The sequence below is a fragment of the Chelonia mydas genome, chromosome 20, assembly GCF_015237465.2.
Source record: "Chelonia mydas isolate rCheMyd1 chromosome 20, rCheMyd1.pri.v2, whole genome shotgun sequence".
NCBI lineage: Eukaryota > Metazoa > Chordata > Testudines > Cheloniidae > Chelonia > Chelonia mydas.
Window position 1 is genome coordinate 5,131,780 of NC_051260.2, and position 120,618 is coordinate 5,252,397.

The 120,618-nt window shown below is 47.4% G+C and overlaps 4 protein-coding genes and 1 long non-coding RNA gene across 16 annotated transcripts; 3 read left to right on the plus strand and 2 right to left on the minus strand.

Annotated features, from left to right (window-relative positions):
• Positions 1 to 8,936: 8,936 nt before the first annotated feature.
• Positions 8,937 to 42,002, minus strand: SENP1 (SUMO specific peptidase 1). 6 transcript variants are annotated; one of them, XM_037884268.2, is made up of 18 exons: positions 41,874 to 42,002; positions 40,016 to 40,065; positions 38,454 to 38,584; positions 37,189 to 37,273; positions 36,295 to 36,454; positions 34,479 to 34,638; positions 33,756 to 33,856; positions 33,414 to 33,664; positions 30,561 to 30,615; positions 28,900 to 28,938; positions 27,081 to 27,165; positions 25,927 to 26,079; positions 25,108 to 25,239; positions 24,044 to 24,247; positions 22,835 to 22,914; positions 12,739 to 12,823; positions 11,899 to 11,994; positions 8,937 to 11,119 (listed from the first exon to the last, which is right to left on the minus strand). In XM_037884268.2, exons 2-18 carry the CDS (start codon positions 40,017 to 40,019, stop codon positions 11,057 to 11,059), a joined length of 1,884 nt encoding a protein of 627 aa, XP_037740196.2. In that variant the 5' UTR covers positions 40,020 to 40,065; positions 41,874 to 42,002; the 3' UTR covers positions 8,937 to 11,056. The 6 variants fall into 6 exon arrangements, 5 of the variants coding, with proteins under 5 accessions (XP_037740196.2, XP_043389022.1, XP_043389023.1 ...); XM_043533087.1 differs by lacking the exon at positions 12,739 to 12,823 and adding an exon at positions 19,152 to 19,218 and having other exon boundaries at positions 41,874 to 41,966; XR_006286761.1 differs by lacking the exon at positions 8,937 to 11,119 and adding an exon at positions 19,152 to 19,218 and having other exon boundaries at positions 41,874 to 41,956.
• Positions 42,003 to 42,413: 411 nt separating this feature from the next.
• LOC119564298 lies at positions 42,414 to 45,489 on the plus strand. Its single transcript, XR_005223105.1, has 2 exons — positions 42,414 to 43,202; positions 44,892 to 45,489. It is a non-coding gene; the product is annotated as an uncharacterized LOC119564298 (long non-coding RNA).
• Positions 45,490 to 46,009: 520 nt separating this feature from the next.
• PFKM (phosphofructokinase, muscle) lies at positions 46,010 to 96,545 on the plus strand. 4 transcript variants are annotated; one of them, XM_037883771.2, is made up of 23 exons: positions 46,010 to 46,183; positions 56,987 to 57,085; positions 65,701 to 65,774; positions 68,897 to 68,974; positions 71,889 to 72,078; positions 73,270 to 73,435; positions 73,972 to 74,016; positions 75,277 to 75,385; positions 76,383 to 76,478; positions 77,878 to 77,970; positions 79,751 to 79,876; positions 80,570 to 80,634; positions 81,324 to 81,387; positions 82,080 to 82,226; positions 83,267 to 83,337; positions 84,401 to 84,488; positions 85,601 to 85,753; positions 88,338 to 88,502; positions 89,841 to 89,902; positions 90,780 to 90,891; positions 91,544 to 91,643; positions 94,830 to 94,935; positions 95,930 to 96,545. In XM_037883771.2, exons 1-23 carry the CDS (start codon positions 46,018 to 46,020, stop codon positions 96,075 to 96,077), a joined length of 2,523 nt encoding a protein of 840 aa, XP_037739699.2. In that variant the 5' UTR covers positions 46,010 to 46,017; the 3' UTR covers positions 96,078 to 96,545. The 4 variants fall into 4 exon arrangements, with proteins under 4 accessions (XP_037739699.2, XP_043389014.1, XP_043389015.1 ...); XM_043533079.1 differs by lacking the exon at positions 46,010 to 46,183 and adding an exon at positions 50,026 to 50,140; XM_043533080.1 differs by lacking the exon at positions 46,010 to 46,183 and adding an exon at positions 50,195 to 50,388.
• A 3,101-nt stretch (positions 96,546 to 99,646) lies between these two features.
• ASB8 (ankyrin repeat and SOCS box containing 8) lies at positions 99,647 to 109,351 on the minus strand. 4 transcript variants are annotated; one of them, XM_007058518.4, is made up of 4 exons: positions 109,269 to 109,351; positions 107,668 to 107,829; positions 103,102 to 103,206; positions 99,647 to 102,357 (listed from the first exon to the last, which is right to left on the minus strand). In XM_007058518.4, the coding sequence occupies exons 2-4, from the start codon at positions 107,782 to 107,784 to the stop codon at positions 101,725 to 101,727; spliced, it is 855 nt and encodes a 284-aa protein (XP_007058580.1). In that variant the 5' UTR covers positions 107,785 to 107,829; positions 109,269 to 109,351; the 3' UTR covers positions 99,647 to 101,724. The 4 variants fall into 4 exon arrangements, with proteins under 4 accessions (XP_007058580.1, XP_027676811.1, XP_027676812.1 ...); XM_027821010.3 differs by having other exon boundaries at positions 109,191 to 109,336; XM_027821011.3 differs by lacking the exon at positions 109,269 to 109,351 and adding an exon at positions 104,665 to 104,848 and having other exon boundaries at positions 107,668 to 107,802.
• A 6,914-nt stretch (positions 109,352 to 116,265) lies between these two features.
• Positions 116,266 to 117,435, plus strand: LOC119564327 (zinc finger protein 436-like; the record flags this gene model as incomplete). The annotated part of the gene is made up of 1 exon (XM_037884267.2): positions 116,266 to 117,435. A coding segment is annotated over one exon (1,170 nt), but the record flags the coding sequence as incomplete, so codon positions are not given.
• Between the last annotated feature and the right edge of the window lie 3,183 nt (positions 117,436 to 120,618).

The window sequence follows — 120,618 nt, forward strand, 5'->3', positions numbered from 1 at the left end:
GGTACCTCATGCTGGGTGATCTTATTAAAGGATAGATAGATAGATAGATTAGATAAACATGGAGAATATTAGACTCATAGACTTTAAGGCCAGAAGGAGGGACCATCATGATCATCTAGTCTAACCTCCTGCACGTCGCAGGCCACATAACCTCGCCCACCCGCTCCTGTAATAGACCCCTAACCTCTACCTCAGTCACTCAGGTCCTCAAAATCATGGTTTCAAGACTTCAAGTTACAGAGAATCCACCATTTAAACTAGCTGAAACCTGCAAGTGACCCATGCCCCATGCTGCAGAGGAAGGCAAAAAACCCCACAGGGTCTCTGCCAATCTGACCTGTGGGAAAATTCCTTTCTGACCCCAAATATGGCAATCAGTTAGACCCTGAACATGTGGGCAAGACGCACCAACCAGCCACCTGGGAAAGAATTCTCTGTGGCAACTCAGAGGCCTCCCCATCTAGTGTCCCATCTCAGCAGCAAATGTCTCCAACAGCCTAACAGTTGCGGATTAGCTACATGCCATTGTAGGCAAACTCATCATCCCATCCCCACCATCAATTTATCAAGCTCGGTCTTGAAGCCAGTTAGGTTTGTTGTTCCCACTGCTTCTCTTGGGAGGCTGCTCCAGAACTTCACTCCTCAGATGGTTAGAAACCTTTGTCTAGTTTCAAGCCTAAACTTATTGATGGCCAGTTTCTATCCATTTGTTCTTCTGCCCACATTGAGCCCTAACTTAAATAACGCCTCCCCCTCCCTGGTGTTTATCACCCTGATGTATTTATAGAGAGCAATCAGATCTCCCCTCAGCCTTTGTTTGATTAGGCGGAACAAGCCAAGTTTCTTAGTCTCGTAAGGTCGGTTTTCCATTCCTCTGAGCATCCTAGTCACCCTTCCCTGCACCTGTGCTAATTAGAATTTGTCTTTCTTAAATACGGGAGACCAGAGTTCAAACAGTATTCCAGATGAGGTCTCACCAGTGCCTTGTATAATGATACCAACATGTCCCTGTCTCCACTGGAAATACCTCGCCTGGTATATCCTAGGACTGCATTAGCCTTTTCCATGGCCGCATCACATTAGCAGCTCATCGTCATCTGGTGATCAGCCAATACACCCAGGTTTTTCTCCTCCTCTGTCACTTCCAACTGATACGTCCCCAGTTTATCACAAAAATTCTTGTTGTGAGTCCCTAACTGCGTGACCTTACAGTTTGCACTGTTAAAGTTCATCCCATTTCTATCACTCGAGTTTATAAGGTCATCCAGATCTTCTTGTACAATATTCCGGTCCTCCTCTGTATTGGCAATACCTCCCAGCTATGTGTTATCCACAAATTTTATTAGCACTGCATCTCATGAAATTACAGCCTCCAGTAGGCCATGCACTAGAAGACTTCTAAAGACAAACTAGAAGACCAATCAAAGCTGTAGCTGAGGCAGTGGATTGGTGCTCGGGAGCTGTGAGTTTAATTCCCAGCTATGCCACAGACTTCCTGTGAGTTCTCAGGCAAGTCATTTGATCGCTCAGTGCCTCAGAGCCCCAGCTGTGAAAAGGGGATGATATTATTTCCATTGCCTACTTCAATTGTCAGCTCCTCAGGGCAGGGACTGTCTCGCTCTCTATTTGAACGTACAGCACCTACCACAACGGGGCACCAATCTCGATGGGCAGGGTATCGGCCAAAAGTTGACTGCCGCTTCCAAGTACTGCAACAGCTCCATCATTTTTCTCTGGAAAACCTTGGGATGCCTAGTAATGCCAAAGGCAATGCTGAAGAAATAATACTGGCTAGATGACATAATAATGATGCTGTCTGAAGCCACTTGCAAGGGAAATACTTGAATCCCATGGAATCTTGCAGAGCCGTCTCCAGGGAACAGAAAACATTTCTCCCTCGGGGCTTTTATAATTGTTAGGGGTGGGTGCCCTGTCCTGTGTTCCTTGGGTGCTGCACCAATCAGTGCCAGATTAAGGAATTTTGGGGCCCTGTGCAGTATGGAAATCAGGGTTCCCCACAATTTCCCTCCAATCTCACCCAGCTGCCTCTCCATCATGGGGAGGGAAGAGCTGGCTGGGCCATATCCGAGCGAGTGGCATTGTGACTTGGCAGCTGGGGGCCACAGCATCACTCAGGTTTGGCCCCCCGAGGTAGGATCCTGTGAACGTGCACCAAGTGCGCATTGGTTCATCTGGGCCTCGCACCAATCAGTAGGCTCTGCCACTCCCTCGTTAACCTCCCATCTATCCAGTCCCCTGTTCTGCACACCTGGCACGGTGCTGACCCTGCAGATTAGGGCAAGTCATGTGCACAATCCCAGCCATGAAGGAACCGCGAGAGATCATTTAGCCCAGGCCACTGCACCAAGGCAGGATTAAGTGTTCCTAGCCCAGACCCGACAGGCCTGTGCCTAACCTGTTCTTAAAACTTTCTAATGGTGGAGATTCCACAACCTCCTTAGGTAACTATGTCAATTTGTTATGGTGAAATCCTCGTGGTCCCAAGGTCTACACAGGAGAAGATGGGCAATCTGGGGTCGTGTATAGGGCACTGGACTCTGGGACAGCTGTAGGAATAACCAATTTTTCGGTTCATTTGCCAAATGGAAAACACTGAAATAAAAATTTCCGGTCAACCTGAAATGAACCTACTTTCGTGAACCGAAAAAGTTTGTTTCAGGTCAAATGAAATGTTTAGTTCAACCCTAACCAAAATGTTTCGTTTCGTTATTGGGGGTGGGAGGGAGTTGTTAACCTTTTAAAAAAATAAAATGGAAGTAAAATTTAGAACACCAAGGCATTTCAAAACTAAAATTTGTTTTGAAAACGTCCACACTAAACGGTTTGATTTTTTAGGAATGTTTTTTGGTTGGTTGGTTTTGAATTAAATAATTCGGCCAATTCCACACGAATTTGCTAAAGGTTTGTCAACCCAAATCTGCATTTTTCCATGAAAAAAAGTTTCACGTGAAACATTTCACCCAGCTCTGCTCATGAGACCTGGGTTCTGTTCCTGGGTTCACAACTGACCTGCTCTGGTAGCATTGTGTTAAGCAACTTGGTTGTTAAAGTTGTATTCTGAAATGCCCCTTCGACATGGCTGGTCACTCAGTCTCATTATTTACTTTCAATTCATATGCACATTCCATAAAAAGGTGTGTCTGTCTTTTGCCCAAGGCAGTTCTTGCCACAGTTTAAATAGACAGTTATACAAATAAATTCCTCCAGGGACCCAGGTCTAACCAGCAACTGGCCAATTGCAGGTTCTTATGTTGTCATTTTTCAAGCTAACCTTTTAAAAAATTTTAACTAAACAGAAAAATGTTGCAGCACTTCCAACTCAAGTGATTTTAATGGTGTGATGCTCATGGTTTTTCTTAAAGCCCCAGCTCCTGGAGTCATGGGATGACATCAGACTGTCGGCTTTCTTATCAAACTAAAAGCGCATCTAGCCTTTGCGGTTGCAGAGAGGAGCTAGAAAAAGTGAAGACTTCAAGTTCAAAACCCAGAAGGCATGTTAAAAAAAGCTCTTTAATCATTTTAAGATCTCATGATTGTTAAGCTGGTCTCGTGATTGATGGGGGGGAGCCTGATCACTTGTGGCTGGTCATTTCTGAACACTTAAGGTTGGCATTCCTGGAGTCGGTGGTAGACTCTGCTGCAGGGCTCAATCTCCAACCCCACTACCAGAGGGCCTTCCAGCGCCACCCTGCCTTCCCATAGGCCACACAATCACAGGGCTGCCCAGTTCCTAACCTCACAATTTTGCCCCCTGTGGTGAATTGCACCACCCTAACAAGGGCCCTTTCTTAATGGACCTGGTAACCCGCAGCTGCTTTTTCTTTTAGTGCAGTGTGAGCCTCCACCACCCAGCAATGTAGGTCTCAGCTACGCCAAGCTATGACATAGCCAGTGCCCGGGGAGCTTGCTGAGCTAAACACCTCAGCCGCTGCACCTTGCGCTAACAGACTAAGCCCCAGAACTGACACACCTGTAACAGACGTGTTCCCAGTGCCCCCAGAACTGACACACCTGTAACAGACGTGTTCCCAGTGCCCCCAGAACTGATGACTTGTCAAAGTTCGCCCAAGCCAATGGCTCACCGGACTGACACGGATAAGGCATGTCAGTTTCATAGCCAGCGGCACACAAGGGAGAGATGTGCCCGGCATCGTGTCCCCACCACCTTTGACTGCCCTCACCCAATGGGTCAGAGACCCATTTGGTAGCCGGGTAAACCGGAGGTGACCTTTCAGCGTGAAATCAAGCGAGACTCAAACCCACAAGCGTCAGGATTGCGGTCAAGCCCCGTAACCGCTCAGCTACCAACTGGGCCAAACTTTCTAGAGGAATCGTTTATTGGATTAAAACAATGCTCTTTTGGTGGACCCGGAACTATCCACAAATGCGCCATGAATCGTTTTGGCCAGTCACAAAACAGCAGGGGGAGGAAGAGGTGGTGCTGCTCCCAGAGCCACTATTGCCTTATAACCTTTAGGCCAGAGGTTAGGGCCCTCATCTCCCCTGTAGAAGACTCCCTCTCCTAGAATAAACCCAAGCTTCTTCCGAGTCACCGAAAATGATGAACCATTTCAGACTTGGTTCCTGATTGATTTATTGACTTATTTTTTGGGCCTGCCACCAAACAGACAGATCAGTTATTTGCTCAGCTCTGCTGCGAACACGCAGCGGCCAGGGAGTGACATAGGAATTTCATCCTGATTCACAGCCATTCACACTGTGGATAAGCCCCTGCTTATCTGATGGCCAACACTGGGGATTGAACCAAGGACCTAAAGATTGTGAACTCCAGTAGGTTGAGCTGAAGAAAAAGTACCTACAGCTCTGTAGATTTGGGGATTATTGACATATAAGCCACCCTAAATCAGGGACTAGTGACATTTAAGTCACCCTATTTGTGCCCCTGGAGATGCCTAAATTCATTTCAGATATATGAGCCATGGAAGATGCAGTCCCCTGCTTCTGGGACCAAACTATTGCAAGTGATGAATGGACCATTGTGCCTGCAGGTGGGAGGCTGCGAAATGGTATTTACAGACACTGCTTGCGTGTGTGTGTTTGTACAGAGTTTAAAAGATGCAAATAACTGGTCTGTTGGAAACGTTGGGTAAAATTTCACTCCTGTCTAGAAATAAGGATGCAGGAAGAAGCAAAAGTCAACATGACCTGAAAAAGCCCAGACGGGGATGGGCAGGCAAGCTGGGTGACATGATTTATTCTGTTAATGAGGCAGGAGGGAGGGTAGGAAGAAAAGCTGAATGCATATTTCATGGCCACGGAGAGATGCGAGCCTGCATGCCGGTATCTGGATGTAGCTTCTTTAGGTTACAAGCGAGTCTTTGCAAGTGTGCAAAAAAGGCACAAGCGGCCTTTGACACGTCAGTTCGCTATTGGTTGTTAGGAGCCGGCAAGCCAATGAAAATAAAATAGACTCTTATTTGTTGTGTTAGTAACACCCTGGAAGAGGCTCTTTCAGACCCAGACTTTGGGGAGGCCAAATCTCTCCATGACTAATAGTCATTCTGGCCCTACCAGAATGGGGCGGGGCGGGGCGTGGGGCGGGGTGGGGGGGGGAATGGAGGGCTAGCTCAGTGGTTTGAGCATTGGCCTGCTAAACCCAGGGTTGTGAGTTCAATCCTTGAGGGGGCCATTTAGGGATCTGGGCCAAAAATTGGGGATTGGTCCTGCTTTGAGCAGGGGTTTGGACTAGATGACCTCCTGAGGTCCCTTCAAACCCTGATATTCTATGATACCCCATCATGCTACAAAGTGAGAGACAGTCCCTGCCCCAAAGAGCTTACAGCCTAAATCGGCAAGACAGGAAAAAGGGTGAGAGGAGAAACACGGGGAAGGCCCTGATCCTCAGTGGTATTTAGGTGAAATCCATGGGATTTCAGCTCCTAAGTCCCCTTGAGGATCTGGGCTGAAGTGACTTGCCCAAGGTCCTGGAGCAGAGGCAGGAATTGAACTCAGGTCTTCTAAATCCTAGTCCAGTGCTGCAGCCATGGAACAAGGCTGCCTTAGAATTGGAGAAAGCAGAACATGAAAATGCGCAGAGTTCACTCACATGACCTTAGCACTGCCCCCTAGTGGCACTAAGGGGCAGAGGCAAGAGGGCAAAAAATATCAAGTATCCTCTAATCCAGAGCCACAAACACAAAAGTACCTTAAGTGTGTGATTAGTGCCTGGGGTTATTATGGGGCAGAGTTAAACCTGGTTGGGTGCTCTCACTCTGCATTTCCACACCTGGATTCCTTTTAGGTTTAACTTTAAACCAGAGTGTCCTTGATTGAGGAAGAATCATAACAGCCCTGTAATGTATTTGACCTTAAATTACCAATATTGCTCTTGACTTCACCTTAATGTGACTTTTGTTGGGGAATTTGTTAGGCCCTAGAACATACATGACCCCTTTGCTTGTTTGGTATCGATAGTTACCAACGTGCTTACCTTTTTAAAGGATCCAGCTCAAAAACCCATGACGAGGCAGGAAGCGCCACAAGGCCCAATTTATCCCAGCGCCTCATGTGTTCGTTTAAATGAGGAGCAATGTAAAGGCCAGGGGGAGGTCTCCTCTGCAAGTCAGAAGCCAGTACATCAGTTTGACATTCTCCTGGGGGGGGGATCTGCTCTTATTTTGCATACAGATGTGTAGTATGCAGGGGTAGGCTGGGAGTGGGCCCATGTTTGTTTGTTCGCTCATGCTTCAGGGTTTCAGCTGGCTGCCTGCAGGGGTCAGGAAGGGATTGCCCCATCCTCACCTCAGTGCATTCTGGGTGATTGGTTTAACTCCTTCCTCTGAAACCAGAATGGCCACAGCTGGAGCTAGGACATTGGATGAGGGGATGCAGGCAGGACTTGGAAGTGGCACTGAGCATTCCCTCTCTTAGCTGCGTGGCTGGCTGGTTTTTGCTCACACGCCCAGGGTCTAACTGATCACCAGATCTGAGGTCAGTTTTCCCCAGGTCAGATTGGCACTGCCCTTGCTGGGGTTTCACCTTCCTCTGCAGCGTGTTGGTGTGGGTCACGTACCAGGATTACCTGGGTGTGTCTCACTTAATTCCTTCCCTGCCCTTGCAGGGGCTTGGGCACTGGTGCACCTCAATCCCTCTAGTCTCTGCCCAGAACAGTCTAGTCTCCCAGGTGCTGTAATATTTTAGTCTAATTTCAGTGGCTGGGTTAAGTGTGCAGGTGCTGGTGGTGTTGGGGGCCTGTTCTGTAGCTCTGTGACTCCATTTCCAGATTCTCAAAGACTTGTTTTGAAGTTACCTTATCTTTACCTTTTTTTTAAAAGTTACTTAAGTACCTTAAGTGACTGATGCATAGTTAACAGCTGATGTTTTTCTGGAATGGTCCAGCCGTTTAAAGGTTGTAATGAGCATTGCTATGTGACACTTCCGTGCCCACCCGCCATGGGGAATTGACAACGTACGCCAGGGTGGGATTCCTGGCGGGGCTTACAAGAGCTATCATATAAGAAATGAGACAGCATGGAGTTCAGTGGTTAGGGCACTGGCCGGGACCTCAGGAAACCCGGGTTGTTCGTTTATATGGCGGTAGCACCTAAGAGCCCTAGTCACAGGCCAGGATCCCATTGTTCTAGGCGCTGTACAAACACAAAATAAAAAGATGGTCCCTGCCCCAAGAGCTTCCGATCTGTAGACAGGAGACAACAGAGGGATACAGACAAGCCGACAGGGGAATGCGAGGAAACGACAGGGGTCACAGTGGTAGGCAGGGACCCTTCAACCATCTTTTCTCTGTGTAGTTTGTAAATCCTTTGCAGTAGGGACTACGGTATGTTGGTAGCGTCTTGTGCAACAGGGACCCTGATCCTGGTGGGGGTCTCGAGGTACTGTAAACCACTCTATGATGCCAGTGAGGGAAGGGAACACTTAAAAGCATTGTAATACATGCACCAGATTAAACCTGCTGCCACTGCAGAGTTTGGATGGTTAGGTTTGATCACCCAGCAGACTTTGACAACTGCTTGCCTGCACGGTGCACAAGCAACCCCATGCAAGTCAGTGGAACGACACCCAGGTGTAGTGTTGTCAGGCGTGTATGTCAGTTGCTTTGGTGTCAGACCCACATGTCTAGGAAGTAAAGGGCACGTGCATATAGAGGGTCTCAAGGGATTAAAATCCAGCTAGAATTCCAAAGAATAAACCACCCTTCTCTCTCTCTCCTGGATTTACTGACACTGAAGGAGTTAATGACATTACTTGGCATCAGCTGTTTACGTCTCCACCTTGCACCCCTGGCAGGACACCTGATTGTTACATTATACTGTGAGAGCAGGTTAAAGAGGCCTTAAAAGGGCTTTAAAGGGGAGTAGAAATGGCCTTTAAGACTATACCCTGTGTATGGACCTCCCCTAGCGAGTGCAGAACTGGTGTAAGATGAGCCTTGCTCCCAACCCCTGGAAGGGGGGACAGCCAGAGTGCACTGCAGCTTTTCCCCTGCTTCCAAGGGACCATGGGAAGCCAAACTTAAATTCGAGCAACCTTGAGGCTGCTCTAAGTTACACTGGGAAGGAAGGTGGGTACACACGAGGCAGGAACCTTCATAGTCTCTGGATTGGGTGGCTTAAATGCAGGAATGAGGTCACTGAGAATCAGGTCCACAGCATCTTAAAGTACAACCCACACAGGCGGTGTACCGCAGGCAAAACAGCAGAGTTTACATGATACCATAATAATGCGGATGTGCCACAGATGGGAGCAGGTCCACAGACAGCTCGTACAAACCAGCTGAACCAGAGACAATCATTTCAAATGTCTGAAAAGGAAAGAACCTTCAAGCCAGAAGCTGGGAATCCTCCAAAAGCATCTTTCATCATGAAATGCGTCTTTCCTCTTAGGGCCCCAGGTAAAGAAACGACTGTGGGGAAAAACTAAAACTAGTCAGTGTGGACAGCTTATTGAAAGTGATATTTATTTCAAAATACAAAAAAAAAAATGTATTAAGTAAATTTGCCATCCCTCTATATGAACAGTTTGTTAGAGAAACAATGTTGGAGTCCCTCGGTTATTAGGATAGACACTTTTACAGACAGTTTAACAATGTAACATTACAAAAAATACAGTTTCAGGTTTCAGATCTTTACTTGCAGTAAAAGATAAAAAAGGTACTAAATGAGCTTGGTATAAAACACACACAGACAAAGGAAGTTACAAACCAGTCTATGAAGAACACAACCTAGTTGTGGGGACATTTTGTACAAAACTACTGCTTATACGGGTACAGAAAAAAATGTAAAAAATACTCCCTATTTGGAGACAAAATACAAAAGCACATTATTGAATTCTTTACTTGATAATTAAAAAGATACATAAATTGGAGAAACTAGGCTTGGTTGTTTGGGAAATTGTAGTCAAACATCCCCTCCACACACACACACCCTGACCCCCACCACCCCCCAAAAAACAAAAACATCAGGCTTCAAAATAAATTAGACAGCTGAATGCATCAGCAAAAACAAAGGCTGGGATTTTCAAATGATAAGGGAGTCAAACACCCAGGGAAAAGTTTTCAGAAATGATACCTAAAATGACTTAAATGCCTAAATCCCATTGACTTTCAACAGGCTTAAGTGCTTCTAAAAATTTTATTTCTAATTCCTCACTGAACATCAATGGGATTTTGGTGCCTAATTCCCTTAGGTTCCTTTGAAAATCTCAGCCTGAATGTACCTAAAAATGATGCCTCTGGAAGCACGCTTTAACCTCGATCCAGAGCCTGGATCCAACACCACGGCCTCGCACCTTGTGTCATCATTTATACCTAGGCAAAATGTTACCAAGCAGTGGGGGGAAGAGTTCAGATACGGGGTGTTTCACACCCACACTGCTCAGCTGTAAATGCATGCCCTGAATGAAGGTGAATGGCGAGAATCAAATCCATTGTCTCTTGGTAGGACTTTAAAAATCAAGGAAGCAAGAAGACAGCTGCAGAACAAGATACGTATTAAATTGTTTGTTCTTCGTTGCTCTGGGAAACACTTGTCAAATATAAATATAAGAAACAATTAATCATACTCAGTACGCTTGTCCTAAACTACAAGAAGTTGTACGTGTACCTGAATTCCATAAACAACACTTTATGTTAAAAACTGGGAGACTTATTTTCCTTGGTCAGAAAAATGATGCTGTAGAAGTGGCACCTGATCCAAGCAAATCCAGCCCCATGGATCATCTCACTCCTGGCTGCTTAAAAATTTGCTCGCAAAAGAAACTACCCCATGCTTGTCGTTTTCCTGTCAGCTCTACAAGAAGCAAGCGCCATGTCCTATTCTGTCTCAGGCACCATGGGCACGACTGATAGGTAGGCGTTGATTTCAGGGGACCGTCGGCTGAGCTTGCCATTAGGGGGAAAAGATGCTGGCTTTGAAAAAGAGCAGAAGAGTCACTCGCAGAATAGATACAAAGGACCAATGAGTCCTTGTTAGAATCACCATTTCTGACCATTTTCCTGTCCAGTTTCTACCAGCTGCAAGCATACCCATTTGCTGGCAAACAACAGAGCAGCTGCTTCCTATGTGCCGGTACCTAACAGCCCACAAAGCTTCCATCCCCAAGTATTCCCATTACATAAAATCCCACCCCACCCACCACGAAGTTTAAGAGTTAGGTTCTTCTGCTCACAGAGGGAATGCTGAAACCCATGTAATTGCTTTCCCCTTCCCTGAAATCTAGACACCTGAAAGTGTAAAGCAATCAGCTCTGTGGAACTGACAGCGAGAGATTCTAGAAGCAGAAAATAAATTCCTTGAATGTCCAAAGTTGTCCACTGGATTGTAAAAATAGGTTTCAAAATACAAAAAAAAACCCAAGGCGAGTGTGCTTCTGACAGTTCCCATCATGCACTGGTCCATGAGCAGAGTTCATAAAAACTCATACTGAGTCATTTAAGATTTCTTTGATTGGAAACCAGTGCAAGTCCCATGTCTGCTGGAGTGGAGATTGCTGAGAGGGGCGAGTCTGGATGCTTTTGACAGAATCTCTCAAGGATCCAGCTTTTGGCACAGTGTCATCATAACAGCTTGCGATGGAGGATCTCCCAGGCCATCCGCTTGCGGAAGTAGGGCATGTGTTGCTTGAGGGAAGGGAGAGAGAAAAAGACACCCACATTAATGCCCCTTTTCCTAATAGATGGTTTCTACACCCGATCGCCACAGAATGCGCATTAATTACACATGTGCCTGTTCCCCATGAAATGTAACCAAGTGCCTGAATTGAAATTCAGTGGGATTTGAGCACCTAACTCCCTTAAGCTACTGTGAAAATCTCAACCTTAATTCTTTTCACTGCGTGTGAGCGGAGATGAAACCATGATCATTATGTTCTTTTCAAGCCAATCTACTATTAACCACTTAAAAGGTACAAAAGAGTGTTTACACTGGGGAGGGTGGGGGTGCTTTTGGTGGCACAAATTTGTATGGCCAGTAGAAATCCTCTGTGCAAATGGAGTAAGGCCTACTCTGAGGACTTAAGTGATGCACACACCTTGCCCTTTGCACAAGAATGAACTTTTCCCCCATGTAAAGAGAACAGCACAGCTAGTAAGGGGGACCCTCTAAAATAGATATTGATGAAGGGGAAAACAAAATCTGAAGATATACAAATGTGTCATCCAGTCCTACGGATCCTGGGGTGTTAAGGGACCTAATGAATGATTGTGCTAAGTGTGGAAAACTATTAGAAGACATTGACAACTGAGAAAGGAGCAGAAGATCTGGAAAATAAAGACATTTAGTGTCAATTGGCAACATCATTATTGACCGTCCTATCATCGTTCCGTGTGAGCCAACCCGCTGCCAATGGGATCCTGCGTTAGTCCCACAGCGCACCCCGACATGTCAGTGCCCAGCTTACCTGAGTGAAATTGATCGGTCTGTCTTTGGTAATGCAGTCAGCATATTTGCAGGCAAACATTCCACAGTCGCTGCCATTCATTTGTTGAGGGATTTCCTTTAACGGTAAAAACAAGCCCTGAGCCTCTAGATTTAGAGGAGACCAAAACCTCCCCTCAACTTTAGCAAACGCTCCACAGATAAAGGGCCACGAGCAATGAAGCGGGTAAGAAAACCCCAGGGTGTCTCCATGTTCTTGAGATTTAGGGCATTGGGGCAAAATGAAGCTTTGAAACAGATGGGCCAATAGTTGCCTGGTCAAATGGAGATGAAAAAAACAAAGTGAGGAGCGACCCACCCTGGGAAGCAACTGAAATGAGGAGACTGATGGTGCATCATGGACTCCAGGTAGTCGTGCCTATCTAGGCACCCTAGGGTCTGAGGACCTCAGTCATTCGTGAACTTGTCTTTACAACACCCCTGTAGAGAAGCAGGGAGGATTAGCCTCATTTTACAGATGGGAAATGGAGGCAGAGAGAGCAGTGACTTGCTTTAGGCCACATAAAAAGGCTGAAGCAGAGCCAGGAACAGAACCTGGGTCCTTCTAACTCCCATTCCACTGCCTTAACCACACAGCCATCCTTCTTCCCTGGTGGGATGGAAGTGCTATGCACAGAGCACACATGAGATGTGAGAGTGGATCCCCTTGGGGCTGCTGCTGACTCATCTTGGAGAAGAGCAGCTTTCCCATGCACAACTGCCAAGTGACAGATTAACAACGGGGACCGACTAGGCCACGATACCATCTGTGCAGCTCTCTCAGGTCCCCACTGTGGGCTCCAACTGCGCGAGACCAACGCACCTGACTTTTCTTGCTGAGCAACAACCAGCCGTTAGCATCAAATTCTTTCCGTTTTTTGTCAAGACTTTCCTGTTTTAAGTATTGCCTGCAGGAAACAGGGGACAGAGAATGTGCTTAGACAGGAAACAAACAAACAAACAAACAAACATCAATTTTTAATTCACAGTTTATCTAAAACTTCCATCTCCAATTAATTCTGAGAACTGGGCTTCGGAAATTTAATATTTTCCTCTCTCACCCTTGGCAGTTCTTGCTTTTTAACACAGAATTTTAAAGTTCTAGGCAATCTAAAGTAGGACTGAGCAGAGCTCTGAAACTCATCCCAAAAATATCCACTGAGCCAAGGGTCAAAGCCACAAACACGTCAGCAGAAATCTCCTGATTAATTAAGGGGCGACTCATGATATGGAAGAGCCAAAATAGCTACTGGCTTGGCTGGAAAGGCTCCTTCAAAATGAGCTTTAGGTTTGGAGACTGAACTCACTTCTCCTGTATCTAGAGCTTCCTGTAGTTTGTTGCCTCTCACATTCTGCTGTCCTCATTCATCATCTCCTCCCACTTTAATGTGCTGTCCTCAGCGAATGTGGACAAGAGCAATTTGTTGCAGGTATGTAGATGTTAAAATAGTAACCTGGATGCTAAACTTTGAAGGACACTATGTAACTTGCTAACATCAGTTCTAAAACTTGGCAATCTTTTTTCCAAGATCTCTTCACCCAGGGTTCCATTCTGTCATTGATATAACGTTTGATCTTTTTCTTACCAATATGGAGGGACCGACAGAGTGTGTGTGTGTGTGTGTGTGTGTGTGTGTGTAATAGGAAAGCTTAGAACTAGTGGCCAGGAGTTATTTGAATGCAATGTAGTAATGCGGGGGGGTGGGGGGGTGCGCGCAATGCAAAGACTCAAGGATATTAGATTTCAAGGAAGCATCTTTGGGGAATTAAATGTAGTGAGCAAATCACACTCAGTCCAGCAGTGGGAAAATGGGACATCTGAAAACACCAAAATTAAAGTGCATCAGACCACAAAAGCCATCAAGAGAATGCGAAAAAACAAGAAGTAGCCAAAGTAACTCCAAAGATGTACAGGGAAAAAATGAGTTTGCACCAGAAAAAAAGAGGAGAGAATCCAACAAGAATACACCCGCTATACTAGCTAAAGCAGTGGTGGAATCAGGGCAGCAGAATGAGCTACTGCTAACCAAAAGGGAACAGACAGGGCTTTTACAAATCCATTGGGAGGAAAGGAATACTGGCAACGAAGATGATGCATTAATAAGTCAGGACAACTCCTATACAGAAGTCTAGAGAGGCCAAGCTATAAAATTGCTCTATAAAATCTGTCTACAACATGAGAAATAATATTTTCAGAGTTTAAGGACCAAAGGGACCATCAGATCTACTATCCTGACCTTCTGTATATCACAGGCTATTAATTTTCACCCAATACTCCTACATTAAGCCCAAAATCTTGAGTTAGACCAAAGCGTTTCAGTCCTCAGGACACTAAGTTGTGTACCACATACAGAGACTAGGAGAGACTGAGGTGCCATCGATGCCCAAGGCCCCTGCAATGGCAAGGATTGATTAGGTGAGATATCCCCAAAGGATCACAGGTAAACCATGCCCCATGCTTTGAAGCATGCAACACCCCCTCCCCCAGGTCCCTGCCAATCTGACCGCAGGGAAATTCCTTAAAGACTTCTATCTTGAAGACACAAAATGTAAGGGAAAATAGGAAAACAATCCATTCAAGAGAGCAAGCCCAGATTAAATGAGGCCTAGGGTTGCCAAGGAATAGGCTCGTGAATTTATTCACAAGTTGGCCCTCACTTCTGAGCCATCACTGAGATCACAGCAGGTGCCGGAGGACTGGAAAAGGGCAAGTGTGGTACCAGTGAAATAATGAAAAATCTGTTGCCTAGTTATTTCTTTTCTGGAAAGGACTTCTGCCCCTGTCAGACATTTGGGCTGTTTCTCTCCTCCAGAGAGGACTCAGGCCTCTCTTTGAAGGCCACACCTCAAAACAATCCCTCTCCAGGTGAGTGCTTCCATGCTGCATTGAAACCCTAAATGTCTTATCAGTAGATTATAAACCTTTTATGCAGGCTGTAGGCATGGACTCCAAAGAGGCCATCGCAAAAATCACCCAAAGAACTAATCTTGGTGGGGTGGACTGTGGATGAGGTCACTCCTAAAAAGGGAAAAAAATCAGATTTTCAGTTCTGGACCTGGACCTTGACCTCATCCCCAGCCCCAAGCAACTAGGGTATGGAAACACTGGCAGGGTGGGAGAAAGAAGAATGTTCAAAGAATGCAATTTCCCCCTCCCCTAAATATTAGTATTTTGGGACTGCTCCTGGGAGCACCTTCCTGCTGAAGGAGGCTGCTGCAGGTGCTGACGGATGAGCAGGGGCCAGCTTTGCTGTTGGTTTCCTCAGTAGTAGTTAAGGCACTTTCTGCTCAGGATGCTGGGGTGGGTTGACAGGGCTCCGATCCATTCTGGAATCGGTTTATCGGAAGCTGTGCAAGCCATGGTGATGCAGAGCTCTGCCTGGCCTGGGAGGATTCCGAAGCTCCACCAAGCCCAGGAGTTAAGGCTGAATGGTGATGAACAAATGATATTTCCCCTCAGCTGTTTGGTTCTCCTAAAGTAAATTTTCACTGCTCTTCTGCCATCTAACACATGCTAGGCTTTTTCCTTCAGCTACCTTGGACAGACCAACTGGTTTCCTGTAAGGTAGGGAATGCAGGCTTAAAAACTTGGTTACAAAGGACTCTGAACTCTAAAGAAAAATGTTGTCCCTTTGGAAGGTCCCACAGAGCTTGCATCTTCTCAAAGCAGAAATTTCAGGGATTCTTCTTGCCGTGGTGGTTTTGATCAGTAAGCACAGAAAGGAAACAGAGATTAAATACCGTGGGTTTGAATGGATGGGACACAGAAGCCAGCAGCACCGTGGGAAGATCCCGGCTAAGGAAAACAGAGTTGGTTTTCAGTTTGGACAGAGGTGCCGGCCTAAGGAAATGTGATCCACTGCAGACTTGCCTGAGCCAGAGTTGATGACACATGGCAAGATATGAGGTGCAATGGTAGGATGTCCGAGGCCTAGCTCAAGGCCACCCTGCAAAGAAGTCCTTGAGAGCAGGGGTCAATTCTACCATCGTGGCACTAGTAGGAGAATTTTCCCATATTCCTATGGGTGTGAAGGAGCAGAGCTTCACCATCCAACTTTACCTTCTCTCTTGCACAGAGATAACCTCATGGGCAAGGCTGCACCTAAAAGAGCTTCAAGGATTCCTCTTAGATGCTTGGAAACAGTCTCAGCATAAAGGAAGATCAGGAAGCCACCCAGGAATTCCATCCCCTGGCTAGAGGAAAAAGAAAAGCCCATCTAATAGCAGAATTCTTCCTTTGCAAACCCCACTGGCAAATCCTGCCAATGGACATCAGCCTCAAGACAAGCAGCACAGATGGGGCTCCTCCATCCATGGCGAATGTAGTCAAGGTCAGAGAGACTCCAGGTCATCAGCCTCCTAGAGATAAGAACAGTCAGGTTGTCTATTCCCGATTTCCAGGATCATTTGTGGAAAGAACAAGACTTGGGGCAGTCCCAAAACATGTCCGTTGTGCTAGAAGTGTTACTTGAATCTACATGCTGAAATGATGGCAGATTCTCTCATGGGCACATAAGATGGGCACAGTATATGAAAGCAGAGTAGCTAAGCTGACAGCAGGTAGATAACTTGGAACAGCCCTGAATGAAGAGTGGGAGCTAGTCCATCCTTCCTTCACCGAAGTGTCCATTCCTGATGATCATTGGTATGTTTCCTTTGAGAAAAGGCAATCTGCATTTTGCTGGATGCAAATAGGGTCTGGTGGGGGCGGTCCAGCTCCCTGGATATCAGCTGAAATTAGATTGTTCCAAGCAATATATTTTCTACCAGTGTCTGCTGGCACGGGGGGAAACGGAGAAGCCTCAATAAGCTGTCTAGACTCCAAGCCCTTTCACTTGGCTAAGCAAGGATCTGCTGGCTGACTGCAATCTCTACAACGGCTTCTAGGTAGGGGTCTCCTCGCCTTTCGCTTATTCCAGCTGGCTGACTCAGCCAGGCTGTGAGGAAAGGATGGTGTCAAATACATGAGATGAGGTTGGAAGGTGGTGCAGTTCTGGAGACGAGCCTTCTCTTGTTGGAGATTTTTTAAAATCTCTAAGTTTTGGCCCCAGAGAAGGAAAGAGGTTGGGTGGGTGGGGGGAGGCAAATCGCTCACAACTAGCCCCAAACTCTCAAAAAAAGTCTGTAAACGGGAAGAAAGGAGAGCTGAGCCCCCACCCTGTACAGCTGGCCAGAGGAAGAGAGTCTTGTGAGGGACTGTTTGGAAGTGTGGCAGAGCCCCTGTGCAGAAGTCTGAGCTGCCCACGGTATATACTGGCAGATAGGTGCAGCCCGATCCTATGGTGCTGGGGGAAAAGGTCAGGATCTAGGGAAAACAAGAACTTGCCTGGCTCTTAGACTTCGGTGCTTTGTATCTTTCATTGCACTATACAAGCACTCTCAGGATTCCTTTTTTAAAGAGAAGAAATCCTACCAGTCTGCACATCTAAATTCAATCCCTAGTAAAATAATGACATAACCAAAGAGAATACTGATCTGCACACACTCTAAAGAGAAAAGCACTCAGAACAATAAATAGCAGATTTATAAAGAATGCATCATGCGAGATCAACTGGAATGTATTTCAGAATGAGACCTCAGTTCTGCAACTGGATCTCTGTGGGTGAACCCTGAGACTCTGGGCAGGCCTGGGGAGTCAAGAGCAGGATCAAGGTGTAGTGGGTAAAGGGAATGCAGCTGAGGTGTAAACACCATATGAGCTCTAGTGAAGAACTAGATTCGGCGGCTCACGTAATCTAGAAATTTAGATCTAGAGTAATTGCAAACCATATTACTGCAATGCGGGTTGAGAGGGTAAATGCACAAATGCCACGAAATTCTACATTATGGTTTCTAGAACAGCACAGGAATTAACAACTACATACTATCATTAACAGTGACCATCTCTTATGCTGTTTTCCATAAGTATCCCTTGGTGATTTACAGTCTGCACATATAAGGACCACTCAAGCCACTGCATGAATGTAGCCACATACACATGGCAACAACTGTGTATAAGCAACAACCCAGAACAAGTTTTTAGGGAGGGAAAGAAAATGCATCTCTCCAGTTGAAACTGCATGAGGAAATTTATGGAGGCAGAAATTTAATTTTTCCAAGTTGCATTTGGTCATGACATTTGGATTAAAAGGGATAAATCAAATTGATATAGTCAGGTATTTTTAAAATAGTATAGCTAAGAGTCTTCAGCTCCTAAACCCCCCCCCATAAATTTCTGTGGATTTATAATGTAAATTTTAAAATATTTTTCCCTCCAAGATCTTCACAAACAAGAAGAAATTGACCGACTCTGAAGGTAAAACATTGAAATCGATGACACAATGTGTTGCTACAGGCACACGGTTTAAAAAAAACTGAAAAACCAGGGAAAACGTTCCCCTCTAATCTTTCAAGTTCTAGGCATTCTTAGGTGAGACTTATAACCATAGGTAAAAAGATTTAGTAAGTTTGATTTTTAAGTGGTCCCTTTATCACTCCTATTCTTGAGAAAACGATACTGAGATTTGTAATGACCATAAGAGGTAAAGACCTTAGTTTTACATCTGGGGGCTAGTCTACACTCGAAGTGTTACAGCAGCATAGCTGTGCCGTTGTAGCACGTCTGGTGAAGACGCTCTATGCCAAGAGGAGAGAGCTCTCCTGCTGGCATCGTAACCGCTTCCGCGAGAGGCAGTAGCTATGTCAGTGGGAGAAGCTCTCCCGCCGACATAACACTGTCCATATCAGCGCAACTTACGTCGCTCGGGGTGTGGCTTTATTCACACACCTGAGTGACATCAGTTATGCCGACATAAGAGGTAGCGTGTACAAGCCCGAGTCAAAACGCAGAACCTCCTAGTACAGCCCAGGGTACTTTGCTACCAGGCACTGGATTTATGAAGGAGGATAATCAAAAAAACAAGCTGAATAACCAGCATCACCTTCTTGAAAGATCTCCCATCCAAATACTGACCAGGCCAACCCTACTTCGCTTGCAAGGTCTAATGCACAGCTACCATGACATTCACATACTCCAGGCCCCCAAATAGCAACACAGAGCACAACTCCCATGACATTCAGCCAGCTATAGAAAGCTGGGGAACCATTATTCATTCCTGGCCATGTGACCTTCAGCAAATCACCGAACCGCTCTATGCCTGAAAATCATTCCCATCAGTAAAATGGGGCTAAAAATTATTTAAAAACTCACCACCTTCAGGAAGCTCTAAAGATTGAAAGCATGAAAGGGTCACTAACCATGAATAGGACCTCCGTCCCCTCTTCCCGGTGTGATCCTCCCAGTGCATTCAACCAAAAAAGCCTCCTAAAAGGAAACAAAGGGAAAAGCAATTATGGCATGGGCATAGAATGAGCTGTAATTGCACGTTGCTACTGTCGATTCCAACCGTGCTGTTAGCCAATAGGCTGAAATCTTGGGTCTCTATCTCAAATCCCACCTATCCCATTAGCCAATAGGCCAAGATCTAAGGCCACTATGTGGTAGCTTAACAGTTTTGTCAGCTAGCGATCTAAAGAGCTGGGTCCTCATCCCAAACCCTAAATGCACTACTAGGCAGAACCTCCTGACTTACTTGATCACATCTCAGTTGTAGCCTTATTTACCAGATGTTGGTGACTTCTTGCTATCGCAACAGCAGTTAAGTCTGAGACCACTGTATTTTAAGCCCATTTTCAGAGGTTTTATGTTTTTCCTCATAATTCTTCCTTTCTCACGGATTTGTCTCATTCAGACTGGAAATAAGGTGTAAATTTTTAACAGTGAGATTAATCAATCATTGGAACAATTTACCAGGGTCATGGTGGATTTTCCATCAATGACAGTTTTTAAATGAAGATTGGATGTTTTGCTACAAGAGCTGCTCTAGGAATTATTTTGGGGAAGTTCTCTGGCCTGTGCTATCCAGCAAGACAGGCTAAATGATCACAATGGTCTCTTCTGGCCTTGGAATCTATGACTCTCTCAGCCTAGCTGCTTAGAAATGGAAGAGAAGCCTTGGAGCTATTTTTGTAGTGAGTGAAGTGATTCTGGCATATGGAACTCAGAAAGCACTTGGAGATCTTAAGGGATGAAAAGTGCTAAATTACAATCAATATTATATTGAAAGGGATTCCTAGCTAGGCATTTATATTGCACTTGTCTCCTTCATGTCCATATTTCATTTACATAAACATTTACATTATAGCAGACTGTTCCAATTCTAAATATGACTCACTCGGTGCAAACAGAGAGAAACCAGAAAGGATTTCAGAAAAAGTACAAAACACATCCCCTGCAATACCGGAGCGCATCACTTGAGTGCGCTGTGACTCTAAAGAGAGATTTAGCTACCAGACCAATTTAACCCTAGAATAAGAACTACATTAAGGGACATAGCAGCCTGAGTCCTATATTCAAAAGTTGCTTGAGTCTAAGTCCCACTAATTTTAAATGAGACCTGGGGACCTCTGCACTTCAAAGACTTCTGAAAATAGGACTTGAGAACCTTTGAAAGTTTTTGCCTTTTTGTACGCTGCTGCATTTGTAACCCTGCTCTAACGACCCAGCTTCTTGGTATGGGAAAGTGCAGGGGCTGATTCAAACTGGATTCTTCATTTCTTTTCTTTTCTGGATTTCGCGATACTTCAAATGAAAGCTCCTTTCAAGTCTCCAGACTCTTTGGGCAAGCCTGTTCGCACTGAAGGTTGCACATATATCCAAGAGTCATGCTCACAGGCACGACAGCAGGAACTGATTTTCAGCATGAGTCAGAGAGAAAAATATCTTAGCCCCAGTCCAGGTTGGTAACAGAAGCTAAGGCACTTTCATGCCTTGAGCTTCATTAGGGACATAAATGACATGCCCAGACTTTCATCAGGAGCTCTGGTGCTCAGCACGAGACACAAGCCACCCACCACCTAGGGCATCATGGTTCTTAATGATCCTCTTGGGAGAGTGATATATTTTGTGGTTTTTGGAGGGTGGGGGGAAAGCGGGAGGAATGTGTCAGTCTGCAATGGAGGAGCTAGGTTACCAAGCTATTTGCCATGAACAAGGCCACGGTAAGTACATGGGCACTAGGCTTGCAAAATCCAGAGAGGAAACACAGGGTTCATTCCCGGAGATGTCAACAGGTGCCATCTCTCAAAGAGGCAGATGTTGGATTCTTGACCAGAATCCATCTCTTTAATCTGAAAATCAGTCCTGCTTTCTTTCTTTTAGAGAGATTGTGATCGATTGACAATTTCGTGAAATATCCAGAGCAAATTTAATGTAGTTAAGATTAAGTTTAGTGAATTAAATTAAATCTTACTGAATTAGTGTTTTTGGCGGTCATTGTATTACAAATGCAAATGTTTATGTACTATTGTGAGATTTTACAGAACTTCTGTAGCAGAAAGACAAGATTGTGTTCATCTTTGGAAGGTATGAGGAAGACTAAAGGTCTTTTTGGAACAATACATGAGAAGTGGACTTCTGCAGGAAATATCTTGAGGTGAGGAGAATACAAATTTTCCCACTCCAAAGCCAACCTTTTGAAGATATGCCCTAGGGAAAAGAGATCCTTTGCATACTTCCTGCTCCTGGAAACTCCTGTTCAAAGACCCCTGAAGTGTATAAAAAGCAACTGAACATGTTATGAGTGTGCTTGTTTGAAGCTGAGTCTCTGATGAACTTGTAACCACAAGGATGCCACTAAGGAAGGTATTAAAAGACTGCACCTGACAGGCCTATGTGAGGGTTGGGATGATCTCTGATAAATCTACTAGTATGCGTGTAGGTTCTTTTATTGTGTTTTAATAGGTTTTCTCTGTAATGCTTTTTACCTTAAGACTGAAGCAGGTTTGCCTAGAAAACGGTGTGTGATCACTTTTATCTGTAGTACTTATACTGTTACCCATCTCCGAAGAGAAAGCAAGAAGGCATCCTGGGACAATCTGACTGTGCTGGGAATTACACAATAAAGGCAAGAGAACGGTGTAGTCTGGGAATACCCTGGTCAGAAGAGAGATGCAGCTCTCCACCACAGAAAGGCGACAGCTGGGGGAGCTGAAAGCAGAGAGCAGGTGCCCTTGCTGAACTACTGAGGGGGTATCCAGGTGTAGCTGCCCTGCACTGTGACAAAGATCATAGAAAAAGTGGCAGCATAGAATCTGGAAATAGCTGGAGTGCTCCGATGTCTGTAATTTATAGGTCAGTGGGGGGAGGGGGAGTTAAGACTGAGTATTTTATGGAAACTACTCTGGTCTCACTGGCTGACGATCTTCTGGCAACGGATGAAGATCAAGTGTCCATGCTGATTCTTTTAGATCGGTCAGCGACACACCTAGGAGCCTCGACAAGGAAAGGCCCAGGTGCTCCTGTGGTTCCATTCCCTGGACATAGAGAATAGCATCGTGCAATAGTTTGCATACCCTGATGGACCACTTATGTAGTGCACCCACATGGTTCTATTTCATCACCTTTCTGTTCAACACAGGTGGTTCTTAGAGAAGATAGCGAAGCAGCGGACTACAATGTCTTCAGTATACCAATGTCACAGCTCCATGTGTTTATTTCCTTAGGCCCAGATATGGCAGAAGCTCAGATTCCCCGGTGTCAACGAGAGGCTGGGTTTTGGGATGAGAGTTAGCGAGGTTAGGCCAACCCCACATAAAACAGAAGTTACACTGTGGGGACACAGCTGGAAGAAATGGTGGCAACACCTGCTCCCTCAGCTAAGCGGGTGTGCCTTTGACCAAAACACAGTGGGAGCAGGGTCCTGCTGTATCCTTAGCTGCTTCTGGATGTTCAGCTACTAGCTGTGGCCAAGAGCACGGCTTTCCATCTATTCTCGGAATCTTAAATTTCTCATGTGTTACTTCATCATTTAGTAAGGGATAGAAATATTTGTAACATTTAGACACAAACAGTGACACTCAAATACAGATCAGCTACTCACAACAGTATCCTGCAGGCTTCGTTGTTTATTCCACCCATGGAATCGTAATAGGTGATGGTTTTCTTCCTGAAGTCTATAACCTACATAAAGAGAAAGACTTGTTAATAATACAGTAAACAAAGTGACTTCCTCTTTCCCAGGACATATATTCTGCAAATCTAGAGCCGTATTCACCATAAAGCAAGGATAAGAAAAAAAATTGACAGGAATTTAGACCATCCACAGGGATGTCCCTTGAAATCTCAAGGATTTCTCGGAGGACTTTTCTATCAAATGGTCCTTTTATGGCCCCCATTACCACAGTATCAGTGCACCGTGCAATCTTTAACATATTTATACTCACAACATACCTCTGTGGGGAAGGGCAAGGCTATTATCCACATTTTTACAACTGGGGAAATGAGGCACAGAGAGACTAAGTGACTTGGCCAAGGTCACACAGGATGTCTGTGGTAGAGCAGGAAATTGAACCCAGGTCTCCTGAGTCCAGGGCTAGCACTTTAACTACTGCACCACCCTTTTCCTCAATTACTATTCTACTTACTCCTGCTCTTAGATTTCACATGCCTATTGCTATTGTAAGGTAGCAGGAGGTTGCTTAATTCTGCACTCCAGCACCAGAAAAATGTAGCCCAATTGGAGGAAGTGCCAAGAACTGCATGCAGTATTCCAAGGGCAGTAGAGAGAGAGGACACATCTGGTTTTGCTGCTCACTATCACCACCGCTGCTTTTCCATGTTTCTCTTATCAACCTCAGGTAGGTTTGGACAGGTGTCTCGGAGGGACCACGGAGTTGTGCAGGTACAGCAGAGGGCTTAATTTGGCCCACAGAACCCTTTATTACTGGTAATCATAAATCAGAGTGAAAAACCTTGACTGGCTGTCAGAGCGTAGGATGAGTTTGTGGGACCAACGGTAAAATCTCTTTATGCAAAATGAGCAAATCTGACATGAATCCCAGCAAGACAAAAATGATGTCATCTCATTTTTACAGAGCCACTTTTTCCGTTAGAATCACGCTTTAAAAATTACACATATTTTGTGGCCCACCATAGAATACCCAATCTTTAGCCATGAATGTGAATTTCTCAGTGTATATCTGCCCTGTGCACAAACCACAAAACAGATGGGAAGGTTAAACGAATTCATGCTGCAACTGTTCCAGCTATTCATTCTTTTTAATACAACATTAAACAAATGAATACTCACGGCTAGGCACCAATGGACTCCAAGATGAATAGGCACCAAGAGAACATCCACAGAGAAAACATCCACTTTTTTTGTCCACCGTTTCACTGCTTGGTACCCAGCAGTTTTTAATTTGGTAAAAAAGAAGGTATTAAATGCATGAACTGTTGGCAACCCCTTCTCTTTGCTTCGCTCCATCAGCAAATTCATGTAGAAATTAATTATCTGGGAGGGAAAATCATCCATGTGTGTTGATAACTTTGCAATAATTACTTTGCATGCACGTGAAAAAGTGAAGTTTTCTGAGCAAAAGAATATTTTCTAAAAATGGATTTCAGAACTTAATGTTAATTACTTGGATTTTGAAATTTTGTCCCTAAGCTCTACTAAATAGTAGTTATTTCTTCAGAGTTCCTACAGCGTAGCTACAGGTACCCATTCTGCACTGTGGACAACTAGCCCTTACGTTAAAATTTAGCAAAACGCTGCCCATTCAGATTATCCACCATCAGCCCACTCCTTCCTCAGTAGCCTTAGAGAAGAAGGGGGGCGGGGGGAGGGGAGAAAAGGTGACAAGTCTACTTACTAGAGCAGGACAAAAAAAAATTTGAATAGTAAATTGCTGAAAAATGAATTTTTTGGAGCACAGAAACTAGTTTTAAATCTGGGTCAAATTTGGTGGATTGTTTTTTTCAGCCAAAACTGAAGGAAAAAAAAAAAAATCAGAAATGTTGACTGGAATTGACATTTGATTGGATCCAAACTTTTTTTTTTTTTGGGGGGGTGGGGGTGGGGGGTTTAAACTGAAAAGTCAATTATGCGCTTAGCTCTTGTTACTACCCAGGGCTGTATGAATGCAGTAAGCTAGGGTCTGATTTTAAAGCGTATCAGCTATTCTGCACTAACTCTCCATGCGGACACACTCAGCGTGCACTAAAAGTGCCCTCGGACAGTTTAGCTAAGGGCACTCAGTGTGCAGTAAGAGTGTCCGCATGGAGAGTTAGTGTGGAGTAGCTACTGCTTCCCCCAGAATCTTGTCACTTTTAGAAGTAAGGAACCTGCAGTTGCGTTGGTGAAGGAGTTACCTCATCATTAAGCCAGTTCAGGTTGTTCAAAGTCTGAATATCTTTCCGGGTTATCGTTAACCGAAAAGCTTCGCTTAGGATCTCATCCTGGTTTCCACTGCGGAATACGCTCTTGATTTCCTTCTCCATTTCCTACAGAGGACACATATGTGATGGGAACAAAAAGGAGCTTCTGATATTCCAGTCCCACAAACTCAAGAGTTCTAGCTACCTAAACTAGTAAAGAGCTTTCCCTTTCCAATGGGGAAAGGGAAAGGCTTGGTCCTATGACAGCTCCAACAAGCAAAAAGATCCTGGAACGCTGAGCTCAGGAATCCGGCACAAAAAACCGTGTGGAGACAAGGCCTAAGTTAAGGACACGCCACCAGACATCTCTGAATGATGTGACAATGACACTGCAGAAGCACAATGAGGATTTGGGCGTCTGGTTAGTTAATCCCACTGGAAAAATACAAAACTGGCTTGAAGCAATGGCAGCAGGAACAATACTGGGCAGAGACTGTCCATGTGGAAGCCCCTCTATTCTTTGGCTTCATTGGGATTCTGGATTTTAGGGCCAGAAAGGAGTCTGACCTCCTGTATCACACAGGCCAGAGAACCTCATCCATCAAGACCTGCGTCAAGTCTGTAACTCCTGTATGAGCTATAGCATATCTTTTAGAAAGACACCCTGCCTTGCTTTACTTAATGAACAGCTTTTAGTGTACTATTTTCCCTTCCTCCCCATGGTATTTTGAATCAAGATCAACATCTGCCACACAGAGTGCTTCTCCAAGACTTGCTAATTGCCTCAAGTGTTAATAATCTATGCAGATCTACCTCTGTGATTTCAGGGAATTCCTCTTCATTATCAGCTGATTTAGCATTCTCTTTCTCTTCTGGGAGAACTGTGACAGGGATCTCTTTCTCAAGAGGCACTCGAAGATTCAAATCCACTGGATCCTGTATCAAGTGTTCCTGCTCCTGCAATCTCTGAAAGAGATCTTTAGGTTAGAATAACAGCCGAGGATTTTTGTAGCACCTTCTGGGCATTAGGTGTCCAATTCCCAACCACTGTCTTGGACAGAGGGACTCATTTTAGAGCAACAGATTCTGGTAAAACAGGGGTCGGCAACCTTTCAGAAGTGGTGTGCCAAGTCTTCATTTATTCACTCTAATTTAAGGTTTTGCGTGCCAGTAATACATTTTACATTTACAGGGGCCGGCAGACGGAACCCCAGACCAGCAGTGGGGGCCGGCGGACGGAACCCCAAACCGGCAGTGGACTGAGCCGCTCAGTCCGCTGCCGGTCTGGGGTTCTATCCGCCGGCCTCCGCCAGCCAGGGTACCGGCCGCCAGCCCCACTTAGCCCACTGCTGGCCCGGGGTTCTTCCATCCGGGCCGGCAGTGGGATGAGCAGGGCCGGTGGCCAGGACCCAGGGTCGGCGGACAGAACCCCAGGCCGGCAGCAGAGTGCCATAGGTTGCTGACCCCGTGGTAGAAAGTCAAAACGAGCAATGTAGTGGGTGAGTCCATGCACTGAAAGCCCCTAATCCCAAAACCATGACAGTCAATGGGAGGAGCGTTTTGGTTCATGCCCTTAAGCCTTTGCCTGTGGAGACCTAGATTCAAATAAGCTCTGTACCTCCAGTGATGCCAGCTGGCCAGGCAGGCAGAGGCTAGAGAGAGATGCTTATGGGTAGCGTTTGCCCCAGACACCAATGGCCTCAAAAGGGGAAAAGGGGAGATAAAATCCTTCCACCTCCCTACAGTTTATTTTTTGTTTTGTTTCCTCATGACCCCTTCTGATTTCCATTTTCATTTGCAATCCCCTCTATTTAGCACACATTTATTTGTGATCCCCAGTCTGGCAGCACATCCACCGGCTCACGCTACTTCCAACTCTATATATTTTAAGCCACCAACTATCTGGAGAACCTGGGAGGCAGCTTTAAACCCTAACGCTCCATGCTAGATATGCCCAGATGTTTCACCTGGCTCTGCAGCTGCAACGCCAAAGCTTTCTGCTCTTCTATTTGACGCCATCTCTCCCGAGCTCGTGAATCGTAGACACTGGTTCTGGAAAACAAAGACGTTGGTACAAAGAGCGTGTTTGTTGCAGGTGTTAAAGAGGACCACAAAAGGAAAACAGATCGTATTAAACTATCTACAGCCACTGGGTTAGCTTCTTGCCTACATTAACAAATTCACTGTGCACAGCTCGGGCACTATGGAACATATTTTGTATTATCTGCAATTCATGTTTACTTGGGTGGCTTAAACAGTTCATATTCTGGCAGCAGCAAAGGGGTTATGGATACCAAGTACCTGAAATACTGAGAATTTTTCACCTTCTGTTACTTACTTTCCACCAGCACAGAACACACAGTGCAGATTTCAGGCAGGTGGGCAAACAATAAGCAGTTTCTCTCTCAGCATCTGTGAGCCTAGCTAGCTCAGTCAGTAGAGCATCAGACTTTTGGAGGGTGGTGAAGCACTGGAATGGGTTACCTAGGGAGGTGGTGGAATCTCCTTCCTTAAAGGTTTTTAAGGTCAGGCTTGACAAAGCCCTGGCTGGGATGATTTAGTTGGGGATTGGTCCTGCTTTGAGCAGGGGGTGGGACTAGGTGACCTCCTGAGGTCCCTTCCAACTCTGGTAGTCTATGATTCTATCTCTCCGAAAGACAGCTGTGTCCTCTCCCACCCCACCTGTCTCACTACAGCCCAAGAACTTCCAGAGAGGGAGCAGTGGTGGTTTGCTTTTGTTTTTCAAGGCAAAAATGGGATGAATCAGGTGTCTCTAGCAGGAAGAGAACCATAGCACAGCCCAGAACCAAGCAAAGCAATGGGAATCAGTGTTACTACAGCACTTAATACATGGCTTACTCCTGCAAAGTGCCGAGCCCTCTGGCCATGATCCAGCAAAGTACTTCAACACATGCTTGACTTTACAGTATGTGAGTGTTCCCATTGAAGTCAGTCCACATGCACAATGTAGCTTGTCACCTAGGGTGACCAGATGTCCCGATTTTGTAGGGACAGTCCCAGTATTTGGGGCTTTTTCTTACCTAGGCTCCCATTACCCCCCACCCCGTCCCGATTTTTCACACTTGCTATTTGGTCACCGTATTGTCACCTGCCTCATTGTTATAAGTTGGAAACATTCTGTAGGCATCACAGAGGAAGTGAACCTTATGAAGGGAACTGAGGGAGGATAAGTAACTCCTGGGAAAAGTTTGTACTATGCTTAAGGGGATGACATGGGAGAAAGCACAGAGGTACTTGAGGGAAAAGCAGACCAACAGGTAGAAGAAGCTGGTAGAAAGGTAGCTGTCAATGCTGTGATACATCTGATAGGCTGGGAGGACCTAAATTGCAAAGCACCTTAAGGCGAAGGTTAAGAAGCTTGTATGCAACGTGTGAAAGATAGAGCCGGGGGATGGATTCCATGACAGAAGAGATATGATTGAAGCTAGGAAGAGGGCAAGATTCTGAACGGACTGAAGGGAGGCAAGATTGCAATAGTCAAGGACAGAAAGGAGGTGAATGCACGAGACAAGACATCAGATAAGGGCCTGGATGAGAATTTAGCCATCTGGACAGAGATGGGTGCCAGATAATACAAAGTTATTTAGATAACTAAAGCTGCAGACAGATGTTTTTGTAAATCACATTAGGTACCTATCTGCATCTTTAGGTGCCTACACACCTTGTAAAACTGGTCTAGATCTTAGAGATGTTAGATCATTTGTTGACCTTCTGAATAAAAACAAACCAAAGCAAACGGAAAGAATCAAAATGTGAGGAACTTACAATTCTTTGATCCACAGTTCTGCTTGGAAGAAAGGGAGGCTAAAAGAGGGGGGAAAAACAAGACAAAATGTGAATATTGCTCTACATGGACAGTAGACAACTGTTTTAATTGCTCACATAACAAACAATTGCAATCTGAGTATGCCCATGACCCTTGGATGAAATGTGAAAAATTTAAGACCATCTTTAGCGTTAAGGTTCAAGTCAATTACATGCATACCAACCCAGTCATGAGAGGAAAGGAAAGTTCAACATGAGAACATGATCAATCAACATAAGAACATGACTGCTGCGCCACAGAAGTATCAACGGAAACAGGAATACACAAAAGTTCCTACAGACACCTGAATTATTTCTCAGAGGACAAATATTTTCCCCCTAGTTTATTTTAAAAGTAACTTCAGCCCTTCACCATCAAATGAAAGTTTAATATAGTATTAGCCAAAATTATTGGGTTAGTGGCCTTTTATTGCAATCTGTAACAGAAATAACAACAGCAATACACTAAAAGTCAGACCAGCATAGCTATGTCAGTTAGAGACGTGAATTTTTACCGATATAGCTATGCACGTCCTAGTGTAGATAAACCTACACCAACCTCAGAGTGCCTTTGCCAGTTCAGGGAGCTGACAAACTACATCAGCAAAAGCACTTTCACCCCAGTACAGCTGTCACTATACTAGGAGGGTTTTGCCAGTTTAATTATGCCAGCAAAACTTTTAAGAGTAGCCCTGGCCTTGATTTTCCAATGGGGGTTGCTAAGCACTTTGGAAAAATCTGACCCTTCAGATTCTGTGCTTAAGATTTTATACATTGCAAAGAAACCATTTCTACATTTAACTTTCTGCCAGGATATCAGCTCTGATACCAGCTGGGGGAAGTCAGTTACATGGAAAATATCAAGCCTACAGGGGGGAAAAAAAAACAGTGGGAAAGCAAACTAAAAAGGTCACAGTGTGATGCCATTATGAAGACAGACAATGCTATTTAAAGATGTATATGTAGTGAAATTGCTTGCAGAACTAGGCAGGTGAGAGTATTACTCTGCACATCACTAGAATTGTGCCACCTGGAATGGTCCTCCCAGGCCCATACACATCAATTTAAGAAGTGAAAAGAGAGACTTGGGAAAATTAAAACAGGTGACAAAGATGATACAAGGATCAGAGCATCAGACACTAAGGAGAGAATGGGGGAGATTTAATTCATGTAGATTCAGCTGCAGACTCACAGAGACAATGCCACAGTCTAGAAATAGCTTCCAGGAAAGGTTTCCACTGAAGGGAATTATTCACAATCGCAGAAGATAATGACATAAGGAGCAACAGCCTGAGCTAAGCAGAGAAATGTTTAGTCTAGATATTAGGAAACAGTACTCAACAGAGCAACTGGGCAAACTGCAAAGGGAGGTGCTCAAGGCACCATCACTGCAGACTCAGGGACATGCTAGATGTCCGTGGAAGCAGTGGAGGGAGGTACCCTGCAACATGCGGGTGATCGGAATAGATGACTAACCTAGTTTTATGGAAAAAATAATCCAAGTGCAGAATCTGCACAAGTTGGCAGTGACAGAGCAAAGAGACAGCCAATTAACCAGAGGCAGGAAGATATTTTGAGAGTAATTAACACCCTTTTTTATATGTGCCATTTTACAAACTTACCTTGGAGTCGGAGTTCTGGAATCTTTTACCTTGAGCACAATGACTGAGTCGGATCCTACCCAAAGCAAAAGAAATAATATTAATCAAACCCTTGCTAGTTTTTAATATACTCCCTATGCAAATTTCTGTTCCTTATGCCCCATTCTCATTCTTAAAACAGGTTTTCAGTCTGGATTCAAAATTCTAATCTTCATTTTAAACTACAGACAGGGATGTTCAAAGGAATCTAAGGGAAGTAGATGCCTGATTTGGGTGCCTAATTCCCTTAGGTTCCTCTGAAAGCTCAGCTTTAAAGGTACATTAGATTTTAGATTATAGAAACAAAAGATTATAAAATCATTGATGTTGTCCTAGAAGATATTAGTGTTGAAAACTAACACTGTCTCAAACCATAAAAATAATCTAAAATAATACATAATTGTAACAGGTAGAGGAAGTATGAATGGCTTGAAAGAGGGGAGAAAATAGAACAGAGGCGACTAGAACTACAATGGGAAATAAGATAAGCAGTGGGAAGGGAAAGAAAGGAGTAAGTTGTATGTCTGCTGTATTGTATTGCCGTATTTGATGCAAGAGCTGCTGCTGTGTATTTAAACTGACTGGATGCACAGAGTATTTGGAACAAACCTGGAAGGGTTTTGTTATTTAGCAGGTTCTCTAGAAGACACATTTGTACTGAATCACCATATTTGGGACCTGTGATTTTGATACACGCCAAGGACAATGCAGTTTTGTAACCCCCTATCTATTCTTAATTTCTCAGGCTTTAAAATGTAACGAATAGGTCAGGGAATAGGATGGTGACAGAATCCCTCAATTTACCTCTCTTTCCCTGCACTTCCCGACTTATAGCCCATTTCTCAGGAGAAAGATGCATTGTGCATTATTGTTTGCAACATGTTTCGTGTCCCATGGATTAAGAGTGCCACAGAAAGACAAATATATGATTAGGCGTGTAGGCAGTGCCAGCTAAAACTGGCTGTCAAACACTTTCCATTATATGCTCATTTTTGAATAGCTATAGCTGTCTGAAACATACATCTTTTGGGAATTTTCCCTGCTTGGTCTATGCTTCCAGGTGATGTGTGGGGGATAAGCAAATTGCCTGCAGCCATTTCTAAGCTGGGAGATGATGAATAAGGAACATTTTCCCCCGATGTATAAAAAAAAGTTACTGTGATTTCCTCCTCCTCTCCCTTCCACGAGGGGAGGGAGGTGAAAATGCAAGAAGGCTGAATGTAACACTTCCAAGAGCCCCTAAGTGACTTAGGAGCCTAAATCCCACTGATTTTCAATGGGACTTGGGTGCTTTTGAAAATTTTATCCTGAACCTTAGACAGCTTTAAAAATTTCAGTCCAAAGGGAGATGGATGCTTTTTTGGGATTTCAAATTGCAAGGGGTCTGGAGAGATTTTTCAAAGACACAAATGGCAGGTTGGTGCCTAACTCTCATTTGTGCTTTTGAAAATCATCTCTCCTTGGCTACCCAGCTCCTTAGGAGACTTTGAAAATGCCACTCAAACTTGAAATCTGGCCAAGGCATGGCCCTACAAAAATAGCAAGCACTTGGCTAATTTTTTCCGAAAAGAACTGATTTTGAAATAATCCAACTGCAGACATTTGGAAATATGCACTGCGGCACATATTCAGAAGAAAATTATTTTCCATACTGGCAGGCACATTGCCCCAAAATGCCTAGGGATTTGCTCCAATTTAAAAAAAAAAAAAAAAAATGTATGAGGAGAGATTAATAAGACTGGGACTTTTCACCTTGCAAAAGAGATGACTAAGGGTGGATATGATAGAGGTCTATAAAATCACGACTGGTGTGGAGAAAGTAACTAAGGAAGTGTTATTTACTCCTTCTCAGAACACAAGAACTAGGGGGTCACCAAATGAAATTAATAGGCAGCAGGTTTAAAACAAAAAGGAAGTATTTCTTCACACAACGCACAGTCAACCTGTGGAACTCTTTGCCAGAAGATGCTGTGAAGGCCAAGACCATAACAGGGTTCAAAAAAGAACTAGATAAATTAATGGAGGATAGGTCCAATCAATGGCTATTAGCCAGGATGGGCAAGGATGGCGTCCTTAGCCTCTGTTTGCCAGAAGCTGGGAATGGGTGACAGGGGATGGATAATTTGATGATTACCTGTTCTGTTCAGTCCCTCTGGGACACCTGGTATTAGCCACTGTCGGAAGACATGATACTGTGCTAGATGGGCCTTTGGTCTGATGGCCGTTCTTATAATCTCCTTCAGGCAAAAGCCACGGGTAAACATTTTTAAAGCACTTATGTGACTTAGGAGCCTAAGTCCCATTGATTCTCAATGGCTCCTAAATCAGATTTGGATATTTTACTCAAGCCTGGAAATATCAGTACAAAGGGTGAACCTTTCCAGAAGTTACAGAAATGGGGAATTATAACAGAAGCTATTTGTGACCTTCACTATAGCAATCGCTACCAAGGACCACAATGATATGCTTATGTTGACATCTACCTTTTAGGCATTTTGAACAAGGAAGCGATTTAACTGGTCTTCACACATTTGCTGCTCCTACAATTCAGCAAAGCAACTACAAGGACAGAACAGGACCTACCCCTCCTCTCCCACTAGGGAAATAAATTAGATCCAAGTCTGTGACCCGCAAGCAAAACTTGGGATGAAAGCGAGCAATGAGCACTGGTTTAAAATGTTATTCAAACCATTATTTGTTACATGAATTGCAGTAGCGCCTAAGAGTCCCAGTCATGGGCCAGGGCCCCATTGTGCTTGGCGCTGCGGGGTTGGGAAACAGAACAAAAAGGCGATCTCTGACCTATACATTTAGTTGATCTCAGTGTATTTTTACCTTCAGACTGGGCGTTGGATGCTGGTAGATTATCTTGCTGATGCTGAGTGCTGGTATTATCGGACTCAAAAGTTACATTTGACGGATAACTGGATACAGGGTACGGTGGTGGCTTGTGTGATGGCTGCTCCTGTGTTCCCAGAACACTAGCTGACTGGCAGCCTGGAGCGAGGCTGTACATTTCAAATGGTTTTGCATTCTTGCATGGGGTTTCTTTCACTACGTTTTTACTGGAACTCAAACATCTGGACCTACACACAAACAGAAAATTAAAGCTCCCAAAGAAGAAGAATTGCACCATGGTACTGACCCTCATTTGGGGAGGGTATTTCATATACTCACAGGTGGAGGAAAGGCGAGGCTGGCTTGGATGTTGAGAACTGTTTTCCTGTGACCACCTGAAGCAGCTGCCTGTAGATCTCTCGCTCTTCCTCTCGAACTGTCTGCAGAGAAATAAGCAGACACTTCACCACTGCCTTAAGACTCAAGTCAGGCTTAACAAATACAAATACTATCAATAATAGTAAGTGAGCAGGAGCAGAGACAGACACTGTGGATTACACACACTCTGCTGGAACAGACACCCCGCGCACACACACACACACGCACGCACCAGGGGTCTCAGGAACTTACAGAACTTAAGCGCCACAGGATCAGAGAGCTACCAGGGCTAGACTGATTGCAGAGCTTGCAAACTCCACAGGAGTAAGGCTGCAGTCCGAACTTCTGCCTAATGGAAACTGAAAGTACATCAGATGCAGGCACTACTCCATCTATAAAGGGGAATGTTGACTCTAGTCTTCAAAGTGCACAGGAACCCTTGCTCAACCTCTTCACATCTCACAAGGCTGGAAGGGCCAAATCAGGTCTCCTGAGGTTCTCGTCATTTTCCCCCTCCTGAGATCTCAAGGGGAAGTTATCACTCCGGTTGCAGCACGATTTTGAAAGGGGTATGGGTTGGAGTTCAGGAAGAAAGCAGCACTTGAACATCCCAGACAGCAGCATACAGTGCTACCCAATGGAAGTTCTTGTATTCAAACTTAAGTCTCCACTGCCTGTTCTTACCTCTTCTGCAGTGCTGACAAATCTCCTCTGGGTTTTCTTGGGGCTTAGCAGGCTGCGACGGCATGAGGGACTTGTAACGGGCTTGATTGGAAATGTTTTTTCATAGGCAGATATGTGGCAATGATGGTTTGACTTCCCTACAAAACTATTTGACATTCCACTGTGGAAAGAGGACAGAATGTTAGTCTACAAAATAAGCATTACAATCACAGACACATATACATTTTCCCAGAAACCCCCTCAAAGAGCCTGGGAGGAAAAGGAGACCGATGCAGGGCTGGAGCAACCCTTTTATTCTCTCCCTAGATTCCTGTATGCAGCAAGAATGCAACAGAAACTCTCCCCCCAGGTAGATCATGGAGCAAAGAGAGCCTAGGGACACAGCAAGAAACTGGATTCTCCACTCTTCTCTCCAAGGACCTGGGATGCTGTTTAAATGCACAGAGACCGCATTTCACTGCTGCCACCGGCATGTGCACATAGAGGGGGACAGGAAGGGCTGGCCTCCATTTGGGCGTGTTGATCTCAGGCCCACCCAGATGATTCTTGTGAACATCAAAAGGGATGCAGGAAAACCCTTAGAACTTTTAATGCTTTTTAAAAAAAAAAATATTTGGCCATCTTCTTTAAAGGGGGATTGATCAGAAACTGGCATTTTGTGAAATTAAAATCAATCTAAAATTAACAGACCCCACACGCACCCCTTTAATCTGATTTTACACTTAAGTACAGTTTAAAAGTCTGGCCCCCAGATGGCACAATGATCCTGATTAAAACACAATTCTGAAAGTTGAGATGGAAGGTATCTCCACTGCTGCTGGTCAGAGAAGAGAATTAACAGCTGCTTCACTGGTCTTGTTCTCACCTAGTCATATTTTTTTCCATCTCTCTCATCTCGGGCTCCAGAGAGTAATTCATTACCTCACTTTGCAATTCAGATATAGTTTCAATAGCTACTCTGTAGGAATTCCCATCTGTTCACAGTACTAAGTTTTTGTACTGGTATAGCTTTGTTAGAGATGTGCTTTTTTAAACCAATATAATTATACCAGTACAGCCCCTAGCACGGAATATGTATACCAGTATAAAGCTGCCTTATACGGGAATAAGGTACACTGGCAGAAGGCAGGTTTATACTGGCATAAATACCTCCATTCTAAAGGGGGTTCTACTGTTTTAACTAGACTGATATAGTGAAAGTGTCAAAACTTGTGTGTTCAGATAAGGTCTAAAAGGAAATTTTTAAATGCACTCAAAGTTGGGTTAAACGTGTTCCCTTCTGAGTCTCTCGTACTACTCCCCCCACCCCCGACACCCTGCTCCCGCCTTTCCCCCCCATTGGCTGCCAAGTGACGATGGAATGGCAAAGAATGACCATAACGCAGTCGTGGAGAATATTTCTCCAACTATTATTTGATTGGGACCTTAAGGATCTGTGTGAAGGGCCCCTCCCCCCCAAAAGGCTATGCTATGCAAACTTTCTAAAGATGACAAATTATACCGCTGTGCTGAAAAGATTTTCAGATATATCTACCATGTATGCAGACAGCAGCTAGAGCCCAGGAGGACCTTGGCCTCTAGGAGGACGCAAAAGCAGAGTCACATTAGACACCAAATCACCACTCATTCAATACTATATTGAACTTTGTTAAGATATTGAAAGATTTGGGATTGCTTATCAAAGGCTTTTAAAAGATGTCATGCTGCTTGGGTGTCAGAGGGGGCAGTAAAAACTCCACAACACACAACTTAAATGAATGGTTTCTAATGAGGATCCTGTGGAAGTATGTTAAAGATGGAGCAGAACCATACACACCTTGGAGTTTTGCGAGTGTCGAGATACAAGTTTCGACTCACTCTAGGTTTCTGTAACATAGAACCCAGGGTGGGTACCAAACCCCGCCACTGTCCGTTGGCACTTGGTCCCAACATTCTCAATTCTCCCGACACCCGGTAACTCTCAGAGGATGGAACTTCTGCCGGGAGAGAAATATTGAACAGTAAATAAAGAGCCCACATGCTCAGCTCCAACTATTCAGCATTAAATATTAAAGGACCTCAGGTATCACTTGACTTCAGTGTGACTGTCTGCATGTGTAAGAATTCAACCATATGGAACAGCTTGCAGGATCAGGGCCTGAAGGATGCTTTTAGAAATATCCACACTCCCCATGCCTCCCTCAAAAAAACCAAAACAAACAAACAAACAAAACTTGCAAAACTCAAATGGCTGCAAAGATTTTATTTCAGGTTTCAGAGTAACAGCCGTGTTAGTCTGTATTCGCAAAAAGAAAAGGAGGACTTGTGGCACCTTAGAGACTAACCAATTTATTTGAGCATGAGCTTTCGTGAGCTACAGCTCACTGCATCCGATGCAGTGAGCTGTAGCTCACGAAAGCTCATGCTCAAATAAATTGGTTAGTCTCTAAGGTGCCACAAGTCCTCCTTTTCTTTTTTAAAGATTTTATTCTAACTTTCCAAAAACATAACTCAGTCCTGGGGTGAGAAAACGGGATATTCAGAGGAACCTGGCCCTAACTCCCTTTGCAAATCCCAGCCTAAGACAATATTTGAGAAAATGTTATGAGTGACAGAGCAGGAGGTGCCAGCTCAGCCTGAGCTGAAGTGTTTTAATGCAAGGCTATAATTTCTGAGCACTTAGAAAGACACTTCCTGTGTAACTGACTGACTCCAAATAAGCATGTTTTACCTGAGTAGCAACTTGGATTGCATGATGCACTTCCCGCGGAGCATGTAAAAGATCTCTCCAAACTGCCAAACTTATTTGGTAAAAACTACACAAAAAGAAAATCAAAATTATTAACTGTTAAGGTTACTATTTAAAGAAAAATGACACCGGGGCATGAAAAATAAAGCTACACTACTCTAATATCTTCTGCAACTTACTAATCTATGACAGTGTGATCATAGGATGAGTTGTAATATAATGTCAACACTTTTCTGACAACTTGGCAAATTTTTGAGATGGCACTATCCATAGGCAGCCTTGCAAAATTCTACCCTTCTGGGTGAACTTTTTTTATTTTTTATTTTTTTGAGATGTCAGTAAAATATTAAGTTTATCATCACCACAGTATGGGGCAGGCAACCAGATTTTGTACCTAAGCTGGTAAATTTTCATAACTATCTTGCAAGTGCATGGTTGTCTCAAAAGTAAGTGTATGCCATTTTGTGTAGCTTCCATAAGATATATGTGAGAGTGTACACACATACAAGGGTATAGCTTTCACAAAATATATATTTGTGTGTATCCATACGTGTGTAGCTTCCACAGACTATGCGTGTAGCTTTCACATGATATATTAATATTAGCGTGTGTGTACACATGCAAGTGTAGCTTTCTACATTGATCAGTAAACACAGACTGTACACTCTTTGGTGCAAGAGATTTTTTTTTTTGTTATATTTTCAGAGAGTGCTTAGCAAAATACAGCTCAGGCTTCAGATGCTACTGTAATACAAATACCAAAAAGGTTGCAATTTCAAATGTGCAAGATCTTAGAATTCAAAGACTATTCTGCATCACTGTTTTATCATTTATATATTGTGGCAGCACCACAGGACCCCAGTCACAGATCAGGACCCACTGTGCTAAGTGTTGCACAAACACAACAAAAAGACTGCCCCTGCCACAAGTAGCTTACAATCTGAGTGTGAGACAAGAGACCACAAGTGGATAGATGTATAGACAGGGAAAGCACAAGGACATGAGACAAAACCAGTCGACATGAACAGCAGCTGTCACAGCATATCAGTTGCCTAATTACTGTGAAATGTCTTGTTCACATCATAGCAGAAAAGACTTTTAAGGAGGGATTTCATTTTGAAACTGGCTCTTCAGAACATTAAAAATAAATCTGACCAACAGAAATATTAAGTCAAAATGATGCATTTCAGCAATTTGAATTGACAGATGTGAAGTGGTAAATGAGTAAAGAGTAAATGATCCCAAACCTTGTCATCAGACAGTGAAAGCTGATCCCCTGGAATAGCAGTCTGTTGTAGAGGAAAGGCCTTGAATATCAAGTTGTGATTAGCCAACGTTGCGTCACCAGCTTCCATCCTCATAGGATCAGCAATCTCATCTGAGAAAACACAGCTCTGTATTCAATTCTCACAAAGGACTCTCCAATGAAGCAGGCATTTTCCATGCAATCTCACTTTAAAAAAGTTTCTGTCCAGCTAATGCCAATGAATGGTTTAGTAAAAGCATCTGAACATATTGCAAAAACCAAGGAGAAACAGTAACCCCAAAACAAAGGCATAGTCCTTTTTTACCTCTACCTAGAAAACATCCCCACACATCATGGAAACACCTGAATATGTTTTGTAACCTTTTTTTGCTTCTAATCCTCAGAGATCATTAATACCACCTTCATAAATGATACAAAGACTCTAAAGAAGCCAATAGAAGTTTTATAATGATGATAAAATAATTAAAAAAAACCACCCAGCTCTTATGCAATTTTCACCAGTAGATGATAAAATTGTTAGATAGGTAAGAACCATCTACATGCTAGAATATGAGAAGCAGCCTGATCTAGTCGGTAGGGCGCTGAATTGGGAATCGGGACAATGGGGTTCTATTCCTGGCTCTGCCACTGCCCTGCTGTGTGACCTTGCCAAAATCTGTGCCTCTGTATCGCCTCCTGCCCTTTGACTGTAAGAGATGATTCCCTGCCCTAAAGAGTTTACAATCTCAATAGAAATGATAAAATGTGTTTGTCCGGTGTCAAGGACAATGGAATCCTAACCTCTGTTGGGGCCTCTAGGCACTACTGAAATACTAATATTAATTAAAGGGTGTAAATGCCAAGAAGGGAGAGGAATTATTTAGAGTGATACATGGGGCTATAACTAGGGGAAATTACGGGACAGAAAATTTAGGTTATCTGGAAACCTTCTTAGCAGCAAGAAGTCTCACACATGAAGCAATGAAAGCCTCACTGATTAAGACATTTAGTCCTGATCTTGCACTATCCCACGTGCTTTAATATCCTTATTTTACATTTATGGGCATGATTCTCCTCTCATTTATATCCTCTTATACAACCGATTTCAGTACACTTACTCCCAATTTATACTAGTGTAACTGATAGCAGAATCTGGCCCTTTTTTCCCCTCTCAAGTTTGCTACAGCACAGAACTGATATTGATCCTTCAATACAATTTAAACAACATAAGGAATAAACAAACATGGGACTGAAAGTGCACTATCATTCATATCAAGCCTGCTCCTAGTTCATACCAAAAGCTAGAGGCAGCAGAAGTGCCTGGAAATGAGACACAGCTTATTGTGCATTTTGCTTCTTCAGTGAAAATGCAAGAACATTTCAGCTGCAAGTTTCTTTTACATGATGTTACACAGAGATAAGGCCCAGGCAAAACAAACAGAATTCCAAGAGGTTGGGTGTGTCAAGGCAGCACTCAGATTCCCTATTGAATTTGGTCCTGTACACACCTAGAGACAGCACACCCTCCCTAACACAGTTTGGCAGAAATGCACACGCACTTACCCATTTCCAGACTGCTCACATCACTGATGCTGACGACAAACTCAAGGGGACTGAAAAGGAAGGGAAAGAATACGGTTCACACAACACAAAAGACCTCAAATAGCCAAATCAAGTATGAACCTGATGCCCAAGCAGACACTAGCTTTCCCTGAATGAAAAGAACACAGGGACAGCAGGAGAGATGGAACTTGCTACCCAAAGGTTTTAGAGCTTCCATCTCAGTCTGTTACGCTGTGCACCCATTTTTCTTCACTAAATGTTGGCAGCTGCCATCTTTTCTACATGCCAGGGATTGCCCCCACCTCATTCCTGGAACAGTCCTATTTCTCATCTGGTCTACCGGACACCTGGTTGACTGGTGAGTTACCTACCACTATATAAACTCCTATAGAATGCTTCTGAAATGCAACAAGTTGCACTCACATCACCAACGACATAGGCCAGCAGGCTCTCTAGACCACAGGTATGCACTCTCCCCTCTGACAGGGGCTGCTGGTAATAGCTCACCTTAAGTGATCACTCTCCTTACAGTTTTCAGAGTAGCAGCCGTGTTAGTCTGTATTCGCAAAAAGAAAAGGAGTACTTGTGGCACCTTAGAGACTAACAAATTTATTTGAGCATAAGCTTTCGTGAGCTACAGCTCACTTCTCCTTACAGTGTGTATGGTAACACCCATTGTTTCATGTTCACTATATATATAAATCTCCCCACTGTATTTTCCACTGCATGCATCCGATGAAGTGAGCTGTAGCTCACGAAAGCTTATGCTCAAATAAATTTGTTAGTCTCTAAGGTGCCACAAGTACTCCTTTTCTTTCTGCTCTCCAGTTCAGTATAGAATAAGACTGGCTACAGAACCAGTGCTGGAGGATTTGATCTCCCACCTATTTGCTTTGAACAAGAACAGCTTTGCAAACGACCTAGCAGTTTGACTGCTACAGGGAAAGTCTGTTTGCATAGTAAGATGTAGACACATGCAGCAAGGGAGCATACAGGTGCACACTAGTCTTCAGGCAGAGAGAAGGCTGCTGCCATGTCGCCTTGCAATCCCACCAGCACATAAGAGTTAAGCAAGAATGGACAGGTCTAGTACTTGAAAGGGAGACCTGCAGTTAGGGTTACAGGTGGTGATACAGGAGAGACGTTAGCAAGCCGGAGAGGGAGACACAAGGGGTATGTGCGTTTGGGGTTCAATGGGGAAAGAGAAGGAGAGAGACAGGCATCTGACGGGGCAGGAAGGGAGCACACAATCACTATGGCAAGGGCCTGAAGGGAAAGACGCAGGAATCCGACAGGCGGATGTTAGCAGGTGGTGGAAGTGGTGGGACACAAGGAATTACGGGGTGTAAAGGAATTGCGGGGGGGGGGGGGAGAGGGAGCACCATGGGATCATGAGGTCTCAGGAGGATGTTAGCAGGAAAGGGAAGTAGCAGTGGAGAGGGACGTTAGCGACAAGGGGACACACTGGGGGAAGGGGACCCCAAGGGCTCAGACAGTCTGACAGGGGAGTTTGCAGGTGGGGGGGGGGATAAGAGTGGGAGGCACTCAGGGGGCAGAGTTACCGGGGGGCGAGGGAGCACAGCACCAGCAGGGTGGGGACCTATGGGGGAGACACCACCAGGGCCTGAGGGGAAGGGGCCAGCCGGGAAGGTGGGGGGGAGAGGACTGGGGGGGACACACCAAGGATCATAGTGTCTGACGGGGCTGGAAGCAGAGGGAATGGGGGGGGGGACATGATGAGAGGCACTCGGGGGTATCGAGAGCTCCTGGGGGGCCTGGCGGGGGAGGGGGCCCACGGGCCGGCGGGGGGGCTGAGGGGCCGGGCTCTGAAAGGCGGCGGGGGGGAGGGGGGGCTTACCGGAAGCGGAACCAGCCGGAGCGCGCGGGCCCCTCACCCCCAAACCCCGGCAACGAGGCGGCCGGAAACGGCGGGAGCCCGGCGGGCGGTAGCGGAAGTGACGCTTCGGAGAGCGCCTCGGCGCGCGGCAGGTCGGGAAGCGCGCGGTCGCCGTCCCCTCAGGGGGCGGGGCGGGGCGGGGCCAGAGTGGGGCTGGCCGCTCCGGGGGGGCGGGGGATGGGAGAGGAGCGTAGGTTGGTCGGTGCGCCCCCCTCCGGGGAGCAGAGGAGGGGCGGGGCAGTGTGCTGGGCGGGGGGGGGGGATGGGAGAGGAGTGTAGGTTGGTCGGTGTGTGCCCCCCCGGGGAGCAGAGGAGGGGCGGGGCAGTGTGCGGGGGGGGGGATGGGAGAGGAGCGTAGGTTGGTCGGTGTGTGCCCCCCCCCCGGGGAGCAGAGGAGGGGTGGTGTCACCCTGGGGCGGGGCGGGGCGGTGTGCTCGGGGGGGGGGGCTCCGAGTAGGTTGGTTGCGGGGGGAGCGGGGTCACTCACCCCGGGGGGAGAAAGCGGTCGCAGCAGCAGCCCCCCGGCGGAGAGCAAGCTGGGGGCACCTGGGGGGCGGAGACAGCTACGTTAAGAAGTTGGGGGGGGAGGGAACCTCCAAACTCGCCTTAAAAATCGCTCCGCCCCCCCCCCGCCCCCGAGAGAGGGTGGCACGAAAGACCAAACTGCGAACGGAAGGGAGCGAGCCGCGGGCGGCCGTGTTCGGTGCCCGGTGCCCGGTGCCGCCCAGCCCGGGCGAGGGAGACCATGAGCACCGACATACGCAGAAAAAACAACCGGAGCCCTTGTGGCACCTTAGAGACTCGCACGTGTATCTGAGCATCCGCTTTCCTGAGCTACAGCCCACTGCATCGGATGCCTGCGGTGGAAAATACACCGGGCATCACATTATGCCCTGGAGCTAGCTAGCTGTCACGGGCAAGATTGAGCAGTTCTACCAGCAAAAAGGAAAGGCGGACTTGTGGCACCTTAGAGACTAACACGTTTATTTGAGCATCAGCTTTCGTGATCCGATGAAGTGAGCTGTAGCTCGCGAAAGCTTATGCTCTAATAAATTGGTTAGTCTCTAAGGTGCCACAAGTCCTCCTGTTCTTTTTGCGGATACAGACTAATACGGCTGCTACTCTGAAACCAGTTCTACCAGGATAGCCCCCATGTGGATACTTTTAGTTTGGTATAAGCATGGCTTTTTTTTTTTTCTTCTTCTCCATTTATCATCAGCCCCTTCCCCAGTGACATAAACTAAACCAAAAGAAGGCACTCATCCTAGAAGAAGAGTGTCCACACAGGAGGTGAGACCAGAATGACTTGTGTTGGTGTAAGCCTTATCTTATACCAGTATACATTTGAGTGTAGAGAAGCCTTTAGCTGGGTGTGTACTTTGGAAGAGGGACTTTATCTTCTTGTCTTCATATTTGTCTGCAAAGGACTTACCATTTGGATGCTATACAAGTCACACAGCTGGTTGAGATTTTTCAGCTTTCTTCAAAATCAAAATGTGTTGCAAAAACAGTTCAGTTTTAACATATTTAACCCCCCCCCCACAAAAAAGAATAAAAAATAGTTTTATTTGGTTGAAAAATCTAAATTTTTCACCACAAATTTATTTTTCAACATGCTTTAATAAATTATCCTGCTCTCTCCAGTTGAGAGTGGGCCAGCCCTGCTGCTTTTCAGAAACCCACTTCTACTGAAACTTCCTTAAAATATATTTCAGCTGGAGGGGTTGGTGAAAATGAGGGAAACTTGCAGTGCACCTGGCCCCTTCTATGAAGCTTGCTGAGGCAGCATGGCCTGGTACATATAGGATGCCACGTTGGGACTTGGTTTGGCCAGCAAACTTTTAAATCAAATCAAACTGAAAAAATTCAGTCAGCTGCAGAAAACTGTGTGTTTACCTTTATCCCAGTGATAAGGGTACTTGCCTGATATATGGAAAAGCCAGGGCTGAATCCCTACTCTTGCAGTGGGACTTGAACTCAAATCTCCCCCTATGTAGGTGAGCAGCCCAACCACCAGGCTGTAGCCTAGTCATCTTCTCAAGCTCTCTTGTTGAAGGTCTTCCACTTTCTATAAAAATATAATTTGTCATTGGGCCAGAGAGAACAAACAACTGTTCAGCTTGGTGATTAAGGCACTCACCTGGGAGGTAGGAGATGTGGATTCAAATCTTCTGCCTGCCTGATTCAGAAGAGGGATTTAAATCCAGATCTCCTACTTCCCGGTGAGTGCCTTAATCACCAAACTAAAGTGTCATTGTCACTCTCTTTGGCTTTATAAGACTAACAACCTAAACCAACCAGAGCAAATTCGCATATAGTTTTGGGTTGACCAAAACTGCGTTTTTTAGCAAATAAACTATTCATCTGAAAATTTTCACCCCACTCTACTTGGGATATCTGGTTTTATTCCCAGCTCTGCCACTGACCTGCTGTGTGACCTGGGGCACGTCACTTGTCTCTGTGCCTCTCTTTCTCTTCCCATCTTTTGTCTGTCTTATCTATTTCAATTGCAAGCTCTCTGAGGCAGGGACTGTCTCTTACTATATTTTCATATGGTGCCTAGCACAATGGGACCCCAGCCACTATCTATGTCTCCCTATGGCAGGCCTCTTGGGTCTACCATATTACAAATAATAAGCAATAATAATACAAGGCCGTTACATTGGGGAGTAGAACAAGAGAGGTTCTGGACCTGCTTTCTCTTTTTGAAGCTGCAATATTGTCTCCAGGCATTGATACATACATAGTCTTTGGCATCAGGCCATATGTACCATCTTGGGAGCTATTGTTTTTCCCTTGGGTATTTTTGAACTAGTCTTTCCCTATTCCCTATAACCTTTCCCATCATCCTGTGGGCCTGTTTGTCTTGCCATGTGTTGTGTGAATTGCATTGTGTTGCTCACTGAATAGAAGTAATTTTTATTTGAAGGAGCATACTCTCAACCCTGACTTGGCATTCAAAATGTTTTTGTGTTTGAGGTTGTATTCTGTCTTCGATGGGTGACACTACAAGACCCAGCCATCATCCAGCGTTTGTCTTCTTATATTTAAAACCTACCTCACAGGAATAAGTAAAAGATTTGTGTTACTTCTTGGCCATGAAAGGACTCGTCTTCCATTGCTTGTGTACATGCAAGATTACAGCATTCCTCTTGAACTTGTCAGCCTCGCTAATGGTGCTGGACCCTTGGATATTGCCATTCACTACAAAGCACTTCAGTTAGATAATAATCATTGTATTGGGACGCTGTCCCCACCTCCTTGTGATTTCTGGTTGCTTAACCCTGCTCAAGAATCAGTCTGGTTAATTATTTGCCTTCACGTTTTCAGAAATCCTTAGCTCAACTAGAAGAAATACCATTAGCTCGGGGCTTCTTTTCGTGGATGAATGGAAAACTCCAACTCCCACTTGAAGTAGCCTTTGTGGTAGTTCATGCAGAATATGGTCCTGCTGTTTGTTCAAATCATGATGGTGCTTTCTGCAGTGAGAATCCAAGAGGCCATTCTGTTTGTAACTTTAATTTGCTGAGCAGTTGAAATTAACCATTTATAACTGAAATAAAGTAAATTTTATAGGCCTGGTGTTGAGTTATTTTTCTGCACTTGGGGCAGGAAAGGTGTGTGGGTGGAGGGAGTTTAAGGTAGATTGAAGCCACTTTGGCATTCCCTGTATTCTGTGGCTGTGCCTGGCCTGACTCATGGTGTAAGTCAGAGCAACTGTGGGGCTGTCCTGACTTATACTCTGCTTCCTATGGGTCAGTGCGGTGCACTCTGGCTACATCCCTTATCTCCTTCCTATGCTGTGGGCTAATGGTAGAGCTGTTGTAGAGCCCTTATCCCCGTTCTGAATCAGCTACAGTGGCCCTCTGTGTGGAGGGTGTTCTCAGTGCAGGGGTGGGTGGGACATTTATGCCCACTTCAAGGCACTTTTACACTGCCAGAATGACATAAAGAGGCCATAGTGTAAGTGGGAATCAGGCCCTGTTTTTTAAAATTAGTTTGCAAGGCAATGTGATTCAAACCTTTTCAATGTAAGGCCATGCCCTTTATATTAGCCAATAAGAGGGAGGCATGGGAGAGGCAGCTGCTCCAGTGGGCTGATATAATGTCTATAAATACAAGGGAAGAAAGCATGCACTTTCCGGTTATGTGGTCTCCATTGGACCTTTCCGTAGTTGGGTCCAAACTTTTCATTTCTGTGTCACTTGCTTTTGCAGTTTTCTTTTTCTTCACCTTCTTCCCGTTCTCCCAGAAAAAAAAAGAGCCACCAGGTTAGTGGAGTTTGATATTTGCAGACTGATGAGTAATTTTGTTGCTGAAACACTTAGGATCAGATTGTAACACTCTTGCTTGCACCTGGTAGGGCTTTATTCCCCAGGTATCATCTGGTTGATTATAATGGGGCTGCTGATGGGATAGGAAGCTACCCAAAGTGAGCAAGGACATCACAATCTAGCCCTTCTTTAACAAGTGAATGGAAACTGAGCATGCACACGGTACGGGGTTGAATACATCTGGGATGGGGAGAGGCTGGGGATTTGAAGAGGATTTGGATGGAGTGGGTCTGGGTGTATGTGGGGGGGATGGTTGGAGCCGGTGGGCATGTTGGTGCTGAGAACCCCAAATAATGGGGGTGGGGGAAATGATTCATTAAAAGATTTTAATTGAAACATAGGTTTAACAGATTTGTTTGGGCATAAGCTTTCATGGGTAAAAACTCCACTTCTTCAGATGCATCGAGTGAAAATTACAGATGCAGGCAGTATATTTACCTTACCCTTCTCTTCATGTGTCAGTATATTTATGCCTGCATCTGTAATTTTCACTCCATGCATCTGGAGAAGTGGGTTTTTTTTACCCATGAAAGCTTAGGCCCAAATAAATCTGTTAGTCTTTAAGGTGCCACCGGACTCCTCGTTGTTTTTGTGGATACAGACTAACATGGCTACCCCCTGATAGCGAGGTTTGTTGAAGTTGGATGGAGGAGCGGGAATTACAGCAGAGGGTAGGAGACAGTGGCACTTTAGTGGATGAGCAGGGAGAGATGTTGTAGTGGGAATATCAGGTGGAGGGTTTGGGGATTTCAGCAAATGGAAAGGTACAGGTGTGGGAAATACCTATTATTAATTATTATTTATTGAGCTTGAGCACTGACAATGTACTTGGTGTTTGACAAAGCAATAACGAGTCAGTGAGTTTGCTGTTCCTTTGGCCTTTCCCTTCCTAGATACCAGGACCTATCATGCCACCAGACCAGCAGTGATAAATGCTTTACAAATGAGTGCCATCAGATCATAGTGATAATAAAGAGGGGTCTGGTCTTGTGTACAACCCTTGAAATCTGGCTGGATAACTCAGCTGGTCCTGTGTTAGCACACTCTCTCCCACTGGTTTCAGAGTAGCAGCCGTGTTAGTCTGTATTCACAAAAAGAAAAGGACTTGTGGCACCTTAGAGACTAACAAATTTATTTGAACATAAGCTTTCGTGAGCTACAGCTCACACTCAGTTATGAGCCCAGGCATGGCAAGTTGGGTGCAAGGCTGGGTTTTTTCATCTGACCTAGGTACAGGAGTTGGCCCCTTCCCAGGAATGAAAGCTATCTAGCACAACTACTTAGTATGTGAATCCCAGGAATCATGCCACCATGCAGATGCTGGTGAGTTCTAGGCCACTCTGCTCAAGGAGTTTCTGTCAGGCTTCTAAGACTAATCATCTTGGCATTCTTCCAGTGGGCAATGGTGGAAGACCTGAAATATTTCAGCCGAAACATGAAACCTCTTTGGATTTCAGGTGTTGAGGTTTTTCATTAAATATCAAAATTCCCTGCAGAAAGCCAACACTTTTCATGAAAATTTTTTAATTAAAGCCCCAATTTTCCATCAAAGAACAGTTTAAATGGAAAACTTTCAACCAGCCCCAGGGCTTCAGCTCGGAGCATGAAGGGAGCTCAGAGAAAATCTGGCTGATGGCATCGACTTAATAAAGAAGGGTTATAAATGCAAACCAGCAGGTTTTACAAGCTGCAGAGCTCCCTCAACTAACCACTCTTCTCTTCCTTGAGAGACAACCAAGACAGTTGACAAGGGGAATGTTTGTGATGATTAAAGCCAAGCCCTCAATTTGCAGTTCATGAATGTTAGCCAATTAATTTAACTTTCCTCTGTTTATTAACTGTTAGCCAACTGATCATTATTTTGGTTGGTTTGTTAACAGGGGCATTTATTCATAATTGTCCAACTAGTTGTTTCAGGCAAATCCTGTCTCCATCACAACACAGGCTTTCATTGTGTTACTGCTGCACTCCTGCCCCATTCATTGGCCAAGCTGGATGCGAGAGAGGAGTCTTGTGGTTAAAGCACTAGACAAATTCAGACTAGAAGTAAGGCTCCAGTTTTTTAAGAGTGAAGACAATTGATCACTGAGACAACTTACCAAGGGCTGTGGTGGATTCTCCTCAACTGGAAATTTTTAAATCAAGATTGGATTTTTTTTCTAAAAATATGCACTAGTTGGAACAGGAATTAACCGAGGGAAGTCCTGTGGTCTGTGATATGCAGGAGGTCAGACTAGATGATCACAGTAGTCCCTTCTGGCTTTAAACTCTATGAATTGTGACTCGGGAGACCTGGCTTGCCACATGCACTCCATCTGATCTCAGGTAAGTCACACAGACCTTGATTCAGCCACCTATTTAAGCATGTGAGAAGTCCCACTGAAGTCATGGAAATGATGCACATGCTTAGCTACCTTCCTGAATCACAAGCTCGTGCTCTGTGCCTCAGTTTCCCCATCTGTAAAATAGGGAAATAGCACGCTCTTTGGGGCAGAGACTGTCTCTTACAAAGTGTATGTCCAGCACCTCGCACTGCAGGGCTCTGATTTCATGAGGAGCTTCAGCTAGAATTCATGTAATATCAGCAGTGAATGTGGGAAGGATGCAACATGTATTTTTAAATCACTTAGTAGATCAGGAGTAAAGAGAAAAGGTCACAAGCAGGACACGTGGTGCCTGTCTACCAAAAAATCAAATGTTTTCTGTATGCATCAAGTTAAATTACTTATTTTAAAATACATTTAAATTTTGTGTAAATACACTATTTTTTTTTTTTTGCAATAAGTTATTTTTATAATCTTTGCTGAACAAGTTCCCCCACCCACATTCGTCATAGACCATCCATCCTAGGCACCAGATTATGCTCAGTGACAGTGAGTGTCAGTTCAGAACAAGTCTATAGATAGCCCTCAGCGGATCTGCACAGTGGTTAACCACAGACAAATAAGGGTTAGAACGAGGCAGGAATCATTCACTGCACCCTCCCTCCACCACCACCTTGTTCAGTGTGTGCCTTGTGAGACAGGTTCTGCAGGAACAACAGTGTGTGATCGTGCATCTCACAGGTTGGGGCTCCCCCCCAGTTCTTATCTCTTCTCCCCAACTCTGCTATTTTGACCAGGACAGTCCTGGGGTTTAAAACACCCACCCTTGGAAGCTGCTGCCCCAGCCCATGTAGCAGGAGGGGATGGGGATGCTTCCATCCCTGCCAGGAATAGTGCTAGCAGCTAGAGCTATGCCACTCCATAGCTCCCCTTACAACACCCAGCAGCCCTAAGGATACGCTCATGACATATTCTAAGGCCTACACTAATTGTTTCCATGGAGGGGAGGGGCTGCTGCTACAGAATGACTCACTGTCTCCTCAGTCTACTCACACCCCTTCCTGCTTCCCTCTCTCACCCACTGATTTCCCCCATTACCCAATTCCTCCTCCTCTTCCACCCCACCTTCCCAAGCCAACAGATTCCCCTCCCATCAGAGCAACCCCTGCTCCCACCCACTCCCAGCTGCCCAGTGACACACCTGGCTCCCTCCAGCCCAGCAACCCCCCATTCTGCCCCCTCCCCTAGCTCCCCCACACCATCTCCCTCTGCCTCCCCAGAGTCCATGGAAAACTGTCCCAGACAATACTGGCAATTACAACAGCCTTTCTCAGGGGAGCCAAAAATCCAGCCCTCCATCTTCCTTTAATACATGGCAGCTGGGCCCTGTAGCTTAATGAGCCCCAGCTGCATCTAAGCTCCATTCACTTAACCCTTTGCCGGCTTGTTTCCTTATCCCTGTAGACCCAGCAGGAAAGGAGGTTGTGGGCAGTGGCCCTGCATGAGTTACCCCAGACATGCTTTCTAAGGATTTCTTAGACTCGGAATGGGAAATAAACACTGCCATAAGGTAGCTGAAGACTGTAGCGTACTGTAATGCTGGAGGAGCAGGGAAAGTGTCTTGAAGAACCCTCTCCTTCTTCAAATTGCTCCTTAAAACATTTGGGTTGCTGCAACGGCTGGTTCACCTTTGGAAGGTTTCCTTCTAAACTGTAGGGAGCTAGAGGCTTTGGCCAATATTTTTTTAAGTGGTCACTGATTAGTGTTCCGCAGTTTTCCAGGGACCAACCTGAGATACCTGGGCCCAGATCCTCAAAGGTATGCAGGCTCCTTACTTTCATTGAAATCAATGCCTAAATGCCCATCAGGATCTTGGCCCTAGAGGCCTGCTCTTCAGAGACGCTAAGAACCCGCAGTTCCTAAGGACTTAATGTAGTGTGGCAGCCAGAATTGGACTCCATCTGCGCCACTTGCCACACTGGGACCGGAAGGAGTACGGTGCCCGGGGAAGCAGCCAAGTGTGCTGGATAGGGTGACCAGATAGAAAGTGTGAAAGTCGGGACAGGGGGGTGGGAGGTAATAGGTGCCTATGTAAGAAAAAAGCCCCGAATATCAGGACTCTCCCTATAAAATCGGGACATCTGGTCACCCTAGTGCTGGAGCAGAGGGATCTCGGGGGAGCTGGCGGAAAAGTAGAGCTGGCGCAGCCCGCGTGGCTATGGAAATTGGGAGACTATGGGACAAAGTTGAGAGGTAGCTAAAAAAAAACAACCTCTCCCTGGTTAGCTGCCTCCTGATGCAGCATCCCATCCGTCCTCACCGGGAGGGGGTCGGCCCCCAGGCCATGGAGGTGGCCTAACCTGTGAACAGAGAAATGGTTGCCTGGGCTTTCCAGTGACATCACAATGACCGTGTTCTGCGCTAGCGGCCCATGGAGGAGAGCAGGCCCTATAGCAGCGACTGGACTGAGGGCTGTTGGGGAGGCCTCCGCCTTGGCCTGCGAGAATCTAGCCCCATGCTAGTTAGGGGGCTTGACTTGAGAGCTCTCCTTGGTGACTGGCCCAAACGCTCACTGAATATGGAGATTTGGCAGGGTAGAGAATTAGGTAAGCCCTAGACCAGGGGTTCTCAACCTTTTCCTTTCTGAGCCCCCCCCCCTTCCAGTCTACTGTAAAACCTCCACGGCCCCCCTGTGCCGCCACAGCTGGTTTTCTGCCTGTAAAAGCCAGGGCCGGCGTTAGGGGGTAGCAAGCAGGGCAATGGCCCGGGGCCCCACGCCATAGCAGGCCCCGCAAAGCCAAGTTGTTCCAGCTTCAACTTCAGCCCCAGGTGGCAGAGCTCAGGGGCCCAGCCTTCAGCTCTGCACCGCAGGGCTCGGGCTCCAGTGAGCCTAACAATGCCTCTGCTTGGTGGACCCCCTGAAACCTGCTTGCAGCCCCCCCCCCCACAGGAGGCCCTGCACCCCTGGTTTAGAACTGCTGCCCTAGACCATGCTTGTGGCACTGACGTACACACACACCCCCCACCCCCAATCCCATTTTTGAGACTCCATGTAGAACCCTCCATAGGGTCAAGATCTGCATAGGGGGTGGGGGCAGCTCCGATCTGACACTGGGGGCAGGGCTGTCAATTGTTGCCACCACACTAGCCCCTATGGAGATTCCCAAGGAAAGGGGGAATAGCCCCCCGCCCCCGGCCAGGTTTCCACAGTGGGGAACTCCCCTCACCATTTAAGGGAGGTCCCAAAGGGAGCTATAGCTAGAGGAAGTCAGTGGAGCCATGCTTCTAGGGAATGGGATGGGAGGCATCAGGAACCCAGAGACATGAGGGCTTTTGGGTTTATAGCCCTTGTCTTCTGTGGATCCTGTGGAGTCCGGTGGATTTGGGGGTTGGACCCACAGTCCATTCTGATGAGGTGTAACTTGCATCCCTTGTTGGAACAATTGTGGAGATATACTCCACGACGGGATCTTTGCTAAGGTTTTCTCCCCAGTAGATGCATATGGTTTCTAGGATTCTGTGCGAGTTATTGCTGCCCTAAGCTAATTCACTTAATGGTTGACTGCGTGGCCCTGCATTAGCCACTAATCTGCCTTCGGATCCTCTCTTGCAATAACATCATTGCTTTTGTAACTTTATTGCTTGGGCTACAGTGTATCAAATGCAAGTGCCCCACCCATCCTGCCCCAAATTGTATATTCTTGCAAAGTGTAAAGGAAATGTCAAAGGTTCCAATGACCATGATAACTGTGCTAAAATTATATAGAACCGTACCCAAAACATTCAGGTACTGAATACTATTTTCTTGCCGTTATTTTTCCAATCCCTGTTGTTGTTTGTTTTGCTGGAAGGTATTCATGGCTGCCATCAAGTGGGTCATTGATCTCTATGGACAGTCACAGACCAGGTTAAAGCTGATGGGTGTAATAATGACCCTTCATTTGGGCCAACTGGAAGAAGCAGTTAAATACCTCTTTGTGTAGTGATAGCTGAAACAAAAGGAGGCTACCGCTCAAAGCACGGTGCCAGAATGGCAAAGCTAAGAAGTTCTAGTCTAAGCCATGTGGGCTGAGGGGTTTCCCTGGAATTGATTGCATACACTGGGGATAGGGGATTGATTGGTTGCAACTGTGTGTGAATAAGGCAGAAAGTTGCAAGACAGCAGGTGAAGTAGTCATGACTCATGAGGAAACAGAGGGACAGATCTCCTTGGGGCACAGGACTGGTGGAGGAGGCAGGCTTGGGCATTGTGAGCAAAGAAACTGCCTGCTGTTTTTTGTCTGTTGTGTTCAAGGGCTATGCGTGCATACTTTGTACGTAAACAGGATTGCATCAAAGAATACTCATATCATCACTTTCTCCTCCTAAGGGAAACAACCCTAAATATGGGCTAAACAAAGGAGCAACCCTATTATATGTGTTATGGTTGCACCTAGTGGCCAGTGTGTAGCCCATGGGGCTAGCCTGCTAGATAAAGATAAAGGCCCACTGGAAATTAGACCCTATACTACTGAGAATGGAAAGGCTGATAAATTGGCCCAAGAGGGTGCCTGATCAGGGGAATTCTGGAGGGGAAAGGACCAAGAGTATTCCATCATTAATCTTGGTCCCATGTGCCCAATTGCCGCAACTAAGGTTGTAAATATTGACATACTTGACTTAAAAAGAAATGCAAAAATTGGAAAAGGACATAGTGAGGGTAATCCAGGAGCTTTCCACAGCAGAAGGAGAATGATCATTAACATTAAACCCCTTACACAGGAGATATAGACAGCATTTACAAGTAGTGGACGGAATCCTCACGTACACAGGAGGTCCTTTTCCTGTGTGGGTGGTTCCAACTCACCTAAGAAAGGAAATAATGTACATGGTTCATGACACTCCTGCAAGAGGACACCAGGGAGTGGATAAAACAGTCCAACGCCTCCTGACTGCCACTTCTTAGATTGGATGTACAACAATATTGTGACAACTGTTTGGCTTGTGCCCAAGCCAGCTCTACTCCATCCAAAAGAAATGCACCATTGCAATCTCAGGCGTATAAAAGTCCATGGATGGCTCTGCAGATTGATTTTATAGTCCTTTACCAAGGAACCAGAGCGGCAATGAATATCTCTTGGTGGTTGTCGATCCTTTTTCAAAGTGGGCAGAGGCATTTCCTCTAAAAGCCACAGCCAAGGTCCAGGTAGAACAAGTCTTTTCTCAATGTGGTGCTGGGTGCTGTAAAGACATATAGGAACAGCCCTTGTCCCCAAAGAGTTTAAGCAAAAGATGGGTATTGTCTCCATTAGAACCAATGGAAAGCTGAGGTAGAGACAGGTCTAGCATCCTTGCAAAGCCAACAGGATTGTATGCCCTGCCCTTACAATGAGGAAGAGTTGTGTGTTGTGTGCTGTTGATCATGGGACAGAACAGAGGGGATTGACCCCAAATACCCACAACTTCCTGAGTGATGAATGGGTATCCCACACTGCACAGTGACAATTTCCCACAAGGCCATGTGCCCGAAGGATGCTGGGGTGTCTATCCACAGTCACAGTCCTTTGTTTTCGGGTTTTATTTTGTTTAAAATGTCGCCGGAATTTATCAGTATTTATTACAAAAATTTTACAATGGGTGAAAATCGGTGCAAAGAATTAACTTCATGGTTTTCTGAGTAAATATTGAGGTTAATATTTGGGGACAGGAGGATGACCTGGGCCACCAATTTACTGAGCCACTCTCTCTCCTTCTGGAGCAGAGAGCTGGTTCTGGGGAGTTCCCCTCTTCCAAAATTCTGGTGAAAATTGGTAAAACCTGAACAATGTAAAACCCAGGACATTTTCCATGAAAACTGGTAAAAACCCCAAACAAAGGGCCTTACTGACAGTGCCCCACGCTTCAGCCAGTGCAACCTGATGCTGCATGGACAGAGCACCCACTGACTGGGCATGCTCTCTGCTGAAAGAGCTTGGTCGGGGCAAACACTGAGCTCTTTTGGCAGACAGTGTGCACAGATGGTGCATCATGTCCATGTAGCATCTTTGTACCAGTATAATCTCCTCTGTAAAGCGCTTGGAGAGCGACTGAGGAAAAATGCTATAGAAGAGCTAGGTATTGTTATCACTGTTAGGAGAACTGCATCCGTCACTAGGGGTTGTGTTACTATAATTATTAAAGTATAAAATCACCCCCCCCCAATCAAAATGATTAAACTGGTACAACATCTGCATATACTGCAGGCCCCAGAGCTTTCATTTGCAGATGGCTTCCTGGTGGGGGCATTGCTAACCCCAGCACCACTCCTCAAATCGGGGTCCCCAAAGTGGGCAGGCGGCATTAATGGTTTCGTCTCAGCTTCTTCCTGGAAGATGTTGATGTAACGGAAAGCTGGTGACCTCCAGAGTTCCACTGAGATCAACAGTGAGAAAGGGCACGAAGAAAGGACAACCGCTCGTCACACCAGGAGGATTCAGTGTAGGGACAGGCTGAGAGGATCACGCTGAAGTTAATAACAGGGTGGAGCACACAGGGCACAGGAGTTTTATTTTACTGCAGTTATATAGGCCCAGCTTTGCCAAAGTGCTCTCTGATTTGGGTGCCTGATCTGAGACACCGAAGAATGACACGTCACACTTTTATGGAGGAGGCTATGTGGTCTAGTGGTTAGGGCACTGGACTTGGACTCAGGAGACCTCCTTGGACTCAGGCTCTGCCACTGACCCGGTGCATAACCTCAGGCAAGTCACGGCCCCACTCTGTGCCTCAGTTTCCCCTCCCACCCTTTGTCTTTCATGTTAGTTTAGATTATAAGGTCTTCAGGCAGCGAGGCAGCATGACCTAGTGAATAGAGTGCTGGACTATAGTGCACAGATACCACAGTGTTGAACACGCTATGCAAACTTATATACAATAGAGCAAGCCGGGACTCAAATGACCTAGGTTCTATTCCCAGCTCTGCCACTGACCTCCCAGGTGATCTTGGACAAGTGACTTCCCCTCTTTGTGCCTTATTATTATTCAGGGCAGGGACTGTCTCTTCCTAGGTGTTTGTACAGCGCTAAGCACAATGTGACCCTGGTTTTTGTTCAGAGCCTCTCTCTGCTCCTGTAACACAAAGAATAATTGCCACCGTTTATGATGCTGGATTTCTTTTCTTTAAAACTCACTCCAGGATGAAAATAGGCAAGTCAGTTTCTCTTCTGTTTCTAGGCAGCTACATGGGCTTGTTCTGGGGCCCTGGGACAATAATCATACTTGCACCTAGCTCTTATCTAGGGTTTTCCATCAGTAGATCAATGGAGACCCTAAGCATGCTAAAATGGTTTTGGGTCCAGATGCTGCAGGGAAATGTTCTAAAATGTTTTTACTGGAAAAATATGAAAGAAATCTATTAATATTAGAGTTTCTTTTCTTTTCTTTTCTTTTTTTTTTAACCAAAACCTCCAAGTGGGACTTAAGCCACCAGAGAATGTTTCTTTAAATGTGCCTCTGAGCCTAACTGTTAGTTACCCTAAAGTCACTTTACACCTCTCTGGTGATGTGAAGGGGCCTTAAAATGAACATAAATGTAATTTATACTCACCTGATAATTAATAATACATAACTCTTATGGTGTTTTTCATCCATATTGGAGCTTTATAAAGGGGGTCCATATCATTCTCCTCGTTTTATGGATGGGGAAACTGAGGCACTGGGTGGTGAAATGACTTGCCCAAGTTCACCCAGCATGTCAGTGGCAGAGTGTAAGGCCCTGTACACTGCCAAAGCAGTATAAAATGGCCTTACCATATCTGAGAATTAGGCCCATGATGTTTGTATTTGCAAAAACTGTTGAACTTTCGGACCTTGGACTCAGCAGCATATTTGGAGAAGAGGTCGCTTTGATCACATACTTCTGCTAGCTGACCAGCTGGTGCGTGCCGCTGCTCAGTCACTAGGGACATCTGAGAAAAAACCCTCAGAGGCACAGAATTAGCTTTTCCCTTCTGATTGTACTTTGGAATTTTGCAAATCTAAATTTCAGCTCCTACCATGTGGTTTTGTTACTTTGCAGGGATGTGTCTGTAGGTCGGTGGTGTGTACAATCAGAACAACTAAACAAACAAACAAAAAAACCCCAAAAACCTGTTGAAAAGGCCCCAAAGCAGCAATTCCCAGCTGCTCTGCCAAAGTCTGTATCCGTCGGTCCCTCAGTCACACACCGTGACAACTCGTTGTGTGCATCCAGATTTAGGTGCGGCTGACGCTGCACAGAGTATAATTTACAGTATGACATTTTGGCTTGTCGTTTACCGAGTGGTGGTGCTTTGAAAGGAGATAGCCGCGACTGCAAGAAACTGTCCTGGTCCCAGAGACTGTGTGGGAATCGGGCAGGCAGGAGGCGCCTGGGAAGGGGCTCTCCTTCATCAATCTATATATTATTTTTATATTCCAGCTAAGAAAATGTCGCCGCCACCAGAAAAACATGAGCACACACGCAGTCTGGGGACTGGGAAAGCCATTGCTGTGTTGACCTCAGGAGGAGACGCGCAGGGTAAGGAGATAAGCGGCACTGTTTGTGTTTGGAGTCTGTCTGTTTGAATCAATGGGCATGATTTTCAAAAGAGACTAGAGGTTCTGGTTGCTTCAGTTTTGGGAGAGCCCAGCGGGAGAACGCTGGAGATTTTCAAGAAATGCTGAGCACTCGCCCACATTGCAGCAGGTCCCTTTAAGGCAATGGCTCTCAACCTTTCCAGATGACTGTCCCCTTTCAGGAGTCTCATTTGTCTTCCTTACCCCCAAGTTGCACCTCACTTAAAAACTACTTGCTTCCAAAATTAGGCATAAAAATACAAGTGTCACAGCACACTAGTGCTGAAAAATTGCTGACTTTCTCATTTTTACCATCTAATTATAAAATAAATCAACGGGAATATAAATATTGTACTTACATTTCAGTGCATAGTATATAGAACTGTATAAACAAGTCATTGTCTGTATGCAATTTTAGTTTGTACTGACTTGGTTAGCGCTGTTTCTGTAGCCTGGTGTAAAACTAGGCACATATCTAGATGAGTTGATGTACCCCCTGGAAGACCTCTGCATACCCCCAGGAGTACATGTACCCCTGGCTGAGAACCACTGCTTTAAGGTGTCTCCAGTTGGGAACTCAGAAACCCCCAGTTGTTTTTTAAAATGGTGACCAATGTGTGTGGTATAGATATGTCGGCAAGATCCTTTTGGGAAACCCAATCCTTATGTTGGTGCTTAAATGTGGTATTCCCCGAGCATCCAAAATCATGAGTTACACCTCCCAAAGTCATGAGATAGGCATAAAAATCGGGGGGGGGGGGGGCTTGAAGGAAACAATAAATTGTGGGTGCGTTTTCTTTGCCTTTGGGGTTTTGAGCCTTTAGGAGTCATGTTTTCAAGCTTCTCTCCATAACCCCAAAGGCTAGAAACATACTTCTTTTTTTAAAGGAGAGCTGAGATTCTCATCATGTGACTCCGGGAGCTGGGGCTTGGAGAACATTAACTATCATGAGACTGGCAATAAAATCACAAGGTGTGATCTTGGACCAGATGCCAACCTGGCTCAGGTGACCATGAGGCCTTGTGGCTTTAACCACTACTCGGGAAGCAGTGCAAGGATCTGTGATGGCACCTAGAGCCTGTTATTGCTTTCATAAACCATCAGATAAAAAATACAATAATGCCCCTCTTACAGCCTGATTTGCAAATGGGGCCTCTCATTCCAAGTGCATTGATTGTGGGGCTAGGGGTGGCTAAAACAGAGCTCTCCAAAAATCAAGCGATCCAAAATTTCATATAGATATAAAATTTAAAACAGATCATTTTTCAGAAGCCGCTTTGGCAAATGTTGAGGTTCGGACACTACAGGGAAGAGAATCATGTACCTGGATAGATACCGTCTTTATTTTAAATTGGGGAGCATCAAGTGTGACGTCCTGTGAGCTGATTGGCTGAGTAAAATACATTTCTATTACTCTTATTCTACTTCGGCTAGCCCTGCAGAACCCACACAGCTCTGGGAGAGGGGCCTGAAGTCTATGTCTCTTGTGGAACCACAGAATTATTAACTAAGTCCCGACTGCAAGGCCCGATTCTGTCCTCACTTATGCTGTTGGACTCCACTGGTGGCAAGCTTCACTGTGGATGGACTATTGTCTCCAGAATCCGTGCCTGAGTGTGAGACCCTGCAGCTTCTTGGCTTTCAGACCCCAAGCGGGGCTGACGGGAGTACGCATTTTCAAGTGGGTAGAGCACAGGACTGGGAGTCAGGACTCCTGGGTTCTATCCCTGACTCTCCACGTGACGCTGGGCAAGTCACTTCCCCTACCCCTGCCCCATTTACCCTTTCTGCAGAAGAAAGATGATCACGCTCCCCTGCCCCACAGGAGCAATGTTTGTGAAGTGCTTTGATCTCCCCAGCTGGAAGGTGCTTATTAGAGTGACTCTAGTGTGTGGACAGAGCAGGTCTGGAAGTAAAGAGACCCATTCCAGTCAAGCAGCACTATGGGCTCCAGTGCAGCTTGTAAGCTGCAGCCTGCATTCGGGGGCCTCGAAGAACAGCTCCACACAGCAAAGCAAGGGCTGTGATGGCTTTTAGCAGGGTGCAGCATGGGCTGCCCCTTCAATCTCCTTGCCCTGGGGGCAGCTCTTGGTTGCAGCAGGCTCTCCTGATGCTTGCAGTCAGGGAATGCAAGGAGGAGGGTTGTGTGCAGGAGCAGAGAACTGGGCAATGCTCCCTGTGTACTCTCCTCCCCCATCATACACTCATTATGCACCCAAACTCTAGCCCACCAGAACACAACACTTTAGACTCCCCCTTTGCTTCCTTCCCTGCTTATGGCACAAACAAGGCTCTGCCATTCCTGTCTCTCCTGCTGCTGTTCACAGGAACGGCTGCCTTGTCGTGTTTCTGTAACATAAACTGTTTTACCAGGCTAGGTTGTTGGACTGTCCCTCAGAACCCAAACTGGGGGGCCAGTGGGCTGCCCTTCATCTGGTCCCTACCCTTTGACCCGTCCGGCTCAGATGATCCTACCAGGAGTGAAAGCTCCAACTGGCATAGCTTCCAGGGACAGTGAGACACACAAGCCTTCCTCTGTCCTCGCCCCAAGGTGCAGTCCATCTATTGTTCTTATTGATATCGAGGTAACCAAGGCCCCTTTGCACTAGGTGCTGTGCAGACATACCCCAGATGGCCCCTGCACTAAGAGGTGAGACAGCAGGTCTGTGCAATAAGCAGCTGGGAGAGCACCAAGGAACAGGGGTTCTCTGTGTATCTCACATACAGACCCTCATCTCAAGGCCTTTACTGTATTTGTCCTCACACACCCCTATGAGGCAGGGCAGGACCCGTATGAGGCAGGGCAGGGCTATCATCCCCATTCTGCAGATGGCGGGGGGGGGGGGAAGGGGGTACTGAAGTATAGAGAGACTGACTTGCCTAAGAAGCTGGGAATTGAACCCTGGGTCTCCCAGTACCTAGGCAAGTACCCTAACCACTACACCATTCTTCCTTCCACATATGAGCTGTATCTTAAGCTCACCAGAGTCTATGACTGAAGATGTCTTTAAGCATGTCCACCATCATTTACATTAGGGGCAAAGCACGAACATATTAAAGGAAACAGAGGAAACTCCCGGAATGGCTCAGACCCGAGGTCCATCTAGCCCCATGTCCTGTCTCTGACAGTGATCAGCACCAGATGCTGCAGAAGAAGTTGCAAGACTCCTGCAGCTATGGGATATGTTCAGAGAGTACAGCGTATACATGGCGGTGAAATTTCTTGGATGGCCGTGTGTGTGTGTGGGTGTGTGTGTGTGAAGCACAAGGCAAGGTGGTAGCATGGAGGGTAACTGGAAGAGAATCTGGGGCTGTGGAGATAGCACGTACCGTGTGCACTCATTAGGGTGGGTGGTCACACATTAGTAAAGTACTGGTTGGCAGTTGGTATCAATCCTGAAGGTATTTAGTGGGCAGGCAGGAGCTTATCTCATGATTGCAGGTGGGAAGAACAACAGGGGAAGAGTTAAGGGGAACTTACTCTGCATTTCCATACTTGTGTCTGTTTCAAGATTTTCCCTAACTGAGAATTTTCTGGCTTTTCCACTGTTTGATTTCATTCTAAATCACAACATTCTTCTCAAGTTTGATCCCCTTAAGTTATTGATCAATATTTGCAACCTAACTCCAATTTAACAAAGTTTTTTTGGGGGTCTGGGAATTTCTTAAGTTTTTCATTTCAAGGGAAGTTCTTTCATACTTTGAATGTTGTTGGTTTCAACTGAATACTTTCAAAAGTGACTAGAGATTTTGGGAGCCCTATTTAAGGCACGTTAAGGGCTCAGATGCTCAGAAAGTGCTGAGTCCTCAACCCTTTGAAAGTCAGGCCCCTTTAAGGCATCTCAGGTTGCGCACCCAAAATCCCTAGTTGCTTTTGCAAATCCTTGGCTGGCTTATGTTTGTCTGTCCCTGTGTGAAGTCCTACTGTGCTGTAAATCACAACAGAAGATCTGCGGGGTGCTCAGAAATTTCTGGGACCCTTCGCGCCCCCCCCCCGCCCCGGTTTATAAATTGTGCAGGAAGCTTGGGGGGGAGGATTGGTGCCGGCAGTGCTTTGGCATTGCCTAGCCCTCTTCTCTACCTCCACTGATCTTGCAACTCTACAGAACTCCCTTCCCATGTGAGAGAGACAGCAGCTTGCAGCAGGGGGTAGAGAAGTGACACACTCATCCTCAGAGGGTAGAACAGGGCTGGGGGAATCCCCATGTCCCCTTAGCTGAGGGATGTCCTGCACTGAGCACACGGGGCACTGGAGCAAGAGAAGAAAGGGGCAGGGAATAGACCTGATGGCTTTGCTCTAGGATGTGCGGGTGAAGTGGGAGCTGCAGGGCTGGGGGTGATTAGCTCGGCGACACCAGCCTGATGCTCCAGGAGCTGTGATACCAGCAACTCATCAGCACTGGCAGGAGCAGACTTGGCTAATGGCATCATTAGCTGGCGTGACTGTATGGGGGTCCCTCTATGGGAGGGTCAAACAATCTCCCAGCTGAATTCAGGTCTCTGGGCTCAGAGCCAGCTGATGCACAAGGGGAGAAACCGCCCTCGATGTGTAAGAAGGTAAAGATGACCATTCGCTCTCTGCCCCCTGTAAACTGAAACAGACCCTCGCTTTTGGAAAGGGGTCCAGTCTTGATTTATCTTGAGAACCCACCACATCCCTTGCTCCAGTGGTTAATCACCCTCCCTGTTAATCATTGCATTGTAATTTCTGGCGTGAATTTGTCGAGCACAAATATCTTTTCTCCTTTGTCTTCGTTCTTAATATCTCCCCCCACTGCTTTGCTATTACAGTTTGTCTGTAGGCTCTCGTCCAAGATTTCATTGTGACCGATAAACTCTCATTGTGCCTTCAGACAAGGCCGCTGTCCGCACACGGAGGGTAGCTGTGGCTGAGAATACCCCCGTGGGAGAGGGGTTGTAATCCAATCCCAAAGTACTCCTCTGTCCCAAGGAGAGGCCTCTCCCGCTGGGGTATTTTCAGCCACGCAGGCGTGCCGGGTGCCAGGGAGAACCGCAGGCACTTATGGTTAAATGTCAGCAGACCAAAAATAAAATGTGAAAATCATCTGAGGGATCAGGTGCATGAGACAGCATCATCCAGCAGTAAGGGGCTCCAGGCACACAGGAGGGCTGGAGAGGGCTGAGTTATATTAGGCAGCATTGGGAGGTTCTGCTGGGCAAAGAGATGGAGCACAATTTGGGGAGCCTAGAGCCCCCCCATGTGATACAGAGCCAGCTCCTTGCATGTTTTAACGTGGCATGGGTTTAGGGCAGAGGCTAAGCTGGCACATCAGCTGCTGTGCTGAGCCACTGCCCATTGCCCACACATGGAGTGGGAGCAAAGGTTGCAGAGGGAGCGGCAGGGTCTTGAAGAGGTCTTTGCCCTCCGCTAGAGGGGATCACCCCACACAGGGGATGGATCGTGATGTGTCTGTGACACAGCACAAGGCCTATTTGAGTTACTGTGTGACACAAAAAGAAAAGGAGGACTTGTGGCACCTTAGAGACTAACAATAGTGGGGGCAGGGGGTGGAATAAACATGGGGAAATAGTTTTACTAATTAAATAAAACTATTTCCCCATGTTTATTTCCTCCCCCGCCCCCACTATTCCTCACACGTTCTTGTCAACTACTGGAAATGGCCCACCTTGCCCTGTCTCAGAGCAGTGTTGGGACGGGAAAGTTTCTTTCTGACCACCAGTTAGTTAGGGGCAAGCTTATGCCCTGAAGCATGACAGTTTATGTCACTAATTTACTACATTAAAGATGGTGAGGTGCCCAGATGCTAGGGTGATGGGGGCCATAAAAGTACCTTAGATAATATCTGTCGTTTACATTGAGGGAGCACCTAAAGCCCACAACCAGTTTGGGCACTATTGTGCTAGGTGCTGTACAAAGCTAGGATAAATGACACTCCCTGCCCCAAAGAGCATCCAACCTCAAAGCCAAGATGGAGCAGGTAGATGAGACAAACCAGTGGCCCAAGGTGAGGTGGGGGAGACAGGGTGATGTATAAATAGAATAAGATAGGCATAATTCTTAGCTGGTCAGTAGCAATGGTCCCAGCTTTCCACCTGCCCAGCCATCACCAGGTTAACACTTGGAGGAGGTTCCCCTCTATAGCTGGCCAGTTTCTGGGTGGTGGCCAGGAGGGGTCTGGAGAAATCTAACCATTCCCAAGCTCTGATGGGACTTTAGTCTGTGTGCCAGAATCCAAATTTAAATGGAACCTATGGATATTTCTCTTTAACAGGGGCATGTTCTTTAAGCCATCTCTGTACTCTCTGGCTTTTGCGTTGACTTGGGGACCAGAATGACCCCTGGGGTAAGTTAGAGCAGCCTCAGGGACTAGTCTAACTTTTACAGCAGCTTCCCAAGGGCTTCAACCCCACCTAAAATCCCTGTAGCACAGAGTGGTCTGAGCACATTCCTTCCTGTCATGCCCCCGCCCATGCCAAGACCCCCAGGGGGGTGCGGCATAGGGTCATTTACATGTAGAGCTGGGCAAATAACAGGATGTTTCAATTCACTGGCATATCTGACTAATTGGGGGAGGGGAAAATCCATTTTCGGACCACAGAAAACACACTCTTTTTACGTTTTTGGCTACTTGAAAAGTTGCGGGGAAAAATCCTGTTTTGGGTTGAACAAAATATTTTGTTCTGCCTGAATTGAAACATTTTGCTTCAATTTCGAGCATTGTTTCAGGTTTTTATATTTTTTAACAAAAATTTCTCAACAAAAAGTCCTTTCAAATAAAAAATCAAAATGTTTTGCTTAAACAATGTTGAGATGAAACTTTTCAATGTTTTTGGAGTTTTCTTTTAAGTCCCCCCCCCCATTGAAATAATTTCCCGAAATCCACAAATTTCCTGAATGTTTCTGTGTTGCTGAATCAGCATTTTTTTGCCAAAAGGGGGGAGTTTTAGTTGAAAAATTTTACCCAGTTCTTCTTACATCAATCTTCTGCTGGTTCTGTGCCAGATGCCCTGCCACGCCCCCCTTCTGGCTCTATTACAGCCTCTGTAGGCTACCAGAGTTGTGTAGAGGGATCTGAATTGGGCCCTTATCTGGTTGAGCTGCTGGAGCTGACAGGGCTGCTTTTCCTGCCCACCTTTGGGTGAGTGCAGGATAAAAATCCACCCCCTGCTGTATCACGGCCGCTTAGGCAGCACGGGGATTCATGGGATTTGCTTCAATCAAATATGTTCTGAACACTGATGGCTTTGATAGAATTTCACATCAGAGGAGCACAAGGGTTGCTTGCAGGCTCAGGGCCTCAACAGATAACGGCTGGAGGAAGGACAGGCTGCAGTGAAATGCTGCGTGGTTGAACAGGGAAGCTCCACACAAGTCACGTTTGCTCCACAATTTATCCCGTGATTACTTCAGTGGTGGTGGTGTGTTGTGAATGGAGGGTTCAGGTCTGTCATCAAAGAGTAGCATCAACCTAGTGGTCCATAGCCACTTGATGTGCCTTCTGTGAGGTAGAGAGAGATCTGTAAGGGGAGGGGCTCTTGGACAATAGAGGAGAAGTGTCCATCAACCCCTTTTGAGTAGGCTTGACAGAATTAGATTTTTTCTGTGTTGTTTATCATTTTGATGGAAAGCATAATGTTTATTTGAAGCATTTTTTATTTTTATTGATTGATTTGCAGAAAATTATGGGAGGTCAGACGATAATTATTTAATAACCGTAGACACCGAGATTCAAAAAGTTAAAGCTTCATAACATTAAAACACAAACTGCCAACATCACTTGTCAAAAGCTGCAAAGCAAAGAGCCTTAAATCAAACTCTAATCCATTCTTAAGCAGCATTTTTCTTGCTCTGCCTATCAGTGAATTTCAGTGATCATGGATGGAATATTTTTTGTGTGCACATGGTGAAATTGACATTTATCGACATTTACGAAGAAAAAGCTAACCCTGCTAAGTCTGCTTTGGAGGCATCCTCCTTCCAGAGACTGAGCTGGCTGGCACCAGAGCAGAGCTGGAAGAGGACAAAGAGGGCTTCTGGGAAGGATCAGCAGATATTGGGGCCTGGAATAATGCTGCCTCCTTCCCATGCATCACGCTGTTGCACCATCCTGCATTCACTTTGGGCCAGCCATCTCTTGTTAATGGCTCCATGAATTCCCATGAGACACTTGACTAGGCTGCCCCCAGCAGTGTAGGGGAAAGACATGACTAGTGCTGAAACCATTCCTGTCCTGTAGGAAAAACTAGCCTTCTCCTGCAAGTGTCAGCTGAAACCTGGAATCTGTATCCAGCCCAGAACTGCTCAAAGCCCCTTTCTGTTACTGCATCAGAAACCCCTGAGCTCCATCATGTTGGCCAGAAGGGACCATCGGGATCATCTAGGTGGTAGGACGTTCCAAAAGCATGGCACAGGCCAGAGAATGTTACCTGGTGATTCCGCCGCCGAGCCCAGCGGTTTGTGATTGAATTGGAGCACACTACTGAATCAGAAAGCCAAGTCCTGCAGAGATTCCCTTCCGTTATGGAATGAGATGGCAGGTGTTTTGCATGCAAGAGTGATTTCTCTCTCTCTCTCTATCTCTCTCTCTGCACAGGCATGAATGCAGCTGTCCGGGCTGTGGTTCGAGTGGGCATCTTCACAGGAGCCAAGGTGTACTTTGTTCATGAGGTTGGTACGATTGTTTGCTTCTTGGATGGCTTCCTCACCTCTGCTCTGAACTGCATCTAGCTTTGCTCTCATTGGGATTTTAATAACGTAATGTCTCCACAGTACATGAATCATTATAAACGTAGCCAGTTGTGTCTAGAAAAATCCCCATTGCAAAGGGCGATAGGAAGGGAAATCTCTCCTGATTTTCATGGGGTGCTTGACGTAATATCTTACAGTTAATCCTTGGCCTCCACCCTAACTCCCTGCCCCAAACCAGAACGTACATCCCTGTACCCCGGCCCGCTACCCCAAACCAAAACCAGAACCTGCTACCCTAAATCCCAATCCTCTGGTCCCCAGCACCGCAATTCCATCAGCAGCCTGCACCCCTGCAGTAACCTCAAAGAGCCATTCTGCGTCTAGACACAGAGCCACTGAGAGACCAGGACCTCACCTGAGACCATGACTCACTGATTTAATCAGAGTCGGGGCCGGAGTGGATATTTTGACATTTATTTTGTGATGTCTCCATGGGACATACTGCTCTTAAAGGTTCTATGTTAGTTTTACTGTCTTGCCTTGTATGAAAAGGAAGCCGGCTTTAGATATGAGGAGACATCTGCCACATGGGAAGAGGAATAGTGAGAAACAGGGAGAATATATTAGTTATCTTGAACTGCAGCTTATTGTTCATTATTAATATAGTCTATCCATCTATTACCACATGTTCCCATATGTCTGTCCATCCATCCTTTCCTACATGTACCTATCTTTCCATTGCTCTATCTATATCTATCTATCAGCATATTTATATCCATTCATTTCTACATATACTCATCTAGCTATCCATCACCATAAATACTCACATAGCCATCATTTCTAATATGCCCATCATCATGTTATCAGAGCAGCAGTGACAGATGACTGTTACACCAATGTTCCCTCTAATTTTTTACATCCATGTGCGGAATGAATTTTGTTATGTGCACCAATATGGAGGTGATGTGTGGCGGAGGTGGGGCCAAGGGGTTTGGAGTGTGGGAGGGGGTTCAGGGCTGGGGCAGAGGATTGGGGTGCAGGGAGTGAGGGCTCTGGCTGGGGGTACGGACTCTGGGGTGGGGATGGGGCTGAAGGGTTCAGGGTGTGGGAAGGGGCTCAGGGCTGGGGCAGAGGTTTTGGGCGGTGCGGGCTCTCAGATGGGGTCGGGGATGAGGGGCTTGGGGTACAGGCTGCCCCAGGCTGCAGCAGGGAGAGAGGACTCCCCCCAGCCCTCTTTTGCTGCAGCAGCTCGGGTCCAGGGGAGAGGGCTGCCTCTCCCTGGCACCTTTGCAGCCCTTGACAGCCTGCTGAGCAGCTTAGAGGGAATTTAGCATTACACGTGTCTGCTTCCTAGTGATTGTAACTGATGCTTCATGCTGGGCTAAAGGAGAAGATCAGGAAAGATGTGGAAGGGGACGGCAGTAAGCGTAGGAGAAAGCAGACTGGAGCAGAGAGAAGCTGTAGGCTCAAGCACAGGAACATTCCCAAGTTCATTGTACTGCCAAGGGAACCTGCACCGCACTTTCACAAGACGAGCCTGGGAGCTTAAATTGAGAGCCTTGCTAGACACTGAAGAAGCGAGTTTTTACCCATGAAAGCTTAGGCCCAAATAAATCAGTTAGTCTTTAAGGTGCCACCAGACTCCTCGTTGTTGTTGCTAGACACTAAAAATCATGGACAGAATAGACACTGGATTTTTGGCTGATTACAACAATTTATAATCCACTAACAACCCCTCCCCCCCAAAAAAACAAACAAACAAACCTGCTTTCCCCCACACTTTCCTCCCTGTGACTGGAGAGGTGTTAATGGGCCACTTCACCTGGAATGGTCCCTTGAAATATGTGTTAACTACTTGTGCTAAACAATCTGTTCCACCTTGTATTTAGCTGTGACACTTAAAGCTCCTCTTCAGATCTGGGAAACTTACTTGTAAGCTCGAAAGTTTGTCTCTCTCACCAACAGAAGTTGGTCCAATAAAAGATGTCACCTCGCCCTTGTGTCTCATTGTATTGCCAGTCTGTTATTTGCTTACTATCCTATATTGTGTGCCTGGACCGCCAATATCCGATGTGGACGTGTTTCCTACCCAAAAAGAAAAGGAGTACTTGTGGCACCTTAGAGACTAACCAATTTATTTGAGCATAAGCTTTCTTGAGCTACAGCTCACTTCATCGGATGCATACTGTGGAAACTGCAGAAGACATTATATACACAGAGACCATGAAACAATACCTCCTCCCACCCCACTCTCCTGCTGGTAATAGCTTATCTATTACCAGCAGGAGAGTGGGGTGGGAGGAGGTATTGTTTCATGGTCTCTGTGTATATAATGTCTTCTGCAGTTTCCACAGTATGCATCCGATGAAGTGAGCTGTAGCTCAAGAAAGCTTATGCTCAAATAAATTGGTTAGTCTCTAAGGTGCCACAAGTACTCCTTTTCTTTTTGCGAATACAGACTAACACGGCTGTTACTCTGAAACTGTTTCCTACCCAGAGTACTTTGTTCAGAACCAAACTCAGATCTACTGTTGTCTTAGAATCATAGAATATCAGGGTTGGAAGGGACCTCAGGAGGTCATCTAGTCCAACGCCCTGCTCAAAGCAGGACCAATCCCCAATTTTTGCCCCAGATCCCTAAATGGCCCCCTCAAGGATTGAACTACTACCCTGGGTTTAGCAGGCCAATGCTCAAACCACTGAGCTATCCCTCCCCCCTCTTCAGTTCTCACCCTCTCTGGGTCTACCCAAAATGGTCTGAGCAATCCTCTGAGTCCACAACAGGCCAGTGAGATACAGGTTTTGAAATCAGCAGCTGCTGGGATTGTTGAAAACCTGCAATGGACTGGGTGGGCTTTGGGCAAGACAGTACCTCTGTGTGGGGCTGGGGAGGTGTCTGTGCCGGGGAAGGGAGTGCTCCTCTGAACGTTAATGGTTCCATTCAGTTTGAGGCTCACTCTGCTTAACTCTCCTCCCCAGTTCCTGTGGGCACCCTCTGTCCATCCATCACCATAAGTGTCCATCTATCTCTCCAAGCGGTAACTGGCGTCGCAAAGCCTTCAGACTTGCCCCTAATCTCTCTCCTGTGCCTTCCGTTCTAGGGTTACCAAGGACTGGTGGACGGCGGTGACAATATCAAGGAGGCCACATGGGAACGTGTCTCCATGATGCTTCAGCTGGTAAGTCCTGGCATGGATCCCCTTGCTGGCTGTGAAAGGGAGCCAGCGCTTTACAAAGGAGCCAGGCACCCAACTCTCACTGAATTTCAGTGGGATTTGGAGACCTAAGGGCTAGATTTTCAAATGTGCTTAAGGGGCTTTGGAACGTATGTCCCCACTGAAAGTCATGGAATCCTAGACTCTCAGGGTTGGAAGGGACCTCAGGAGGTCATCTAGTCCCACCCTTGCTCAAAGCAGGACCAATCCCCAACTCAATCATCCCAGCTAGGGCTTTGTCAAGCCTGACCTTAAAAACATCTAAGAAAGGAGATTCCACCACCTCCCTAGGTAACCCATTCCAGTGCTTCACCACCCTCCTAGTGAAAAAGTTTTTCCTAATATCCAACCTAAACCTGCCCCCTGGGACTTGTGCTCCTAACTGCTTTCCTCTATGTGTCCCCTTACGACAGCATGTAGCATACAGGCACTACCCGCGTAGTAGCTACACGTGGCAGCAAAAGGCCCCGGCAGGCGGGAGGCTGCAGGCAGAAGCTCTGGCAGGTGGGAATACAAGTGCACTTTTCCTCCTGCCTTCTGGCACTTGGGCTTGAATCAGCGGGTAAGACACGTTACACACAAATCGTGGCTGTGCCACACACCCCAAGCAAAGGGGGCAGCGTGTCGCTGGGCTGCCCTAGGATTAGCCCAGGATACCTGGCAGCACAGAATACTTCCCCTTCCACGCCAGCCTGGCTGAGTTGGAGGGAGGGGGCAGGGCTGAATCCAGGCTCCGCCCACTCACATGCCCGGGAGTGGGGAGTAGAAAACCCTGCAAGGTACTTCCCACAATGCTACCTGCCGTGTGAATAGCCAGCACAGGAGAGGAGGGAGCACCTGGAGGCATACAGCAAGGCTCACCCCACCATCTAGTCCTTGGAGGCAAGCAGCTATGAGGGAACATAAAGTAGGCCCAGAACCCCAGAGAGCACCATTGTCTCCATCCTGGGGAACACAGGTTAGCAACAGGGACAGGGAAATGTGCCATTAAGTCATAGTCACCACAGCTCTCTTGAGCCCAGGCTTTTGCCTTCACTGGACCCACCTGTCCTCCCATGGTTGGAAGAGACCCATTGACCCTTATGATGACTCTAAAGGTCATTGCAATTCCATGGAAGGGATTCCTGCCAGGAGGAAAATGATTGTAGCATCTTGCCCTTTTCTTCGGCGGGGTCACAGGCAAGGGCTCGGGAACTTGTGTGTAACGATATCCCGAGGCTGGGGTCACAATGAATGTCTGAGACCTAAAATAACGTGAAATCAGAGATGAAGGCTGCCAGCAGCCCTGCTTGTGATCGGGGACCTCGGGTCGGGTTTCACAAACAAGGACTGCAGAGGGCTGCGCCCGTCTCTAAGCAGTGTGCCACCCTCGAGACGGAATCAACTGGCATTAAATCAGACCTCCCTCTCCCCCCAGCCCCCCACACGTGCAAATGTTGTTGTTTCAAACCTGATTCTAACTCTCCAGCCCGTATCTAAGGGCAAAACTGACCACTCTGCCGAAATTATGCATCATTTTAAGTCCTGAAAAAAAGGCTTATGTGGAACTTACACAGGTTGTAGGCCCTTGTGCTGGCCTCCCGCACAGAGGTGAACTTCGCCCTCTAAGAGGACTCGAGGGGGAATGCCGCGGGACACTGCTGCCATGGATAACTAGCTGTTTGTGTTCTAGAGCTGGGGTTCTCAATCTTTTTCTCTCTGAGGCCCCCCCCCCACAAGCTGAGGACTGGCCATAGTGGGGGGTTCGGGGGGTGTAGCTTGCGATACTCATGGCAGTGAAATCCATAGCAGCTCTATCCACAGGCACTGACTTTCCAAAGTGCTGGGGGGCGCTTGACCCCTGGCTCTGCCCCAGGCCCCACCCCCACTCCACCCCTTCCCCCAAGGCCCCACTCCCGCCCTGCCCCTTCCCATCCCCGCTCCACCCCCTCCCCCGAGCTGCGTCCTTGCTCCTCCCGCCTCCCTCGCAGCCCCCTGCACACCGTGAAACAGCTGTTTGTGGAGGGCGGGAAGCGCGGGGAAGCGCTGATCCACGGGGACCGCTGGCGGGTGGGAGGCGCTGGGGGAGGGAGGGGAGGGCTATAATGGGGGCTGCTGGTGGGTGCTCAGAACCCACCATTTTTCCCCCGTGGGTGCGCCAGCCCTAGAGCACCCATGGAGTCGGTGCCTAGGCCTCTTATCTACCAGGGTACCTGCCTGCTGGGAAAGTGCCAGCGTAAAGATCAAGGCCTGGCGTAACCAAGATAGATTCAGCGTTTAAGGCTATAAGGGACCATTAGATCATTGAGTTTGGACTCCTGCAAAGCCCAGGCCATTACATTTCACCTGTGTGTTGAGGCCAATATCGTATGTTTGACAACAGCATCGTTGAGAAAGGCATCCCGTCTGGATCTGAAGGTAGCAAGGGATGGAGAGTCCACCACTTCCCTGTGGAGGTTTGTTCCAGCATCCTCACTGTTAGAAATATATGCCTTATCTTGAATTTGAATTGGTCTGGCTTTAGCTTCCAGCCCTTAGTTCTTGTCCTGCCTTTCTCTGCTAGTTAGGGAGCCCTCTCCCGGGGAAGGTACTTTTCCACTGTAATCAAGCCACCTCTCAATCTTCTGGCTGATAAACTAAACACATCGAGCTCTCTCAGTTTTTTTTGTCCAGCCCTGTGACTCTTTTCTGCATCCTCTCCAATTTGTCAACATCCTTTTTAAAATGTGGACACCAGAACTGTTCTCGGCATTCCCGCGTCAGTCTCACTGAGAATCCCCTTTGACTTGCAACCTGCTGGCCTCCACGCCCGATCAGCTCCTGCGACAGACCACACAACCCTCTGGGTGAGTGGCTGTGGGGGGGTTCCCTATTGACCCCCCTTCTGCCTCCATCCCAGGGCGGCACTGTAATTGGAAGTGCCAGGTGCCAGGACTTCCGCACGCACGAAGGTCGTTTGAAAGCCGCCCGCAACCTGGTGAAGAGAGGCATCACCAACCTGTGTGTCATCGGGGGAGACGGCAGCCTGACTGGTGCAGACACCTTCCGGGCCGAGTGGAGCAGTTTGCTAGGGGAACTGGTTAAAACAGGTACCGTGGTGACAAAGCAATAGGTGGAGTGGGAGGGGGTTAAGCTGTCCAGCCTGCCAGAGTGTGGCCAGGAGCCCCAGTAATTCTGGTACACGGTCTCCTCCTTCCCCTGATCTTAGTTACAAAGTAACTGGCTACCTCAGTCACTTTGGCCCCGATCCGCAAAGCAGGTGCCCAACTTCCACTGATTTCAATGAGAGTCAGGCACCTAAATACCTTTGAGGATCTGGGCCCTGCTCCCTCTACAATGTCACCCAGCTTCCCATGACTTCTCCACCCCTGAAGCCCCAGGCACTCCCCAAGGGACATTGGCACGTCTATGCACGCTCCAAGTGCATGTCATCTCCCCAGCTCCTGCCCCCAAGACACCCATTCACGAGTGCACTCCCTTCCCGGAGACACCTCCTAGTGTGTGCATCTCGTCCCAGGACACCCGTCTGCCCTGTTCCCCACCCATGCACGTCCCCAAGCAGACCACAGTGGAGCAAAGCTGGGGGCGGGGGCATGGAAATGCCAGCCAGTAGAACTTGCTGGGAAGTGGAAAAAAATTTCACAAACACTTAGGGGAGGGGAAATTCACTGTTTTTCCATCCAGATGTTGTTCCTCATTCAGCTCTAGCAGGAAGTGACGGGTTTGAAGCATCACTGAGGTGTTACTGAGAATTTTCTCAGGGGCTTAGCTCACATGCTCAGACCTTAAATGATGGCCATTTGTGGGGTCAGGAAGGAATTTTCCACGTGGTCAGACTGGCAGGGATCTGTGGGGGAGGGGCAGGGATTCCCCTTCCTCTTCAGCATGGACACAGGTCACTTGCTAGGATCATCTGTGTGTATCTCACTAAATCAATTCCTTGCCATTGCAGAGGCCTGGGGCATGGGTGGCAACTCAGTCCCTCCTGTTCTGCACGTGCGGCCCACAACAGTTTAGTCTCCTGAGGGCTGTACTTCTTTGGTCTGGTTGCTGGGTTTGGTACCGGGGTGGCAGTGTGGCGTTTTGTGGCCTGTGATGTGCAACAGGTCAGACTAGATGGGCTGGTGGTTCCTTCTGGCCTTAAGCTCTGTGACTTTGGGCCTTACCCAAAGCCCCTCGAATTCACTGGGCTCTGGCTCAGGTCCTCGGTGTGCATCACCCAATGATAAGCTCACCGCAGAACGTCAGCGTTCCAAGGGGTCCGTGGAATCTCTCCGCAGGTGGCATCACGGCAGAGGAAGCCAAGAACTCGAGTCACCTGAACATTGTAGGAATGGTCGGCTCCATCGATAACGACTTTTGCGGCACGGACATGACCATAGGCACAGACTCCGCCCTTCACAGGATCATGGAGATAGTCGATGCTATAACGACGACTGCCCAGAGGTGAGAGTCTGCAACTCACCTCTTCCTTTTCAGCATCGGCGGTGCGATGCAGGGGTGTTGGGATGCCAGAGCCTAAGGGTATGTCCACACTGCAATCACGGGGTGGATGGACCAGCCTGCCCAGCACCCTTAGTGCTTAGAAAGTAGGGCAGCTTTCTACATTAGGGACTTGGTTTTGTGTTCTGTGTCTGTACAGCGCCTTGCACAATGGGGTCCTGATCCATGACTAGGGCTCCTGGGCACTGATGCAACACAGATTATTATTAATAACGCTAATAATGAGGTGCAGCACAAATGCGTGGTGGGAGCCAGTCCCAGCCCTGAATTGCTGACAATCTGCAAAGTCAAGACAAACACAGGAGGAAAAATGACTTGCCAAAGGTCACACGGGAGAGCCAGGCATAGTACCAAGGTCTTCTGAATCCCAGTCATCCACTGGACGCAGCTGCATCTCCACAATATTAAGGCCTTGTTATTACTTAGGTTGATATACCTGCTGTAACTGTTGGGTGCACTCTGTCTCCTGTCTCTTGCAGTCACCAGAGGACGTTTGTGCTGGAGGTGATGGGCCGTCACTGCGGGTGGGTAAATCTTTCCTTTCTGCGCGTTTAACGGTTCTGCATTTCACCACCTCCTGACCCTTTGGCCCAGCGCATGGGGAGGCGGGGTCCTTGCTTCATAGGAAGTGGAGAGGCTAGAAAGAGGGGAAAGTCGCAGGAAAAGAAGGGCCGGAGGGGAAAGCCATCCTGCCTGTCTTTCCAACCAGTGAAGCCAGTGAAAACCCAGGGGTGGAAGAAAGTCACTCTTCATTGTAATCAAGCTGGGTCAAACTGATCCTGATGCAGAGGGGCCAGCATGAGGCCTATGCACCCTTAAGGCTTAAGTGACTAGTCACTGTACTAGGCCTAGACGCTGCCTCTCTGCATTATCTCTCTCGCCCACTATATAATAGTCTCCTCTTTCCAGCGAGGACCTTCCTAGCCTCAGATGGGATTCTCTGATGACGCACCTGCCGGGGCATTTCTCACCCTAAGCGATTCACAGTGCCTCCACTAAACAGTGGCGTTAGTCTTACCGTTCGTCCTGTAGTTAAGGACGTACTCACTGTTTAATAAACTCACTGTTTAATAAACGTAACCGCAGGGCAAGCCCCTCCGGTTTGAAGAGAAGAAAGGCTGACTCAGGGAAGGGAAAATGTCGAGTGTCATAAGGATTGGGGCCTTGATCCTGCTCCCATTGAAGACAGTGAGCCAGTTCTCAGCTGGTGTAAAATGGTGTCGCTCCATTGAAATCAAGGCTGAAATTCTGGGGCTCAGCGCACTGTCCCTTCTGACCTTGAGATCTGTGGTTGTATACAAGTTTTGTTAAGTTAGCTGCAGGTGGAATTCTCCCCGAGCACAAGGCTGGTGTCCCACATACGCCCCCATAATAGGGCTTGAATTGCCCTTCAGCTGGGCAGGGCCCCTTGTGTGGGCCCCTCCTGCACCAGGGTAGACATCCCCCAAGGGAAGCTGAGGGAGCTCAGTCTGCAGCATGGTCCCCCACATACACCCTGATTGTCCCCCAAAACTTCAGGAGGTTTGAAATTTCATCAAAGTCAGTTCAGAAGAGAAACAGAGCGCCAGGGAGCTCTGGGGTGCCCCAGGGCATCGAACAGAACTGCATGGAATAGCTTATTTTTGCATGCAAATTTGAAACCACCAAGCAGTTATTTCCAGAGTGTCTCCCTCCAGCCCTGGCCATCAACAGCAGCATCTCCACTTGCTAAGCACGAGGCGTGAACTTTAAAACTCGCAGCATGCCCCTGGCTTTCTAACCTTCATCCTTTTCTTTCGCCTTAGCTACCTAGCTCTCATAACAGCCCTGGCTTGTGGTGCCGACTGGGTTTTCATTCCAGAATCTCCGCCTGAGGATGACTGGGAGGAACACTTGTGCAGGAGGCTAATTGAGGTAACCCCAGCCAAACTTCTTGTAGGCAACTCCTGCTTTGCACAGACTTGATCCCAGATTGGGATGCCTTAAAACTAGGATGCTCGAGAGTCAGGCTCTGAGAAGGCCAGTGGTCTAGCGGTTAGGGCACTGGTCAGATCCTGGAGTTCAAGTCTCTGCTCTGCCACTGCTTCCTGTTTGACATTTGGCAAGTCACGTAGGCCCAGCTCATCAGAGGTATTTAGGTGCCTAACTCCCACTGACTTCACTGGGAATTAGATGCCGAAACATCTGAGCCCTCGTCTCTCTGTGCCTGAAATTCCCCACATGAATATTAGCATGGCTCCACCTCACAGGAGGATTGTGAGCATAAATCCACTTAAAGACTGTGAAGTGCTCAGATACCGCGGTAGTGGCGGGGGGGCATATGCGAACGGAAGCTATATTTAGCTCGATGCTTTCCTTTCTACATTTGGTCCGGTCTCCTGTTGGAAGGAGTTCCCGGGGACAGGAAGGCTAATTGGTCAGGAATTTTGTGAAAAAACATTTCTCGCATCCAGGATGGGCTTTCTGGAGAGAGAGAGACACCCCTGAGTAGCCCACTGGTCTGATCTGCCAGAATGTGGCAGAGCAGAGTTTTGAACGAGGCTCTTCCATATCCCCGGGGAGTGCCCTAACCACTAGGCGATTGGCCACAGTGGTCAGTGTGCTGTCATATGCTGATCATGGGAATCAGTCTCTGTTCACAAAAAAACAGGCAGGGCCTTGGCGTCATTCTGACATGGAACAAGAATGTCGACAGCTCAAAACTGTTCACAGAATGGACTTCTGGTTTCCTGGCCAGCCCTCGCTAGCACCCAGTGCTCTGCTTAGATCCTGCTTCAGCCCATGGCTGTTAGTGGGACTGGAGCAGTGCACTGCCCCTATTCTGTCCTCCTGAATGGGGGTGACTCCAATCTACAGGATGCAATTTTACACATTACATCAATGGGTTGCTTTCTCCTTTCCCTTCCTTCAGACAAGAGGCCGGGGATCGAGACTAAACATCATTATTGTGGCTGAAGGAGCCATCAACAGGCAGGGCAAACCCATCACCTCGGAGGACATCAAAAACGTGAGTGGGGCCTGGGATCAGCTCTGTGCTCGGTCCCGAGAACGTCTCTCCTGTGCTCTCGTGATCTCCCAGAATGCATCTGTCTGCTTTCAAACTAACACGAACGCTCAGCTCCTCGGATGGTGTAAAGCAGGATTGCTCGACGGAGTGTTGGCAATTTACCCCAGCTACAGATGTGGCCCCAAAAGTGCATCCCCGTTTGGTGCTGCCTGAGATGCCCAAACGGAATGAGGCGCCTGCAGCCTTCCACTCGGCTGCCTGAATGAGATTTGGAGGGCCTGGAGGCCTTAAAGATTTGCTGGTACTCTTTGCTGTCCAGCAGCTGTGCAGGGTCACCACTAGCCAGACATTATGGCTGGGCAAGACAGGGCTCTGCTAGCAGAAAGCTTTAAAACCCGCCATCAGTTTTTGAGCTTCAGCTGGTGTTAGTTGGGCCCGGTTCCATTTGAAGGCTGAGGATCTGGCCCCCAGATCTTAGTCTCCGGTGGTCTCTGCTGTTGCATGTTCACTCATGTCACAGTCTGGACTCTTGAGATAAAGATGAATCTTGTCACGGTTCCTTCCCCACTTTGAATTCTAGGGTACAGATGTGGGGACCTGCATGAAAGACCCCCTAAGCTTATTCTTACCAGCTTAGGTTAAAAACTTTCCCAAGGTACAAACTTTGCCTTGTCCTTGAACAGTATGCTGCCACCACCAAGCGTGTTAAACAAAGAACAGGGAAAGAGACCACTTGGAGACGTCTTCCCCCAAAATATCCCCCCAAGCCCTACACCCCCTTTCCTGGGGAAGGCTTGATAATAATCCTCACCAACAAGTCAACACAGATCCAAACCCTTGGATCTTAAGAACAATGAAAAATCAATCAGGTTCTTAAAAGTAGAATTTTAATTAAAGAAAAGGTAAAAGAATCACCTCTGTAAAATCAGGATGGTAAATACCTTACAGGGTAATCAGATTCAGAAGATAGAGAATCCCTCTAGGCAAAACCTTAAGTTACAAAAAGACACAAAAACAGGAATATACATTCCCTCCAGCACAGCTTATTTTACAAGCCACTAAACAAAAGAAAATCTAACGCATTTTCTAGCTAGATTACTTACTAACCTTATAGGAGTGGTAAGGCTTGCATTCCTGATCTGTTCCCAGAAAAAAACATCACACAGACAGACAGAACCCTTTGTTCCCCACCCCCCTCCAGATTTGAAAGTATCTTGTCCCCTCTTTGGTCTTTTGGGTCAGGTGCCAGCGAGGTTACCTTAGCTTCTTAACTCTTTACAGGTGAAAGGGTTTTGCCTCTGGCCAGGAGGGATTTTATAGCACTGTATACAGAAAAGTGGTTACCCTTCCCTTTATATTTATGACAAATCTCTTCTGTCATTTTCTCGCTTCCCTTTAGTTGGTTGTTAAACGCGTTGGCTATGACACGAGAGTTACCATCCTCGGGCACGTGCAGCGTGGTGGGACCCCCTCTGCCTTTGACCGCATCCTGGTATGAACATTTGCTATCTCCTCCATGCTTCTCCTTCAGATCCTTTTACAAACCCTAATGACCCCCATTGTGACCTTCCTTCAAGACAGAGCCAAGGGACTCCAGAGAAGAGCATGGAGTCGTGGTAACACAGGGCTGGAAGGGACCTCGAGAGGTCATCCAGTGCATCCCCCTGCACTGAGGCAGGGTTAAGCCTAGATCATCCCTGACTGGGATTTGTCTTAAAAACAACCTCCGTAGGGAACCCGTTCCAGTGTGTCACTGTTTAACCAGCGTTTCACACTGGCCCTGGCCAATTTGTGGCCCAGTGGAAAAATCTCCCCGGCCCCGGGGCTGGAGGAGCTCTTGCTCCAGCAGGGTTCATTCCAGCTGAAGCGGGGGTGGGTGGGTAAGGAGGGAGTGGGGGGCGGGGCCTCAGGGAAAAGAGGCACAGTGGGGGACATGGGGGGGCTGCAAGCAGATGGGGTGGGGGAGGGACTCCAAGCTCAGAGCTCCGCGGCTGCGGCCTCCACATGGGGTGCGGAGGGGCTCCGGCCTTGGAGCTCTGGCCAGGGCTGAGAGCTCCACTGCAGTCCTGGCCAGGGCCACGGGTGTGGGGACTGTGGGGACAGGGGGGAAGCTGAGAGCAGCCTGCAGGGGCAGGGCCTCAGCTGGAAGAGGCAAAGCAGGGATGCTAGCCTCCCCAAGGGGAAGCTTCACCCACCACCCCTGCACATAATGCACAGTCAACCTGTGGAACTCATTGCCAAGGGATGTTGTGAAGGCCAGTAGTATAATTAGGTTCACAAAAGAATTAGATAAGTTACTGGAGGATAGGTTCATCAGTGGCTATTAGCCAAGACGATCAGGGACACGATCCCATGCTCTGGGTGTCCCTAAACCTTTGACTGACAGAAGCTGGGACTGGGTGATGGGATGGATAACTCAATAATTGCCCTGTTCTATTTGTTCCCTCTGAAGCACTTGGCACTGACCACTGTCAGAAGACAGGACACTGGGCTCGATGGACCATTGGTGACTGGTCTGACCCATTATGGCCGTTCTTATGTTATGTTGTAAGGCTGTTATCATGACCCCATGCAGCCTACTCTTCTCTCAATTAAACATGCCCAGTTCTTTCAACCTTTCCTCAGAGATCAGGTTTTCTAAACTGCATCTTTTCTGTTGCTCTCCTCTGGACTCTCTCTCATGGCAGTCTCATGGCCATGGTGCATCATGGGAAATATAGGCCAGTTGGAGAGCCCAGCCCAGAGAGGGGAATGGAGGAATAAGACACCCAAACTACAGTGCCCATGAGGGACCACGGTTGCATTTTAGAACTATTTCATTTTCGGACATTTAATTTTTTCAACGAAAAATCAACATTTTCCTAGAAAGCAGACACTTTTTACAAAAAAAACTAGTTTAGCTGAAAACCAGATTTTACATAAAAAACCCCCCCAGCTTCAATGGCAATTTTTTTGACGAGACCTAAAAAGGACCACCACCCTCCATTCATCAGTATGGAATGAACTTGTGACCTCCAGCTCCAAATGAAAGCGCAAAAGGAGTAGCTCCATTATCTGATAGCAGTAGTAGGCTGTTATCTTCTATGTAGACTAGCCACTAATGGTAGGGTTGGGGGAAGAGATCTACTTATCCATGTGTTACACTGTGATTTTTTAAGTTCTTCCTAAGATTCGGGGGAATCTGTATTGAGGGTATAAGTGGGAGCATGAGATATGGATGTCCAAGGAAATATAGATCCATCAAGGATTAAAGCCCCTTCTGTGTGTCTCAGGGAAGCAGAATGGGGGTGGAAGCAGTCATGGCCTTGTTGGAAGGGACTCCGGATACCCCAGCATGTGTTGTCAGCCTGTCCGGGAATCAAGCTGTCCGCCTGCCTCTCATGGAGTGTGTCCAAGTGGTGAGTATTTACCTCTCTCCACTCAACCATGTCCAATGCGCTAGGTGCTGTACGAATATATGGTAAATGACAGCCCCTGCCCCAAAGAGTTTACAGTTTAACAGACTGGTGGACGAGACTAACAAGAGGGTGGACGGTAATAATACAAATGGACGCTTCAAAACAGATGGGCAGTTCTTAGCCAATCAGTAGCAGAGATCACAACTTGCCATCCACCTAGACATCACCAGGGGCCATGTTCTCTAGATATCGTAGTGTTCCTGATGTTGACTGGCTGAACTGCTGGAGAGCAGGTATGAATTAAGGCAATCTAGTGTCTGAGGCACATGTCCCCCCACTCCTGTGGCATGGCCCCACCCTTCCTAGGGGAGGTATCAGGTTTCAGACTTAAAATGAATGGAGTAGTTCACGCTTCTTGGAGCTCTTGTTTCAGGCTCTTTGCAGACTCCAGCAGGCCTCAGTCACTCTCAGGTCACATTTCCAAGCTTTTCTGTGCATCCACAAAAGCCAGGAATGCTATTTTTAAATGAAAACAGATTCTGATCTGAACAAACAGCCCAGGCCATAGTGCCTTGCTCCAGACTTGCTTGTGCTTAACATGGTTTTCCATCTGGGATTGCAGTTGAGTTAAAATGCGATTTGTAGAGACACATCTTCAGATCTTTTCTTTTTCCTGCTGCTTCCTCTTCACAGACCAAAGATGTCACGACAGCAATGAATGAGGGACGATTTGAAGATGCTGTAAACTTGAGGGGAAGGTGAGCAAATGTGCTATTTAAAATAAGATATTTAAAGGGTCAGGGACCTATTGTGGCTCTAAATATACTATAATAATAATAAAAAATAAATAAATAATCCCTAGCTCTTATCTAGCACTTTTTACTAGCAGATCTCACAGTGCTTTACAAAGGAGGTCAGTATTATGACCCTCATTAAACAGGTGGGGAAAATGAGGCACAGAGGAGTGACGTGACTTGCCCAAGGTCACACAGCAGGCCAGTGGCAGAGCCAGGAATAGCACCCAAGTCTCCTGAGTCCCAGTCCAGTGCTCTAGCTACTAAGCCACATTGCACTCAAAAGAAACCAGCTTTTCCTTTCTAATGGTGCTTAATTGGGAGACTTACAAGTAGGCGAAGCTCACAGCCTCCTCCACAGCATGAAGATACTTATCTACTACACAAAAGAAAGGTGCCCATTTTTACAGGGAGAGGAATTAACCATTGGAAAAACTTTCCCAGGAACGTGGTAGATTCTCCATTGCTTGGGGTCTTTAAATCAATGCTGGACCTCCCTTTCTAAAAAATATTCTAGCTCAACCACCAGAGCTGGGCTGGATGCAGGACTTACTGGGAGAGGTTCTCCGGTCTGTGTGATGCAGGAGGTCAGACTAGATGATCAGAATGGCCCCTTCTGGCCTTGAGATCTGACTCCCCCTCCTTTCTTGCAGGAGCTTTCAGAATAACTGGAACGTTTACAAGTTGCTGGCTCATGTGCGCCCGCCCTCTACAAAGGTACGAAACAAACGAGAGGTGGCTCCTCGTCCATTTTCTTTACGGTCTGCGCAGCTGTGTGTGCATCAGGGCTGGGAGTTAGGTGCCTAATGCCCCAGGCCCCTTTGAAAATGAAAGTCTAGACGAGTGATGGTCAACCTGTGGCCCGCAGGCTGCATGCGTCCCATCAGGTTAATCTGATTGCAGGCCGCGAGACATTTTGCTGACGTTGACCGTCTGCAGGCACAGCCCCCGACAGCTCCCAGTGGCCGTGGTTCGCCATTCTTGGCCAATGGGAGCTGCGGGAAGCTGCGGGCCGCAGGGATGTGCTGACTGCCGCTTCCCACAGCTCCTATTGGCTGCGGTTCGCCATTCCTGGCCAATGGGAGCTGTGGGGGGCCATGCCTGGGGATGGTCAACATCAGCAAAATGTCTCGGAGCCCGCAATCAGATTACCCTGAAGCTGCAGGTTGCCCACCACTGGTCTAGACCCTCAGCGTGGCTGTGGGGCCATGTGCTGTGCCAATGCAAGGCTACCAGTCTGAACTATGGGCCAGCCCAAAGCTGTACATCTGTGCCACTGCCATGGGGCCTTGCTGTCCTGGTGCTTTGGGACCTTGCCCCACTTATTTCAGCAGGCCTGACAGTTTGGAGAGCATTCCTGTTTTCTTTGTTTCTTTCTCAATGCCATCTCCTGCTCCCCCCCACTGCAGAGCGGGTATAACCTGGCTGTGATGAACGTTGGAGCTCCAGCCTCCGGGATGAACGCAGCTGTGAGGGCGGCCGTCAGGATTGGGCTGATCCATGGGCACAAGATGCTGGCTGTGCACGATGGGTTTGACGGTCTCGCCCATGGACAGGTACCATCTAGGACAAGGCAGCTCTACAGCATCCTTCTTCCAGACAGAGTGTCCATGCGCTGTAAAGAGCCCTGACTAGCAGCTGTGGGAGAGGAACATTCAGAGCCATGGAGAGGAGGGAAATCTGAGGTGTAACAGGGGTCTGATGAGATAGGGAGGCCTTTCCGGAGAGCGACAGCTGCAGAAGAGGAGGCGCTTACACAACACATGGCAGGAATGTCTGGAGAAGGGTAGTGCTAACGGTGTGGAGGTCTGGAGAGAGGGACAAGGTTGTGAGATAGGCTGGAGCAAGCCCAAGGAGGCTATGGATCCTAAACTGAATGGGAGAGCCTACGATAAGGCTCCAGCCCTATTCAGGTGATGTTCGCCATAGCAGGGTTATGGAGTGAACAATCAAGGTGAAAGAGAAAAGGCTCCTGGTTTAGTATTGGGCTTCCAGGCAGTGTGGACAGCAACACTGGATCAAAAGCTGCTGTGGGCAGTATCTGTATCTCAGCCCAGTGGTGCCTTTCCGTCTCCAGGAGACACAAGCATATCCCAAAGAAGGTCCGCGCCGATGTGGATTCCGGTTAGATGCAGTACTGAGTACTATACATAACTATCTTGAACGTGTCTTCCTGAAGGTGTCTGAAAGGAGTTTAACTCTGTACATACGGGGGGACATCGGGTGCAGTCCCATAGGATGCGATTCAAATTGCTTAGGAAAGTTCTGTCCGGTAAGAGCTGCTCTGGACAGACTAGCCTCACTGTCTATTGCCTATGAAGCACTGGGGTAAATGACATCACAAGATGCCGGGCACTGGAGAATCAAACCCACAATTTCACACCAACATCAGTTGCTTACTCTCTAAACTGGGGAATAGTTATTTCAAGATGTGCTTTGGGCTCAGTAGGTGCAATTTCCCATCGGGAGTCACTTCCACTGTCCCCACCTTGTTTTCATGTTGGAAAATTGTTACCTCCATTGTTACTGGCAAATTACTGGCAAATCAAATAGCCCAGCTCTTCGTGACTCCGTTCTTCTCTTCCTTTTTCACCAGGTGGAAGAGATTGGCTGGGGAGGCGTAGGTGGCTGGACTGGGCTTGGTGGATCGAAACTTGGAACAAAAAGGTAACCCACTAAAGCATTCTTCCTCTAGCTAGCTACCTTTGTGTCCTTCAAGATACTATTACCAGAGTGGTCTCAAACACATGCTTTGATCAGCGTCATTGCAGGCCCGATTTTCAGACTTGTGACGCCACCTGCTGCAACTCCAGGTGAAATCAGCGTTCCCTGCAGACACTCAGCACCTCTGGAGATTAAGTCTCAGGGGCCACCAAGTACGTAGAAATCACTTAGGCTCTTTGGGGCAGAAACTGTCTTTGCTCTGTGTTTATACAGCACCTAGCACAATAGGATCTGCTCCTAGGTGCTACTGTAACACAAATAAATGACATGTGCAGCACAGACTGAAACCAGCCAGAGATACAGACTGGAGAATTCGCCCAGGTGCATCCTTAGCCTGAGTGATGGAGCTGAGCTCTCTCCACCATGAAGCTTACACCAGCGGCGGAAGTTAAATTAGCCCCTCAAGCAGCATGACCTTCTGCCAGCCCCAGGTGACTGGAGATCAGGGAGCTGCAACCAGCTGTCCCTTGGGGCAGTGAAGGATCGTGGCCGCATGTCTCCACGGCGATGCTGTAGCAAGCAGAAGCCGAGATGGCCCTGCCATTCTGAGCCGCTCATTTCAGTTGCTTTTTACTTTTCCTCTTTCCGTGGCTTCTCACGCTTGGCCTCAGCCTGGAAGCGAGAGCTGTTTGATGGTATCCAGAGCACAGAGAGAATATTCCTGTTCTAAAACACAGCAGGATTCCATGAATGATGTGTTGGGGGTGGGAGGATATTGACCTGCTCACACATACGTGCATTTGATGGAGAAAACTGAAGCGACCGTTGCAATGATCAGATGGCAAGTCTGTTAAGCCCTTAACTAGTCTGGAGCTCTGCAAACTGATCCAGCCTCTTCCTTGCATTCAGCAAATTGAGCCCCACCCCCCTATGTCCTCCCAGCAAATTCCTCTTGTGCCATCTTCCCCCCCACCCCCCACCCCGATGCAGTGCTCGCCACATCCAGGGACTATACAGGCCCAGGAGGGTACATTGATGGTTTTTGTGGCATTTCTGCCTCCAACAGGACTCTGCCTAAGAAATACTTGGAGGAAATCAGCACAACCATCAGCAATTTTAACATTCATGGGCTGATCATCATCGGGGGCTTTGAGGTGAGTCAGGCAGGCTGCCGTGAATCTTTACAGGCGTAGAACCTTGGGCCTGTGGAGTAGCAGGGGGCCAGCCCCCTTTCTCCACCCACGGAACACCCCAGAGGAGATCTGAATCCTGGGGGACGTGAGGCCAGCTGCTTGGCCAGGTGCAAAGATACTCACTGAGAATAGGAGGTCATTACTGGAGGAACTTGACCATTCCCAGGCCTGTTAATGCCTTGAAAATGCTGGAAATCTCCCGTGGTGACTCAGGAGCACAGATCATCCCAATGCAGCCTGAGTGCTGAGTCTCATCTAGAGCATGGCTCCAGTCACCAGGGCATTAAGGAACTCAACCTGTGGGCTGATCCCTTCCAGGCCCATCTCCTTTTCCTTCCCCAGGCTCAGGGGATCTGTCAGGGTTCCATTCCCTACAGCTTCCTAGAAAGGCTGGTCCCCTCACTAGGTGTCTGGGTGGCATTGCCGGAGTTGGATCATAAAGCTCCTGTGTTCTCCATTTCCGAGAGGACCAGAATGTGTTTGCATGGGACACTGGGTGATCTTCAGCAAAGCCCTCATGGTAGATGCACGGCACTGGTGTCCGTTCTTTGCCGCTCTGTGCAAAACAACACGCTGGCCACCTGCTGGACACATTGCCCGTCTTCAGGCTTTTGGGGGTGGGGGGGAGCATCCCACAAAGCCACTGCTACCCGACCCTGAATCAAATGGAACCAATCTTGATCCCACCCCAAAAAGCCCTAGATCCAGCAGAATACCCTTCCTGTCCTTTCTGTGTACCGTGCCTACCACCTGGTCCATGACTGGAGATTCCAGGCTGTATGATAATACAAATAATAAATACCCAACTGTCTCATTCTGGGTACGATAGGATTAATCTTCACGCTGACCATTTTCCAGATGCAGCACCGAGGGAAATCCTGGCCCCATTGAAGTCCAGGGCAAAACACCCATCTTCAGCGAGGCCAGGATTATGTTACCAAACTACTGGGTGTTAGGAAAAGCTTCCAACTCAGTCACTATCCTCCCTGCACCTGGAGGAGAATGTGGCCCCAGCCAGAAGCAAACCCAGGGCTTTTCAGTGCTGCTCTCCCTTTCTTCCCGGCATCCCGTAGGCTTTCACTGGGAGCTTAGAGCTCGTGGAAGGCCGTGGCAAATACGAAGAACTCTGCATCCCGGTGTGTGTTATTCCAGCCACTGTGTCCAACAACGTCCCTGGCTCTGACTTCAGCATCGGAGCTGACACCGCCCTCAATACTATTACCATGGTAAAGCATTTGAAATCTTCTTCCTGCTATGGAAACCTCCAGTCCATTAGTAGTATGATTTGTAGATTCAAAAGCCATAAGGGACCACTGTGATCATCTCGTCGGACTTACTGCACAACACAGGCCAGAGAACTTCCCAGAAGTACCTGCTGTTTGAACTAGAGAGATCTCTTAGAAACAACATCCAATCTTGATTTTAAAATTGCCAGTGATGGAGAATTCGCCATGACCCTTGGTAAATTGTTCCAGGGGTTAATTACACTTACAAATATGAGCCTATTTGTACTCTGACTTTGTCTAGCTTCAGCTTTCAGGCACTGGATCTTGCTCGATCTTTGTCTGCTAGACTGAAGAGCTCATTTGCAAGTTTTTGTTCCCCATCTAGGTACCAGACTGTGATCAAGCCACCCCTTAACTTTCTCTTTGTTGAGCTAAAGAGCTTGAGCTCCTTGAATCTATCACGATAAATAAGGCTATGTTCTAGTCACGGGGATTTTTAGTAAAAGTCAAGGACAGGTCACGGGCAGTAAACAAAAATTCATGGCCCGTGACCTGTCCATGCCTTTACTATACACTCCTCACTAAAACTCGACCGGGGGATGGGCTAAGCGGGGTGGCGCCGCTTATGTTATGTTCTTACTAATTGTCAAAAGGAATTAGTTTACTGTCTTTGTTATATAAAGATCAGCAACAAGTCCATAGTAAAGGCTGAAAATATATTGAAAGATATTAGTTAGAGTCAGTAAAGGAAGAGTGTAATGAGGTAAAAACGAAAGGTAGAATTGCTGAAAAAAATTGAAATATTTCTTTATGTAGAAAGGAAATTACTTCACAATTCCTTGGCTGTATATTTCCCAGGTATTAAGGCAATACCCTTGGTTATTTTTAAATTTTTTATTAAAGCAACCTTAACTAAATGAAATTTCATAGGAAAAAAATATTTATCTTTTGGAGACACCTGTCTTATTTCATTCAAGAGTTGATCAATGGTTTTAGTGCCATTTTAGTTACCAGAGCAGGGTGGAATGTTTTGAATTCTGACCCCGACCATCTCGATTTTTCTCCCTGCCAATGGAAATGCGGGAATTCTCCATCCCTGGAAGGCTTTGAGTACATCTACACAGCAATTGGGGGTGTGATACTTCAGTCAAGCTAGCACAGTCAAAGAGCAGTTGGTTGCAGCCGCATGGGCGGCAGTTCAGGTTAGCTGGCCAAATACATACCTAGGATCTCGAGCCAAACTAACGCACGTACTTCTACCCGAGCTGGGAATTACATCTCCCGTCTGCGATGGAGACATCCCCTTCAAGTATGCTATAAGTCAAGCAGAAGTTATGGTGGAATGGCGATGCAGGAATTATTGGGTGAGGTTTTCTGGCCTGTTTTATGCAGGAGGTCAGACTAGATGATCACAAAGGTTCCTTCTGGCCTTAAAAATCTCAGGGAGGGGAAATCAGGAAAAAACGTTGAGGAAATTATAGAGGAGGCTGAATTTATTTATTTATTGAAATTTCAAGTTTACAAAATTTCTCAAAATTTCCAACTGAACGTGAAAAAAACCTCAAAAGTTTCTCCCTTTCTCTCCTCCTCAGTCCCCCCCCGCCCACACGAACTCTAGCAATGACCTGATTTGTGTATTTCTCTTCTGAGGGCTGAATCCATTAGATTGATCCACTGCCCAGCTCCAGGCTAGATTACAGTCAAAATTCCGAGCATTGTTTGTGGTGTTCTATAAAAAGCGTTTTCAGTGCCACTGCAAAATATAAAATGAACATGAGTTGATCCATAACAGCTGCATCTTTCTAAGGCCTCAGTTATGAGTCTTGTTGTATGCTCATGAGGAGCCCACTTCCCCTGCATGGGATACCATGATTGCCAGACACTGTGCAAAGAAGAGAGTGGCCTTTGGGCTGCTAATCCCCTTGCTTTGCAGACGGGTGGGCAGGGGTGGGGAGTGGCTGGAGCCAAAGCAGTGCCCCCTCTCACAATGTGCCAGTCAATGCAGCTGTGCCCATGGAGGGAGACGTAAGCTATGCCAGGAAAAGGGTTGACAGCTAACTCCCCTCTCATGGAGAGATGGTGAAGCAGGGATTGAACTGCTACCCTCCGTCTCAGTTCACTTCCTGCCCTGTCCCTGGGGCACTGCAGCCACACGCTACCATTATAACTCAGGCTGGATTGCAAGGTGCCAATCCACCCCTAATATTCAGCGTGACACCCCCACCCCAAGGGCCCTGTTATCTGCTACCACTGCCTGCTTGGCCCAGCTTCTCAAAGTCACCACGGCAGAACAAGATCCCACTGAATCTGAGGCATTGTGGAATTCTGCAGTTAAGAGAGAACTACACTTCAGCCTCGCTGCTGTTAAAGTGAGAGTCCTTCCCCTCCAGGAGCCTTCCAGGTCTGGGATGAGTGGGAAAGTCTCTCTACCTCGCTTCCGATGAAAGATTTCACTGGGTGTTTCACAGACATGCCCCATCCCCACACCCCCAGAGTAGTTCTTTAACCCTAATTCACATCACCCCAGCCTTGATCGCCTTTATTAAGTGGCTCTATGTAAATCTTGTTCCTATTCCCTCCCCAGACCTGTGACCGTATCAAACAATCTGCAGCCGGCACCAAGAGGCGGGTGTTCATCATCGAGACCATGGGAGGGTACTGCGGCTATCTGGCCACCATGGCAGGCCTGGCTTCAGGAGCGGACGCGGCTTATATTTATGAAGATCCCTTCACCATCCGCGACTTACAGGTGAGTCTCTACCTATAAACAACTCATCTGTTCCTCTGTGCTCAAGCACAGCACAACACAAGTACACTGTGCATCGACTTCTTCACCTGGAGTCCAAGCACCTTCCACTGGACAGGCACGGAGCTACAGCTGTGCAGAAGCATGTACCTAGAAAGCACAGTGGCTGTAGTACTGGGAACCAACAGGCCCAAGGTCTGACCCACCCCCATTCAGTGTGCGCTCTCCCTCGAGCGGTGGCTGGGATAGCACCCCATACAGGTTGAGGAGCCTGCTACAGACTTGGCTAAGAGCGATGGACTTTTTAGCTCAGCCCATGGAGTCTCATGATCCAGAGGCCCCAGGTTTGTTTCCTCCTGCTGACGAGCCACCCCGGGGCATGGCATTCCACAGACTTCAAGGCCAAGTTCACCCCTGGCAGAAAAAAGTGCAAGTCCACCAAAGTCAATGGAGCAGTGCCTGCTTAATTCAGCTGTTGGCCTGTATCCTAGAGGGCAGAGATGCAAACTAATCGGAGGGTCTCAGTGGACCGGGATCCCTGGGGAATCCATGCAGGTCTGTGTGGACGGACTTGTCCCACTTCCTGCTGGAAAGGCTCGTGTCAGGCAAGGGGGCAAATGCTGCTCTCAGTGACCCTAGTCTAAATCCAGAGCAAGGCCCTGGGCTGCAGTGGAGTTATTGCGGCTTTTGTAGGGCCTGGTTCTTATTTACACCAATGCCCTTTTCCACGGCTCTGGCAACACAAAGGAACTGGAGCTTGTGAGCACTTTGGAGCCTGGACTGGCTTTTTGGCCTGTGTCCATACAGCGCCTAGCACAATGGGATCCTGGTCCGTGCCAGAATACAAATCATAATCAGTAACAGTGCGAATGAGAAGCTGGCCCATAGACTTTAAGGCCTGAAGGGGCCATTCTGATCATCTGCTCTGACTTCCTGCACCCCACAGGCTGAAGGATCTCACCCAGCGACTCCTGCATGGAGCCTAGTAACTAGACTGAGATCAGCGCTGGGGTTAGGGGCATCTACTCCTCCAAGGGTGCACGCAGGCACCACTGTTTTGCCATTGGCCGTAACGTCCCGTTAAAATCAATGGCAGTTCTGAACCCTCAGTTACTGCAGTCTAGGTATACATCACACGGGCGTTTCAGCGGCCTAGTTAGCTCTCATCTGATAGGCATTCCCCTTCAGCTGAGCTTTATCGACTGACCGGAGAGGTTTTCCTGCTCCCCGAGATGTGGATTTGCATTTACTCCTTTTAAAAATTGCTTTTAAAATATCTGGATTTGCTTTAAAAAATTCACAGGAATCTAAGAAGCCTCCTGCTCTTTTCTACGTTAACAGGTTAACGTCGAGCATCTGTGTGAGAAAATGAAGACCACAGTGAAGAGAGGCCTGGTGTTGAGGTAACCAGCATCAAAACAAGTCAGGGTGGGGACAGTCACAGGCTGTAGCAGGGGCCAGTGGCTGAAGCGCTGGACCAGGACTTAGGAGACCTGGGTTCTGTTCCTGGCTTTGCCACAGCCCTGCTGGCTGTCCTAAGGCAAGTCACTTGCCTTCTTTGTCTAGCAGGTTCCTCAGCTGTACCCTGGGGATGAGACTTTCCCTCTCGTAAAGCCCTTTTCCATGAACAGCATTAGATAATCCATATTATGCTGGACGCCTCTTACGTGGGATATACATTCCACAGCCTGTATGAACAATGGTGCTCTGAGGGTCTGGAGAGCAATCAGAATCCTGGTGCAAAGACCACCAATGGACCTTGGGATTCGTAAAATACAGTCAGCTATAAGGCAACATTTTCAAAAGCACCTAAGTCACTTAGGCCCAGCTCAGCAAAGGTATTTAGGTGCCCATTGATTTCAGTAGGAATTAGGCACCTAAATACTTCTGAGGATCTGGGGCTTTAGAAACACAGGTCCCATTGACTTTCAATGGGATTTAGGAACCTGAGTCATTTTGGATCTTTGGGAATGTTCTCCAGATCTGTCTAGGGAAAAGATCTGCTCATCTCCCTGGTGTAACGGTAAAAAAAAAACCATCCAGCCATACTCACAAATGAAAACCACAGGCAATACAGGCCCAGCACATTTCCAAAGGGCTGACCCTGAGCTGTCATTCAGCTCTGCCTCACCAATCTATATTTCTCTCTTCATGAATCTCCTTCCTGCCCCAGTTTTTCCCCCATCACCCAATGCCTTAAAGCCACTTATTTGAGTATTCTGTCTCCATCTGTCGTGTCCACCCCTCATTCACTTGGGCTTTCGTGTTTGCATCTCACAGGAATGAGAAGTGCAACGAAAACTACACCACCGACTTCATCTTCAACCTGTATTCAGAAGAAGGGAAAGGCATCTTCGAGAGCAGGAAGAACGTGCTGGGACACATGCAGCAGGTACACACGAAGCCGGTGAGGTAGCGTGGCCTAGTGGATGGGGCACTAGACGAGGACTCAGGAGACCTGAGTTCTGGTCCCAGCTTTGCCACTCAGCTGGTGAGTGACCTTGTCCAAGTCCCTTTCCCTCTTGATGCCTCTGTTTCCCCTCCCGCCCTTTGGCTGCTTAGACTGAGCTCTTTGTGCCAGGGCCTATCTCGGTACCACTCGGCCCAATGGAGTCCTGATCTCAGTCAGTGCCATTATAATATGCTAAATAACAGAGGATGCTCTCCTCTAGATAGCAAAGCTCCTCCCAGTTCAGTACCATCTTTCCTCTGCCCTATTGCTTTGTCCAAATGACCCAAACTATTGGAAAGGAGCAGTTGGATAGGCTTCTGGCAACACCACCTTAAAGAGCCAGGCTCCAAAATCCTCTGCTGGGAGAGAACAGTACTAGATGGAAATCGCCTTGCTGGGCCAAGTGCTGGGGGTCTTGGTGTTGATCACAGGTGCTAGAATTTGGGGTTGGTACAGTGTCCAGAAGCAACAGCCCTTGTACGATTAATTCTGCCTTCTGGGCCGGTGATCCCATTGAAAGGCAGCGAGTTCTCCCTGTTGTCATGACTCTTCATGCCTGAAACCAAACTGACTCTCTCACTGCGAATGGCAGGGTGGGACGCCGACTCCCTTCGACAGGAACTTTGGAACAAAGATGGGTGCGAAGTCTGTGGCATGGCTCACTGGAAAAATCAAGGAATACTCCAGGCATGGTAGGTTACACGTCACGGTAGGAAGAGACCCCCATGGCCCAGACAGAGCCATCCACCTAGCTTTCTGTGCAGTAGTTGGGTGCACATGTCACGTGCTTTTGTGGCTACATTCAGGGTGGATAAAAATAGATTTTAAAAAATCAGATTTGTATTTAAATGGGATTTGGTTTTGAAATTAAATCCATTTTTCTTTAAAATTAATTTCAAATTTAACAACCTACCTAAGGCCTAAACTTACTATAATCTTTTTAAATCATTTAAATTAAATAAAAAATATTCAAATAGTACCTGATTGCTGTCGAAGTTTTAAAGAAAGTCAAACCGCTGAGTGGGGAGAAAGCACTGGCTTAGCACCTGGAACTAGACTTTGCGGACATGCTAAACCAGCTTTTAACAGCCACGGCCTCTGCTGCGAGTGCAGAGAGACCGTTTTCTTCATTTCGGTTTATTCACCTAGTTCAGCTCCATGATTAGTTTGTCTGAAGCTGAGGAACCGATTGGGAGTTGAAAAAAGCAGGAAAGTTTGTTTTCGCTCTTTCCATCTAAAGGAGCTGTGAGAGGATGAGATCTACTGGCTCTAAAATCTTGAAGGACATGAGGATCTATGAAGGGACTCGGGGTTGCAACACTGTATACACTGAAAAGTTGTATCGGCAGAGCGATCTCTCGGGTATGAAAAATCCACCCCTTAAGAGACACAGTTAAGTCGACCTAACCCCCAGTGTAGGCAGTGTGAGGTTGATGGAATGAGGTCGATGGAAGATGGGTCGCCCATCACCCACCTGAGGCCCTGACCGCTGGCCGACAGAGCCACTCTCTCTCTCTGGCCCAATGCCTGAGAGTGGCTCTGTAGGCCAGCGATTAGGGCATCCACCAGGGAGAACGGAGACCCAGCATCCAGTCCCCTGGCTCCAATTGCTCCATTATTTATCCAGAGTGGAACAGCTTCAGTGGGAGAGGTTAAGGAAGCCCCCCACCAGACTATTGCATAGCTCAGTGGCTAGAGCACTCTCTGGAGAGGTAGGATTTGAGGGATTTCCCTTCTCACATACCAGGCAAGTGCTCTAATCACTGGGCTAAGAGTGGGCACTACCCTCTCCACCAGGGTGTTGAACGAGACCTGATCCAGCAGGTGGCCTTTCACCGATCTTCCCCCAGTTTGTGAATCACTCTGGGACCTAGGTGGGAGATGGGCATCTGGATTCCTAGAGGAAGGCAGCAGCGTGCATGCCCAGAGGCAGAAACATAAGCACCAAGGTAGCTTTTACCCTGACAACTTAGGTCTGAGTGAGTATAGGGGCCTACGGGTTCTGAGTTTTATGGATTGCAGTGCTGCCAAAACAGGGACTTAGCGCCTCTGTCTGGCGTTTAGGCACATAACTCTCTGTGGATCTGGGCCATAGTGACCAGAAAACAATCAATTCAATTCACCAACTACAGCCAATGCTTCCTTTGTTTAATAAATCAGTTGGTTTTGATAAACTTATTTTTTTCTTATGTATTCAGCACATTTAAGGTAGCTTGAGTAAAAAATTAATGTAGTAAATAAATGTGTCATTCACCGTTTTCTAAGAGTAAGAAAAAAGGAAAAATTAAGCATCTGAATAAATGTATGTTAAACTAATAAACACTACAGCTTCCTGGTTAGCAAAAAGAAGCACCACATGGAGTGAAAAGGCTGTATTTAGTTGCAAACCAACATGTAGTGGTTATCAACTAATGAGAATCAGTTTTTTTAAAGGAAAATAACTAAGTACAAATGCAAAATAAGATTAAAATGGATTATTAAATCAGAGGTTCCTGCCTGCTGATTTAAATCATGGTTAAAACCAATGATTTCAAAGCACGTGGCAATCCACGCTGGGGCTGTTGCTTCTCTCCCAGCTGCTTTGTGGGACCCTGCAGTGTTGGTGTAGCTGTGTGGGTCCCAGGAGAGTAGAGAGACAAGGTGGGTGAGTGTTGCATTTACAGCATAGTGGGTGAAGGCACTGCCGCCACCTAGTGGCGGACGTTGAGAACTAAGTTCTCAGTGCATTTTCGCAAAGGCGGTAACCCTAACGCAGCGCATTTAGGATCTGGTTTTTCAGAGTTAAGGAGGATGTTTCAGACTGTGGGAGAGCAGATGGGTGGGGGGGGCAGCTCCTCATTTCTGATGGGGGAAAAAAAAAAAAAAGATGGGGGTATAAGGGCTAGGACCAGCGCTGGCCCCAGGAACTGCAAGAGCCTGAGTCACAGACACCTAGGGTACGTTTGGGGGAGAAGAGAATTTGGCCGTTCAAAAACTAAGAGGCTGGGATGAGGCTTACGGTACCAAAACCGTGTGGCCTAGAGGTTAGAGCACTGGGTGGACTCCAGAAACATGGGGGCACCTGTTGGGTGACCTGGAGCAAGTCACATCCCCTCTCTGTGCTTCAGTTTCCCCATCTGTATAATGGGGATAAGGAAATTGACCTTTGTAAAGCACTTTGAAATCTACTGATGAAAAGAGCTAGGCATTATTACGGAACATGGAGCAGCAGGCTGCTTAGCGCATGAGGAGGTGATGGTTAGAAATGAAATGCTGTGGCTGCTAAGTTAACCAAATGTGTTTGAGGAGGAAGGATCCTTGCATCCAGTTGTGCTTTTCACTTACTTTGAATTCACCTAGCGTCAGTCTCCAGGAACATACAGATTTCAAAATCCGCAGGGATATTCGCCCCATGCAATCAGTGGGCAGGGTGGAACCTGGTTTTGGGTTTTTTTTTCCTCCCACAGACAGTGACTTTTTTATTGGACAATTTGTTTGGTACATATAATTCTCTTCTGAAGTACAGTGTGAGGATATGGGAAAAATTACACTTAAGACTTATCTAAGCTTGACAGCATGTACTCCATACACCAGTAATAGTAGAACTGGTTGAAGGCAGAGATGAACCAACTAGCCTTCAAACAAGATATCTCCCTATATTGCATTTCTCGGCAGAATGAATGGCTCAGGGGACCATGCAATCCCATAGCATTCAGCAAGAGGCCTCACTGTCACATTTGAGGGTGGCCTCAGGCTGCCTTGCTTTGTTCTCTGCCTCCATGTCCAGGTTTTTGCCTCCTCTGCAAATGAACTTGGGCACACAATCAGTGAGCTGCAGCAGATGAGCTGGAGGGCTGGGTACTGAAGTACTAAGATGGTTTCACTCCAATTCCTTGCAGGTCGTATCTTTGCCAACACCGCAGATTCAGCCTGCCTCTTGGGCATGCGCAGACGGAATCTTGTCTTCCAGCCACTCGCCGAACTCGAAGAACAGACCGATTTTGAGTAGGTTTTCCAAACATTCTCCCCCTTTCCTGTGCATCTACCGCACTGGTGACGAATTGATGAGTAAGGGAGGATATGAAAACAACATTTGAAAGGGTTAGGAAGCAAGGAGGGAGGTTGTAGAGAGCTGATCTCTAATTAAGACACAGGTATATCATAGGCTGAACATCAGGTAAGTCTTCCAAGTGGGGAGATCTCTCAGCGAACAGAATAGCATCCCAAAAGAAGTGGTAGAAGTCCCACGGCTCAACTTATTTAAAAAACCAACGGGAGAAGACAGTGTGAGGGTACAGAGCAGTTGTACCATAAAGACCATGATCAGCATGAAGAAGGGCTTTTGAACCCAGCAGATAAAGGAGTAACAAGACCCAGGAGCTGGAAGTTGAAGCTAGATAAAAATCACATGGTTGGAAATAAAAATGTGTGCCTTAAACCAGAGTAAGCAATGGGAACAGCTTCCCAAGGGACACAGCGGATCCTTTCTCATGTGGAGTCTTTAAAATCTAGGACTAGGTATCTTCCTAAAAGTGATGCTCTAGCTCAACCTGAAGCAACAAGCTCACAGCAGGAATCACTGGGGGAGGTTCTACACCTGTGGGAGGTCAAGCTGATCAGAATGTCCCATCTGACCTTGAAATCTATTAATAAAATCAACACTTCCCTGCCTGCTCCCAGAGTTATTTCCTGTTGGGAGCAGTAGCTCATCCAGCCCCTGGGTGGGGATCATTGCTTTGACCTTCCTGGTAACTCCAAATCTTTTCTAAGTATATTAGCTCATAAATGAGCAGCATCACGCATATGCCTGTGTGATCCAGAGGTGTGGATTAAAAAGTCGCTGCTGATCACAATTATTTTCTTTTCTCTATAGGTTCCCCTACCATGCTCATCATCAGAGTTTCTGAGCACCTTCCAGTAATGCATTAAGCAATATGCCTAACGTGTGTCCCATGTTCGGGAGTGGGTTTTACAATATACATTTCTTTTTCCCCAACAGGCACCGCCTCCCCAAACAACAGTGGTGGCTAAAACTTCGTCCAATCTTAAAGATTCTGGCCAAATACAAGACCGACTTGGATACCTCTGAGAAAGCCCACTTGGAACACATCACGCACAAGGGGGTCCCTGCTGAAGCCAACATCTGAACCGCTGGAGAGGCAACACAGCTGAAACAAAAGCAGATCTGCCTCTAAAAATAGCTTTTGGCATCAGGGACCTCTGAAATAAAGTTCTTCCTGTTTTAGCTCACGTCCCCAGCTCAGCATGCAGCAGTCTAGCATTTATACAGTAGTTGGGGCTGCAGTCAGTCACGTGTGCGTATGAAAACAAGACACACAACTCCCAGGATGGTAATGCAATATCCTGGTATATAAAACTGCCTAATTTACTGGTTAAAAAAGAGTTTTGAAATGCACTTCCTGGGGCTGATTTAGCTTCCACAGGGTAGTTTAAATGGATGAGTCGGTCAGGCTTCTTGTACATCCAAGTTAATATTTTAAAACGTTAGAATCTAATTTATGTCATGGTTTTAAAAGAAACCCTCCATGTTTCTGAACTGGCTCTTGTTATGTCAGGAAGTGCCAGCGAAATGAGAATAAACACTATGAGTAGAATTACTTTGGTTTTAACTTCTCCAGACGCTTGAATGAACAGGAATTGTTTGACCAGGGAGTTGCCTGCATCAACCTGTCTGAATCCTGTTACTAATTTATATTATGGTGGCACTTAGGAGCCCCAGTCACGGATCAGGCCTCACGGTGTTCGGTGCTGTACACACACACAACAAAAAGACAGGTTTCAGAGTAGCAGACGTGTTAGTCTGTATCCGCAAAAAGAAAAGGAGTACAGAAACAGTTAGTCTCTAAGGTGCCACAAGTACTCCTTTTCTAACAACAAAAAGACAGTCCCTTCCCCGAAGAGCTTATAAGGGTCTGTCTACACGGCAATCAGTCAGAGGTGTGACTGCAGCACATGTAGGCCTACCCGAGCTCGCCTTACTAAAGCAGCAGCATAGCCATGGTGGGGATATGGGCTTGCTACTGGAGTATGCACGCAGGGTCTGGGTGAGATTCTACTTCAGCATCCTGCTTTTCTAGCAAGCTCCTTCAATCAAACTCATGCCCCAATACTTAACCGATCAATGCACTATGAATGCCACCCTATCTGTTCACGTCCAGCTAGCTGGACGCTTCACACAGCACCGTATCTGAGCACCTGGCATTCTCTAGTGGAATTTATCCTCAACACCCTTCTGCAGCAGCGAAGTATCAGCCCCCTTGCTAAGGAAACAAGAGGCACAGGGTCGACTAGGTCACCCAGTGGCAGAGCCAGGAATAGAACCCAGCTCTCCGGAAGCCTAGTCTACACTAGTAAAGGATTACCTGTAGAGCTGTCCTGGCAAACCTTCCTAGTGCAGATGCATCTCATACTGGCAATAAAGGGCTGGTGCTGGGATAGCTTATACCAGCTCCTCGAGTGAAATAACCTATGCCAGCAAAAGTACTTTTAAGCTGGTATCACTGCATCTACGTTAGGTCTTTTGCCGGTATAGAAAGGTCACCAAGAGAGAGTCATTCCCCTAACCAACACTGCTATGCTGGCAAAAGTGTCTAATGGAGACCAGGCCTGCGTCCTCGTCCCCTAGCCTGTAATGTCCCCCCAACCATGATCTCCTCCTCCAGGATGACAATTCCGTATCACAACATCCTGGTAGTTCGCAGAAGCTGAGGTCAGAGCCTAAGAACATTACAGATACCAGGTCTACCAGCTTTGTCACACGCCCGGGGCGGTGGAGGCTCACATGAGCACTGCCGCTAATACCTTCATTTGAAAGGTCACACTGCAGCAGAGGTGCTCACGGGTCAGATACTTGGACAAATGCCAAGAGCTGCGCTAAACAAGCCCTCCTCAGGAAGAGAATCCTGGTCTCTGGAGGGGCCGGCGGAGGGAAATTCAGGCTGAAGAGGAGAGACGGTGGAAGCCTTTTATTTTGTTAAAAAACAGAAAAGAGGTGACCCTATAGCAGAAAAGTTTCTCCCCCGGCTCAATTTTTACAAGAATTTCAAAACAAAATTTTGAATTTTTTTTTTTTTTCATTTTGAACTAGGTTCTGTTTTTTTTAGAAAAGAGAAAATAAAAATAAAGTAAGTGAGGAAAAAACTCTGGCATCTTTTTCTGGAGGGGAGTTGTTTTGTTTTGAAGACAAGGGGAATATTTCCCACCAAAAAACAAATTGGGGTTCCTCTCCCCAAAAAAGATTTTCCCAAAACACACTTACCTTTTTTTGAACCAGCTCTGAGGAGGTTGGCTTCTCCTGGCACTAGCTAAGCTGATGGCCCTCATGGCTCTTCTGACCAAGAGCTAAATACCCTCTGATGAACTGAGACCCATCAGGTCCCATCGTCCAAAGGGAAAAGGCTAGCTTCCCCTACATTTTGAGCTGCTTCCCAAATAGGGAAAAACTCTGGGAGGTTCTTCTCAGAAGAACATTGCTGGCCTACTGTCCCGCTTCATATTGGCAAGGAGACCAGCATAACAAGACAGGTCTTGTAGCACATCTCAAGCTTTAGTACTGAACTAATTCAACATGCGAGGACTCTCCATTGAGAACAACACCGCCCAGGAGTCTGATCCTGGGTGCATCAGCAGCAGCCACACTGCTGAATGCATCTGGTTAAGGAATGGGGTAGAGAGGCCAGAAGAGAGCAGTTTCCTGAGATGGGGAGGGATCCTGGAGCAAGTGGTTTAAGGATGGTAGATACAAGAGCTTGCTTGTTTGAAGAGAACGGTTGGAGGAGGTATAATGTAGAACTGGAGACCTCAGATATCAATGAGACCTAGTGAACGTCACTGGAACAGGCTGAGGGAAAGCAGCAAGGAGAAACTGAAAGGCACAGGGTCCTTTATTCCTTAAAGGACTGGCTGGGATCTGGACAGTCACTCATTCTCTTAAGCATCCCCATGTTGCCGAGCCACCTTTCTGCAGCTCACTAACAGTAAGGCTCAGAAAGCTTTCACGGGCAGCCTGCTCTTCGCTGTGTTTCTCCATGAGAACTCCTTGGAGAGCAGTCATATAAGAGCTGAATTCGGTCTCCTAGAAATGCTGTGATCATTGCCAGAACAGCAAAAGGATTTGTGAAGAGTCTCGGGGCACGTCTACACTACAAAATGAAGTCAATATACAGCCATCGCAGTAGTTAATTCAATTTTTAAGGTCCACACTAGCTCCTTCGGTCAACGGTGTGCATCCTCACCAGGAGCGCACACACGGATGACCCTCCTCTCCCACTCCAATCCCTCAGCAGGAGGTAGCCGAGGCGCGGACTCCCCTCTCCTCCCCCACCATCCCTCATCGGGCGGCAGGCCAGGCTCAGAATCTCCTTTCTGCCCCCCAATCCCTCAATGGGTGGCAGGGCTCCAGCGGTCAGCCCCATGGGGCAACAGGCAATGTAAGCAATGCAGTGCCTACTCTTTCACTGCGTCAACCTAACTACATCGAGTTAAGCGCTACACTTCTCATCAAGGTAGAATTATTAGGTTGCAGTAGTGGGTGAGTTACATTGGCGGGAGCAACATTTTAGCGTGGACACTTACAGTTCGGTCAATGTACGGCAGTACTCTGTAGTGTAGACCAATGAAGCCAAATTAATAAGGAGAGAATCCCAAAGCACCCAGACAGCATCAGTGAAAAGATAGCTAGCACAGAAGGAGCTGCTTAGAGCTGGTCGTGAGTGGTTTATTTTTGTAACTATAAAATACAGAGAGCAACAAGACAAATCACTACAGAAACCAGAAGTGGGGGGAGTGTTTCATGGTTCCCAGCAGAATTTTATATACAGAAGAGCTTTCCAACAGCTCCTTTTCCTATTTTGGAACGTTCTCCCTAGTTGGATGTTGTCACTCTGTGTTTCAAGGAACCCCACATTGAAAACAGAGTCTTGTTAAAAACGGGGCACTGCCTGAGGAATTGCTGACCAGTTCTCCCTCCTGGAAGTGCTGTGAGCCCTCATATACGCTGCCCTCAAGAAAATCAATGAAATGGCAAGCGGGATAGTGTAAAACCAAGTGTCAGACTTTAACCAAAACACCTTCAAATGTGTTAGTGTGAGCGAATATGTCACAGAAACCAAGTGCCTAGGATTACAAGCTGTGAATCCCTCCCATTGCTCCAGAGTACATTCACACCAGGCAGGACTGGAGATCAGTAGTGCAGGGTGCCACCAACACTGGAAGATGCGAAAAGCACGTTCTCAGCAGGGTGATCTCCTGAAGCAGAGAACAGCCCTCACAACGGAGTCTAGACTCACGCTGCACTTTGGCACCTACTTCTTTCACCAGAGGACCCGAACCACCTGAAGTGCAGGATTTTGAGAGGGGCTGTTCATTAGGACAAAGTGTGGCGGTTGCTGATTGTGTTTTTGAGAGGGCGCACTCTTTATATTGTGAGAATCCCATAACGCTCCCCACTTTCATACACCCCCCCCCATCACATCCACACAGCTCTGCTTAATAGCCACTGTTACTGCAGTCGTGGGCAAGGGTAGCTCCACCGGAGCCTTTCTGAAATCAGCCAGAGACGATGCAGTTCAGTGGCTCTGGCAAGTGCTGCTGGATCCCAGCAGCAGTGTTGAGTGCTACTCTTTCCTTAATGATTCCACAGCAGTAGTGAGCCGGGAGACCTCTCTTACTGGTGCGATAGGAGCGCCAAAGATTCACACGCCCGCCCCACCCTGCTCTCGGGAAACGTCTGCGTTCATGCTATTTGCTTTGTTTGGAACACGTTTAAAAAAATATCTCCTTCCCCTGCAATGAAGAGTTGATGCATCTTAGAAATAATAAGGGAGGTGTGCAGGGGGAATCTCCCAGTGCATGTTGTGAAGGAAAAACGGGTGTATCTCCAGACAGGGCTTACCTTCCCTACAGTTCTCCATCTCTGCTCATGACTCCATCCATCCAGAGAGCTGGCTGCGGTGCTCTACACATTGAGAGGTGCAGTGTGGAAAGCAGTGATTAGAGATACAAACACTCTGTAGGAAGGAGCTCTTCTTCCAAGGTCTATGAAAAAATACAAACTGAATACGTGTGCTTGGGGTGGGAGCTATCGCTAAAACTAACAAGTCTGCAAGCAGGAGTCCTGCTTACTGCCTGGTTGACTCAGTCAAGACAGCCCTGAAGCTGGCTGGCACCAGCTCACTTCCTCCAACAGGCAAGAGCAACCATGTGGGATTTTCCCATGCTCCAAGACTCCCTCCCATACTTAATTCCTTCCAACAGGACTAGACCCCCTTTGCCTGCTCTCCACACTTAGTTGAGAAGGCCTCTCTCTCGCTAAAGCCCACCTAGTCTCCAGAAAGCAGGACAATAATTTGTCTTTCTGTGGCAGGAAAGGTGATGGATTCTATTCAAGAATGTCTTGTGAGACGGCTGGTGGCCTGGTACTGAATTCGGAGAGAAATCCTGAGGCTGGAGATGGGGAACAGGCTCATGCAGGAAGAAATTGCACAAGTATTTCACCCCCACACTTTTGATCCATCAATAGTGCCAGGTGCCACCATGGAGGTCACCGTCCTGTATGGTGCTCTGGGTGAGACAGGAGAGGAAGCCCTAGAGCCTGGAGTAATCTTGGATGACGACTGGTCATCAGCTTGACCATCAGAGCGAGGAGGAGGAACCCAGTGTCTGTCATGTCAGAGACTGAGTCACAAATCTAGTTATGTTACTGGCATCCCCATAAAGCATAAGGAACGGGGGCAGTGAATCAAGCACCGAATCCCCTAGAATTTGACCGCTCGCTTATCTAAGGAGCAACAGATATTCTTTCAGGGACTCAGGCAAAGGAAGCTCCTTCACTGCATCCGGCAGGAACTGGACTCCCAGGCTATGCCGCAGGGCGTAGCGAGACAGTGTCTTTAAGGTACCTGGGGTGGAGCAGAGCAGGGTAAGTTTTTCACACAGCTGCTGATCTCTTGTTACCTCCCTGGGCATATTACCATTTTTTCTTAAATCAAAGTGACCAATAGCTCTGTGAAGAAGATCAAAGCAAGAATCTTCTCGCTCAGTACCAAGTCCTCTGACCAACAACGCAACCAGCCTAGATATCGGCGTCTGCCCTTTCAAATTAACCACTCTGACCTCCGCTCCGAAATCCAAGAGTATGCTCACGCTCTCTAGGTTTCCTTTCATGGCAGCCCAGCTCAGGGGTGTGTCGTCATTATAATCCCGAGCATTAACCAAGGCGCCGTTCTCCAAAAGCGTTCGGACACACTCTGCATTGTTTTTAAAGGCAGCCCAATGGAGGGGCGTGTCCTTGTTCCCATCCAGTGCACTGGGGTTTGCACCATATTCTAAGAGGATCTCAACACAGGTCTCATCTTTTTCTGCTGCATAATGAAGGGCTGTTCGGTTGTACCCGTCAAGGGCGTTGACCTGCAGAGAGAGAGAGGAATGGATTCTTGGGAGATGGGTATTACGCATTAACAGATCTTTGAGTGGGATTTGCAGAACGCTGGGCACTAATCTAACTCTGCTCCCACTGAAGTTGATGGAAGTTTTACCAGTGTTCGCAGCATTAGCTCTGCATTGCAACACTCTGACAACAATGGGAATTTTCACCTCTGTTTTACAAAAAAGGAAACTCAGGCATAGAGGGTCAATGATTTGCCCAAGATCACACAGAAAGCTTGTACTAAAGTCAATAATGTAACCTAGATCTTCAAACACCCAATCCTGGGCATTAGCCACAAAACCTCCTTCCTCCCCAACTGATGTGTATGAGAGAGTCAAACTGCAGACACACACTCCCATAAAAGGTAAGGAAAGACTTCCCGAATTGCGTAACATCAGCTGTGCAGCTCGGTAAGTGCACATTTGCCAGACTAGAGCATAAGGCAGATGCCGTGAATGCAAGTCACTGAACTATAGACACGTGCCGTACATATACACAACTTTAGGCCTCCGTAGTTAAAATACATCCGTTCAAGATCATGGTACAGTAACTACGGTTCATTGAGATCTAGACGCATGCCAAGACCGAAGGGTTTTTTTTACTAGGTTGGCTGCAAACTGATTTTCTTTCAAACTACAGAGCGTCTTTACTGTGGCTGCATCAGCTCCCAACTGAATGGCTCTCCTATATCCAGTTTAAAGGAATGTTTTTTTAAATGCTTTTACCTCCGCTCCTTTTTGCAGCAGTAATTCAACACAGTCCACATCGGCAACCATACAAGCGCAGTGTAGCGGCTTCAGAATGCCGTGCATACAGTTAACATCGGCTCCCTGAGGAAAAACAGGGAATAGCGAATGGCGTTAGTAAATGCATCTATTCCGGCCCAGTTTACATCATGGCCTCTGTCACATTCGCACACCAGTTAAGTGTAAGATATTCCCACACTAGATGCTACATACTGAGATGGTTACAGTATCAATGGAACCTTATTATAAAGTGTTTCTAAATAGATGTTCCAAGCATATTACACTCATGAGTAATATCAGGTCATTTTTTGTATTAGAACCTACAATTTCAGACCACTGTCTAGATCCTCTCATCTTGCAGCTTCCATCGGTGTCTTTGTAATTCACTCCCCTTTGTTGCTACTATGGCTCTGGAAGGGCATTCTCTCCCTCATCCTAAGAGCTGCCCTTATCTCAAGCAGAGGACAAAGTTCAGATCAACACATTAGCAACCCATGGCCCTAATAAACCTTGATCACTAGCCACTGGTGTCAGAGTTACCAGGTGCACTGCACCTCTGACGCCATTCGATCTTGTTGAATGCACCCCCCACCCTCAGGCCAGTAGCCTCTAGCAGTCACCTGGCTGGGGATGGAATCACACGATTCTCCCACTCTCTGCGACCCAGGGCCTGCTCTGTCTCCTGGTATTAACCATGGTTGCCTCAGCAAGTCTGACTTGGGTTCAGACGCTGCCGTTCTGTTCCCTTCAGGGCACCAAGAGTGGTAACCAGTGACCAAACAGCCTCCTTAAAGCAAAGTATCATTTACTTAAAACAAGAGCGTTCTACAGAAAACATCTTTAAAAATAAAACAGACTATACATAAGTCTAGCTTAACTTAACCCTTTGTAATGGGCAACTTCCAGTTCCGGCAAAACAAAGTTTGCTGCTTGTTGGAGACAGGATCCTTGAAGCTAGCGGCTTGACCCATTGTCTTTAGAGTGTGCGCTTGGAAGTTCTTAACTGGGAAGCCATCGGTGTTGCGCTCATACACAAACGCCATTGAATTTGAGCATTACAGGCATATAACAAACAAACATCGTATATCGGGGTTAGCACAATCACCCAGGAAATTCTAATAATGCGCTATACAATAACTTCCCCTCTGACCGGTCATGTACAGTGTTCGTAACATTATTACATATCACAGTCACAACTGGTATATGAGCCATCTTCCAAACAAACTCGGGCAGGCAACTTGTATCAGCTGACATTTCCTTCGGACTCAAGAATCGTTGGTGGCAATTTTATTGGACACTGAGAAAGCTGGCAGCAAGTTAGGTAACCCTTGACAAGTTCAGTTGCAGCCCCAAATTCTATTCCTAGACTGCCCAGTTTTATAGGGAGGAGCCTCTAGTTCCATATACAGAGTCTGGACTTCTGTTCATTTAAAAGGGGCTCTGGCAAAAGGCAGGGGTGGGCCCTGTTCCTACTTTTCAATACTGCACCCGAATCACTGGCATCCAAGCATCTGACACATTAGGACTGGCAAACAAACTTACATAACGCAGATGCCTCCCAGCTAATCTCAGGTTAAGGTGTGTCCTGCACCTGTACGGTTTTGAAGTATTGTTCAGCTATAGAATACACTGCATGAAGCCAGGGAGTCTGCCCACTTCAAAGGGCTTCCTTAATCACCAAGCTGATTTATGGCACTTTTTCTGGACTTCCTTAACCTCGAAATACCTGAGGGATTAAAATAGCACAGCAGCTGCTTGAATCAGTCCAGGCTAATCTGGACCCTCTGCCATTTACAACGGGGTGAGGAATCTGAAACGATGACAAGTGCGTAGCCTTTTCCTTTGCAGTAGGCTAAGCATATTTTACAGTTTAATTTTAAGAAGCGGAGTTTGGAAGAGTTTGACATTTAAGGGTTTGAACAGTATGCAGAATCTCAGTTCTAGGTGCCTTGCTCTGGATCACTTATAACAGACTAAACACCCCACCCCAATTTTCTCCCCTTCTCCCTTGCAGCCAGAAGTGGCATGACATTCCCAAAAAGACAACAAGGAGTCTGGTGGCACCTTGAAGACTAACAGATTTATCTGGGCCTAAGCTTTCGTGGGTAAAAAACAGGGAACAGCGAATGGCGTTAGTAAATGCATCTATTCCGGCCCATTTTACGTCATGGCCTCTGTCAAATGGCATTAGATGCATCTGAAGAAGTGGGGGGGTTTTACCCTCGAAAGCTTATGCCCAAATAAATCTGTTAGTCTTTAAGGTGCCACAGGACTCCTCGTTGTTTTTGTGGATACAGACTAACACAGCTACCCCTCTGATACCTGACGTTCCCATTGATCAATACTGGACAAAAGTAATTGCTCGTGGTGTGTAGGAGTCTGCCTGGCAGAAAGATTCTTCTCCATCTCATTAATTATATGGTTGACTCATATTCCTTCAACACCCCTCCATTTCCTGATACATTTCTAAGTGCCCTTCATATTCTCTTTAAGTCTCCCCCAACACACACATACCCCCCCAAACTTCTGCAGCAGCCCAAAATGAGAGGGAAAAAGCCGCAGGTTTTTATTGCATTAGATAGAATGAATTACAATCCATACCATACTGCATTTGTTATTTGAATATTTTGATCAAACGCACTGGATCTGGAATGCTTCCCCAGGTATCTTACACGGGGGCAGTAATTCCAGAATGATGATATTTAACACGGACAATAGCAGTGGGCAGAAGAAAAAGCTGAAGGCTCCGTTCATTGAACGTTGTGGGAAGAGCTAGGAATTTTACGGCAACTGGGATGAAGATGGTGGGGATTTTTGTAACGAGAAAGGCAGGTTTGTGCAACTCTCACACCAAATGTGAGCAGGAGGATATATGGAAAGCCTGATGTCCTGTATTTTCAAATATTCTATCACTATTAAAGATTGAATTTAGTCTAAAGCTTTGAAGTTCTGCTGTTCTGAGAGGCTTTCCCCCCATGAAAAATAGGTGCTCGGGATTATTTTTAGTTGACTTCCAGTAGCAGTTCTTTCTTTCTTCAGTCACCCGTAGGTAGAGACCAAACGTGAAAACTTTCAGCCCTCAAGGTCAACGTTGGCATTGCCACTTCTCATTTTTAAATCGCAAGTTCTCACATTAGTTGGTGTTTTTCTTAAAGCTCCACCTCCCGGAGACCTGTAATTATGTGTGAGACTCTCAGCTTTTCTTTAAAAAAAAAAAAAAAAAAAAAAAAAAAAAAGTTTCTAGCCCTCACAGTTATGGAGGAAAAAGTTTGAAAAAACACACCCCTTCAGGCTGAAGAAATACAAGGCAAAAACACCAACAACCCCAATTTAAAAAAAATAAAATCTCAATTTTTGGAGGCCTGAATCATGATTTTTGAACACTTCAGATTGGGAATATGAGGGTGTGAAACCAGAGGCTAGAACACAAAGTGTTCAATAACTAACTGTAACGGCACAGTGATGCATGTAATAAAGAAACCAAATGCAGTAAGAGTATCATGTAGTTCAGAAGACAAAGAGTCTTCTGCCTCCGGCCAGACGCTCCATTTTCTCACAGGTTAAGGTAAACTCCAGTTACAAGCAGGCTTCTGATCCACATGGCAGGGCTGCAAATTGCCTGCTGCAATCCCTTGTTTTCGTATCTCCAGGTAGGACTTGGAAAGGGCTGTCTGAACCCTTTGTTTACAAATTCTCCTTTATGTGGGTCTTTATATAGCATCCATCTCTGTAGTACCTCTGCCCTTAGGGAAACAGTTTCACTCAGAGGTGAGATACAGATCAACAGAAGAGGATTTCTAGGGTGGAAGATCTTGATGAACTCTGCAACAGAATTATGGGGCGCTGGGTATTAGACACAATGCAGCAGAGTTAAATTTGTTGTGTGAACCTTACCTCTAGAATTTCCCTGAATTGTGTGTTTAAGTTCTCAGCTTCAGCATTTCGACATGGCACTATGACTTGATATCCGCCTAGCCACCCAGTCAAGCTATACATTACCTCTATTACCACAGTACTTGCAGGTCTCAAACAAAATCAGAGCTCTGTTGCTCTGGACACCGTAAAGATACAGTGGGACAATCTCTGCCCTGAATCTAGACAGATAAGACAAAGAGTGAGGGGAGAAAGAAGCACAGAGAGGGTAAGTGACTTGCCCCAGGTCACACAACAGTGGGAGAGCCAGAAACAAAAGACAGGTTCATGCCCTTGCCATCGGTGCCTCTCATTCACACATACAGGCGAGTTTCATCTTACGCTGGGGTTACGTTCTGCAATCAGTGCGTAAAGAGAAAATCGCGAAAAGTCAAAACTATATTGAGTGTAACGGCAGGCGGAATCGCCCGCACTACAGGTACAGTATTTAAATTGTTATTTTTCTCTTTTTTTTGGTTTTGTTTCTGCCGACCGCGCAAAGCTGAATTCGCGCATGTTAAATGCGCGTAAGATGAGACTCGCTTATACATATATTAGATGAGATAGAGATATACAGATAGAGAAGCACAAGCTTTCAAAACACAACACTAAAGCAACATAGTGTTTACGTACCCTGCTGATAAGATCTTCAACATTATCATGTGGGAAAGATCGTATGGCTGTTATAGTCCGGATCAACCGCTCTGACAAGGAGTATTTACTCTGAATGCTCTGCATAATATACCACATACTGGAACTCAAGCTCCTTCAGTTAATCCACATGCTCTAAACTGCCTGGAAAGAAAAAAAAAAAGTTTTAAACAAATTATTTCTCAACTCCCCTGCAAGCCACACACCAAGCATTATTCATCTCAGCACGAAAACTCAGTCTGCCCATGAGACTGGCCAGACACCACTCCGTTTCCTAGCAGCATTTATATCAACAATATTTGCTCTCTTTCTACAATTCTTTTTTAAAAGCTTCAAAACTAATGGATGTTTCCCCTTCAGACAAAGATACTTTTAATCCCTGAATTTTAACAACTGCATGTCTGTGACCTTCCCATGTTCGCAGTTTTTTTAAAGCCAAAGACACTTACTATTCATTTGAATTACTGTAACGCCTAGGGGCCCCAGCCATGGTCCAGGACCCCATTGTGCTAGACACGGGAAAATACAGAGCAAAATTACAGTCCCTGCCCTAAAAAACTTCCAATCCTACCATCTCCCCTGTCCCCCACCCCACCCCGCTCCACTTCCTTCCTCTGATGGCAGGTAGCTCTCTGAGGCAGGATCTATAACTTCACAGCAGCCCGCAGCACACCTGGCAACTAGGATGCTTGGCATCCTGCAGCAAGTGCAAGGACACCACAAGTGAGTGACACTTTCCAGCCTGAGCCCTTAATCTCTCTCTCTGTCTCTCTCTCTCTCTCTCTCACACACACACACACACACACCCTTAATCTCTCTCTCTGTCTCTCTCTCTCACACACACACACACACACACACACACCCGCCTTCACCCAACACTAGTCGATGGGGGTCAGAGAGAGGGGGCGACGGCCGAAAGGGCCAGCAGGGGGAAGGGAGAGAGCGAGTAGGGACTGGCTGGGGGGAGGGAAAGGGGGACAGCAGAGGAAGATAAAAAAAGGGTGATGGGAGGCAGGGGGAGGAGGAGAAGACAGGCAGAGGTGGAGATGGTGGGGGATGACGGGTCAGTGGGGGGAGGAGTGTGACGGGGGGGCAATGGGGCAGTGGGTGGAGGGGTGACAGGGGGCAATGGGGAGTGACGGGGGGTGATGGGGCAATGGGGGGAGGGGGTGACAGGGGGCAATGGGGGGAGTGACGGGAGGCGATGGGGGGTGACGGGGCAGTGGGGGGAGGGGTGACGGGGCGGCGATGGGGCAGTGGGGGGGTGACGGGGGGCAATGGGGGAGTGACGGGGGGGCGATGGGGCAGTGGGGGGAGGGGGTGACAGGGGGTGACAGGGCAGTGGGGGGAGGGGTGACAGGGGGCAATGGGGGGAGTGACGGGGCAGTGGGGGGAGAGGTGACGGGGGGGCGATGGGGCAGTGGGGGGGGTGACGGGGGCGTGACGTTCAGGGCCGCTACGCGGGGCTGGGCACCGGGAGGGACGCGGGGCCCGGCCTCACTCACCAGCCCCGGCAGCGGCGCTGAGCCCCGGACATGGGGGAAACGGGGTCCCGCTGCCCCCAACCGGAGGCGGAAACTCACCGGTCGGAAGGCGAGACAACGTGACTGAAGCAATGACGACACAGCGCGCGTGCGCATTGAAGGACTCCGACTGTTCTGTTCCAATCCCCTCCTCCCTCACCCTCCAGGCCCCGCCCCTCACCCGGCTCTGCTCCAATCCCCTCCTCCCTCACCCTCCAGGCCCCGCCCCTCACCCGGCTCTGCTCCAATCCCCTCCTCCCTCACCCTCCAGGCCCCGCCCCTCACCCGGCTCTTCTCCAATCCCCTCCTCCCTCACCCTCCAGGCCCCGCCCCTCACCCGGCTCTGCTCCAATCCCCTCCTCCCTCACCCTCCAGGCCCCGCCCCTCACTCGGCTCTGCTCCAATCCCCTCCTCCCTCACCCCCAGGCCCCGCCCCTCACCCGGCTCTGTTCCAATCCCCTCCTCCCTCACCCTCCAGGCCCCGCCCCTCACCCGGCTCTGCTCCAATCCCCTCCTCCCTCACCCTCCAGGCCCCGCCCCTCACCCGGCTCTGCTCCAATCCCCTCCTCCCTCACCCTCCAGGCCCCGCCCCTCACCCGGCTCTGCTCCAATCCCCTTCTCCCTCACCCTCCAGGCCCCACCCCTCACTCGGCTCTGCTCCAATCCCCTCCTCCCTCACCCTCCAGGCCCCGCCCCTCACCCGGCTCTGCTCCAATCCCCTCCTCGCTCAGCCTGCCTGGCTCAATCCCCTTGGCCGGGCCCAGTGGGTCTGGGAGACTAGGGGCCCCTTGTTTTGGTGACTGGTTTTGGGGGACCCCCCCGGCCCTGGCTGGGTGGGGTGTTGGGGTGGCTTGTGCTGGGCTGCATAAACCCTGGGCGCCAGGGAAGGATGGGGACAGGACCCAAAAATCTGGGTCCGGGGGGTGTAGAAACGGTCCCGGGTCAAGGCCTGAGCCAGCCCCTGAGTGGGGGGACGGATGGGAAGTGTCTGGAGGAGCCCCCTCTGGACAGATGGTTCCATAACCCCCTCGGCTCCTTTCCCCTGCCCCCTCCGCGCAGGAGTTCAGCTTTCTCGGGGCGGGGGAGGGCTTCTTGTGCCTCCCACCGAAGGAGCTGGTGCTAAGGCAGAGCCTTGCCAAATACCACGTTGGTGACCACCAGCTAGAGGGAGCAATCAGGAGACACCACGCGTGGCCTGATCCCCGAGAGGAGCGACTCTGCGGCCAGCAAGACAGACTGAAGCACAAACACTTCCTACTCCAGTGTCCCAAATGTGAGGGGGCGAGACAGTGATTTGCTCAAGGTATATGGGATCTTAAAGACATCTGGTCAGAGGGCAAGGAGGAAAGATGGTGCCTGACCCTCGGAGAAAGGAGGGAGTTGGTATCACACAACAAAGGAACCTGCCACCAGGTCAGGAATGGACCATCATGGCAAATGGAAACAGGGGATTGAAGTGTAAGCACATGCTATTCTGAGTGGGTTAGAGTAACCAGATGTCCCGATTTTATAGGGACAGTCCCGATTTTGGGGACTTTTTCTTATATAGGCACCTCTTACCCACCCACCCCCACCCCCTGACCCGACTTTTCACACTTGCTGCCTGGGCACCCTAGAGTGGGTTGTACTTGCTCCTTATAGTCACCCGAGAAGGTCTGTCTTCCTGTGCTTCCGATGCATCCGATGAAGTGAGCTGTAGCTCACGAAAGCTTATGCTCAAATAAATTGGTGAGTCTCTAAGGTGCCACAAGTACTCCTTTTCTTTGTGTGGAGAAGCTGATGCTTTCTTCAAGGAACTCAGATAAAATGTAACAATACCCCCTACACTTGGGTCACCAGACGAGCTTGAATCCAGCACCTCCAGATATAAAAGCCTGAGCTTTTATCATCTGAGTTAAAGAAGTAATTCCTTAGCTGAGGCCAATAGCAGATCTTCATCTTTTACAGAAGTGACAAAAACACATAGGTTAATAGTTTCTCAAGTTATTTTGGACCCCCAAAAGGGGCCTGATTTTCAGAGGGCAGGAACTCAGCACTTTCTAAAAATTAGCCCCTTTTAAGGTGTTTCAAGTTGGGCAACTGATCACTAGTTGCTTTTGAAAATCCTGACCACGCTACGCTCACGTGATACAACTGCAAATCCACTTATTGCCGATGCTAGCTGAAGTGCCTTAGCAGTGACGTCTCCACAGCTGTTTCCATCGTGTTGTTTCATTCAGGGTCGACACTAATATTTAAACATTATTTCCGTACAAGGGGGCTCTCTGGTGGTGGCTTGGGGAGCTCAAGGACTTCCTCTGATATTGTGCCTAGCTGAGGAGAGCAGGGAAACTGTAAGATGTTTGGTTCAGAGATCTTTTTATTCTGTGTTTGTACAGTGCCTAGCACAATGGCCTTTTGGTCTATGACTGGGGCTCCCAGGTGGTACCACAATACAACTAATTAATACTAAAACTGCCTGATGTGTTGTCACAGATCCACTGGCCCTGTGCTATTCTTAAAGTGTCCCATAGAGCAACCTGTTCAATATGCCAGACTCCCCAGGGGTCCCACTCTTCCTTAAGTGTCGGCCATGCCGCCCCAATGCTTCTGAGATGTGCCCCTGGGTTCCAGCACTCCTGTTTCATCCCGGGAGCTCTGCCCAGCGAGCCAGACTCCTGCTCAGAGACTTTTCCACTCTTCAGAAACCAAAGCACCTCAGCAAGTATTTACAGTGACACCAGGCAGCCTTTTCAAAACAGAGTAGGGTTTATTAGTCACCTGGAACCCAGCACCAGGAAGTCTTTAGGTTAGCACAGAGAAGCAAAGGTGAAGACATAGTCCGTGCTGGCCAAGCCAGGGCTTGCTTGACTCATGCTGCTGAAGAGAACATCCTAGTTTCCTCTTTCTGTCTCTGTCCTTTTGTCTGTCAATCCCAGGTGAGCCCCAGTGTCTCTCCAGAGGCCAGCTTGTATCTAGGCTCCTGTCACCTCTCGGTCCATTCCTCCCTCCTGCAGACCCATGCAGAGTTCGCATGTTCCACCTGCTGGAGCTTCCTTTTGTTAGGCATCAGTTGTTCAGTCCCTGGGGTTCCCGTTGTCTTTCTGGGATTCTTCATTGATATGGGTCAGATTTAGCCATTTCTGACCCATTCAAGTCAGTGACAGTGATGTGACACAAACACCTCATGTCTCTGTTCCGCCCCAAGAGCAGCTGCTTAGCTCTTTTGCACCCACTGGGTAGCAATCCATAGTGAAGTTACTGCCATCCATATCGTTCATGGAAATATTACAGAAAAATCCCATTTTCTCACATATGTCAGACTTGTTCGTCCTGCCATTGCTTATTACTATTAATTGTTTGTATTACAAGGGCTTAGAGGACCCAACCACCAGAATCGCCAACCTCAAGGATTCCAGAATTATGAGTCAGGCCCCTATGAGATTTGCTTTAAAATAATGAAATTTTTAACAATAAATGGTGGGGTGTTGTTTTGTTGTTTTTTTTTTTTTTGCTCCTTGTTTTTGATTCTTTAGGTTTCACATTTTCAAGCTTGTCTCAGCAAATATGTGGGCTAGAAACTTACCGAGCAGAGAGTCTCACATAATCTCATGACTGCAAGAGCTGGGGCTTTAAAAAAAATCACAACACCAAGCCCATGGTCTCATTGTGCCAGGCACTATACAAACACATAGAAACAATCCTTGCTCTGCCAAGCATATAATCTAAATAGACAAGTCAGACAGGAAGTGAAGTGGTTTGTCCAAGGTCACACAGCAGATCAGTGGCAGAACCAGGATTAAATGATGGTCTCTTGACTGCTACACTACCCACTAGATCACACTGCCTCTTTCCTGTGTCCTCCCTGTCCCCTCCATACACCCAGTTTGTCTCTTTTATCCACCTGTTGCATCTTGTCATCAGTCTAGAGTCAGACCATGAGTAATCTGGGGCAGGGTCTTGTAATGTACAATCTTGTATGTACAGCACCTAGCACAACGGTTCCCCAAATCCTAATTGGGACCCTAGGCGCTACCATAATACATAAAAAAAATAATAACTAGTGTGGCGCTGGAGTGGCTTCCCAGCAGCCCTGTTGGTAGCCGTATCTGTGACGGTGGCCATGGAGCTCCTGTGGGCAGCTGAAGCCAGTGGCTGGGCAACCAGCCTTGACTTAGCCACTGGCTCCTTGATCAGCCAGTGGTGCTGCCTGCATCCTCCGCAAACAGACTAGCAAGCACAGCAGCAGGACACGTGTCCCTGATATTGAAATTTGTATTCAATGGGCAGAAATCAGATCTTTTTTTCCAGATTTAACCAGACAAATAAAGCCCCTGGCCTGCAGTGCTCCACCCTAATTGCTCTATTGTTCAGGATTTTTCCTTCCTAGCTAGGAAACGAAAGGGTTACAACCATAGAGCTCCCAAATCATCTGGCTCTTAGTGGAGATGAGGAAACACAGGGAGGGGGAGATTTAACAAAGACCTTCCTGGTCTCAGCCTCTCCCTGACTCCAAGTGGCTGAGCCTTGTTGCTGGGACAGCTCTCAGCTCCTTCTGCCTGCAATGGCTGGATCCCCTTCTCCACTGATGACCCCAAAAGGGGAGTAACTTGTCCTCATCCCACAGCAGGAGCGGTGACTTAGGAGGAGAGCACGGTCTAGGGAAGGGAACAGAAAGGCGGCCCTTCCCCTGGGAAAAGCAAACAAGGGAGGCAAAAAACTCATTGCCTGAGCTAAGTGGGGCGGAAAGGAGCATAGGAATCGAAATCTGAGCCAGGCACCTCTTACTGAGGCGAGCTAAGAGGCAAGGACCCGGAGGTGGCTGTCACTCTTTTCCGAGTCATGTCCTGTAGCGTGCTATCTGTCTTTAAGAATAATCCCCGGCTCTCCTATTGCGCGTTCCGTCAGTAGATCTCAAAGCATTTTACAGAGGAGATCAATACCCTGATTCCCATTTTACCCCTGGGGAAACGGAGGCACGGAGCAGCGAAGTGACTTGCCCCAGGTCACCCCAGGTCTCCCAAGGCCCAGTCCAGTGTGGTGTCCGCTAGCCCACCCAGGTTCACATAACTGAACGTGGTCCACTTTCGAGAAAATCTAAAGCAGTTTGAAACCACAGCTGCCCTTGTGCTGCAGTGACCATGTACAACATTCCTCTGAGGAGGGGCAGAATCTAGTGAGAGGTTGGGCGGTCTAGTGGATAGCATCAGAGGGGGAGCCGTGTTACTCTGGATCTGTAAAAGCAGCAAAGAGTCCTGTGGCACCTTATAGACTAACAGTGGATAGTGTAAGTTAGAGGGGCCTCAGGACTATTCTAACTTACTTCATGAACCGGGCTGGCTTCAGATCATAGCAGAGCTTGGGTGGAACTGAGAATTGGGCACTTCGGACTGGGATAAATAACTACACAAGGTGCCAGGCAAAGGAGGACTGGACTGTGCCCCATCTGTCCTGGCTTTCCATTTAAAAAGAGCAGGAAACATAGGGCCAGACCTCGTCGCTGGTGTAAATAAAGCGTAGTTCCGTTGACTTCAGGGCGAGAATTGTATTAATTTGCAAGCACCCTGGATTATTTTATTTCCTATTCCCACACCCCCTTACTTGGAAGCTCTGGGGTGAAAACTGGGCCCCATGTTAATCATTGGGCGGTGGGAGGGTTGCAATTGACCCTGGTCTTTCTGCCGATTTATACAGGGGCATGTTTTAATTTCCAAGAGACATCCCCAAATAGTTTCTCATGCATTCAAATTACATCCCTCCCAACTGGCCAAAAACTAGTGTGGTCTTAAAATACTGGAACATTCTTTGTACCAGCTAGTAATGATTATTTATTTATATTATTGTAGCGCCTAGGGACCCCGTCATGGACCAGAACCTCATGGTGCTAGGACCTGTACAAACACAGAAGAAGACAGTCCCTGCCCCAATAAAGTGTGATAGTCCCTGTTTTATTGCCTGGGATCAGGAGCATTTCTCACTTTTGAACCCAGATGTGAGCTGCTGGATGGCTGAAATGGAAGAGTCATAGAATATCAGGTTTGGAAGGTTTGGACCTCAGGAGGTCATCTAGTCCAACCTCTGCTCAAAGCAGGACCAATCCCCATTTTTTGGCCCAGATCCCTAAATGGCCCCCTCAAGGATTGAACTCACAACCCTGCATTTAGCAGGTCAATGCTCAAACCACTGAGCTATCGTGCGCCCCAGGTTTCGAGGAGCTCCCCAGAGACAACTGTGCAGGTAAGGAATAAGTGACCTCCTTATCAACGAGCAAAGCAAAAATGTAGAATTCCAACCAAGTGGTTGTGAGCCCTTGGATTCCTGTCTCATCGTGTCCAGTATTGTAATCAGCAATTGCCAGATCTTTAGAGGAAAGATCATGCCCAGCTTCCAACCAGGACTGACTTTTTGCAAGTGGGGGGACACCCACCCTCCACCCACCAGCAATCCTTCATCCGAGGTCCAAATGTACTGCTGTCCTGTACCCTGTGTCGTCGTACACCAAAGCAAAGTGGGTATAAATTACTACCAAATTGGAATGGTAGTGGTTTACACCCACGTCACACTCCCCCTACACTGGTGCAAATGATCACTCAAGGTGCAGGGCTGCAGAGACTAGGACCTCATTCCCATACACTGATGCCCTGAAGTGGGCATAAACAACGCTCTGAGAATACCCCCTGTGCAGGGGTCCTTGCTAGTGCATGCAGAGCTGGTGTAAGGGCTCTGCATCAGCCCTGATTGTAGGGAGTATGTCGGAGGTGTGGCCAGAATGTACTATGCTATGAGTAGCCTCGCTTCTCAAGGCCCACAAGGGGTAATGGGAAGCAGAGTGTAAATCAGAGCAGCCCCAAGGTTGCTCTAACTTACACCAGAGTGTGGCCAGGCCCTGAATACAGGATGTACAGAGGTGACTTTGTTACCTTTGCCCTGCCACAGCACAGGAATAGACTAACTGAGAACCGGGTGCCCAGTGTGTTTAGATGGGATGCAAATCAAAGATTGCTCCACCTTGCTCTTCGGGGGGTGGGGGGGTTCGGCTCCAGAGCTGCAGTATCAAAGGGTTTGTTTCCCAGCTTAAAATGCCTGTCTCTCACGCACAGGGAGTGAGTCGTGCCTGGACGCTCTTTCTGTTCCAGCAGATGTTGAGGTCAGTAATGGCAACAAGGAGGTAGATCATCATCCAGGAGGTCCTGAGGAGGCAGAACCGCGTAGTGTATTGGGCAGAAGGTCCAAAGAGTACGTTGCCCAGCATCCTTGCCAAGGGGAAGCCTGCGAGGACCAACACAGTTTGGAAAGGAATCAGACAAGCCGTCCAGAGAAGAGGCAAGGGAAATCTGATCTGGCTGAAAGGGAATATAAAGACCTCCTCACCCACCCTCCTTGCCACAAAAAGGAGAAGGCCTACAAATGTCTGCAGTGTGGGAAAAGCTTCTACCAGAGCGCGGCCCTCATTCGACACCAGTTAATCCACTCAGAAGACCAACCCTACAAGTGTCCTGACTGCGGGAAGACCTTCACGCAGAGCTCACACCAGGTGTACCACCAGGGGACCCACACAGGACAGCGACCCTACCGATGTGGAGAGAACTTCAACCAGAGCTCACATTTGGGGTACCACCAGAAAACCCACGCCAGGGAGCGACCCTATGAATGTGAGGAGTGCGGGAAGGGCTTCTACCAGAGCTCGCACTTTGTTTACCACCAGCGCAGCCACTGGGGAGAGCGACCCTACCGGTGTTGGGATTGCGGTAAGAGCTTCTGCCTGAGCTCCAACCTTCTCACCCAGCAGAGGATCCACACTGGAGAGCGACCCTATCAATGCCGGGAGTGTGGGAAGGGCTTCTACCAGAGCTCTCACTTCGTGTACCGCCAGGGGACCCACACGGGCGCGCGGCCCTACAAATGCCCCGGGTGTGAGAGGAGCTTCAGCCTGAGCTCCAACCTTCTGAAGCATCAGAAGATCCATGTGGGAGACAGACCCTACAAATGCAGCCAGTGTGGGAAGAGCTTTGGTCTGAACTCGAACCTGATCAAGCATCAGAGGGTCCACACAGGAGAGAAACTTCATCTCTGCGCCGACTGCGGGAGGAGCTTCCGGTGGTGCTCCGCGCTCATCCAGCACCAGAGGACCCACACGGGGGAGCGGCCCTACAAGTGCACCCAGTGTGGAAAGTGCTTTAGTCAGAGCTCCAACCTGATCCAGTATCGACGGATCCATGTGGACGAGGGACCCGATTCCCCTCCTTAATGTAGCATTCCCAGACTGGATCAGCCCCAGGGTCGATCTAGCCCAGTGCCCTGTCTCTGACAGTAGCCAGCACTGAGAACCCCACAGCAGGCAGACGTGGGATAATCTGCCCTCCCATTAAGGGGATGATGGCCGTAGAATTTGGACACCCAGTGGGAGGCTTTCAAAAGCACCTGAGAGTCCATGGAACTTGTGCTTCTAAATCTCTTAGGTGCTTCTGAAAATCTCCTCCTGACCATATATTTTAGAGACATTTTTGTCTTCTGCTTTCTTGTCTTCTGCTCCTATAGAGAAGCTAAACTGGGGGGGAGGGGGGGGGAGGATTGGGGTCAGCCCATAAGGCAGCCCAAGAAACCAAGGGCAGTACAGGAGTGTATCCAGCTCCTTTCTCTCTGTTATGAGATGAGTTACTGCAGCAGCAGCCAGATGGGTGGAGATCAGCAGTGATTTCTGGGACAGCTAAACCTGAAAGCAGAACCACCAGGGTGGTAGGGTGGGCAGCCAGACTGGTGTATCATTTAATAAAGAGGCAACCGCAGAAAGAGCTGAAACATGGCTGGGTCCAGGCTTCAGGAACAGCAGGCACTGGTCTCTTACAGACCTGGGCGTATGGCCTGTAAGTGCCCGAAAGGACAAAAAAACAGAGCAATCTTGACATAAACTGGGCAGTCACTCTTAAGATTGCCAGCAGACTGTGGGTAAAGTTCTACTGGACCAGGGAAAAGAGGACAAAGCAATCCCCCTTGTTCTCAGCTGAATGGAGCGTGGCGGACATGCAGAGCAGATGAAGCAAACGGGATGGTTTTGAGGTGACACATGACAAGGATATTTGGGGCCAGATTTTCAGTGTGTTGGGTGCACGCTGGGTCTTTTACTCATTTTCAAATTTGGCCCATCGCGGTTTGAAAAACCTAGTCCTTAGTTGAGTGCTTCAATGGGCGCTGAGCTCTTTTGAAAATCTGACCCTGTGTTGATCAGCATTGGGGTGGGGTGGGGGTGGGGGGTCTGAAGAGGTCTTGAAATGTTTCTGAATTGTTTTCTCCGGAGCTGAGTGCTTGAAGGAAAGGCAGGCCATAGTCTCCTTGATTTGGTGTAATGATGATGCCCAGGCATGGCACGAAGTGGGTATTCACCCACGAAAGCTTATGCTCCAATACGTCTGTTAGTCTATAAGGTGCCACTGGACTCTTTGCCGCTTTTACAGATCCAGACTAACACGGCTACCCCTCTGATACTTGAGAGTAAAGTGTGATCCGGGGCCCTAAGCATTGTGTTGTTTTGCCTTGCAGACACTTTCCAAGTGTATTGGGAGGGGAAAAGTAGAGGGTAGGAACACGGAAATGGCCAGACTAGCTCAGACCTGAGGTTCATCTGATCCAGTATCCCATCTCCACCAGTGGCCAGCAGCAGCTACTTCAGAGGAAGGTGTAAGAACCCCACAGTAGCAGATGTTGGATAATCTGGCCCCACATTAGGTCTCTAATAGAGAGCTGTTTAAGTCCTGAAGCATGAGATTTAATAGCTCTGCTCATGGCAGCAGTCACTGTTCTAACTCTGGATTTTTTCTGTTATCCTTGTAAACGTCCACACCCTTTTTGAAGGACGCATTGGAATTTTAGAGTGAATTCACCACTTGTGCCCAATGTCGTGTTACTTGGATCAATCACTAGGCACCCTCACATTATCCTCATCAGATCCAAAAGGGGGGAGCAGCACTGAAACCAAAGAGGAGGATCTGCTATAGGCTCATAGCTTTGTGACGTCACAGAAAGACTTGGGTTTGGGGTTCTTGCCTTCTTGCTTATCGGATAAACAACCCTATCACTTTTTCAATGTTGCACTTGTCGTCGTCTTTATTTCCTGGGTCTCGGGTGGTCCTGTTATAAAGGGCAAAGGCCGAGATTTTCCAAGATGCCTAAGGAAGATCCCACTCACAGACAATAGGACTTTCTCGGTTTAGGTCTTGTCTATCAAAATTGTGGGAGCTGAGCTCTATGGTCTGTGATATACAGGAGGTCAGACTGATCATCACAATGGTCCCTTCTGGCCTCGGAATCTATGAAAATAATACTCTAGTCTCTAAAGTGCCACAGGACTCCTTGTTGGTTTAGGTCTTACATAGTGCTTTTCAGCCATAGATCTCACCGCACTTTACAAAGGATGGCAGTATCATTATCCCCATTTTACAGGTGGAGACACTGAGGCACAGAAAAGTGACCCAACTTGCCCTAGGCCACTGGTAGAGCTAGGATGAGAACTCATGTCTCCTAAGGCCTAGTCCAGGGCACTAGCCACTATACCACACTGCCTCCCAAAGCTTGTATGACTGTAGATAAAGTGGCAACCCCCTCCCCACCAGTGCAGCTGCAGCTATACCTGTATATTTGTGCCATATAGAGTATAGCTTATTTCCCTCTGGACCAGCTCTTGAGGGACAACATGATCCTCCCAGTAGAGGACTGGACCCCAAATTTTCCTCTTACTTACATGAGTAGAAATCAGACTTTTCTGGTTTTCCAGTTTTCCCCCAAATCAATAGGATTCTGTGCCCTGATGCCTAGAACATTCCCTGAGATTCTGGACTAGATGGGACGTGGCATTCAAAAGTTCTCACATGACCAATGGAAAGACAAACAGGGAAATGCCACTGAGTTGTGTACAGAGCTTCCCTTTGCTTGACCAAAAAACCAGCAAATCCTTAAAATGCCCCTCTCCTGTGATGCCTGCAGAACACTAGACAAAGGCTAGACAGCTGGTGTGGGGACCACATTAAACCCAATCTTGCGAACCCCAAATATGGGGGGCGGGGGGGAAACACTAATGAAACAGGCCTCCCAAACTCATGAGATTGGCTAAAAAATCCTGGGATTAAAAAAATTGGGGGTTATTTTAGAACTTTTAGGGGGTCACGTTTTTCAGTTTTTCTCTACTACTGCGAAGACCAGAAACAAACTTAATTTTTTTTAAAATGCAAACTTAGATTCACACCGAACCCCATGACTCCAAGAGCTGGGGCTTTAAGAAATACCAACTGTCGGATGAGTCTCTGCACACTGCCCTGTTACCCTAATGGTCTTCTCCCCGCCCCAACGTTGGCCCCGGCTTTGCCCCCGCCTACTCGCTGGTGTAAGCTGCTGCATAAGGGTGCAGTAACCTACTCCTCTTCGGAGCATGGGAAAGCTG

Coding starts and splice junctions, on each gene's coding strand:
- SENP1 (XM_037884268.2), bottom strand. Junction 28,939..30,560: donor TCCAGAACTCCGACTCCAAG/GTAAGTTTGTAA, acceptor CCCCTCTTTTAG/CCTCCCTTTCTTCCAAGCAG. Junction 12,824..22,834: donor GAAGCCTGCAGGATACTGTT/GTGAGTAGCTGA, acceptor TGTTTCCTGCAG/GCAATACTTAAAACAGGAAA.
- ASB8 (XM_007058518.4), bottom strand. CDS start 107,784: ATGTGGTATATTATGCAGAGCATTCAGAGTAAATACTCCTTGTCAGAG. Junction 103,207..107,667: donor TTGAAGATCTTATCAGCAGG/GTACGTAAACAC, acceptor GTTTTTCCTCAG/GGAGCCGATGTTAACTGTAT. Junction 102,358..103,101: donor TGCTGCAAAAAGGAGCGGAG/GTAAAAGCATTT, acceptor CTCTCTCTGCAG/GTCAACGCCCTTGACGGGTA.
- PFKM (XM_037883771.2), top strand. CDS start 46,018: ATGTCTATAAATACAAGGGAAGAAAGCATGCACTTTCCGGTTATGTGG. Junction 73,436..73,971: donor ATAACGACGACTGCCCAGAG/GTGAGAGTCTGC, acceptor TGTCTCTTGCAG/TCACCAGAGGACGTTTGTGC. Junction 94,936..95,929: donor GAAGAACAGACCGATTTTGA/GTAGGTTTTCCA, acceptor TTTCCCCAACAG/GCACCGCCTCCCCAAACAAC.